At 37.5% G+C, this 144,179-nt stretch overlaps 2 protein-coding genes across 4 annotated transcripts; both read right to left on the bottom strand.

Moving 5' to 3' along the window:
* Window positions 1-2,569: 2,569 nt before the first annotated feature.
* LOC122744030 (thyroxine-binding globulin-like) lies at window positions 2,570-31,007 on the bottom strand. 3 transcript variants are annotated; one of them, XM_043989335.1, is made up of 6 exons: window positions 30,973-31,007; window positions 22,248-22,355; window positions 8,489-9,139; window positions 6,494-6,767; window positions 3,905-4,052; window positions 2,570-2,839 (listed from the first exon to the last, which is right to left on the bottom strand). In XM_043989335.1, the coding sequence occupies exons 2-6, from the start codon at window positions 22,339-22,341 to the stop codon at window positions 2,636-2,638; spliced, it is 1,371 nt and encodes a 456-aa protein (XP_043845270.1). In that variant the 5' UTR covers window positions 22,342-22,355; window positions 30,973-31,007; the 3' UTR covers window positions 2,570-2,635. The 3 variants fall into 3 exon arrangements, with proteins under 3 accessions (XP_043845270.1, XP_043845272.1, XP_043845271.1); XM_043989337.1 differs by lacking the exon at window positions 22,248-22,355 and having other exon boundaries at window positions 30,973-31,005; XM_043989336.1 differs by lacking the exons at window positions 22,248-22,355; window positions 30,973-31,007 and adding an exon at window positions 9,628-9,769.
* Window positions 31,008-56,470: 25,463 nt separating this feature from the next.
* On the bottom strand, window positions 56,471-113,148 carry SERPINA12 (serpin family A member 12). Its single transcript, XM_043981655.1, is given in 5 exon segments — window positions 56,471-56,680; window positions 62,612-62,759; window positions 67,590-67,860; window positions 70,730-71,395; window positions 113,073-113,148. Coding segments are annotated over 4 exon segments (1,278 nt in total). The 5' UTR covers window positions 71,379-71,395; window positions 113,073-113,148.
* Window positions 113,149-144,179: the final 31,031 nt, after the last annotated feature.

Genomic DNA, 144,179 nt, shown 5'->3' with positions numbered 1-144,179 from the left:
CAAACCTACATTTCACAAATTGCTTCAGTAGCACAATGAATCCCAGGGGAATTAATACACTATAGAGGATTTGGCTCACCAGAGAGGATTCTACATCATCTTCTTGGCATCCAAGAAGATTCCAAGTAAGTGAGAGAGTTAGTTGTACTTCTTGACAACTCTATCACCATGTAGAAATGTGATCCATAGGGAAAATCCACTGAGGGGTAGAGCTCACCAGATCTTGGCAAATGAATTACGTAGGCCCTCTTACACATTATATCTTATTTTTTCACTTGATAGTATTTTATTTTTTCCCAATTACATGTAAAGATAGTTTTAAACCTTGATTTTTTGAAAGATTTTGAATTTTTTCTCCCTCCCTATTTTCCCTCTTCTCTCCCCAAGACAGCAAGCAATCTGATATAAGTTATATAGTACAATCATTTCACATTATATCTTGATAGCAATAGATGCTTTTTACAGAGTATAGGGTGGCCACACCTGTGGAATACCCTGATGCAAAGGTTGCCATTTCAGTCCTTGGAAATGATATAATATCCACTTTTGCCTTGGCTATCATGATTATATTTCAGTGACAATGGAACTCCATTTCCTGCAGGCCAGACACTACAATAGGCCTGAAATTAGGCATAAGATAGGTCTTCTACACCTCATTCCAACCTCAAGAAGCAGGAATTTTGGAATGATAGAATGAGCACTTGAAGCAAACCCTATGCTCCAATGATAATAGTCCTTTTCTGGATAGAAAACCACCTTTCTGCCAGTCTACTCTTTGAACACTTCCATCCTGTGAAAGTATAACTCTCTATTGCTGTTGTTGAGTTATTTCAGTCATATCCAACTCTCTATGACACCATTTTGGTTATTTTTTTTGGCAAAGATATTGGAATGTTTTGCCATTTCTTTCTCCAGCTCATTTTACAGATGAGGGAACTGAGGCAAACAGGGTTAAATGAATTGCCTAGAGTCATACAGCTAGTGTCTGAGGCTAGATTTGAACTCAGGTCTTTCTGAATACAGGGCTGGAACTCTATCCACTGTACCAGCTAGCTATGAGTCTCCATTATACTGGCTGTTAGCTGGGGGTGGAGGGAAGGGAGTCACTAGGTTACACCTGGTGGTGCATAACCCAATAGCCACACACCCAGACTCACCCTCTTTTTTTCTGCCTAGGCCACATCCAACAGGATGGCAGATGATTTAGTAGTTAGGCCCCACCAGCTAGGGTGGAGCTGATACCAACTTGGATGTATTTATTCCTGTCAGTTGTGTCCTGATAGTTCAGCTAGCATACCAGCCATCTTTGACATTAACCCTGCCGGAGTCCCCACTTATCCCAGAATAGCCAATTTACAACTCAAGGAACCTATTGGAACCATACAATAATCCCTTCTGTGATCCCAGAAATAGAGGTGGACGGAGCAGTCTGGTGGAAACCAGTGCATGTTAATAAATGAATTCCAGCTGAGATAATGGGACAGGGGACTGAGGAGGTATTGTGGATCCTGCCCACTGGATAGTCTGCCTATAGGCTGATGGGAAAAAAAGTGACTCGAATTAGAAGGGAGGATGTGATCTGGTGGTAAGGAGAAACTTAGACTCTGGCCTGTATCCTTTTTGCTTTATTTCCACAGGTACCAATGGACACTAGATGGGAACTAGTTGGGATGCTCTGACTATTCTGTCCCTGTTGACCTACTTGATTCTCTATTTGACTTACAATTCTGGCAATGAAGACAACCAGATACAGGAGCACCATGGAAGTGGTCCTACTTTTTTCAGTGACTCTTTTAGTTTTGTGTTTTCTCCCCAGATAGAGCTTTGGGAAGCCAACAATACTGAACTCCTTCCTGTACCCAGCTAAACAAGGAATAGCAGCAGCAGTTTATTTCAGCAACAGAGAGATGTTGCCCAGCTCCAAAAAACACTTGATGAGTATATCAGAAGTATGTTCTAAACCCTGCCCCTCTGAAAGATCAGCAAAGAAAAATCATGATCATGATGAGCTGTGAGCTACAATGCATTCAGTACCAGCTTACTATTTCTCTCACTGCCTTATATAGAACTCAGGCAAGAGAGCTTCAATCTGAATAATGGGGTTACTGGAGTGGGACACTGATTGTGAGCTGCTGAAAAATGAGTTTTACTGGTATATCCTCAGCCCCTGTTGCAGTTTCTTGCTGGAATGATACTCTTAGGGGTTAAATTTTCTATTAACCTACTTTGTATTCCTGTTTCCCTCATCTTATTAGGTAGATAACTTAGAAAATACTTTCATTTTACTGGTTCTATAGAGAACAGGGTTTTTTCCTACTGGTATTATGCTGGTTATGTGTCTCAAATGCTATATAAAGCCAGTCTCTGAGCATCTCAGGCTTTCACCTGGAGCAGGGATACTCCCCACCATTTGATGCCCACTGTAGGCTTGGAGGCTACACACTGAGACCCATCCCTGTTAGCAGATATTTTATCCTTTCCTGGAGAGTAGTAATACATTTGTTAATGCTATCTCTGTATAAGATAATGCTTTTCATCTAGACTCTCCTGCTTTACACACACCAGTTACTTTAGGCGATAATCCATATTTATTTTTCATTTCGATAATGATGGTTCACCATTAGCAGTTATGCAACTACTTTTCCATTGGCTCCATCACTTTTCCTAGAAAGAGAATGCTTCGGGTAGCTTTATCCAAAATCATCATCAGGAAGGGCCTATTGAAGACAATCAAAGCACCAGGGTGAACTAACGCAGACCGGAGTTCCATTCTTAACTCTGTGGTAGCTGCAGCCTCGGTGCCTTTTTCTCCAACGTCTAACACAGCTTTGTGAACTACCTGTCAAGAAAAAGCAAATATTATAATGCCTGGTATTATTAGAGCCTTCCCCTGCCTCCCCCTTCCTTCTACCTAGCCCACAAAGAGCAATATCTATTGGGTAGGTTCCCCTGTCTTACAAATAAGATAAACATAAAAATAAGATAAGGATTAAAGAGAGTGCTGGAATTTGAGTCAGAAGATCTGGGATTATAAGATTATAGGTTTAGAGCCAGAAGGGGCTATTGAATTAAACTCCCTCATTTTACAGATGAATAAACTGAGGTACAGAAAGGTTACATGACTTGCCCAGGGTCACACTAGCTAGTAGATAGTGAGTATCTGAGAATGGATTTGAACTTAGCTCTTCCTGCCTATAAATTGATTGTCCTAGTGTTGATTACCTAGGCAATTCTGCTTCAGTTCATATTTCAGTTCTGCTCACCTATGTGACCTGTGGTGAGCAACTTCCCCTCTCTGGGTCTGTTATCACTCTCCTAATACTTATTAACTTTGCAGTCAGTTGCATGCTGGTAAATGTTTAACAACTAGCTCTAGAAAGAAACCAAAATGCACACATTTAAGTTTAATCTATATTATTAACATTTTCAATTAACATTAATATTTTCTCCATAATTTTCTTAACTCTACAAATCAACAAAACAATAAAACAAGATGTGATTTGTAGTGTTGGTCATTTTTTTTAAGTTAGAATAAGATGGTAGTTTATTTAGGGGCAAGGGAGGGGAAGGGTGGGGGAAGGGAAGGGAAGGGAAACCAAGAGAAATCCTTGGACTTCTCTTGGGGAGAAAGGCACAAAGCATGTGGCTCTGAGGTACCAATCTCCAGTGTTGGTCAATTTTAAAGGTATAAATGCTCCTGGTGAAAATTTAACTTTGACTCTTTTGGGCTGGTTCGAGCTAGTTCTAGCATATCCTATAGCCCAATAAATGGTCCTTTTTCACAGGAACTATTGTCTATCTATGCCTTTTCCATATTATGCTGATAGGATTGATTTTTAAAAATCCATCTGAAAAAATTTGTTACTCCTATTAAAAAGAATCTGTTCCAAATTAGTCAACTCACATTTGAAATCTTCAGTTTGTGATGCTCTGAGATACCAGAAAAATCTGCCTTGTTAGTGAAAGCATCTTGGATTCCCATTCCGGGGAGGACTTTGTCCAGGTTGTATGAGGCAGAAATGAAAAACTTTGGAATATATAAATTCACTAGCCTATTAAAGAGAGAGAAAAAGAAATCAATCCTCCAATCTCACAGGATCTTCTATCCTCACCCAAGTTCCTGATGTTGGAACTCTCACTGGCAGGGGTGAGACATTCTATTGGGAATGAGTGTTGTGGTGCATAACTGTTAAGTAAATCACTTCACTCAGATAAATAGCACAGGCTATTTGGGGAAGATTTTCTTTTGATTCAGAGACTCTAAAGATGTGAATCATGTGAAATGACAAGCAGGGGGTATAAGAGAGTGAAAGATGTGCCTTAAATGATTAGTGGTCTCTCTATTCTTTGTCTGTTTATTTTCTTGCAGGGTCACACAGCTAGTAAGTATCAAGTGTCTGAGGACAGATTTGAACTTAGGTACTCCTGAATCCAGGGCTGATGCTTTATTCACTGCACCACCTAGCCGTCCCCTGGTCTCTCTATTCTTTACCATTCCATAGCAAAGGAGAGGTAGACAATGTAGTTCTAGTAGGCAACGTGCCAAATGAAGGAGACTTTGTTATCTGACTTTTATGATAGACTAAATATGTAGAATGACATGCAGTTTTGGATATGACAATGTGCGAATTATTTTTTGCTTGACTTTGTATATTTATTTATTTATTTTTGCGGGGCAATGAGGTTTAAGTGACTTGCCCAGGGTCACACAGCTAGTAAGTGTCAAGTGACCAAGGTAGGATTTGAACTCAGGTACTCCTGAATCCAGGGCCGGTGCTTTATCCACTGTGCCGCCTAGCTGCCCCCTGTATATTTATTTTTAAACAAACAAAATTGCTAATTAAAAAATAAATTTAAAACATCATTTCCATTATAATGATGATAATTTATTCTATTATACTTATAGATATAAAATAAATTACATTTAAAAATTATTAATTCAATTAAAATTTAAAAATAAAACCCCATAAATTTAATGTTATAAAATTCTTGCTTTTGATGAGGTATATAGACTTCTTCTTATTAAAGTCCTAGTTATCCTAGTGAGGTCTTGAAGGCTCTGATATACATTATTATACAGGGATTAAAAGTCTTGTCCCACTTCTTCCTAAGCTTTATAGAATACTTTCCAGTTTACAAAGCATTTTCACATCCATTATTCCATTTGATCCTCATAATATTCCTAAGAGTCAGGAAGGAAAGAGATAATTATCTCCATCTGATAAAGAGACCTCAGTTCTTCATGTTGTCTATTGAATTCCCACCTATCCTTGAAGGTCTGGTTCAAGTGCTACTTTCCCCATGAAGTCTTCCATATTCCTCTCAGGAGGAAATGCTTTCTCCTAACTCAGACCTCAAAAAGTTCTTTATCAATACCTCATTCATGTATTATTTTGTTTTGTAGTTTTTTTCATGTTTTATATTTCCATTTGACTAAAAGTTCCTTGAGAAAAAATATTTTAAAATGTGTTTGTTAAATACTTATGTGTTAAACACCGTGCTAAATGCTGGGGCTGCAAATACAAAAGTGAAACAATTCTTATCCTCAATGAGCTTATATTCTAATAGGAGACAACACATTTAAGGAGAGGTCATCAGGGAAGGGTGTTTGAAGACACATTGCCTTTTATTCACTCTCTCTCCCAGTGCCTAGCACATAGTGGATGCTTAATATATACTTAACTGTAGTATCATAGTCTTTCAGTGTGGTAGTCATGTATAACTGCAAACATTGAGTAAGAGTGCCTATTTGGGTCAAGACTCTATAAAGAAATGACATTCTTATAGGGGGATGAGAAAGACACTTGGATAACTAGAATAGAAGTTAGAATAAAACCCCTTCACAGAACAGGTCAAATAGAAGTAGTAGAGCTAGTATTGAGCTCAAGTCCTTGGATTCTAAATCAAGCTAGAGCAGAAAGTGATTCTTCCTTTAGGGTCATATAGTAAATTGTAATTGTGGGGCAGCCAGGTAGCACAGTGGATAAAGCACTGGCCTTGGATTCAGGAGTACCTGAGTTCAAATCCAGCCTCAGACACTTGACACTTACTAGCTGTGTTACCCTGGGCAAGTCACTTAACCCCCATTGCCCTGCAAAAAAAAATGTAATTGTGTCCCTCCCCCCCCCCCACGACAACAAAGGACCATATATGTGGGGTTCAAAGGAATGCTAGACAACATCCAATTTTCTCTCATTTTATAAATGAGGAAACTGAGAGTCAGAGACTCTGTGACTTTCCTAGAGTCACACAGCTAGTAAATGCTAAAGACAAAATTGGAACCCAGGATTCCCTGAACCCACTATGCCACACTGCCTCAGGCATGAAAGCTGGGGCCGGTTTATATGACTAAATCAGGCAGGGAGATTCTAGACTGGGATGACCAGAGTAGAAAGCACAAGCCCTCAGGTACTTAGGTACCACATCCCCGATTGTCTCTTCCAGTACTAGCACTTATGTCCTAATGAGAACTGCTCCATCATTAGGAGGTTACCCTTTCTGGAGCAAGTGGTTCCATCTCCTCAATGTTGTTGACATCAGAATGTCCTCCAGTGGCTTCATGTGGCCTTCATCAGGAAGGACCAAAATGGCCAGTGCATTTTTACTATAGTCCATTTGAAGTACAGTGCAGTTCAGCATCTTGTCCACGAAGTAAAAGTGTTCTTCAATTTGGTGCATGAAGGAAACCTTCATCACATCTGACTGGCTTATGAAAAAGTCACCATTTTGCTTGGTTTCCAGAGGAGCAAAAGGTTTCTCCCATTTGGCTTAAGGGACCAAGAAAAAAAAATCATCACATTTTCTGAGGAAGGAGATTTATAGCTCAACAACAGCCCAATTAGAGAAGATTAGAGCCTGCAAAGCACCTTACGTAATCATATTGTCATCACTCATTTTCTATAATGGTTTTTTAAAGATTTCAAAGTACTTTATTTACAAGAACTCTTATGAGGGAGGTTGGACATGTATTGTTATTCCAGTTTTATAAATGAGCAAACTGAAGCTTAGAAAAATGAACAGGTCTACAGCTAGTGAAAGACAGAAGTCAAATTCATCAAACTATAGGATGTTAAAATTAGAAAAGAATTTAATGATCATTGTTCTTTTTTAAAAAAAATTTTTGGTGAGGCAATTGGGTTTAAGTGACTTGCCCAGGGTCACACAGCTAGTAAGTGTTAAGTGTCTGAGGCTGGATTTGAATTCAGGTCCTCCTGAATCCAGGGCCGGTGCTCTATCCACTGTGCCACCTAGCTGCCCCATCTCATAGTTCTTGATGTATTGGTCCTGGAGGGGCAGTTGGAACACTCTTTTTTCCCCACCATGGCTTGGCTTTGCCACCATTATTCAGAAATTTCCTCTTCTTTGAAGTTCACTCCATTCATATTTATCACTCATTCAAAATACTAGTTTGGACAGCTAGGCAGCACAGTGGATAAAGTGCCCAATCTGGAGTCAGGAAGACTCATCTTCTTTAGATCAAATCTGGCCTCAAATACTTACTAGCTGTGTGACCCCAGGCAAGTCACTTAATTCAGTTTGTCTGTTCCCTCATCTGTAAAATGAGCTGAAGAAGGAAATGGCAAGCCACTTTTTGCCAAGAAAACCCCAAATGGGGTAAAAAAGAACTGAGCATGTAAATAATTACATAGGGGATATATGATACTACATTTTATATTCATCTATATACCAAATTAATACAAGGAAGCCAGAGAGGAAGCTCTTATCTCCAGTCTTAGTCTTTCTATTGTTGAGAAAAAAATGATTGTTCAGAATCACACAGTAATTACATGTCAGAGGTGATTCTTAAACAGAGCTTTTCCCAATCCTAAGACCAGTTGTCTAATGGATCTCTACTATTTCACACTGCTCTGCCAACAGCCCATCATTCCCACATCACTAGAGGGTTGACATTGTTAAGCACTTGACATTTTACAAAATGTTTTCTTCACAGCTCTGATAAAATCCAAGCATTATATCTTTATTTTATGGATCCTTGGGCCATTAGAGGCAATCTAGTTCAACCTCTTCATTTTACAAATAAGGAAACTAAGACTTCAAGAGGTTGTGAATTACTCATTTCATACAGCTGTGTTTTTGTCTAGTTGTTTCACTAGTGTCTGATTCTTCATGACCCTATTTGGGATTTTCTTGGCAAAGGTATCATAGTGGTTTGACATTTCCTTCTCCAGCTTGTTTAACAGCTCAAACTGAGGCAAACATGACTAAGTGACTTGTCTAGGGTCACACAACTAGTAAGTGTCTGAGGCCAGATTTGAATTCAGGAAGATGAATCTTTCTGAATCCATGGCTGGTGCTCTATCTACTGTACCACCCAGCTACTGCATTTTGAAGTCAAATAGTTTAGTTCATCTTTTCTCTGGTGCCAAGATCAGTAAGCTCTTTCCACTATAGTATGGTGTCTCTTATGAAAAAGAAGTATCAGGAAACTAGGCTTGAAATTCACAATTATCTATGTAAAAGTCCTTACCTTTAAAGAAAATAAAGTTCACAAGGATCATGTAAGTATTCGGTACAAGATCTTTGATCAAGTCTACAATTTTCCCTTTGGTCTTCTTCTTCACATAATTATTAATCTTCTGTTCAGCTGCTGAAACATTTGAGAAGTCAGTAGAAAAGACCTCTGACTCATATAATGTTTGGACATCAGTTGTGAACTGGGTAAGAATTTTCACCTGCTTTCGGATGAAGAGAGCATTTCCTGCCTTCAATTCAAGTTCCTTGTTAGGGAGATTCAGGGTATGAATAAGGTGATGGAAACCTTGGTGGATTTCCTTCTCTTGCATCTCTGTGAGGTTGAAGCTCAGGCACTCTAGAATCTGAGTCTGTGTGTCTGATCTGGCTCCAAGGGATATCATAGCTAAAGCTGAGGACACACTCACTGGGGAGAAGAAAACATTCCTCCCAGTGTTCTCTGAGGCCAGCTTCCTATATAAATCGAATGCAAAGTCAGCATTATTGGTAGACATTGTATGGAAGGTTGAGTTCCTTGAGGGAGAATGGTCGACTTCATTACCGTTACCTTCATTTTGAGGACCAGGAAAACAATGAACAGTAGCATGAAGCCCAACAGCTATGAAAACTATGTAGAAGGAAGATGGCATTTTGGTAGAAAATATATCTGCAGGGGATGAAAGAATAGGAGAAAGATTATCTGGTGTCAGAAGTAAATCAGTGATTCAACATTAAATTCAATGCAATACAATAAATCCTTAATAAATGATCATTATGTCCAAAGTCCTGTCCCCTATGCTGGAGAAACAAAGAGGAGGGGAAAAATACAATTTTTACCCTGTAAGGAATTGGCAATATAATGGAAGGACAAGATCTGGCATTGTGGTTTCTTCTTAATAAATTTATAGCATACAGTGAAGCATAAAGGCTCAGACAACAAACAGGAGTGGGGGTGACTCTCACTCTTTCCTTCAGAAAGAAAGATAGTTGCCCAGTGGTTAGTTACTGAAATTCCACTATTGTTAATCCATCCACTTGGGCTAAGCATTGGCCTCCCTAAACACACATACCCAAGTCCCTGAAATTTTGTGTGAATGACAGGACCATACTGATTCAGAGCATTTCATAACATTTTAGAGCTATAAGGAAACTTACAGATCATTTACTTAGACCCCCTTATTTTCTTGAGGAGGAAACTGAGGCACAGAGAGGGAAAGTGACTTTCTAAAGGTCACACAATCAGTTTGTGGCAGAGTCAGTCATAGAATCTGAGTCTGGAGATTCCCAATATGACTATCCTTTTCTTCCAGGAAGTATGGAGCAAAAAAGGAAATGCTGGACATCTGAAGGGAAGGAGAACAGAAGATTTTGAAAGGGAAAGAAAGTCCATAGATAAAAGAAATTAGGATGGAGGCTTTGAAGTTAAATCCTACCTATTTCAACACCTCATGGATTCAGCCAGTTGTATCTAGGGTCAGACTGAACAAGTTTTTTTTGTTTTTGTTTTTGTTTTTGTTTTTGGTGAGGCAATTGGGGTTAAGTGACTTGCCCAGAGTCACACAGCTAGTAAGTGTCAAGTATCTGAGGCCGGATTTGAACTCAGGTCCTCCTGAATCCAGGGCCAGTGCTCTATCCACTGTGCCACCTAGCTGCCCAGACTGAACAAGTCTTGCTATGATATATCTTCCTAGACAGCTACTAAGACAAGAAGAGCCACCAAAGAATTGCTCTTCCTTCACCCTCTCTGGTTCCCCAGAAGGACTGGCCTCTTACCCAAATTCAGTGATTTCCAAACATTATATGGTGACATTTCACCTTTACTTTGTTCACAAAAATTTGTTGTGTTCCTTACAGTTTAAGAAGATCTACACAAATAGTTTTCTTAACTTGTGGGTTTTTTTTTTTTGGTGGGGCAATGGGGGGTAAGTGACTTGCCCAGGGTCACACAGCTAGTAAGTGCCAAGTGTCTGAAGCTGGATTTGAACTCAGGTACTCCTGAATCCAGGGCTGGTGCTTTATCTACTGTGCTATCTAGCTGCACCCTCTTAACTTGTGTTTAATAAAATGAAATAATTAATTATAATTTTAACAGCAACTCTTCAAACACACAATGAGGTAAGCCCTGACTCATTTGTCAATAATCTAGGTTGGCTGAGTCTTCCTTTCATAGACAAAAGTCGAAATCCCTCTGTGCCTTCCTGGATGGTCTTCATTTAGTTGCTGTGACCCCCAAATCATCCTTACCTGGTGGCCTGCCCTCTGGTGGTTAGCGAATATACAGGCACATAATCTGTCGCTGGTCCTCTCCTAGAAACCTTTCCAACTTCATTGTACCTGCCAGAGCTCATGCTTCTTTTGGCACCAGAGAGCCCAAATTTACCCTTAGAATAAAATGGGGTATCTGAGGAAGATGTTACTGCAGGAACACTGAAGTTTAGATTATTAGAATATTAGAACCATTAAAGACCTTAGTGTCACAGAGCTATACAGAATGTCAGAGCTGAAAGGGATCTTAGAATACAGAAGGCAATGGTGGCAAAGGACTTTAAGAGGTGATCCATTTTATGACCCCCTGTTTACAGGTGAGGAAGATGAGACCTAGTGACTCCTCCAGGGTCACAGAATTAAGTAGTGGATGAGTGAGGACTAGAATCTAGGTTAATTTATTTTCAATTCATTGCTTTCTTCATGTAATAGGGACCCATTGGAATGTATTTTCCATCTAACTCTATTTTCCATGATGTTTAATTAGAATTCCCAGGGCAGAATGAACTCCATGATTGAAACATTTCCCTGGGCACTAAAGACTTTACCATCAGTCTAGGAGATAGAGAAGAAAGGACAGAAACTTGAAGTGGTACCATCCAGGGCTAAGCAGGCTTGGCATGTTCCTGAGACTGTGTAAGGAAAGGTGATCTTAGTTCTTGTGGGTAGAGAGCCCAACAAGAGCCATCTGATGTCATTAGGCATAGTATGCTGAGAAATGATGCCTATAGTGTAGGCTGCATTCACCAGACTCCAGAGATTGGAGAAGGCAACCCAGGAACTCAACTCCTCCTTATGGATTCAGTAAGCCATTTGTTGCCATATGGAACAAGCCTTGCTACAGTCTATCTATCTTGTCAGCTACTAAGCTAAGAGGAGCCATTCAAGAATTAGTCTCCCCTAATACACTCTGGTTCCCCAGAAGGATTGGCTTCTCACCCTAATCTGGTGGTTTCAAAAATTTATTGTGTTCCTTTGTATTTTAAGAACATCTACAAAAATAGTTTTCCTGGTGCGTGTTTTATTAAAATAAGATAAAACAATTTATTATAACTTTTAACAGAAACTATTTAAACATTCAATAAATTAACATATTAAGTATTGGCAAAATCCTTAATCTTCACATTTGTAACGCAAAATTAATAACCATAATGATATTATTAATGTGATGGGTGGTCTTCTATTTGCACAGATTTTGAGAAAATATTGTGTCAGTGATGATTTTCCTACTTGATCCTTTTTTCAACCATTAATTGATTGATATTTTTCTCTATAACTACTACAGCAGAAAATCTGGATTCATGCAAATAAAGTGTTTCAAATTTTAGAAAATTTGTTTGTTTAAAAACAAATAGAGAATTCTTTTTACAGTGGTTAGTTAATCAATATTTATTAAGTACCTGCTATATGCCAGGTGTAAAGAAAAAGTGTTAGTAATGTCATAACTGTCTCAATTTTATATTGCGTATGGATATGGGTATCCTCCAAAGGGGGGACTACAATATGCTGTATATATAAAATTTAAATTTATTTTGTATATTTTGAAGAACTTTCATTATTTAATTTGAACATTTTTGGACAATGCTATGCTAAAGATTAATGAATACCCAGCCATTCCAGAGACAACCAGAATCCAGAGACAGCCAGAATCCAGACCAGAGTCCAGTTCCCCTGATGACATCTCAACCCTCCTTTGAAGACAAGATTTTAAGGACTTTAAATGGACATTTTTGTTTTTTGTTTTTCCTTCTGTTACTATATACATCATCTACAATATGTATTTTCCCTTTCCTATATTGTTATCAGTATATTGTTTGTTAGTATTGGCTATGATATTCTGTTATTATTTATTTATTTATTGTTTATTATTTATTGCTCCATCAAGGAAACACCCCATGTTTCTTGATGAAACAAAGGGGGGATGTAATGAATTAATTTTTATTTGAGGTTTTTATGACTCCATCTTTTGGCTAGAATTTTTTTTTTTGCAGGGCAATGAGAGTTAAGTGACTTGCCCAGGGTCACACAGCTGGTAAGTGTCAAGTGTCTGAGGCCGGATTTGAACTCAGGTACTCTTGAATCCAGGGCTGGTGCTTCACCACTGCATCATCTAGCTGCCCCTTAGAATTAAAAAAAAAAAAAACTTCGGCACGCACACTGGCCTCTGGGGCTCTGCAAATGGCACGGTGCTCCACCCACTGGTTGTAGCCATCGCCATGGTGCTGGCACCTCACATCATCACCACTCACTGACACCTACATGGGCCTGGCAAAATTATAATGATTGGAAGCCCAGTGAGGGCAGTAATGTGACTGTCAGAGTGGCCAGCCAATTGGCTGGGGGCTGTGTGTGGTCAGCCTAGGGTCTGCTGGGAAGAAGAGAGGGTTTTTTTTGCCATTTTTGCTGGAAGCTGGAAGGCGACAGGTTGCTGCTGTGTGTTCTCAGCTGATTCCTGGGTGGTGGTGTTGTTCAGGTTGTATAATTTCCCTTTCCCCGTTTTATTTCCTTTCCCTTGATCCTACTGATCCTGTTTGTGTTTTTTAAAATTCATTCTTGTTAAATAAATCCTGCTCTGTTTTGAGGGAGGCTGTCTGTCTCCTTCCTTGCCCCAATATTGAGGTGAGCTGCTTAGCTAACCCTCCCCAATTTAAAATTGTTCCCCACACAGGCATCATGCTAAGTGCAGGACATGCAAAGAAAGGCAAAAGGCAGTCCATGCCCTCAAGGAGCTCACAATCTACTGTGGGAGAAAACAAGCAAACAAATCTCTCCATATATAAACATGTTATATGCAAGATAAATAGGAAATAATAAAAGAGAAGGCATTAGAATTAAGAGGGCTAGGTAGTGCAGTAGATAGAGTGCTTGGAATATGGAAGACTCCTTTTTCTGAGTTCAAGTCTGGCCTCAGAAATTTACTAGCTGTGTGACCCTAGGCAAGTCACTTCTCCCCGTTTGTCCCAGTTTCTTCATCTGTAAAATGAGATGGAGAAGGAAATGGCAAACTACTCCAGTATTTTTGCCAAGAAAACCCCAAATGGGGTCACAAAGGGTCAGACATGACTGAAATGACTGAACAATAACAGTAGAATTAAGAGGGATTGAGCAAGATTTCCTATAAAAGATGGGATTTTTAGTTGGGACTTAAAGGAATCCAGGAAGCCAATAAGGGGAGATGAAGAGAGACGGCATTCCATGCATGGGGACCCCCAGAAAAAATGCTTGGTGCCAAGAGATATAGCATCTTGTTTGTGGAATAGCCAGGAGGATCAAAGAGTACATGACAGGGAGAAAAATGTAAGAAAACTGAAAAGGTAGGAGGGAGCTAGGTGGTGAAAGTGGGGAAACAATAAAAAGTTATGGTTCAGACTCTTTTTTCAACATACTATTACCAGTCTATTAACTATTTTTGTTCAGATGGACTAAGACCAAATGCATCATATTTATCTGTTGCAAATGAATTTCCCATCCATTCATATCTAGAAATATACAAACTGTAGAATAAAACAAAAACTGCTTCTTTAGATGAGTTAAGATCAACAAGAAGTATCTACTTTTATTTTTCATTTGTAGAGCAAGAATTTTTGAAAATGGGCAACATCAAAAATATTGCTCAAATATACAAATAAGTTGTGTCCCCTTTAATGATGAAGATGATAACCCATCTAAGTTAGTCCATGCTGTGCCACACTTGTCAAAATCCTTTCATAAGCTCCCAATTTAGGGGTCCATTGAAATTCTGGGGACCTTTCTCACTTTCTCTTTACACCAAAAGGATGCCTGAGGAACATTTGGTCCTTCTACCTGTTATCTCTCATGCTCTGCATGTGACCAGTCTATCTTTTTCTGTCATACATTTTCCTGGAAATCCTTTATCTCTGTTCTTCAAAGTTATTTATTATGTTACCACCAGCTGAAACTCATCATGTGTCCCTCCATTTCCTTCTGTGTGATGGTAATTTTCAGCTCTTCAGAGACTATTAGGTACCATACTCTGTCTGTATCCATTTAACTCTGGAAGTATATTGGCATCAAAAAGTCAGGCCTTTGTTTCTGAAAGAAGTTTGTGTTGATTAAAAGGAAACTTAAAATTTCCTGAAGGTAATCCTCCTGTTCTTTTAACTATGAATCCACCTCATTGCCCATCTGTATTGCCTGCCCAGATAAAGAGATTCACTGATAAATAAGCTCTAAAGGTTGTCCATCTATTGCATGACACAGTTGGGGTAGCAGACACCCTATATCCAGTTTTTTTTCCTGTGCGGGTAGTTAAGGCAAACTTTTCTGAGTGGTAATTGATTTCCTTCAGGAGGTTATGCAATATGTTGGCACTTGATGATGTCATCATCAAATAGGAGTCACTGGACAAGGACTTTCTTCACTTGGAGTCTTCTCTGCTTCTCCTCTATCAGAGTGGTGTTAAGGGCTAAAATTCTAGCTAAACTGTCTAAAATATCTAATGAGTGGTCACCAATAAATTATAAGCTTTAGCAAGAGTTAGGCTTTTAAGCATTTATTAAGGAGAATACAAATTTGGTAAAGAGAGAGAAAGGCCTACATTCATCTATCTATTAAAGGGAGAGCACGTTTCTAGCTCCGCTCTCCACCAGAGTCCAGAGGAAAGAGAGCGAGACCGAGCGCCAGTCTCTTCCTTCCTCCTCCCACTAGCCCGCGTCACTTCCTGACGCCAAAGAAAGGACTCCTGGTCTTGCCCTCAAAGACCTTTGTTTCTTGGGCAGAACTCTTCTACAGTAAGTCTCCAGCAGGTGGCGTCATTCCAATCGTTACAGTGGCAAACCCATTTTTATGAGCACACTTCTCCCTATTTTATAGCTCACCTGATGCTTACGATTTGAGAGTTGTGGAACAAGGTTATCTTTGTTGTTACAACCTTCGTGGAATCTAAATTCATTTGGATGTAAAGATCAGATATCCTTTGTTGGAAGAAAACCTTTAAAGGATGCATTCTGCTCTCCTGAACCAAATGCTTCTTAGTAATGAGTAAATAATAATCCCAGTGGGATCTTGCATTCTTTACCTTTTAAATTCAGTTGTGTAATGGTCAAGATGTACCTACTATGGAATATCACTTGTGAAAGCCTATCTGTTTCCTTCTTATACCCCCATGAAGGATGCCCTAAGTGCAGATGATTTTTTTTTTTTGCAGGGAAATGAGTGTTAAGTGACTTGCCCATGGTCACACAGCTTGTAAGTGTTAAGTGTCTGAGGCTGGATTTGAACTCAGGTCCTTCTGAACCCAGGGCTGGTGCCTTATCCACTGTGCCAACCAGCTGTCCCTGTGCAGATGATTTTAAAAAATGTATATAGATGAGAAAGTAGACACAGAGAGTTGATGTTTATTCATTTCAGTTGTGTCTGACTCTTTGTAACTCCATTTTGGAGTTTTCTTGGCAAAGATACTGGAATGATTTGTCATTTCCTTCTCCAGTTCATTTTAGAGATGAGGAAACAGAGGCAAACAGGGTTAAGTGACTTGCCCAGAGTCACACAGATAATAGATGGTAATAAAATCCTGTTTTCTGTTTGGGTATTAACATTGATATTTTCCCACATCTTTGGTACCTTTCCCTTTATTAGTTACCTTGTAAATCAGTCTCTCAGTGCCTTCACAATTTTGTAAGCTCAATCATGAATATTCTCTGTGAACACTTGATCTAATTCATCTACTTTTCCCACTTTTGTACTCTTTCATACTATTTCCTCATCCTCTATTAGCACATATAGGACTCTGATAAGAGGTCCAAGTGAGGGCATTCTATTGTCCTTCATGGTATAAGAATTTTGCTACAAAAGTTTTTGTAGATATGCACCTTTAAAATATTTGTTGTCATCTGTCCATTTTCATCCTGAACTAGTCTCAAGATAATAATGCTCAATTGGTCCTTTTACCAAACTTTCTTTAGGCTGGTTTTCACCACACACTGCTTCTTTTTGCTTTATGAGGCTATACTACTCATCATCTTCCATCATCCTTTGCAGTAAGGTCTTACAAATGAATTTGTATTTTCAACTAGGGTTGACTTTGGCTGATGTCTCACTTTGCTTTGCAAATAAATCAAGGATTTGCATGTTTTAGGCCCTTTTGATTTCCTTGTTATGACATTTGTACTTTCTCTTTTCTTCAAAAAATATCCATCAAGGGGCAGTTGGTGGCGCAGTGGATAGAGCACCGGCCCTGGATTCAGGAGGACCTGAGTTCAAATCTGGCCTCAGACACTTAACACTTACTAGCTGTGTGACCCTGGGCAAGTCACTTAACCCCAATTGCCCTGCAAAAAAAAAATCCATCAAAGTTTCAAGAGGAAAGGTTTATTATGAAATGAATTTGCTTCATCTTTGTTAATATCATTAAGAAAAATGGCCATTTCTTCTTTTATCTCAAATGCCCCTTAAAGTGCCTTGAAATGAGAAAGACAGTGTGTTGTGTAACAATACAGACTTGCGCTATACTCTGTCCATATATTGTTGTACAATTTTCTGAGGAGCTTCCCTTTAATGACATTAAAAAAAGTTGTTTACTCTTGTAAAAACCTGGAAAGCTATATTTCTCACATTTTACTCATATTTCTAGATACAAATGATTGTTTATGAAGCATATAAAATGTCTAAATTGAATGCATGACCATATTTTAAATTAGTTCTTTTAGATCTGTGTTTCTTCTCGACATCAGTTATGATCTGTGAAGAGTCCAATGCAATTCTATCACATTATGTCATTTTCATTTTAAAAATACATCTGTTATATTGTCAATTTATCTTAATGTGGCATTGCCATTCATGGGTTTCCCAAGCAACATTTTCCTTAATATTACTCTCACCAACAAAACATGCATATGTAATCAGATGTATATCTTTGACTAAATCTGTTGCTTTATTCACCGACAAGGCAAAATAGGCAGACTTTAGTTTTAAAATCAATTGATTACAGATGTCTTAAGATATATGGACAAGTCTCCTTCCAACTGCATCGTTTTCTAGTGGAATTAGTTAAAAACATGTTTTATATACAATTTGCCAACTATCATCTTGGTTATATCAATGATTAAAAGTAGTGCCAATGTGTCTTACTGAATGAGAATTTTTACAATGAACATTTATGTTTAAACCTTATATGATGAATATTATCCTTTTCATGTCTCATACATGAAAAAAGTTTGTTATTAAAACCATCTATTTTTATCTGGGAAAATCTTGTCTCACCAACATATTTTGCATAGAAATTTTCAAGATTTTTGGGGGGTGAATTAGGTTTCATGATCCCTGGAGCTAAAGATTTCATAGAAAGTAAAAGTAGTGGTGTTTTCTTTCTATTAATAATGGTCCTTGGGGCAGCCAGGTGGCACAGTGGATAAAGCAGTCCTTGGATTCAGGAGGACCTGAGTTCAAATTCGGCCTCAGACACTTGACATTTAACGAGCTTGTGACCTTGGGCAAGTCACTTAACCCTCATTGCCCCATCAAACAAAACAAAACAAAAAAAATAATGGTCCTTGTGAATATTAATGTTACATATAGTGATTCATGTTTTCAAGATTTAAAAAAAATTAAGTATATGTATATCTTTTACTTAAACTGTCTCTCTTATTTTTGCTTATATTAATTTCTGTTGTTCCAATGGATTTTCTCTTCAAATTGGTTATGAAGTTATTTATCATGAAGAGATAGAGAACATAATATTTAAGATGGATTAAAATTCAATTGTTGAATATTTCAAAGAGTTATTTATAATCATTTGAAGTATTTAAATTTTTAAAAGGCTTTTTTGTGTGAAACGAACTTATTGCCAAAACAAATGATGTAGAGAAATATGATTATAATTTTAACTTCTATCCAAAATTGTTTAACTTCATATTTAATGCTTCATGCTTAAATGGAGCAAATAGATTATATTAAAAGAACAGATCTATGTTATGAGCCTATGTGGACTGATTATGGCAGATCATTCCCATGCCAAAATTTGGCACATGCTGACTAAAACATGGTTTTATTTTTACATATCATATGAAATAATTGTTTTGCTGTCACTGTCAGAGCAAATTCTTCAAGATTCCTGAATGAGTAGAAAGATGATTATATCTCTGGGGTCTCATTGTCAAAAGTCTACTTTCATGAATAACAGAAACTTTAAAAACATAGTTGTAACTTATACTTTCTTCTCACTGTAACGATTGGAATGATGCCACCTGCTGGAGACTTACTGTATAAGAGTTCCATCCATGAAGTGAAGGTCTTTGAGGGCAAGACCAGGAGTCTTTTCTTTGGCGTCAGGAAGTGACACGGACTAGTGGGAGGAGGAAGGAAGAGACTGGCGCTCGGTCTCAGTCTCTTTCCTCTGGACTCTGGTAGAGAGCGGAGCTAGAAATGTGCTCTCCCTTTAATAGATAGGAATCTAGGCCTTTCTCTCTCTCTTTACCAAATTCTTGTTTTCCTTAATAAATGCTTAAAAGTCTAACTCTTGCTAAAGCTTATAATTTATTGGCAACCACTCATTAGATATTTTAGACAGACTAGCTAGAATTTTAGCCCTTAACATCACTAAGCCTGCCCTCCCAAATAAAACACATTTTAAATTGATTGTATCTATAGTTTTCCATTCTCTCCTCTCTGGTTAGATGGATGGAGAGTAAAGTGCTAAACCCCTTCCAAATCTCTTCCTTTATAGAGTGCAGAAACTCAACATTTTGGTTCATTCCACTCTGTATCTGCTGCTTTACCTGGTTTCAACTCTTTCTTTTCTTTTTTGGGGGGTGGGGTGGGGCAATGAGGGTTAAGTGACTTGCCCAGGGTCACACAGCTAATAAATGCCAAGTGTCTGAGGCTGGATTTGAACTCAGATCCTCCTAAATCCAGGGCCAGTGCTTTATCCACTGCGCCACCTAGCTGCCCCCCCCAAATGACAGAGTTCTTTTTTGTTTGTTTATGTGGAGCAATGAGGGTTAAGTGACTTGCCCAGGGTCACACAGCTAGTAAGTGCCAAGTGTCTGAGGCAGTATTTGAACTCAGGTCCTCCTGAATCCAGGGCCGGGGCTTTATCCACTTGCCACCTAGCTGCCCCTGGTATCAACCCTATGGAACAAGATGTTCTCAAGTTGGGTACTCCCAGTTTCTCCTGCCTTTTCCTACCTCATTTTATATGAAGTCTCCTTCCATTAGATTGTACACTCCTTAGGGGCAGGGACTGTCTTTTTAAAAAAAAAATTTTTTTCGGGGCAATGGGGGTTAAGTGACTTGCCCAGGGTCACACAGCTAGTAAGTGTCAAGTGTCTGAGGCAAGATTTGAACTCAGGTACTCCCGAATCCAGGGCTGATGCTTTATCCACTGTGTCACCTAGCTGCCCCATTGTCTTTTGTTTTTAATTAATTATATCCCTAGCACTTGGCACAGTGGCACATATTAAATACTTAACATATGTTCATTGGATTGAATTAGATTTATTAAGTGCCTAGTATGTGTCAGACACTGCTATGTGCAGGGGAATACAAAGACAAAATTGAAACAGTCTCTGGCCTCAGGGAGCTTATATTCTAATGGGGAAGGAATGTATACATATATAAGTATATGCAGAGTATATACAAAATGAATTCAAAGTTGTTTTGGGAGGGGGTTTAAATGAGTGGTAATGGGGGTGGGGGAAATCAGGAGAGGTTTCATGAAACTTGAAGGAAATAAAAGATTTCCAAAAAGGTGGGTGTAAGAAGGTAGTGTGTTCTGAGTATACAAGGTGGCCAGTGTAAAGGAAGAGAGATGGGAAATGTAGCATCTTGTGTGCATAATAAGTAGACCAATAAGGCCGTATTACAAAGAGAGTAATGCCTGAAGACTAGAAGGGTAGGAGGAAGCCAGGTTGTGAAGAGATTTAAATGTCAAACAAGTTTATTTTTTTATTCTAGACACACTATGGAACCATTGGAGTTTATTGAATAAGAGTGGTAGTGGCAGGGGCAGCTAGGTGGTGCAGTGGATAAAGCACTGGCCCTGGATTCAGGAGTACCTGAGTTCAAATCCATCCCCAGACACTTAACACTTACTAGCTATGTGACCCTGGGCATGTCACTTAACCCTCATTGCCCTGAAAAAAAAAAGAGTGGTAGTGGCGGTGATGGTGACATGATAAAAATCTGTGTGGAGAATGGATTAGGGTGGGAAGAAGCTTGAAATAGGGTGACTAGTACCTCTGGTGTGAGGGGCTACTGAGCCCTTTTCAGGGCTGTTCATGTACCATTGATATTTACTTTTCAACCAACAATGACTCCTCAGTAAGACATTTTTGGCAGAGGGGCTAAACCAGGTTAAGGGAAACCAATGGGACTAAAACCCAATGGTGAGTGAGGGGGATGTCTACCACAAACATGTGAAGACGTCCCTGTGAAACAGGTAGATATGAAGAATTTGTTCCAAAGGCCATGAAAGTGGCTGAAGCAGGCACTGTGGAGCACTTAGAGCTTGGTAGACATCAAAGACATCAAGGTCTTCTGCATCCTAAGCCACTGCCAGTCATCTTGACTTAAAATTTTTTTTTTGTCACTGGACCCTGATGACTCTGGAAGAGAGAGTCTGGCCAATGCAATTTTGCTTCATTTAAATCCAATTATGCTCAAGTCAAAAGATATTACTCATACCAATTTACCATTTTTACCTACCTTGAAGTCCTGTGGCAATGGGCAAATGATGAAGCAGCAGATGCAGTGACACTGGGAGCTGTAGTTACAACTCTATACATAGGCAGTCTGGGGCATAGGGCTGTTTTATCACTGGACTGAAGTAGCCGTTGGCTTTGGCAACTCCAGGGTATCTGAACAGCCTTTTTAAAGGACTGCCCTGCTCACTTCCTTGTGTGAGGAAAGGTCTTGAAAAGGAGCCCTAAAATTCTCTGCTTTATCTAACTTAACCCTGGTCTGCTTACCATGGCAGGCAAGGATTCTACCCTGTTGTTGAAATACAAAAACAACATACAAAAACTTTTGTGAAGATGATTCCATGTACCACTAGTACATGGAATGTGCTTATGCTTATGGACAAAAAGAAATCCAGAAAGATGAACAGCTCACATTTCTAGAAAACTTGTAGTTATCTCATCCGAAAAGCAGCCCTGAATGAAACAATACTGGCAAATGAAGGCCAGCTTACCGAAGTTGGAGTTGGACACAAGTTTTTTCTGGAATGGTTTAATAATCAAATCTAATCTAGTAAACAAGTTGTATCCCTCCCCAAAGGAGTAAACAATAGGTTTATTACAATATAATTGCCACTTGCAGGAAAGTGCCATGCCTTCATTACCAGTGTGTATGCTCCCACCATGATGAACCCTGATGAGGTCAAAGAAAAATTTTATGAAGACCTGAAGATTCTCATCATCAATGTGTAAAATGAGGATAAGCTTGTAATTCTGGGTGACTTTAATGCTCTTAGAGTAGGCACAGATTATCATAATAGCAGGGAATTCTTGGAAAGAATAGAGTCAGAAACAACAACAGCAACAGTCACTTACTCTTGAAGACTTGTCTGTCTCCTGACCTTCTCATCACCAACACTGTCTTCTGTTTATCTAAATGCAATAAAACTTCATAGATGTACCCTTGCATCAAACAGTGGCATTCTAAGGAGAAGAGATGGACAGGATATAAGAGTGACAAAAGTGATGTGTGTCACAGAGTGCTGGAGCAATCATAGACTTATCCTCTCCAAGCTAAATATTTCCATTCAACAAAAGGGGGAAGCCCCAAGGCAAGACAACTACAAGAAGATTTAATGTCATTCTCCCAGAATGAACAGTTTATTGCTAACTTTGGAGAGAAAACTGAGACAACACATGGTTGGCAAAAGCGGGTCAGAAAAGTAGTGGTCAGCTCTCAGATTTGGTATACAGCACCATATTTACTTATCTGGTCCAGAACACTGCAAACATCAAGATTGGTTTGATGAAATGGTGGGAAAGTCTAGAATTTACTGAATCAAAAAATAAGACCTCCACAGGGTTTACCAGCAGGATAGTTTGTCTCTAAGAAGGCAGTGTTTAACTCCATCAAAAGTAACATGCAAGTAAAGATTAGAGAGATGCAGGATTCTTGGCTCAGTAAGAAGGCAGATAGAACTAATTTTTATTCTTTTTTTTTTTTGTGTGTGTGTGTGTGAGGCAATTGGGGTTAAGTGACTTGCCCAGGGTCACACAGCTAGTAACTGTTAAGTATTTGAGGCTGGATTTGAACTCAGGTCCTCCTAAATCCAGGGCTGGTGCTCTATCCACTGCACCACCTAGCTGCCCTAACCTAAGTTTTATTCTAATAGTAACTACCCAAAGAGCTTTTATGATGTCCTGAATGCCAAAGACCTTTGATGTATTTCAGCACTACTCAGCACTGATCATGCCACATTGATTAGTGACAAGGACATGATCCTGGAGAGACTGGCTGAACACTTCCATAATGTTCTCAACAGACCATCATCAACCAATGCTGAAGCCATTGATTATATATCTCAGGTTGAAGTGAATCCCTCTCTAGATGAATTTACAGCTTAAGAAGAGATTTTGAATGTCATTATGCTCATCTCGTGTGGCAAAATGTCTGAAGCTGATTCTATTCCAGCTGAGGTTTATAAGGCAGGAGCTCTACTGCTCATATAAAAGCTTATTGAAATCTTCTAGTTTATATGGCAAAAGGAGTTTATTCCCCAAGAGTTCAAGGATGCCCTCCACTGTCCATCTCTATAAAGGAAAGGGAAGTGTTTTCTGTGATAATCACAGGGGAGTTTCTCTCTTAGTCATTTCTGGCAAGTTTTTTTTTCCAGAGTCCTCCTTAATAGGCTGGTCCTTAACTTGGAAGATGGCCATCCACCTGAGAGCCATTGTAACTTCAGAAAGGGTGAACAAATGATTGATATGGTGTTTGCTGTCTGATAATACTGGGAGAAATGTCAGGAGCAAAACAGGACTGTACACAACATCCATCAATCTGCCTTTGATACTCTCAATTATGAGGACTTGTGAAAGATCATGGCAAAATTTGGTTGCCCAGAGAAGTTCATTAGTATTCTATACCAGTTCCATGACAGCATGGTTTACTGGGTTCATGATATTGGACAATGCTCTTGTGTTTTGCCACTCACCATTTGAGTGAAGCAGAACTGTGCATTTGCTCTCATACTTTTTAGCAGTGATGTTGTTGGACACCTTCAACAAGTATGAAAATGGTATCAAGGTCAGCTACTGCGCTGATGTTAAGTTATTTAACTTGATAGGGCTGCAAGCCAAGACTTAACTGGGGAGAGAACTGGTATGCAACTTATTTTGTAGATGATTATGCAGCTTCTGAGGCTGAAATGCAACAGAGCGTAGATTGATTTTTTGCTGCTTGTGCTAATTTTCAGATCGACATTAACATCAAGAAAACAGAGGTTCTCTACTAGCCAGCACCTCACCATACATACATTAAACCATTGGTTACAATAAATGGAAAAATTTTGAATGCTGTAGATAAATTCACTTACCTTGACAATATACTTTCCAGAGATGTACACATGGATGGTTGATGCATGCAGTGCCAGAGCTAACTTAATGTTTGGGAGCATCCGAAGGAAAGGGGGAGAGAAGAGGTATTAGGCTGTCTACCAAACTTAAGGTCTGCAGATCCATTGTGCTGACCTCATTGTTGTGTGCCTGTGAAACCTGGACAGTATACCAGTGCCATGCCAAAAATTGAATTGCTTCTCTCTCTCTTAATAATATGAGGCTAGGACTTCAGGTGAAAGGGTGCATGTAGGAATTACTGGTGGAAGCTTGAAAAAAATAGATTTGGATCACCCATTCTGGAGACTAGGATAGAAAATCACTAACAGAGGAGTAAAATGATTTCTTTTTTTTATAGTAAAACTGCAATTAAGATTAGATAACATAAATGATAATGTTACTTATATTGTATACTGTAATGGATATAATCAGCATGGTTGTGAGACTTCTAGCTCTGTTCAGTAGTATCTGAGTAGGAAAGCAGAAGGCAGATGGTAGAAGTAATCCAGCATTGGTGTTTGACTAAGTGTGTGCAGTGGTAGTACAAAGTATAAAGGGAATTAAGAGTCAAGAAGAATGCAGAATTCAATAGACTCATTAAGAGAATGAGATTGGGAAAGAAATGGAGTATAACCAAAGCAGGGATGTAGCCAGGCAAATATTGAGGATTGCAGAGATTGTAGGTCACTGGGAGTTGAAAGAAAGAATGGGATGGGGGAGAATGATGCATAGGAAGAGATTGAATAATAGGAGATTGGCATTGGATGAAGGAACTTCCGAGTTCTCGATTACTAGTGAGTGATGCCATTCATGATCAATGGTGTGAACATTTCTGTGTATGGCTAAGGTGGAGTGGAGGAATAATTGGTCATAGGAGTTGAGCATATTGAGGAACTGGAAAGTTCATGCATTTGAGGGAACAACAATATGTATTTTTTAGTACCCTAGTCTGACAGTGAGAGTTGAAGTGGAGAGGGATACTATAGATCAGCTACTGAACCCAGTGAGAAAGAAGAGATGATATCCTGGGGGATGGGGAGGAGGTTATTGGATAATAGCCACCTGGATCTGGTGGTTTTAGGGCCTGGGAAATAGATACAATGGATGTAGATAACCATTTCTAGGAGTTTGGCTATGATAAGCAGAAAAGCTACAGGATAATACTTGAGGGAAGTGAAACTTTTGGTTTTTGTTTTGTTAATGATAGGCACAATTGGTTATGATTGTAGGATGTGAAAAAGAGTCAGTGGATAAGGAAAGATTGAGGATGAGAGGAAGGGGGGAATCATTGAGGGGGAAATTCTGGAGAAAACAAAAGGGCATGGTATCAAAAGCTCAAATAGAAGATTTGGCCCTAGCAAGGAGAGGTTTGGAAAGTTTGGAATAGCCATTTCAAAGAATTTAATCAGAGAAGAATATAAAATTTGCCTTGCAAGTAGTGAGGGCTCAGTTGATTATAGAAAGCATAAATTTTAGTATATTTTTAGAAAAACTCAGGTGTAAGAAATAGGATAAGAAATTCCAATTAAGTAGCAACAAATGTATCACGTATTTGGGAATTAACTTACCAAGATACTTGAAAGACTAATTTAACTACAATTACTCAACGATTTTAGCAGAAATAAAATATCCAAATAATTGGAAAGATATTTTATGTTCATGAATGGACTGCATTAAAAGAGTAAAAATATATGATGATATAACCCTAATCTCTCTACAGATTTAATACTTTACCAATCCAATAACTGACAGGAAACATTAAGGAAATAGACACAATGATAACAAACTTCATTTGAAGAACTAAAAAGTCAAGGGATACAAAGAACAAAAGGCAGGAGGAAGTGGGGTATGATGCTACAAGATTTCAAACTATTCTTCAAAGCAATATTTATCACAAAGATCTGGGATTGGATAAAAATGGTCAAAGGAAGAGGAAGACTAGAAAGAGAAAAAAAATATAAACAGATATGTAGTATTTGGTAATCCAATTAATTCAAACAACTAGAAATAGTTTGATAGGAACTGAGAAAACTGGAAAGCATTCTAACAAAAAAAGAATTCATTTTAGCATTTTGTCTTCTACCTCAAGAAACTTCAAATGAATAAACAATCTAAATGTAAAAAAGGAGAATGAAATGCTATTTCTTTCATATCATAAGTAGTAGAAAAATTCAGAACTACAAGAGTTTGCTCAAAGCAAACAAACAAACCCCAAACAAAAACCCAGCACAGGCAATCTTGATTACATTAAACTCAAAAACCTCTTCTACAAAGAAAATAAATGCAGCTAGAATCAGAAGAAGTAGATGGAAGGGAATAAGCATTTATATAACACTACATGATGGTGTGCTAAGTATTTTAAAAATGTTTAATTTTATTCTTATGATAACTCAGCAAAGTAGGGTGCTATTATTATTCCCATTTTACAATTGAGGAAACTGAGGCAAATAAAAGTTAAGTGATTTGCCCAGGGTCATACCGCTATTAAATGTCTAAGGCCAGATTTGAAGTCAGGTCTTCTTGACTTCGGGCCCAGTGCCCTATTCACTATGCCACCTTTTTTTTTTCTCATAAAAGAAAGAAGAAGAAAGGATAAGGACTAGGGGGAAGTCTTTGTGTGAAATAATTCTAATAAAAGTCAGGCACCCCAAGTTTATGGGGAAATGCTACACCCATGACGTTAAGAACATTCTTCAATAATGATGATAATAATAGCTAACATTTACATAGTATAGTAAACAAATCATCCAAGGATATAGACTAATCATTTTCAAAAGAAGAAATAAACTCTCAATAACCACTTGAAAATAGTTCAAAATCACCAATAATCTGAGAAATGCATTAAAACAATCCAGAGGCATCATCTCACATCCATCATGTTGGCAAAGATAACAAAAGCTGGCCAAGTCAACTGCTGAGATGATGTGGGAAGAAAGAGATGCTAATTCACTGCTGATAGTGCTGGGAATTGGTTCAGCTGTTTGAAAACAATTTGAAATTATGCAAGAAAAATTGCTAAATTGTTTGAGCCAGAGATTCCACTATTGACACTATGCCCTAAGGAGGTTAACTGCAACAAAATCAGACATGCAAAAATATTCATAGATGGATTATTTATGATAACAAGAATTTGGAATACAAATATGAGCTCATGAATGTGGGATGACTCAACAAATTATGGCCCATGTTGTAAAAATGAAGAATTCAGAGAAATGTGGATAAACTGAGATAAACCAATATAAAGTGGAGTGGAAAAAGAACAGTCAAAAGAACAAATGGCACAATGACTACAACAATATATGTACAATTGGCGACAAAGCTCAGTCAAATATGTCAGTTATTATCATGCTTTAATATCAAAGTTAAAAGAGACGTCTTTCTCTAAGCAATCAGTAAACTGTTTTTTTGTAGGACACATTTCATTAAAGATGTTTACTATGGTTTTCATTGAGAAGTATATCTTGTGTCAAAACAAAATGTATCAATAAAGTATCATTTTAAAAGCATGCTATATTAAGAATCCAACGGGACACTGACTTATTATGTGACTTTATGCAAATAACTTCCCCACTCTATGCCTGACTTACATCATATATAAAATGAGATGGATGGAGCAAAGTAGAGGTTCTTAACCTAGGGTACTTGAACTTTTTGGTGTGGGGGAGAGATTAATGTTTTTATAACTATATTTCAATATAATTGGCTTCTGTAATCCTGTTTGTTTGTTTTATGTACTTAAAAACATTATTATGAGAATAGGTTCAGAAGCTTACCTAGTCTGTCAAAGGGATTCATTATACAAAAAAGGTTAAGAACCCTTGGACTAGAGTATTTCTAAATTATCTTCTAGCTCTAATATTCAGTGAGTCTATATTTTTCTCCTTCTCATCCGCATCCTCATTCTCCTCCTCCTTTTCCTCTGAGTGTGACAGGAGGTATTTTATTTCCAATTTTACCACTAACTAGATTGCATCCTTGGGTCTCAGTTTCCTTATCTGAAAAAGAGGGGCCTGGACTGGGAGATCTCTAAACTTCTTTCCAGTTCTACTACCTCTCACATTGATCTCAGTGCAACGGGTTATATCTTGTTCTCAATGTTCTTTAAATTACATACTGTAAAAATGAATGCTGATCTCACTAAGAGAGCTTTCAAGAGCTCATCAAGTCCTTTCTCTTCTAATTACAGGTAGATTTTGAATCCTTATTAATTCCTGACATACCCTTGAAACTACAGGCCAAAAGATTTGGATTTCAATCTCAGTTCTGACACAGGCTGTGCAATCATCGGGAAATAACTTTCTCTGAGCCTCGATTTCTTCATTTGTATTAAGGGGTACTGATACAGTACTTACACAACCTATTTTACTTGACTGTTGTGAGAAAAAAACTGTAGAAACCTTAATACACAATATAAATGTGACACTATTATTAGCAGTATATTATTGAAAGTTGCTTTCAAATCTAAATTCCATTATGCTATGATTTTTAAAAAATAACTAACTTCCTTGGTTTTCCTCAGCACCTCACCAAGTATAGCTATCCAGATGCTATTGCGAACTGTTAATATGTTTTGGATTTACATCTTCTTTATCTGCTGGTTATATGGATCACAGCTCTACCTCTCAGTGGACAGGTCTGTCTTTAGACTGCCTTAGTTAGACTAGGGTTCCCAGAGATCAAGCATGTGGTCTGGCTTACTTCATATAACACCATGCATAATAACTACATGTGTACAGGGTTAGATGAAGGGATTTCCTATCTATGACTGTCTTTTGTCCCTTGCTTAATGGGAACTGGAAAATTTCCTAAGGGATTTATCACTCTACAAACCAGACAAGTAGTGTATAATTCCAAATCCCACTTCTCCCATGAAGTTTTCTGGGATAAGACCAATGCACAGTGTTTTTTCCCCTTTAAGGCAGTAGGACTTATTATCCCTGAAATTCTATTCAATTTGGCACTTGAATATATATTTTGCTGAACTTCTTAACAATTGTTATCTGTCTGGTCTCCACCCAAAAATTGTAAAATACAGTACTTGAAGGATTTTATCTCATAGTTCTTACCCTGCTTCCCCATACATAGCCAGGAGCTATGCACTGATTCAGTGATTATTCAATATTTCATTCAATGTTGAATGAATGGATCCTTCTCATAAATGCATCACCACCTGTTATTCCTTGGAAATCTTCAGTGAGGGGCAGCTAGGTGGCACAATGGATAGAGCACTGGTCCTGGAGTCAGGAGGACCTGAGTTCAAATCCGGCCTCAGACACTTAACACTTACTAGCTGTGTGACCCTGGGCAAGTCACCTAACCCCAAATGCATCACCAAAAAAAAATCTTCAGTGAAAGAAATTGTACAATCTGTATTGAGAATATTCTCTAAAGTCTCACTGGCCCTTGCATTACAAAATGCCTTCCTAGGTGGTACAGTTAATAGAGTGCCAGTCTTGGAGTCTGGAAGACTCATCTTCCTAAGTTCAATTCTAGCCTCAGACACTTATTAGTTGTGTGACCCTGGGCAAATCACTTAAGTATATTTGCCTCAGTTTCCTCATCTATAAAATGAGCTGGAGAAAGAAATGGCAAACCACTCCAAATGGGGTCATGGAGAATCAGATATGACTGAAAAATGACTGAACAACAACAATGATGCTTAACTTGAATATCTCTTGCTGCAACTTTGGACAGTTTCTTATTATGAATAAGAAGGTGGTTGTTTCATTGACAAAAATCTATGTCCGGGTTCCAGTCCTAGCCTTATCATTGACACTGGGCAAGTGACTTCCCTTTCTGGTTTTCAGTTGACATCTAAAATCCTTTACTGCTGTCACATTCTATAGTCTAATAATCTGTGTTCTAAGGTCCCTTAAAGCTTTATCACTCAGAAAGCAGAGACTCGTGTTGTTTTTATTCTCAGTACATTGCTTTGCACATATTAGGTTCTTAATTAGTATTTGTTTAAATCTATGTCATAAAATTTTATGTTTTGAGATCCTACCAGTTCTAATATTTGATATCTTAAGACCTTCCGTAGGTGACATTCTGTGTTCTAGATTCCTTTTTTGTTCTAATAGTTTATGGTCTGTGTTCTATCACCTTATCTTATAAGGTCCCTTCCAGTGCTAACATTCTAAGATCTAAGGTTCTTCATGGCTCTGATATTCTTTCTTAGAGTATCTATGTAGAGAGGGAAAGGAGGCACCCAGAAGCACATTTGCATTTCTTTTTTTTTTTCTCTCTCTCAAAGTTGAACTCTTTGCACAGTTACAGGACACATTTGAGCACTGGGCACCCGACATACAGAAGGATCATCCATCAGTCAGGTAACTGTGTTTTCTCTGGTAACATCCATTGCCAATAATGATGTAAAAGAAAGACTGTATGCCCCAGGAGGCAAGGGTCCCTCTCATAGCATTCTTCTCCCTCTTTCCCTCCTTTCTGAAATTTGGGTTCTCTCCTTTACAAAGGTAGCTCCCCGCTGCTACCAGGGCAGTGCTCAGAAACTGCTTTCTTACAGTAAGACATACCTCCAAGACTGGCAGAGGCCAATTGGTCACTGAGCAAACTCAGTTTCCTACCAGGGACAACCCTTTTGTGGGCTGGCAGAGTTGAAATGCCATGAAATTTCAGATAGAAAGGGCAGGAACCAAATTCCATGGAATCCTAAGAACTACAACATTTCTATAGAGAAATGGGTACTTACAGCACCTCCCCAGGCAGCCTCCTCAAGTTCCCAGGAGAATGTGTTATTGCCTCACTTATGCCAGGAGATATATTGTGAAACAAAAGTTCTGGTTATCCATTAACATGAGCAACTCAGGCCCCTATTTTAAGAGATGGTTCAAAGATACCAAAGTAAAGAGCACTGAGGTGAGAAGTGGAACTTTGGATAGTTCCCTTTTCTGTGGCTTCTTCTATTCATTACTAATTAAAGTCATGATAATTTATATAGCATTTTTAGGTTTGTAAAGCTCTTTACACTTATTGTCTCATTTGATACAACAACCTTGGGAGGTAGCCATCTGTCCCTTCCTGAGCCTTCTCCTCCCAAAGTGCTATTGTTAGCACCATTTTACAGAGAAGAAAACTAAAAATGAGAGGTTAAGTGACTTGTCCAGGGCCTTACAACTAATACATATCCAAGGCAGTATCTGAACTCATCTTCCTGGTCTTAACCAACACTCTATCCACCATACTTAGAATAATGGAGCTAGAAGGAATCTAAAATCATTGAATGAATCATTGAAATCAAATTGAATTTTGGAGTCATTTGGACTAAGCTGATCATTTGACAGATGGTTAAATTAAAATAGCCCCTGCCTCCTGCCCACCAGATAGCCATATATCATTACCATTTAATTTGCCAACCAGATTGGTGTGCTTCTCTAGGTTAGTGAAGGTGAGAGGGCAAGAACAAAGGACAACAGCCTACTTGGCAGATTTGAGCTCACACGATTTCTCTCTCCACCCCAAGGTATTGCTCAGATCAAAATGACCTTTAACACAAACACAAATGGCAATTTTAATGTATCTACTATGTATAAGAGCAGAGGCAAGGAGAATAAGACAATCATCACTAATGACTAAAACCACCCAAGCAAAAAGCATGCTGAGCATTTCGTCCAGGAAGCAGAGAAATACAAAATTGAAGAGTAGAAACAAGGAGACAAGTTATCTTCCAAGAACCTATTTGGGAAATATAACATGATGTCCACAGTGTAGGATGAGAGGCTTCAAGGAAAAATTGGTAATGGGACAAAGAGAAGATCCTTGAAAAATGTAATGAAATAATAAACTGGCTGGATAAGAATGAGACTACTGGTAAATGATCATAGTAATCTACTTTGGATAAACCCAAAGCCCCCAGCTTCTGGGATAAAAACTCACTAGTTGACAAAAATTGCTGGTACTACTAGAAAACAGTATGGCAGAAACATCTTACACAATATACCAAGATAAGGTCAAAATGGGTACATGATTTAGACTTAAAGGGTGATACCATAAGCAAATTAGGAGATCAAGGAATAGTTTACCTGTAATATCTATGGAGAAGGGAAGAATTTATAACAAAAAGAGAAAGAGAATATGAGATATAAAATGGATAATTTTGATTATTAAGAAGATTTTGCACAAACAAAACCAGGGCAAGCAAGATTAGAAGGAAAGGGAAAAGCTGGGAAACAATTTTTACAGGAAGTATCTATGATAAAGACCTTATTTCTCAAATATATAGAGAACAGAGTAAAATTTATAAGAATATAAGTCATTCTCCAGTTGATAAGTGGTCAAAGGCTATGAATAGGCAATTTTCATATAAAGAAATAAAAAGTATCTATAATCATATGAAGTATTATGAACCACTATTGATTAGAAAAATGCAACTCTGACCTATCAGATTGGCTAATATGACAGAAAAGGAAAATGATAAATGCCGGAAAGGATGGGGGAAATTAGGACTAATGCACTGTTGGTGGAGTTGTGAACCGATCCAACCACTCTGGAGAGCAATTTGGAACTATGCCCAAAGGGTAATCAAACAGATCATACCCTTTGATACAACAATACTACTATTAGGTCTGTATCCCAAAGAAATCATGAAAAAGGGGAAAGAACCTACATGTACAAAAATATTTATAGCAGCTCTTTTTGTGATATCAAAGAATTGGAAATTGAGGGGATATGCATCAAATGGCGAATGTTTGAACAAATTTTCATATATGATTGTAATGGAATACTATTGTGGTATAAGAAAGACTTATATGAACCAATGCAAAGTGAAATGAGCAGAACCAGGAGAATATTGAACACAGTAACAGCAACATTGTGCAAAGATAAATTATGATGGACTTAGCTCTTCTCTGCAATACAATGACCCAAGACAATCCCAAAAGACTCATTATGGAAAATTCTATCCACATCTAGAGAAAGAACTGACGGAGTCCAAATGTAGATTGAAGCATACTATATTTTTTTTGGGGGGGGTGGGGCAATTGGGGTTAAGTGACTTGCCCAGGGTCACACAGCTAGTAAGTGTTAAGTGTCTGAGGCCGGATTTGAACTCAGGTCCTCCTGACTCCAGGGCCCGTGCTTTATCCACTACACCACTTAGCTGCCCCAAGCACTCTATTTTCACTTTATTTTTTGTAGTTTTTCCTTTTGTTCTGTTTCTTCTTTCATGATATGACTAATGTGGAAATATGTTTTATATGATTGCACATATATAACCTATATCAAATTGCTTCCGTCTTAGGGAGGAGGGATTAAGGGAGGGAAGGAAAGAATTTGGAATTCAAAATTTTATAAAAAATGAATGTTAAAAATTGTCTTTACGTGTAATTGGAAAATAAAATACTATTTAAAAGAAAAAAAAAAGAAAAGAGGAAAGAGTTGTAGAATTTCTGTAATCCCATCATTACTAAGTTGTATCAGAATGCAGCGGACATTTCCAAGAGGCATTCCTGGGAGACTCCCAGGTGACAGCTCTAAGTAGAGATGCCTCTTCTAGACCCACCATTGAAGAAGATGACAAAATGCACCAGAAGAGAGAAAATTTCACATAGTATGTCAGAAATGGAAGGATCCAAATTTCTAGCCAAGGTCAAGTTCAGGGCAGTTTAAAAATCCCATTTGAACTACTATGTAACATTTGGGCATTCTGAATCCTTGATTTTGTGAAGCAGGAAAGAAACCAATGTACTACATTGAACTTTATCAGTACTGAAAACAAGTTAAAGTTCAATCTTTTCCCTAGAGAATGACAATCTATTTAAAATTGAAAAAAATCTACTATGACAGAATAATTAGTGGGAGAAATGTTGCCTCTGATAAAATGACAGATCCATTGAAATGCTGAAATAATTATTAGGAGAGTTGTTTTATCATAATATATTCTCCTTAACCTATTTTTTGAACATGACATGAAAAAGCTCTGGATCTGGTATCATAAGACCTGGGATCTAGTCCCAGATTTAACCCAGCTCTCTCCCAGCTGTGCATGATCTTGGATCAGTCATTTACCTCATATTTGCCTCAGTATATTCAACTGATGAAATGAGAGTAAATAATTCCTTTCTTACCTGCCTCACAGGGCTATTGTGAGGATTATGGTTTGCAAAGTACTTTGTCGTATATCAAAGCATTGTAATGTTATGTCAAAAATAGACAATTCTTTTAGTAAACATTTTAAAATGTGTTTCTGACATCTGTCAAGGACATAAGTTGGTGCCTAATGAATGATGATTGTAATATGTATAAACAAAATGTTTTTTTTTTAAGCCTAAGTAAACTTTTTTTTTATTAAGGAAGATTCAAAACAGCTCAATTATCACTAAAAATACCTTTTAATTACTTATTCTTCTTGGCTGTTTTGGTGGGTGATTAACTTATGGAATTTCAGGATCACAGAAACAGAGAATTAGAAGAGACCTCCATGACCATCTAGTCCAATTCAGGTAAGAAAGAAATTCCCCATCTAGTCTCTGCTTGAAGATCTCCAAAGAAAAGTAACCTGCCACTCAAGGCAACCCATTCCACTTTTGGACAGCTCAAATCATTAGTAAGTGTTTCCTGATATTAAGCCTAACTTTTCCACTTTCACACACTTTTCCTGGTTCTATCCTCTGGAGTCAAACAGAGTATTCATGATCTCCCTTCCACATGACAGTTCAGATACCCAAAGACAGCTATCCCATACCCTCATGAGTCCTCTTTTCTCCAGGATAAACACCCCCATTTTTTCCTACTTCTTAAAACTACTGAGTGCAGTTTTGTGAAGAAGGCTGCCTGAAATGTAGTCTGAAAAGAAACCTGATGTGAGTTCTGTGGAATTCTAGATAGGACTAAGTATATCAACAATGTATTTCTTCCATCTGAACTTTGGACATATTTCCAGACAGACACCACAGTAATCAACAAACAGACACTGTCTGTATCATTGATCTCATGCCCCACATGGTCTTTTACCATGAAACCAAATAATCAAAGTTGCCTAACATGATATTTTTTTCAGGCTAATTTAGTTCAATTTGGGTAACTTCAATTAATAGATATTTATTAAAGCCTTATACTGAACTAGGTCAAGTAACAGAATTCTAGGCTAGGATTCTATAACTTAGAGCTAGATGGGACCTTAGAAATAATCTATTCCAATTTTCTTATTTTACAGATAAGGAAACTGAAAATCCAAAAAGTGGAGGGGAAAATATTTGATTTCAAACCAGAGGACCTGGGTTTAAATGTTAGTTCTTCCCTTTACCACCTGTATGATCTAACACAAATCACTTAAAGTTTGTGGGCCTCTGTTTCCTTATTTTTATGAGAACTCTGGACCAAATGATCCCTGAAATCTTCTCTGGTTATAAACATCATCCTATATTCCTAAGTAGCAGAACCAAGATGAGTCAAAAGATAGCATCAGAGCTGTTATGCTAAAGTCAGCCTCTCATACCTTATTTTACTATAGAATTGAACCCTGGTTCTTGAAGTCTGTCAGCAGAAACAATCTCTAGCAAAGCCAGTTAAACTAGGAAAGCTTTGGAGATGGGTGTGGTGATAATCTGTTTTTTTGGTAATCTAGAGAGCAACCTTACTAATTCAAAAGGCATTTATCATTAAGTTGGTCATGAAGGAATAGATTTTTTTTAGCCATTTGGGCATTCTGACCATCTAAACAATAGTTCTAGGGATAAGTATTTCATTAGTATAGGATCTGTGATTTTATTGGTATAGGGAACTCCTGGGAGAGAAAACTCCCTCTGCCAGTGCACACTGGCACCTTTTTTGCAACTCAGTATTAGAGAGATGACTAGGGTACCCAGAAGTTAAGTGACTTGTCCAGGGTCACGTAGCCAAAATATATCAAAGGTAGGACTTTTTAAAATTTAGAATTTTTATTTTCCCAAATTACATGTAAAAATTTTAAACATCAATTTAAAAAAACAACAACTTTGTATTCCAAATTCTCTACCTGCCTCCCTCCCCACCCCTTTCTTAAGAACTCAAGTGATTCAATATCAGTTTTACATGTGTAGTCATGCAAAACATTTCCACATTAGCCAGGTTGTGAAAGAAAACAGACAAAAATAAAACTTCAGATAAAGGAACTAACAAAAAATATGCTTCAATCTGTATTCAGATTCCGTCAGTTCTTTCTCTATAGATGGATCGCATTTTTCATAAATCCTTCAGAGTTGTCTTGGATCATTGTATTGATGAATATAAATAATTCACAGCACATCATCTTACAATATTGCTATTATTTTGTATACATTACATTTAACTTTGCATCAGCTCATGTAGGTCTTTCCAGGTTTTTCTGATAGCATCTTGCTCATCATTTTTATAGTAAACTATATTTATATAGTAATTCAAAGAGAGATTTCTTTACAACAAACACATTTATATAGTACCTTATACCTAACAAAGAATTTTCTTCACAATAGCAGAACAAAGTACCATACATTTTATCATCAATCAATCCTTTTCCTCCTCAATCAATCCTCATCTTCATCCAATCACCAATCCATCCATCCATCCATCCATCATCTTATATTGCTCTTGCCTCTGCTTCAACATTTTTTTCACAGTTACTATTGCTAACTGTCTTTCCCTCCATCTTATTTCATCCCTATGATATTTACTCTATTTTCTAACTTCTTTCACCCTATCCTTCATAAAAAGTGTTTTAGTTTTGACTGTCCCCTCCCCCAATCTGTCTTCCTTACTTTTACCCCCCCCACACTTATCCCTTTCCCCTTCTACTTTCCTGGAGTGTTAGATAGATTACTCTACCCAATTGAGTGTGTATGTTATTCACTCTTTGAGCCAATTCTGATGAGAATAAGGCTCACTCACTCCCCTGTACCTCTTCCATTTTCCCCTTCACTCCATAAGCATTTTCTTGCTTCTTTTATGTGAGACACTTTATCCCATTCCACCTCTCCCTTTCCCTTTCTCCCAGTGTACTCCTCTCTCAGCCATTAATTTTTTTTAAAGATATCATTCCTTCATATTCAACTCACACCTGTGCCCTCTGTCTAAATACATTCCATCCACCTGCCCTAATAATGAGAAAGTTCTTATGAGTTACAATTATCATCTTCTCATGTAGGAATGTAAACAATCTAACCTTTTAATATCCCTTATGATTTCTTTTTTCCTGTTTACTTTTTATGTTTCTCTACAGTCTTGTCAAATTTTCCGTTGTTGGAATAATGCCCCCCTGCTGAGAAGAATATTTTGTGAGCTCTGGCCTGAGGACATAGCCATGTCACATTAGTGTCGGGAAGTGATGTTTGCTCATGGGTACTCTCGATCAAAGCTAGCAGCCAATTAGCTTGGAGCTGTGTGTGTGTGGACGGCTCTGTTTCCTGTTGGAGAGGAGGCTTCTGGGAAGAGGAAGGAGCGAGCTCTCTCTTTCGCCTGGGACCTTGTTTTGAGTAGAGCTGAGATGCTGGCTCCCTGAGATAGATAGATGAAGGAATCTTGGCCTCTTTCTCCTCACCAAATTCTTATGCTCCTTAATAAATACTTAAAAGTCTAAACTCTTGCTAAAGCTTATAATTTATGGTTACTAATTAGATTTTTAGACAGTCTAGCTAGAATTTTAGCCCTATACAGATAGCCTATTACAGATGGCGATATTACACCTTTCAGCTCATGTCTTTTCATCATGAATGCCTGAAAGTCCTCTCTTTCATTGAGTTTCTATTTCCCCCCTGAAAGATTATACTCAGTTTTTCTGGGTAGACGATTCTTGGTTGTAATCACAATTCCTTTGCTCTCCAGAATATCATATTCTAAGACCTCTGATCCTTTAATGTAGAGGCTGGAAGATGGCGGAGGAAAGGCAGTGAGTTCCTGAACTCATGACATGATCACTCCAAAAAACATCCAAATAACACCATAGGAAAATGCCCAGAGCAGCAAAACTCACAGAAGAATGTGCTGAAATAATCTTCTAACCAAGAACGGCTTGGAAGGTCAGAAGGAGGGAGCTGCTGTGCTGATACAGGAGTCGAGCACAAACCCATAGTCACCCTGACACAGATCCAGTCTCAGGAAGGCCTCACTAGAGAAGCAGACCCCCAGAGCCTCTGAGTCAGCTGAAGCACCAGTGTTGTCTGGAACTAAGTTCACAGTCTGGTGAGTGGGATGAACCCTGGTCAGGGGGGAGACTGCAGAGGTCTATGCGGGTGCTAAGGCAGAACTTGGATTTTACACCCCTGCTGAGAACCAGGAGGTAGGCTTGAGTAGCAGTGGTCGGGGGGGGGGGGGGGGAGGGGCACAGGCTCATCAGAACTAACAACCACAACACACAAAGCTGGTTGATTAGCAAGGGGGTCTGGGGTCATCTAGGACCAGGAAACAGGCCAGGCAGGGGAAGAACCTGATTCTCCTTAAATCATACCACCTGGGACTTCTTAAGCTTGGAATACTGCACCCTGGAAACAGTACCCCACTTTAAGGAGCTAAAAGTCAAGTAAAAGAAAGGCAAGATGAGCTGACAGAGAAAGGTTAGGACCATAGAAAGTTTCTTCAGTAACAAGGAAGACCAAGGGGCACCCTCAGAGGAAGATGTCAACATCAGGGTCCCTATATCTAAAGCTTCCAAGAAAAATATGAATTGGTCTCAGGCCACAGAGGCACTTAAAAAGGACTTTGAAGATAAAGTTAGAGAGGTAGAGGAAAAAATGGAAAGAGAAATGAGGGTGATGCAGGAAAGACATGAGAAAAAAGTCAATAGCTTGAAAAGTCAAATTGGCCAAATGGAAAAGGAGGTACAAAAGCTCTCTGATGAAAATAATTGCCTAAGAATTAGGACTAAACAAATGGAAGCTAGTGACTTTATGAGAAACCAAGACATAATAAAGCAAATCCAAATGAATAAAAAAATAAAGGGCAATGTGAAATATCTTCTGGGAAAAACTGCTGACCTGGAAAATAGGTCCAGGAGAGATAATTTGAAAATTGTTGGTCTACCTGAAAACCATGATCAAAGAAAGAGCTTAGACACCATCTTCCAAGATATTCTCAGGGAAAATTGCCCTGAAATTCTAGAAGAAGAAGCTAAAATAGAAATTGAAAGAATCCACCAATCACCTCCAGAAAGAGATCCCCCCAAAGAATACTCCTAGGAATATTGTAGCCAAATTCCAGAGCTCTCAGGTCAAGGAGAAAATATTGCAAGCTGCCAAAAAGAAAGAATTCAAGTACTGTGGAGCCCCAGTCAGGATAGCACAAGATCTAGCAGCTGCTACATTAAAGGACTGAAGGGCATGGAATATGATATTCCAGAGGGCAAAGGAATTGGGATTACAACCAAGAATCACCTACCCAGGAAAACTCAGCATAATCTTTCAGTGGAAAAAATGGGACTTCAATGAAAAAGAAGACTTTCAGATATTTGTGATGAAAAAACCTGAACTGAATGGCAAATTTGACTTTCAAATACAAGACCCTAGGAAACCATAAAAAATTGGAGCTGGGAGACATACCTCGGGTCATACAGCAGGCGACTGTCTTGTGTCTGAGGCTGGGTTTTAGCTGGGATTCCCCTGGGTCCAGGGTGGATGCTTTGTCCACTGTGTCACTTAGCTAGGTGATGACATCTTTAGGGTTAAATTGAGAGGTGAAGGGAATTCACTGGGGGAGAGAGAAGGGCAGAGGTGAAATCCTACATGCAAGAAACAGGAAAAGGCTTATGGAGTGGGGGAAGAGATGGAAGAGGAGCAGGGCAGTAAATGAATTTTACACTCATCAGAAAAGGCTCAAAGACCTTAAACTCATCAGAGCTGCCTCAAGGAGGGCCTAACAGACACACCCAGCTGGGTGGAGTAATCTGTTTAATCTGGGCAGTAAATGAGCCTAACACTCATCATAATTGGCTCAAAGACCTCCATCTCATTAGAATTGGCTCCAGGAGGGAGTAATGTACACACTCAATTGGGTACAGTAATCTCTCTAACCCTGCAGGAAAATAGGAGGGGAAGGCGATAAAGAGAGAGGTGCAAAAGAAGGAAGGGCAGAGTGGGGGGGCAGACAGAAGCAAATCCCTTTTGAAGAGTGATAGGATGAAAGAAGATGGATAATAGAATAAATATCATGGGGAAGGGAATAGGATGGAAGGGAAACAGTTAGCAATTGTAATCATGAAAAAGAGAAAAGGGGAAAAATTGTACAAAAAATATTTATAACAACTCTTGGTGGAGGCTAAGAATTGAGAATCAAGGGAATGTCCATCAATTGAGGAATGATGGAAAAAGCTGTGCTATATCATTGTAGTGGAATGGTTTTATGCTACAGGAAATGACAAACAGTATGATCCCCGAAAAACCTAGAAAGACTATTGAACATAGATGTATAATGAAATGAGCAGAGCTGGGAGGACATTGTTCATAGTGACAGCAGTATCTTTCAATGAGCAATTGTGAATGACTTAACTACTCTCAGCAATGCAATGATCCAAGACAATCCCAAGGAAGGAGTGAGGAAGCTTACTATGCACCCCTATAGAAAGAACTGATAAAAAGAACACTTGTGGATTGCACATATATAACCTAGTTGTGATCTTGTGGAGGTGGGAGGAAAGGGAAGGAGAAAAATTTGGAACTCTAAATCTTATGAAAATGAATGTTGAAAAGTACCCTTACTACATTATTAAAAAGCTTCCCAGGGGGCAGCTAGGTGGTGCAGTGGATAAAGCACCAGTCCTGGATTCAGGAGTACCTGAGTTCAAATCTGGCCTCAGACACTTCACACTTACTAGCTGTGTGACCCTGGGCAAGTCACTTAACCCCCATTGCCCAACCCCCCCCCCCCCCAAATTGTCAAAAAGCTTCCCGGGGGCAGAGCCAAGATGGCAGAGAGGAAGCGGCAAGATGCCCGAGCTCTCCTTCTGTTCCCTCAAAAATAACATTAAATCAAACCTCTGGATGGATTCTGAAACCACAGAACCTGCAAAGAGACAGAGAGACACAGTCTTCCAATCAGAGATAACTTAGAAGACATCAGGAAAAGGTTGGTCTGACTCGGGCAAAAGGGAGGCCCAGCGCAGGGCAGCAGCCCAGCGCCAAGGGGGTCAGGGAACGTCAGCAGGAGCTGCGGGCCACATCCAAACAACTGAGGCCCTTGGAACCTGGCTCAAAAATCTGGTGGGCAAGAAGGAGAGTGGAAAAACCTACCTGCACTGGCCGGGAGGGCGGGCTGTAGGGCCATGAACGGGACAGGCGGGATTGGGTGCCTGGCCAAGCACACCCAGACAGGAAGTGCAGGGGGTCGAACTGCACACACTATAAAGGCCTCAGAGTAAAAACCAGTCAAACAGCACCTATACACCTGCACAAGAAGCCCAAAACAGGGACCCTGGTGCCCCCAGAGCAGACCTCAACTTAAAAAATAAATAAACAAGCTGCAATAATGAGTAAGAAGCAAAAAAGAGCCCTCTCCATTGAGAGCTTCTGTATCAATAGGGAAGAAACCAACACAAACTCAGATGAGGACAATAGCCTCAAATTGCCTACATGTGAAGCCTCAAGGGGGAAGATGAATTGGTCTCAAGAACAAAAAGCCTTCCTGGAAGAGCTCAAAAAGGATTTTAAAAATCAATTGAGGGGGCGGCTAGGTGGCGCAGTGGATAAAGCACCGGCCCTGGATTCAGGAGTTCTTGAGTTCAAACCCGGCCTCAGACACTTGACACTTACTAGCTGTGTGACCTTGGGCAAGTCACTTAACCCCCACTGCCCTGCAAAAAAAAAATCAATTGAGAGAGGTAGAAGAAAAAATGGGGAGAGAAATGAAAGCAAAACAAGAAAACTATGAAAAAAGAATCAGCAGCTTGGAAAAGGAAGCACATAATTTCACTGAAGAAAACAATGCCTTAAAAAATTCATTTGTCCAAATGGAAAAAAAGATGCATAATCTCATTGAAGAAAGCAATGCCTTAAAAAATCATCTGGCCAAATGGAAAAAAGGTGCATAATCTCATTGAAGAAAACACTGCCTTAAAAAATTCACTTGGCCAAATAGAAAAAAAGGTGCATAATCTCACTGAAGAAAACAATGCCTTAAAAATTAAAATGGGACAATTGGAAGATAAGGAATCCATGAGACACCAGGAATCAGTCAAGCAGAATCAAAAGAATGAAAAAATAGAAGAAAATGTGAAATACCTCATTGGAAAGACAACTGATCTGGAAAACAGATCGAGGAGAGACAATTTGAGAATCATTGGACTGCCTGAAAGCCATGATCAGAAAAAGAATCTAGACACCATATTCCAGGAAATTATTAAGGAGAACTGTCCTGATATCATAGAATCAGAGGATAAAATCATCATTGAAAGAATCCACCAATCACCTCCTGAAAGAGACCCCAAAAGGAAAACTCCAAGGAATATTATAGCCAAAATCCAGAATTATCAGGTGAAGGAGAAAATACTCCAAGCAGCCAGAAAGAAGCAATTTAAATATCATGGAGCCACAGTTAGGATTGCTCAGGACTTGGCAGCTTCAACATTAAAGGACTGCAAGGCTTGGAATATGATATTCCGGAAGGCAAAGGAGCTTGGATTGCAGCCAAGAATCTATTACCCAGCAAAAATGTGCATTCTCTTTCAAGGGAAAAGATGGACATTTAATGACATTGGGGACTTTCAGTCTTTCCTGGTGAAAAGACCAGAACTGAATAGAAAATTTGATCTTAACATACAAGACTCAAGAGAAGTTTAAAAAGGTAAACAGAGGGGGAAAAAAGGGTTACCCAATTAGGTTAAACTGTTTATATCTCTACACGGGAAGATAATACTCATAACTCTTAAGAACTGTAAATGTATTTGGGCAGAGAGAAGGAGTTTATACAGAGGGTATAAATATAAATAGTCTTTGATGTGATGATATAAAAAAATTAAATTAAGGGGTTAAAAAGGGAGTCTATGGGGAGGAGAGGAAAGGGGAGGTGGAATGGGATGAATTATATCATATGAAGAGGTGAAAAAAAACCTATTACAATAGAGGGAAAGAAAGGAGGGGTGAACATTGTTTTAACCTTACTCTCATTAGATTTGATTCAAAGAGGGAATAACATATACATTCATTGGGATAAAGAAACTTAGCTCATTCTTTAGGGAAGCAAAAGGGGAAGGGAAAGGGGGGCACTGATAGAAGGGAGGACAAAAGCAAGGGAGAAAAGGGTAAAGAAAAGAGAGGGGGGGGTGATAAAAACAGAGGACAGTTGGGGGAGGCAGGCTTAAGAAGTAAAACATCAGTGAGGAGGAATAGGGTGAAAGAAGGGGGTAAAGTACAAAGGGGGTAAATAGAATGGAGGGGAATAGACAGTCAATAATAATAACTGTGAATGTGAATGGGATGAACTCCGCTATAAAATGGAAGCGAATTGCAGAGTGGATTAAAGACCAGAATCCTACAATATGCTGTTTACAAGAAACACATTTGAAGCAGAGAGATACACACAGAGTAAAGGTAAAAGGCTGGAGCAGAATATATTATGCTTCAGCTAAAGTAAAAAAAGCAAGGGTAGCAATCCTTATCTCAGACAAAGCTCAGGCAAAAATAGATCTCATTAAAAGAGATAAGGAAGAAAATTACATCTTGCTTAAAGGTACTATAGATAATGAAGTAATATCAATATTAAATATGTATGCACCAAGTGGTATAGCATCCAAGTTCTTAGAGAAGTTAAATGAGTTACAAGAGGAATTAGACAGTAATACTATACTAGTGGGGGACCTGAATCTCCCCCTCTCAGAATTAGATAAATCTAGCCAAAAAATAAATAAGAAAGAAGTGAAAGAGGTGAATAGATTACTAGAAAAGTTAGACACGATAGATGTCTGGAGAAAATTGAATGGGGATAGAAAGGAATATACCTTTTTCTCAGCAGTACATGACACATTTTCAAAAATTGACCATGTTTTAGGGCACAAAAACATCATAGTCAAATGTAGAAAGGCAGAAATAGTAAATGCATCTTTCTCAGATCATGATGCAAAAAAAAAATACATGTAAGAAAGAGCCAGGGAAAAGTAGAATGAAAATCAATTGGAAACTAAATAATATCATTCTAAAGAATGAATGGGCCAAACAACAAATCATAGAAACAATCAATAACTATATCAAGAGAATGACAATAATGAGACAACGTGCCAAAATTCAGCCAAAGCAGTGCTTAGGGGAAAATTTATAGCTCTAAATGCTTACATGAATAAAAAAGAGAAAGAGATTAATGAATTGGGCACGCAACTTAAAAAGCTAGAAAAAAACCAAATTAGAAATCCCTAATTAGATACTAAACTAGAGATCCTGAAAATTAAAGGAGAAATTAATAAGATTGAAAGCAAAAAAACTATAGAATTAACCAATAAAACTAAGAGCTGGTTTTATGAAAAAACCAATAAAATAGCTAAAATATTGGTTAATTTGATTAAACAAGGGAAAGAAGAAAACCAAATTACAAGTATCAAAAATGAAAAGGGTGATGTTACCACCAATGAAGTGGAAATTAAATCAATAATTAGGAATTATTTTTCCCAACTGTATGCCAATAAATTTGACAATCTAAATGAAATGGATGAATATTTACAAAAATACAAACTTCCCAGGTTAACTGAAGAGGAAATAAAATCCTTAAATAAACCCATATTAGAAAAAGAAATTGAACAAGCCATTAATGAACTCCCTAAGAAAAAATCCCCAGGGCCAGATGGGTTTACGGGTGAATTTTACCAAACATTTAAAGAACAATTAATTCTAATATTATACAAATTATTTGGAAAAATAGGTGAAGAAGGAGTTCTACCAAATTCGTTTTATGACACAAATATGGTGGTGACACCAAAACCAGGCAAAGCAAAAACAGAGAAAGAAAATTATAGACCAATTTCCCTAATGAATTTTGATGCTAAAATCTTAAATAAGATATTAGCAAGGAGATTACAGCAAGTGATCACCACGATAATACACTATGACCAGGTGGGATTTATACCAGGAATGCAGGGCTGGTTCAACATTAGGAAAACTATTAACATAATCAACCATATCAATAAGAAAACCAACCAAAATCATATGATTATCTCAATAGATGCAGAGAAAGCATTTGACAAAATACAACAACCATTCCTAATAAAAACACTAGAGAGTTTGGGAATAGGTGGAGCTTTCCTTAAAATAATAAACAGTATCTACCTAAAGCCATCAGCAAGTATTATATGCAGTGGAGATAAATTAGAGGCCTTCCCAATAAGATCAGGGGTGAAACAGGGATGTCCATCATCACCCCTTTTATTTAATATTGTACTAGAAATGTTTGCTTTAGCAATCAGAGAAGAAAAAGGAATTAAAGGAATTAGAATAGGCAAGGAGGAAACAAAACTATCACTCTTTGCAGATGATATGATGGTATACTTAAAGAATCCTAGAGAATCAACTCAAAAATTACTTGAAACAATTAACAACTTTAGCAAAGTAGCAGGATATAAAATAAATCCACATAAATCATCAGCATTTCTATACATGACCAACAAAGTCTAGCAGCAAGAGATAGAAAGAGAAATTCCATTTAAAGTAACGGTAGATAATATAAAATACTTGGGAGTCTACTTGCCAAGACAAACCCAGGAACTCTATGAACACAACTACCAAACACTCTTCACACAAATCAAATCAGATCTAAATAATTGGAAAGATATCAATTGCTCATGGATAGGCAGAGCTAATATAGTAAAAATGACAATACTGCCTAAATTAATTTACTTATTCGGTGCCATACCAATCAGACTACCTAAAAATTATTTTATAGAGCTAGAAAAAATAATAACAAAATTCATCTGGAAAAACAAAAAATCAGGAATATCCAGGGAAATAATGAAAAAAAATTCACAGGAAGGTGGGTTAGCAATACCAAACCTGGAGCTTTACTATAAAATGGCAGTCATCAAAACTATCTGGTACTTTCTAAAAAATAGAGTGGTAGATCAATGGAATAGGCTAGGCTCAGGAAATGCAGTAGTAAATGACACTAGTAATGTAGTGTTTGATAAACCCAAAGACTCCAGCTTCTGGGATAGGAACTCAGTATTTGACAAAAACTGCTGGGAAAACTGGAAGATAGTATGGCAGATATTAGGCATAGACCAACATCTTACACCTTATACTAAAATAAGGTCGAAATGAATACACGATTTAGACATAAGAGGTGATACCATAGGTAAATTAAGAGAGAAAGGAATAGGCTACCTATCAGATCTTTGGAAAGGAAAACAGTTTATGACCAAATAAGAGATAGAGTATATTATAAAATGCAAAATGGATGATTTTGATTACATTAAATTAAAAAAATTTTTGTACAAACAGAAGCAATGCATCCAAAATTAGCAGGGAGGCAGAAAGCTGGGAAACAATTTTTGTGGTCAGTACTTCTGCTGCTTCATCTCTAAAATATATAGTTAACTAAATCACATTTATAAGAATCCACATCATTCCCCAATTGAGAAATGGTCAAAGGATATGAACAGGCAGTTTTCTGATGAAGAAACCAAAGCTATCTATTCCCATATGAAAAAATGCTCTAAATCTCTAATGATTAGAGAGATGCAAATTAAAACAACTCTGAGGTACCACCTGACACCTATCAGATTGGCTAAAATGACAAAAAAGGAAAATGATAAATGTTGGAGAAGCTGTGGGAAAATTGGAACACTAATGCATTGTTGGTGGAGCTGTGAACAGATCCAATCATTCTGGAGAGCAATTTGGAATTATGCCCAAAGGGCGATAAAACTGTCCATACCCTTTGACCCAGCAATACCACTTTTGGGTCTTTTTCCCAAAGAAATCATGGAAAGGGGAAAGGGACCCACATGTACAAAAATATTTATAGCTGCTTTTTATGTGGTGGCAAGGAATTAGAAGTTGAGTCGATGCCCATCAATTGGGGAATGGCTGGACAAGTTGTGGTATATGAATACAATGGAATACTATTGTGCTGAAAGAAATGATGAACAAGAGGAGTTCAGAGAAACCTGGAAGGTCTTGTGTGGGCTGATGATGAGTGAGATGAGCAGAACCAGAAGATCATTGTACACGGTATCATCAACATTGAGTGTTGATCTACTGTAATGGACTATATTCTTCTCACCAATGCAATGGAACAGAAGAGTTCCAGGGAACTCATGATAGAAGAGGATCTCCAAATCCACCAAAAAAAAAAAAAAAGAACTGTGAAGTATAGATGCTGAATGAACCATACCATTTCTTTTGTTTTTGGTGCTGTTGTTTTTTCTATTTTGAGGTTTTTCATCATTGCTCTGATTTTTCTCTTATAACATGACTAATGCAGAAATAGGATTAATGTTATTATGTGTGTATATATATGTACATATATATACAAACATAATAACATTAATATATATTTTATATATAATATTATATATTATATAATAATTATATATATAATTATATATATATATATATATATATATAACCTATATCAGATTACCTGCTGTGTAGGGAAGGGGGGAGGGAGGGGAGGGAGAATCTGAAATTGGAAAGCCTGTATAAACAAAAGTTGAGATCTATCTTTACATGTAATGGGAAAAAAATAAAATACTTTATTAATTAAAAAAAAAAAGCAAAGTACCCTTACATGTAATTGGAAAATAAAATAAATAAAGAGAAAAAAAAATATGTAGAGGCTGCTAGATCTTGTGTTATCCTGACTGTGGCTCCACCATACTTGAATTGCTTCTTTCTGACTGCTTGCAATATTTCCTCCTTGACCTGGGAGTTCTGGAATTCGGCTATAATATTCCTGGAGGTTTTCATTTTGGGATATCCTTTAGGAATTGGATTGGTGGATTCTTTCAATTCCTATTTTACCTTCTACTTTTAGAATATCAGGGCAATTTCCCCTGAAAATCACTTGGAAGATGATGTCTAAGCTCTTTTTTTTTTGATCACGGCTTTCAGATAATCCAATAATTGTCAAATTATCTCTCTTGGATTTATTTTTCAGTTCAGCTGTTTTTCCAAGGAGATATTTCACATTGCCCTTGATTTTTTCATTCTTTTGGTTTTGCTTTATTGTGTCTTGATTTTTCATAAATTCATTAGCTTCCATTTGCTCAATCCTAATTCTTAAGCAATTATTTTCTTCAGAGACCTTTTGTATCTCCTTTTCCATTTGGCCTTTGAAGCTATTGACTTTTTTCATGACTTTCCTACATCACTCTCATTTCTCTTTCCATTTTTTCCCTCTAACTCTCTTACCTTATCTTCAAAGTCCTTTTTGAGCACTTCCATGGCCTGAGACCAATTCATATTTTTCTTGGAAGCTTTGGATGTAGGTGCTTTGACTTTGTTATCTTCTTCTGAAGGTGCATTTTGATCTTCCCTGTCACTGTGAGATTTAAAATTGGATACTAGAGCAGTAACATCCCCCTTTCAACTGTTTCCCTTAATTATCTCCCAGACTAGTAAATGGAAGAAGCTTCTGATCTCTAGTTAGAGCTTTTATTGTATGGAAATTACAAAGTGATGTTGATTAGAGGGATAGGAAAGTAGAAATACAAAACAAATAGTCTTAAGTCTAAGCTTAGTCTATATTCCGTATAAAATTCACCAAAAGCCCAAGGCCACCTTTGAGGGGAGAGAGCCGCGTCAAGCATGTGCTGCTATGGCGAGCCAGGCCGAGTCGAACTCCAGCCAGCATCTGTCTGAGCAGCGCAGCCATCGGACCAGGAGAGTAGGCAAAAGACCTCACTTCCGTTCTCTCCTTGCCTTTTAAGCTCGCACCCCAGAAGTGGAGTGCTTAACAGCTGGACTGGCATGCATAGCCCATGCACGGCCGTCGGTCTCCTCCCCAAAAGGGTGGTCCTTTAAAAACTGGCGTCTTTCCGTGTTCACTAACCGACTGTTAAAAACTTTTTACCACATGACCAAAGAAACTTTCTAGGGTCCGCATTTTTTTTGTCTGCTTATTTGGCCAGCCCAATTCTTGACTTTTAACTCCTTCTTAAAGTGGGGCACTGCTTCTGGGGCACACTATCCCAAGTTTCAAGGAGTCCCAGGTGGTACAATTTAAGGAGAAGCACACTCCCCTGGCCTGTGCTTTGGTCTCTAAGTAACCAGAGGCCTGCTTGCTCTTTAACCTGGGAACAGAATTCTGTTTCACTGTGGTTGTAAGCTCTGGTGTGCCTGCACCTCTCCCCGACCTAGGTGGCCATCACTCAAGACTGCTTCCTGGTTCTGAGAACAGGCAACACAACAGAGTTCCCCCTCAGTGCCAGAAGAGACCCCCGCAATCTCCCCCCAGTCAAACACTTGACCCCTTCACTGGTTTGTGAGCTGAGTTCCAGAAGTATCCACTGCCTCAGTGGATTCCAAGGCTCCAGAAGCCTAATTATCTTGGACTGGGGCTGGTTCTGCATGGTGCAGCCCCAATCTGTACTCCACTCTCATCCCTGTAAAACAGACCTTTCCTGCGAGCCTTCTAAGCTGTCTTTGGCTGGAAAATGACCTCATACCATCCTTTTGTAGGTTCTGCTGCTCCAGGAACTGTCTTATGGCATTATTTGAAGGGATTTGCTGGGATTTGGGGGAGAGCTCTGAGGAGTCCCTGCCTTTCCTGTGCCATCTTGGCTCCATCCAGGAAGTCTCCCCAAAGGTAGGACTTAAACCCAGGTCTTAACCAGCACCTGGGTGGAACAGTGGATAGAACACTTGCCCTAGATTCAGGAATACCTGAGTTCAAATCCAATCTCAGGCACTGACCAAGGGCAAATCATGTATCTTTTTTGTACCTTAAAAATGTTGTCTGTAAAATGGAGATAATAATAGCCCTACCAATATAAACAGGCAGTTTTCATATGAAGAAATTAAAGCTTTCTACAGCCATATGAAAAATGTTTTCAATCACTACTGATGAGAGAAATGGAAATTAAAACTATTCTGAGGTACTACCTCACACCTATCCAATTGGCTAATATGACAAAAAAGAAAAATGATAAATGTTGGTGAAGATGTGGGAAAATTGGAATACTAATGCACTGTTGGTTGAGGTGTGAACTGATGCAATCATTCTGGAGAGCAGTTTGGAACTTTGCCCAAAACGCTGTAAAACTGTGCATACCCTTTGACCCAGCAATACCATTACTAGGCCTATATCACAAAGAGATCATAAAAAAGGGAAAGTTTGGGGGATATTGAAGTTAATGGTTCTTTAAATGAATCAATAAATTTATATGCTTCATGTTTTTTTCCTTTAGAGGTTTATTTATGTACTGTTCAATTTTAATTTTCTGAAATTATTTTATTTAAATTCTCACTTTCTTGTTCTATTGATTTGGGGGTTTTATATTTTTGAAAATATTTGCCAATTCTATTTAACTTGTAGACTCTATGGATATGTAGTTTAGCAAAATAGTTTCTAATATTATCCTTTATTTCTTCTTTATTGTTATGAATTCTACTTCATATTTTTGTAATTTGGTTTTTTCTTTTTTCAAATCAAATTAGCTAGTAGTTTATCTAACTTATTTTTAAAGTTCCTAGGTTCATTTATTAACTCAATGATTTTTTAAACTTCCAATTTTATTTATCTGTTCTTTGATTTTTAGGATTTAATTTTGGTGTTTAATTGTGTTTTAAAAAATTGTTTTTTTAGATTTTGCTTTTTATTTTGTTGCATACTCAATTTGTTGATATGTTCTTTTTCTTTTTTGTTGATGAAAAGTGTTTGGAGATAAACTTCTCCCCCTAAAAACTGTAGTTGCCACTGATGAGGACACATAGTGACCAACCAAGAGCCACCAATCATGGTCTTCAACAAGGGATAACAATATGTGGAGGACTAGAAGAAACTGGACTGGTTCATGCTTAGCCCCATCATCCCTTTTACATTATGTTCACTCCTTCTCTACAGATTGTTCATAAAAAGTCTTTCATGCTGTTTCTTTTGATTTCCTCTTGACTGTGAAATTGCTAGAGATACTATTATTAAATGTCTTAAGCATAGAGCTATCTTTGATTCTAGCTCTAGTATTGCCATTGCCCCCTTTCCCTCTAAATTGACTCAGAGCAGGATGGGTGTATAAGAATCAGTACCCCAGTTGATACCCCTTTCTCTCCTCCTTTGAACAGCCAAGTGCTATAAGAGTAAACAGTTTAGTTGCTGCCCCTCCTCCATATGAAATGGCTGTAGGCTGGATCTGATTCTTTATTGTATTTGGGAGAACTGGACCCTATCTTATTATAGATTATTTTCATTAATTTGTTTGGATTTTTTCTTATTTTATGTTTATTTTCAAGGTGGCTTTCTTTATATGTATGTATGTATGTATCTACATATCTATTTATGTATCCATGTATCTATATAGCTATGCATCTATGTATCTATCATGTATCTATTATCTATCTATCTGAAACTGATTCTCCCTCCTAAGCCTAGGCGCGTTGACATGCTTTGTTTTCAACCTGGGTAGTCTGACCCCTCTGTAGACAGCCTGGTGGTCCCCTTTTACAAGGTTGCCCCGCCATATTTGTATCAGAACTTAGTGCCTTCAGTGGATCAGTTTTAGAGCACTGAAATTCAGAACTCTCAAGCTCAAGTGATCTGTGAGCCTTGACCTCCCCAGTAGTGGCAACCACATGCATATAACACCATGCCCATCTTGAGGCAGTTTTAGAAGAAGGGAACTCCTTTTTCAGTCCCCTCCCATTTCCACACAGGGCTTTCCTCCCTTAATAATACCTGGTAGCCTAGATCTCTTTACCATCTTATCTCATATTCAAATTCCACAATTATGTGGGTAGCTGGGTGGTATATTTGATAGTGTGCTGGGCCTGGAGTCAGGAAGACCTGAGTTGAAATCTGGCCTCAGACATCTACTAGATGTGTGACCCTGGGCAAGTCATTTGACCTCTGTTTGCCTCAGTTTCCTCATCTGTAAAATGGGGATAATAATAGCACCTACCTCCCAGGTTGTTGTGAGGATTGAATGAGATAATTATTGAAAAGAGATTAGTAGTCTCTGACATGTAATAAGTACAATGTAAATTTTAGATAATTTATTGTTAATTTCAGAGAAGTTCTGTTAAATTCATTCCCCCTCTAAGGCAGTGATGACTGTGGACAACTCATGTGATCCTTTCCAGAGACTGTGTATTTTAATAGGAGTCAATGCTTTACACCAAAGGAATGACATTCTCATGGTGAAATTTCAGGCAATTGGACTTGGATTCCTCTGTCCCTCAAATTAAGCCACATTACAGAAAACCATCTATTTTGCCTATGAGTAAGACTGGCCCTGTTCTCATTCACTCCTCTCTGCTATCTTCTCTTTCATTTTTTGGAATTCATTGGAGGAGGAAAAAGGTGTATTTGTTTTGTACATATGCTATACTTGCATATTTGCAAACACATTTTATCAGGCAATCAATCCCCACCTCCAACCCTAATGAATACAAGCTCCTTGAAGGCAGTATTTCTTTGCATTTATATTCCCAACTTTTTGTATAGTGCTGTGTGGGAATTTATTTGATTTGGGGACCCTGCCTTTGGGCTGAGATTAAAAAGCCTTAGGCCCTCAGGGCTTTTTTCTGTGTTAAGAGGGGCTGGTATCCCTCTCCCTCCACTTCAGCTGAGCCAAAAAGCCCTGTGGGCTTTACAGGATGCCAGGTCAGACAGCTGGGGGAAAAAGCCCCAGCTCCCTCTACTCTGGGGGGATCTACCCCAGGGATCCCAGGCTTGTCCTGCCAGGCCCTAGCACAGCCTGTGCAGAGGTCCCAGGCATGCAGCAGGGGGCATGGGCCCCTCGAACCCTGATGGGCACAGCCCTAGTGTGGCTGGTGGATTAGCTTGGTGTGTGCAGGAGCGCAGGGAGCCCGAGGTTTGAGGGGAGAGAAGGGACATATATACAGGGGAGAAGATAGTGAAGGAGGAGGCCAGAAGATTAAGAAGAAAGCAAGGAAGGTTGGAGTCCATGGACAGAAAGGGGCTGCTACAAGGAAGCTAAGGAAACTGAGGCTATGTAAAAAGAGGGGCTCACAGAGACAGAGGAAAATCTAAGAGCAAGGAAGAAGAATGCCAGAGGACTAGGAGAATGCAAGGAGGTCTGTGAGAGAGAGACTCAGGGGTTCAGCACAGGAATACAGAGAGGAAAGTTAAATGGTAAGGGGGGGGGGTTGACAAAGTGAAAGGGGATTGGAGTTAGAAGAAAGGAGCAGAACAGTAAAAGCGAAGCAGGGGAGCTGGAGTGAAGGAGAAAAAGAGTGAAAGTTGGAGAAAGCTGGAGCATACCCTAAGGCAAGAGGCGGCAATAGGCCTTATTATATTAAAAACAGACAGGTCATATAATTTGCATTTCTTAACCCTTATCTTTTACATTGATTTTTATAAATAAATTCTGCTTTGATTATTTAATTAAGAGGCTTCTTAACCATTTGCTTATTAATTTGGGAGTGGAGCAAGTGTGGGGGAACTTTATAAATGGCTCATATTAAATTAATAGTAGTCAGCCAGCCAGTCAGAAGTCCCCAGATTAGGCCCCCCCAGTCAGATTAGGGCCAAGTTAGTTAAAATATTCTTACATTTGAATGGCGACCATGGCAGGACTTACGGCCCAATTACAATTTTTCTAGTTATACTTTTTCATATAATTATAATTTTCCATACCAGTACAGTTATAAAATTTACAGGTTAGATTAGATTAGTTAATATATATATATATATATTTTTTACAGCTGGCACATTTTTCTCTTTGGTTTAGACCCATGATTTAATTGGTATTGGGAGTTCCCTTTGACAAAACTCCCTCTACCAATGCAGTGGTATACGCATTCTGTTTTATAGTATGGAGTTGCCTGAGGCACAAAGTGACTTGTCCAAATTTGAAACTGTCCTCCCAAACATTACCAAATTGTGCACACCCTTCAACATAGTAACCCCACTGCTAGGCAATACCCAAAGGAGATCAAAGAAAGAAAAAGGTCCAATGTGTAAAAAAAAAAAATTATAGCAGATCTTTTTGTAGTGGCAAAGAATTAGAAACTAAAAAGGTGCTCATTAATTGAGAAATGACTAGATAAATTATGTTTATATGAATTTAATGGAATACTGTTGTGCTGTAAAAATAAAGAGATGGTTTCAGAGAGTCCTGGTAAGACTTGTATGGACTGATACACAGTGAAGAGAGGAGAGCCAGGATAATTATTTTAATGCAATAACAACACTGTGGACAAACAATGGTTGAAAGACTTAAGAACTCTGAACTATCTACAAGATAGTTGATCACTTAAGTGTTTGACATTCCTTCTGACAGACAGATTTGAATGGAACCAGGATACAGAATGAAGCACAAATTTTTTTGGACCATGACCCATATAGGAATTTGTTTTGTTTAACTATTCTTATTTGCTACAAAAGTTTTGTTTTTCTTTCTTTTTTGTTTAAATTGTAATGGAGGGTAGGAGGTGGGAGAAAAAAAAATGAAATAAAAAATTGCCTTGCTCAGGGTCACATAACCATCATGTGTTAGAGGTATAACTTGAATTGGGACCTTCCTGGCTCTGAGGTTGGCTCTCTACCCACAATGCTTGGTACATACTAGGTGTTAGTAAATGTTTGTTGATCAATTTTGTTAATTAAAAATTCAGAGATACAGAATGTAAAAACTGGAAATGACTACAAAACATAGACTATTAAAGCTGAGAACGACCAGAATAGTAACACTAGAAGAAGGTACCTAACAGAAGGACTAGTCCAATCCCTTTAGTCTAATGAAAAATAAATTAAAGACCAGAGAGAGGAAATGACTAATATAAAGTAACCCCATGAGTGACTGAGTGGGAGCATAGTTTTGGAGTTGGTAGGCCTGGTTTTACATTCTGGCATTTTTTTTTAAGTGGGGCAATGAGGGTTAAGTGACTTGCCCAGGGTCACACAGCTAGTAAGTGTCAAGTGTCTGAGGCCAGATTTGAACTCAGGTCCTCCTGAATCCAGGACCAGTGCTTTATCCACTGTGCCACCTAGCTGCCCCACATTCTGGCATTTTTACTCACTGTTGATGTGATCTTCATCACTAAGAACTTCATTTGAAAATGAGAGCCTTGGGATATAAACCATCCCTAAGTTTCTTTCTAGCCCTAAATCCTACTGTACTGATGCTTTTGAAAGGCTTTCTCAACTGCACCATAGTCTTTGCAGACTTTTAAAAACTATATATCTTGAGAGGCTGGGTCAATTTCTTCCTAGCTACCAAGGGGAAATGTAATGGTTCTTCCATGACAGTGCTGGGGCAGAGATGGTTGCAAGGTCAGTAAGAGGAAGAGATTTCCAAAACTGAGAATGCAGAAGAGGTAATAAGCTCTGGAGACTGAGAGGATTTGCAGGCTGCTCACAATGCACCCTCTGGTGGAAATGATGTGCTATTGTTACATTTTGGGTTGTACCTAGAGAGATGCTGGCTGTTGTAAGTCTACTTTAGGGGCTAACTGCAAGTCTCATGCTTGGCAAACCAGAAGTTTGATTTTGGTTTTCCCACTCTCTTTTCTGTGCCCCTTTCACCTCTCTGCATTACGTCTCCCCCATCCCTACCTTGTCTTGCTGGCCTCCTCCTTCTCCCGTCTCTTAGACAAACGGGCTTTTAGAAAAAACTAACAAATTCAATTTTTACTGAGGTACAGATGACCAACAAAGCCCAGTGAAAAGGGTGCTATAGTGAGAGCTAAAGGAATTATGTTTGATTCCTGGCTCTATTAATATAATTTCCTCCTTGTGTGACATTGAATTTTTTAACATCTCTGCCCCTCAGTTTCTTCATCTTTAGAATGAAGGTATTGAACTAGATCGTTTTAAGGTCTCTTCCAGCTCTAAATTTATGATCCTATGAACCCAGGTCCTCTGAGTTCAAATCCCAAATACATTCTGCTACACCCTGCTTTGATTCATACTAAATCACCCACCAACGAATAGAAAGTAGCTAACCTTCTTTTCTGGCTGGTAAAAATTCTGAGCTTCAGTTTTACTATGTATAAAATAGGGAAAATAACACTTGTACCCCCCCAACCTTACAGCATTGTTATGGAGAACCACAAATGTAAGTATTACTTTGATAATTTCCAGTGATAAATCAGTTCAATCATTTCAAGTCACAATGTTTATTCAATGACAGCAGCAAGAAACCTTAGGCAGCTTCAGAGATGCTTGCTATTTGATTTTCATTTGGGGTTCATTATTTTTCCCATAAAGAGAAGAGACTGGGTTAGGTCATCTAAAATCATCATTAGGAAGGGGTGGTCAAATTTAATAACTTGGGGAACAGTCATCGGGAGGGTCTCAATGCTAGCTGCTCCAGCAGCTTCTGCTCCTTTTTCATCTATCTTCAACACAGCTTTATGCATAGCCTGAAAGAGGAGACACCAAAAGGCCAGTTAGTCAAATTCTTTGAAAGGCACTCCATTCCTCTAGGTGGAACAACTCAATCTAGCATGGAACAATCAACTACATTTGAATTGATTTTATTCATCCAGTTAGTCAACAATCTTGTATTAAGCATCTACCATATGCATATATTTATCTATAAAATGGGAGGCAGTAGACTAGGGGATAAAAGCCTTGCCTCAACTAAACTCTTAATTAGTCAACTCTAGGAATGAAGGTTACAGAGGAATTAACAACCTATGGGTTGAGGGAGTAAATCACATCTGGATTCTCAACGTTCTTCTCCCCCAAAGAAACAAAAAACAAAAAACAAGTCCATGATGTACACAGGTCTATGCTTAGACCTGTGAGAAATATAAAGATTAATAGGACTGTGCCCCTTCTCCTCTACGATTTATAATCTAGTAGGGGAAATGGCACTTATTTGAATAAATTTATGAGAAATAAAAATTCTATGAAATTAGATGAGAGATTGGTTTCGGATAGGGGACCAAGATGGTGGACCATCTTGGTGGACCATCAGAGGACCTGGCTTTGAATCCTGGTCTGCTACCTGTGTTACTTGAGGTAAATCACTTAACCTCTCTCTGCCTCAGCTTCCTCCTTTATGAAATGAAAGAGATCTTCTATCTTATGATCTTTTTATGGATAAGAGAAGGCTTCATGAAGGAGGTAGCATTTTAGTTGGGGTTAGAAGGATAAATGGAATTTTAATAGGCAGAAATGGGGGAAGAAAGGAAATAAGTATTTTTTAAGCACCAACTATGTGCCAAGTTCTATGTTATGCATTTTACAAATATTACTTCATTTGATCCTCACAATAACCCAACCCTGGGCAGTTGGTGCTATTATTATCTCTATTTTGTTGTTGGGGAAACTGAGGCAGACTTGCCTGTGGTCACACAGTTAGTAAGTGTCTAAGGCTGGATTTGAACTCAAGTCTTCCTAACTCCAGGTCTCTTGTTCTATTCATTGTGCCACTTGGTTGCCTGGGAGGCAGAATGTGATTAAAGTCAGGGAGGTAGCAAAGTATGGGGTGGATCTGGGGAACAGAGATCCCACAGATACCCCCATATGAGATAATCTTTATTATTTATGTCAGGTATTCATTTTCAGTTTCTTGTGGTATATAGTACAAGATGTGTGACTAAACATAATTTCTGCCTATTTTCCTAGGAATTCTTATCAAATAGGGAATTTTTTTTCCTAGGGAATTTATGTTGGGGTTTATCATACATTATATGACCAGTTCAGTTATTTCTGATTCTTCTTTATCTAGTGGTCCCACTGATTTCATTTTCTAATTTTTAAAAAAATCAGAACCAAATTGTTATGATTATTCTTGCCTTATAATATTGTTGGAAGTCTGGAAGTCCTAATTCTTTATTCCTACTTTTTATTATTCCCCTTAATATTCTATATTTTTTACTGCTCCAAATGTTATTCTGTTGTTATTTTGTCTAGCTCAAGTATTTCCTTGCAAGTTTTATTAGTTTTGCTATGATAGAATGGTTACAACTCTTGGTTTTGTTTTTTGTTAAAACTCACCTGATGCATATAGTAAATTGTGTTCCAGCCTCTCTGTTTAATTCTGTATGTGTCTTTGCTTTTTTTGATGAGTTTTTTTGAGGGGGGAGGGGTGAGAAGGAGGTAAGGATTGTGGGATTTTGCTTTCTTATCTATTCTGCTACTTTCATTTGATTGGATTATTTAGTCTATTAACATTTAAAGTTATGAGTTAGGCTTGTGACTTTTAAAAATTTTGTTTTTTAAAAAATATCCTTTGGAGAAGCTACTGGCATTGATTCAAGGAATTTCCTTGCCCAGGAGTTCCTTATAACTAATAAAACCAAAAGTCCAGTCTCTCCCCTTTAGAGTAAAAGAGGTTTGGAGAAAGTGACTAATCTGTTATCTTAGTAGTCACCTGATCCGGAAGTCTACTAATGATTTTTTTTCACATTATGCCATGTGACTTTTGATTGTTACCTTTATGATAGCGATGTTGAATAAATGAAATGACAGAGGAAGGACCAAATCCCAGTTCCCTCAACTCCAAGAATATTTCCAGGTTCTTTTGTTGTCTTGGAATTTTATCATGTCAAATATTGCTAAAAGGAAATGGACCAGGGACTAAAACTTGGAAATCTTAGGGATTTTATGGTAATGATATTGTATTTGTTTTCACAGGGTTGGACTTTTGGTATCATATCTGCCAAATTTGTGGAGCAGAAGGCTAGTTTTTCAGAATGATTCTTAAAACTTTTGAGGGCCATAGTACATTAGATATTGAACTTGAAAGGACATGAGGCATACTTTCTATTCCTATCTGCCACTTTTAGACTTACTCCTTGCTACCAACACCCAAAGAGCTTTCTTTCTTTGTGGTGTGCTGATAGCTATCCTTTTTCAGATCAGTTTGACAGTTATCTTTAAGTTCTCATTCTCACAGCATTCTTAATACTGCTTCCCTATTTTCATCTCTACTCCTATCCATTTCCCTATACTTGGGAACTTCAACATACATGTAGATGTCCCCTTAAACATCCCTCCTTCCTAATTCATGACTCTTCAACTTCTATAATCCTTCATCTTCACTCCAATCCAACAGCTGTTCATTGCTTGCGTTTGATCTAATAATTACCAATGTGTACTATCTCCTCAATTCAAAATTATAGAATCCCTCTCTCTGACCATAACTTGATACCCTTCCAATTCTTCTTGTGCTCTCCATTTATCATCCTTGTTAGAGCTGTTATAGATGGAATTTATGTTCAGGGTGTCTGTCAGATTAGATGATCTTTAAGATTATTTCCAACTCTAGAATTCTGTGATTCTTGAAGAAAACTTAGAAATCATCTAGTTTACTTGTTACCTGAACCTTGAATTTTCTATATGCAGAGGCTATATGTGAACACTTTCAGTAATAGAGCATTCATGACTTTGTTAAGCCTTGCTATATTGTCATTTGGTTGGAGTTTGGAGAATTTCTTCCTTCTAATGACCTGACATCATCTCCAACACTGTTCTACCTCTATCCTTTTCTCTCTATACTATCTCTTGGTGACCTCATTAGCTTCCAGAAGTTTGATTGTCATATCTATGTTGATGATTCCTAAATCTTTATCTCTACCCCAAATCTTTCCCAGAATTTTAATACTACATTGCAGATTGCCCCACAACATCTCTCACATCTATCTCCTTCTTTCTTTCTTTCTTTCTTTTTTTTTTAGTGAGACAATTGGGGTTAAGTGACTTGCCCAGGGTCACACAGCCAGTAAGTGTTAAGTATCTGAGGCCGGATTTGAACTCAGGTACTCCTGACTCCAGGGCCGGTGCTCTATCCACTGCGCCACCTAGCTGCCCCTATCTCCTTTTTTATACCCTCTAGTTCAAGCTCTTGTCACCTCTTGCCTAGACTATTATACTGACCTTCTGATTGGTTTCTGCCTTAAATCTCTCACCACTTCAGTCCATCATTCACACTGCTTCCAAAGTGATTTCTTAAGTACATATCTAAACATGTCACTTCTCTATTTAGTTAGCTCTAGTGACTTCCTATTGTTTCTAGGTTAAACTATAAAATCCCTTATTTTAGCTTTTAAAACTTTTAAGCCTACCTTTCCAGTCTCATCATACATTACTCCTCTTCCTGCACTGTGTGATCCAGCCAAATTGGCCTTCCCTTTGCTCTCCACACACAGCAGCATACCCTTTATCTCCATGGATTTGCACCAATTCTTCCCCATGTCTGGAATGCACTCCTTCCTTATCATAGAATCCTTCTCTTCTTTCCATACTTTCTCCCAAGTCTCCTTTGTCCCAAGTCTGAACTGTTAGTGCACTCTCTCTCAAACTAAGCTATATTCAAGTGCTTAGTATGTATTTGTATTTATTTCCTTTATATGTATTAAGCATATACTTATATATCTTTATTGTCTTCCCTGCTACAATGTAAGCTGCTTCAGTGTAGAGATTGTTCATTTATTATATTTGTATACCCAGTGTCTAGCACAATGCTTGACATATAGTAGGTGGTTAATAGATGCTTATTTGATGACTAATTCTACCCATAGGTCTTAGACCAACCTCTGGAATATAAGAAGGAATTTTAAATGTGTGTGTATGTATGTGTGTGTATATATATATATATATAATATATATATATATAGCATATGCATGTACACACATATAAATATGTGTACATCCATGTATACACACATATGTACATATGTATACACACACATATAAATACAAATGTATGTGTGTATATGTATATGTGTATACACACACACACACACACACACACATATATTTAAGACAAGGGCTAGCTAAGTGGTGCAGTAGATAGAGAGATAGAGTGCTGGGCCTAAAATCAGGAAGACTCATTTTCCTGAGTTCAAATCTGGTCTCAGATACTTCCTAGGTGTGTGACCATGCTAACTATATCTGCTTCAATTCTTCATTTGTAAAATGAGCTGGAGAAAGAAATGGCAAATTACTCCACTATATCTGCCAAGAAAACCCCAAATGGGACCACTGAGAGTCGGACATGACTTGAAAAATAACATGAAAAATGACAACTTTTTGAGACCAAGATGTCAGTTGAAACTTATATTGTATAAGACATTGTCGTCCTTTTCTCTTCTAGAGAAAAGTTGGCATTTCCTTTCCTTTTGAATAGGGATCAGTTCAAAGAAACCTTTCCAGTTGCTCCCTCACTCATTCATAACTTCAGTAAATAGGAGCAGGGGATAGGTGAGGTTAGTATTGGACACTGTTTCTTTCCCAATTTCAAGAAGAAAAAGGACATTTTTATCTTTCTTCCCACACCTGCTCCTCATCTGAACTTCCCTATTACTGTCAAGGATGCCACTATCTTTTCAGTCTCCCAGGCTCACAACCTAGGTGTCATCATTAACTTCTCAGTCTCTCTCTAATGAGATCTGGTGAAGACCCATATCACCCCATGCCTGCACTATTGCAATAGTTTGCTGATTGGTCTTTCTGACTCAAGTTCCTTCCAACGCTAATCCATCCTTGACTTAGCCATCAAACTGATCTTCCTCAGGGTCAGGTCTAACCATGTCACTCCATTTCTTAATTAGGTCCACTTGTTCCCTATTACTGCTAGAAAATAGAAAATCCTTCAAAAACTGACCTCTTCCTACTTTTCCAGCATTTTTATATCATATGCCTTCCTAGATCCAGTGATAACCGCTTAGCTTGCTGTTCCTTGAACAAGACAGTCCATCTCTTGACTCTGAATTTTCACTGGTTGTCCTTCATTCCTGGAATTCTCTCTTTGCTTACCTCTGCCTCTTAGCTTCCTTGTCTTTCTTCAAGTCTCAACTAAAATTCCACTTTTTGCAAGAAGCTTTTCTCAATCCTCCTTAATGCATGTGCCTTTCTTTCTAAAATTATCTCCAATTTATCCTGCATATTTCTTGTTTGTATATAGCTGTTTGCATGTTGTCATCTCCATTAAATTGTGAACTCCTTGAGAGTGGGGATAGTTTTTTTTCCTGTTGTATCCCCAGTTCTGATAGCAGTGCATGGAACATAGTATACACTTAATACTTCAATTGATCATTTATTCATTTATTCACTACAGGAATATTTATAGAGTCCCTACTATGTGCAAAGTAACAGGTCAGTCTCTGTGGGGACAAAAATTATGATAACTGCAATAGCATTTGAATCATTTATGTTGTACCTTGGCTGCTAGAGAAGAGGGTTCTTGATAAATGAATTCACTCTTTAACTGCCTGACACAAAAACCCCAGGGAAGTGAGATGTAATGTTTGAAAAATGGCTGCCATTTTGGAGGGTGTGCTGCATCCTATGCTACAAAGGAATGATAAACACAGTTTAAAGTTAAGGTTTGATTGTGTTACCTGGCTAACTTTCAGGGTCTTCTGGGGACTGATTCCAGTGAGGTCAGCACTTCCATCAAAGATTCGGGTGACACCAAGCCCAGCAAGATACTTTTTCATGTTGTAGGTGCCAGAGATGGCAAACTTGGGTAAACACACATGAACAGAACTGGGGAAATAAAATCATCAGAGAAAAGTTCCAGTACATATTTTAAAGCATGCATATTCTGTTGTTTAGAAAGTACCTTTACATTACCTTGGGAGCAAAGCCAACCCTACATGATATTCTGAGCCAGGATTTGTCTTTAGCATCCCTGATTTCCAAATCCTTTGGTGGTCACCTGCTAAGGGATTTTTTTCCCTTAAAAAACTACAATCAGAGTCCCATTTCTGCCACTTATTTTTTGTGTGTTTGAATAAGTGATTTAACCTTTCTGGGGCCTCAGTTTCCTCATCAGTAAAATTAGGGCATGGGATTTGATCTTCTCTAAGATCCCTTTCAACACTGTGATGAACATTCATTCACCTTGAGCTTTACTCATTCATTTCATCTTGAGAACAGTTTCATGTTTCTACTCTCTTAGGGAGATTTTAATTTAACAATGACCAAAGCCTGAAGCTAAGTAAAGGCTAATCGTTTTTCTCTACATCACCCACTCATTGCAAGAAGTGTGTGTGTGTGTGTGTGTGTGTGTGTGTGAGAGAGAGAGAGAGAGAGAGAGAGAGAGAGAGAGAGAGAGAGCTTTAAACATGATCATGACTGCACTATGTCTAAATTCCTAAACTCTGAAATTTCCCCTCTGATCATATCTTCTTGTCTGCCTCAATCTTTTTTGTTGTTGTTATGGTTTCTACTCTAGAGCCAAAAAATGCTTCCAGAATAAAGCAATAAACTATGTGCACTGCGCTGGATTTGTATTTATGCTATCTGATCTTGACTGTGCCCCCATTGTACATCAACCCTTTCCCTCTCTGCTCAACTTCCTATTATACTACCCACAAAGACTGTTCCATTTTCCTCAAGCCCCCAATGCCAATCTCACCCTGCTTTCTACCAGCAGATGACATTTTCCCTTACCTTATTAAGAAAGTTGAGACTCCCCTATTTTCCACTCTTACAGCTCAAAAACTACATCTTTACAATAATTGAAAAGTGAAATGTGAATCTGAGGAAGGATTTGAACTCAGGAAGATGAGTCTCTCTGACTCCAGGTCCAGCACTTGATAGAATACATCACCTAGCTGCCCATCAGTTGGTAATATAGTGCTGGAGATCAGGAGATAGACTAGAATTTGATAGGTAGAGATAGAGATAGATAGATAGATAGATAGATGAGAGACAGAGTGAGAGCGAAAAGCGAGAGAGAGAGAGAGAGAGAGAGACAGACAGACAGACAGACAGACAGAGAGACAGAGAGAGAGAGAGAGAGCTGAGAGTCATCTGAATTGGCATGATCTGTAAACCCATGGGCACCAAGTAAAAGAGTGTAGTGAGAGAAGAAAAAGGGTCCCAAAGCAGAGTGCTCACAATGTAAGTGATTGGGGTTGAGAGGAGGGAAGAACCTGTCACCAGAGGTCTTCTCTTTGATGGGAATTTCTATGCATCCTGGGAAGAGTGGGAAGATAGGGCAAAGCCATGATAATTTGGGATATCCAACAATGAGGCCAAACCACAAATTCACTTATTTTCTCCTACTTTGATTGAGGGTATCTCAGCTCAACTAGGAAGGACCTGTATAGGATCTTCAAATAATTATATGGCTGAGCTGAAATCCTTTAGAGATGGAAAGCCTTCAGATAACGTGGCCTGGCCATTTTCTCCTGGGATCTCATGACTAACAAAAGGTCAGGGTGGAATGTAGCTGCCAGACATAGAAGGAACTCTGAGAAGAAAAGCATAGGGTGAACCCAGAGAATTATAGGGCCCAGAACCAGAGAATCATAGAATGTCAGAGCTTGAAAAAAACCTTAGAAATCCTCCCTAGTCTAAAGCCCTCAAGGGTGACCTTCCTATTAGAACATCCATAGTCATGAAGCACTAATAATGAAGAAAGATAAGGAGGAGCAGCAGCAGTGCCAACAACAACCATAAATTGTTCTTCACTGTAGATGAATCTTGCCTCTGTAGAAGAGAGGAACAAGTACTTGTCCTCCCTTTTTTTTTTGGTAAAAGTGGGAGACGATAAATAGGAAAATTGATTATGTTATCAGACTCAGCTGATAGATTGAATTGGCTGAACTTAAATAACATTTTTTGGTCATTTTTTATTCTTTGTTACAACAGATGATTAGGGTTGGCTGAGTATGAAGAGGAAAGGGACAGATGTATTTGGAAATGATGGTGATGTAAAAAACAAAAGATATCAATAATTTTAAACAATTAGACTTTCTAAAAGAGAGAGCCCAGCACTCTTACTGCCATTACCTGATTCTAGCAAGAGGTTGGGGAATAGTCCTATTCAGAAACTTGGCTCTGTGCTGCTTTTCTGGTGACCTGAATGCAAACCTGTTTGGCTGCCTTTGTGAGTGAGGTGACCTACCCTTTGGGTGGATTACATATTTTTCACATAATTGTGATTTTATCTAACAACATCTGCAACAGTTAGGCCCATCCACCACCAGACAGAGACTTCATGCTAGCCATAAACATCAGATGTCCTTTCATACATCACATGGCTTGGGTGAGTAAAACTGAACCAGCATCAGGTTACACAAGGGCCAAACAGCTGGGCACAGCTGCCTGTGTATATTTCCTTTGTAGCATCACATCATGGCACAGAGTCAGGAGTATTAGGTTGGGAGCCAGCATATCTGGGTTCTGCTCTTGACTCTGCCTTTGGACTAATTATGTGCCATGATCATATGCAAATAATTTCCTCTCTCTGGGTCTTAGTTTTCTCTTCTGGGAAATAAGAGGGTGGATGATTAGATGGATGAAACACATAGCTAGCAGGCAGCATGCAGGCCACAAAACTCTCTAATACCCTGTAGCCAGATTAAAATATAATTGGGAATTTTGACAACAAACATACACACATATGTGTGTATGTATGACACAACAAGACACAGTATACCATAACATATAACATCACATGACATCATATCATATCATATCATAGATAGTGTTAATCTGAGGTTTTCCAAGTGAATATGCAGCCCTCAGGGATTTGGTGCTATTTGAATTTGATACCACTGGACTAGATAATCATCTATTAATTTAGTCTAAAGTCTTTCCAGGCCTCATATCCTTTATTCTATTTTTCTCTAATCTAAAGCAGAAAGTGGTGTGGTATAATGGAATGAACCTTTGACTTAGAATCAGAAGAGACACAGGTAACCCCTGGGCAAGTCACTCTTTGACTGTGGATTTCCCACCTTGGTGAAACAGGCATGTAAAGAGTGTCTGTAATGGATAGAGAGCTGCCCTGAGGGTGAAGAAGATGTGGGTTGTAAGTCCTGTGTCTGTGGTATGTTTGCTATGTGACCATGACCTTGGGCAAGCCAAGAGAAAGAGAGAGAGAGAGACAGAGAGAGAGAGAGAGACAGAGACAGAGACAGAGAGATAGACAGAGAGACAGAGAGACAGTCCTTTGATCTCTCAGTGCCCCAGGGAATACTTGAAGACTACATATTGTAGGACAGTTGTAGTTTAGGATCAGTAGAGGGTGTTTTCTGTGCGTCTTCTATATCAATAAAATCACAGGCTGGTTAAATAAAAGTTACTAATGATTATATGTTGTTGTTCAGTCCTTTTTAGTTGTGTCTGACTCTGTGACCCCATTTGTCTATTTTTGGCATAGATACTGCAGTGACTTGACACTTCCTTCTCCAGCTTATTTTACAGATGAGTGAGAGAAATGACTTTTTCTATTATATTGTTATCATTATTTTTAACCAATTATTAAATTAGGATTGAGGTTCTTCCTGTCTATTTCCTCATTCAGGGACCAGTCCTGATAGATAAGTCAGTCAGTCTCTGAAAGACATTGATGATACCCAGATCCTTTGGATACATTTTCCATGATCTTGGGCAGGATCCCACCCAACTAGAAGACCTTACAAACAGGATCTAACCCAGGTGAATTCTTGCTCTTAGGAAATAATCCCATGTCATTGCACCCCCTGCATTAGAATTTAAGGTGACCAAGCTTATGAGTGAGAAAACCAACCAGAATGGTCTGGATAGAGATGAATTCCTTTGTCCAGATTTCTGGAGGCAGCTGAGTCTCATGATTAAGTCATGTTCTCAGAAAGAGGAGCTGAAGACTTTTAGCCCACCTCCTCATTAAAATGTCCACCCCCTCATTAACTGTTCACCCCAGTTAGAGTTGATTTTCACCTGTCAAGGGTACCTCTTTTCCCAAAGGTATTTAAGTATTCAGTTATCTCTATGTTGTTGCCTTTGGTTACTGAGATACCACTGACCGTCAATTTATTATTTGCTAGCCTAACTAATGAATTGAATGTTAATTTCCCAGAAACTGTCTTTCCAGCTTTTCATTCATCACATGAGGAAACTAAGGCAAACAGGGTTAAGTGACTTGCCCAGAGTCACATAGCTAGTAAGTGACCGAAGCCAGATTTGAACTCACGAAGATGAGTCTCTCTGATTCCAGGCCCAGTATTCACTATGCTACCTAGCTGCCCCATGTAACTGGCACTTTTAATGCTTTGCTAATTAGATTGGATGTGCTATTTCCTACTTATGGGACCATGTGTAAGTCACTTATTTTCTCTCAGATTCAGTTTTCTTTGCTGTAAAATGAGGGACTTGGACTAAATGATGTCTCACATTGATAGAGTGTAAGCTTCTTGAGGGCAGAGACTGTCTTTTGCCTCTTTTGTATCCCCCATCCTTAGAAGATTGCCTGGAACTTGATAAATTTTGATTAATTGACTTTCAGTCCCAAGTCTCATGATTCTAAAGGTCATACCACGCCATAGTTAGAATACAAACTTGAACCAATGGGGAGGGAATGTACCCAAAAAACTTTATTACCTGCACTTTAATGATTGCCTCATTTGGGTCAGCTTGTTCGAATGGAGCCCTTCTTCCATTTTCTCCAGTTTTCCCTCGTCTGGGAGCAAGAAAAGCCCTGTGACATTTCCCTTAAAAGGTATTTCTAGAACCGTACAGGAGAGCTGCTCATCATGAGCAGTTTTGTACTTGCCACCTCGGTACATCATGGGGACTTTCACAGACTTCCCATTGATCAGAAAGAACTCATCTTCTTTTGTGTCCTTTGGGTTAAACGTCTTTTCCCATTCAGCTTAGGGAATGAAAACAGAAAAAATGACAGATAATTCTAGAAAAGCAGAGTTTAATGGACACGATGAACTTTTAGTCACGGGACATCTTAAAGGGGGGTTGAATTCTAAATCCCAGCAAGACTCATTGGATTGGGGAATGGGTTGTGGGTAGAAGACATTACAAAGAATGTGACAGATGCCCTAGTACAGTGGCAAACCTTGCCTATATGAACTTCTTCAATATATTTAGTGTTCTTAATTTCTTAGGTGACATTCTTCTCTCCACCAATGCATTTATAGACCCTGAATTTCTTAGTAGATGGCCTTCTGAGTTGTTCTGGCCAGAGAATTAATCATTTGGTGTTGAACATTCTCATGATAACTTTTTTCACTTAGGCTGCTTCTTAGATGTGAGGAGAATGGGAGGAAAGGAGGAGGGAGGGAGAGAGAGAGACAGAAAGAGAGAGAGAGAGACAGACAGAAAGACAGACAGACAGAAAGGCACAGAATCAGAGAGATGCAGACAGAGAAACACAGAAAGAAGCATAGTGTCACAGAGATAGTGAAGGAGAGAAGGCAGGAGCCAGAGAAGAAGAGAAAAGTAGGAGGGATAAGAGAGGAGGAGAAAGAAGAGAGGAGGAAGGAAAGAAGGAATAGAAGAGAAAAGAAAGAAAAGAGAGAGGAAAAGAGGGAGAGAGGAGGAAAAGAGGGAGAGAGGAGAAAGAGAGAGAGAGAGAGAGAGAGAGAGAGAGGGAGAGAGAGAGAGAGAACAGGCTGGAAAATAATCACATAATGATTAGAAGATCTTATATTTGCATCCTGTGGAAATCTGATAAACTCTGGCTACAATACTGGTTTTTAGTCACTTCAAAAGAGCAACACTTTTGGTATATAATTTTTTTTTTTTTTTGCTGGGCAATGAAGGTTAAGTGACTTGCCGAGGGTCACATAGCTAATAAGTGTCAAGTGTATGAGGCTGGATTTGAACTCAGGTTCTCCTGAATTCAGAGCCAGTGCTTTATCCAGTGCGCCACCTGGCTGCCCCTGGTGTATACCTTTTAGAAGGTTTCTAAATCCATAGTCATACTTGGTACTTTTTTCAAAGCACTTTAACACCTATTATCCGGGGCCTAGAAAAGAAGCACACAGACAGAACAGATCCCCTACACTAGTCAGTAGAACCTCATGCATCTTCCTGCTACATCTTGATTACTGTAGGGAAGACAGGGATGAGTTGGCAAATTCTTGGAGTAGCCATCCAGTTAGATTAACTATAGCAATCAATTCTAAGACCATTTCCTTCTTTCCTTCCTCCCCGTGCCCCCTTTTGCTTAGTTTTGAGTTTCCTTATTTTATTTTCTATAAAAGCTGATTTGAAAATTTAATACAGTAGGTCTGGCAATGTACCAATGTAGGTAATTCCACTCATCATTTCTATGAAATAAATAAAGCATTCACTGTCAGAGTTGAAAGCAATACTCGAGGTCATCCTCTTGACAACATCCCTGACAAGTGGTCACCCATTAGCCATCCTCTGCTTGAAGATCTCCAGGGATGGGGAACTCACTATCTTCTAAGTCTTTTTGCAACAATCTCAATTATGAGAAAACTTTCTTTAAATTAAGCCCAGATCTGTCTTTCTGTCACTCTTATTCCTAGCGGTGCTTTCTAGGGCTAATCACAACAGATGTAATTACCCTTAGTCATGACAGTCATACAAATAATTCAACATAGCTTTCATGTCTCCATGAAAGCTTCTATTCTGAAGACTAAACACCAGCATTTCCTTCAACTGATCCTGACACGGCACAACTTTGATGCCCTCTGCTAATCACAGACTCATTGAGTAAGAGCTAGAACGGACCTCAGTTTCCTCATTGATAAAATGAGAAGTCTGGACCAGATGATGTCCACGACCCAGAAAAGGCAAAATGAGTGGCACAAAGTTGCCCTGATGGTGGCAGACCTAGCTAGGCTCTAAGTTGCAGAATTGGAAGAAAAGTTAAAGAACATAGAATAATAGACTTAAAATAGGGACGAGATCTTAGAGGACATCTAGTTCAACCCTCCTCATTTTCAGATGAAGACACTAAGGGGTTAAATGACTTGACTAAGATCACACTGGCAGGAAGACCAGGGGGGAGGGTTTGAACTCATGGTCTCTGGACTGCAAATTCAGCATTCTTTCCAATGTATCATGCGTCTTTCCTTTAGTTCAACCTCTGTTTGACTTTGATTTATGACAGTGCTGTAACCAAAAATGTACAATGTGACACTCCTAAGTGTTTGAATTGGAGTTACTGGTTCCATATTTTCAGTTTTATGCTTTCAGACTTGGAGAATTTATCAGATATTATATGACCAAGCCTTTGATTAGGGTGACTATATTCCTGGAAATATTTCTAGGACTGGAGTCAGGACTTGATCTGACAGCTGCTAGATAGGCAATCTTGGACAAATTGTCTCATGGAATGGAGGGAAATAAGCATTTATTAAACATTTATTATGTATCAGACACTGTGCTGAGCACTTTACAAATATTACCTGATTTGTTCCTAACAATAACCCTGGGAGGTAAGTGCTATTATGATCCCCTTTTACAGTTGAGGAAACCGAGGCAGACAGAAGTTAAGTGACTTGCCTAGTGTCCATGTCACCCAACTAGTAAATGTCTGAGGTTGCATTTTGAACTCAGATCTTCCTGACTTCCTGACTTCTATCCACTGTGCTACCTGCTTCTTCTAATCTATCTCCTCATCATTAAAAGAGGATAATAAGACTAAATACTACCTATAATTAGAATTATTCTGAAGCTCTAAGAAACAATGTGGGCAAAGCATTTTTGTACTCTAAAGCTTTATATAAATGTCTTTATATAGCAGGGCTTACCTTGAAAGTAAATATGGCTAATCAGAAGTAACATTGTGTCCTGATCCAAATTCTTTATCAACTTCTTAATTTTCCCATGGGTTTTCTGACTGACATAATTGTTGATTTGCATAATGGCTTTCTCAAGGTCCTGAAAGTCCATAGGGATGGCTTCTGATTCATAAATATTCTTGACATCATTCAGAAACTTTTTCTGAACTCTCAGTTGGTCCGCAATGAAAAGCGTATTGCCCAAGTGGAGCTTGAGATCTCTCTCAGGTCGGTTAAGAGTATCAATGAGGTAATGGAAGCCTTGATGAATGCTTTTTGTAGGCACTGACCTTAGGTTGAGAATTTCAGTTAATTGAGACAGAGTGTAATCTTTTGCTCCCAGGGACAACATAGAGAAGCCAGTGGAAACACTCAGAGGGGAGAAGAAGAGGTTCTTATCTTTACTTTTCTGGGACAACTCTTGGTACATCTTACATGCAAACTCAGTGTTTTGGCCAACAATTTGTTTTCCAGCTTTTCTCTCCTCTGCCTCCTGGAGAGGGTGTCTGGCCTGGTGTGGACCATGATGATTTTTGGCAGGGAACTTCTCCTCTTGAAAACTATTTATGACTAAAAAGCATCCAGCAAAGAGCAAACCCAGAGTAAGGGTGGTTTTCATTGTCACTGAGAATTATTCTGTTGAAAAAAGATAAAAAGTTAGCAGGGAAAATAATGCATTGCATCTGAGTGTTTTATTGCTGGAATAAACCTGAGGGGCTGTGTAGACCATGAATCCCTTGGGCAGTCCAGTGAAGCCTATGACCCCCTTTTCAGAATAATATTTTAATGCATTAAATGAAATGCATAGGATTACAAAGGTAACCAATTTTGTTGAAATAAATTATCTTAATACAAATAGTTAATATTTATATAGTACTTACTATGTGACAGGTGCTAGGGTAAGTGCTTTATAATTTTTATCTAATTTAACAACCCTGGAAGGGTAGGGACTATTATGATCTCCATTTTAAAGATGAGGAAACTGAGGCAAACAGGAGTTAAGTAACTTGCCCAGGCTCAAACAAATGTCTAAGTGGGGATTTGAATTCAGGTCTCCCTGATTCCAGGCCTGATACTCTATCCACTGTGCCATCTAGTTAAATATATATAATGCACTTTTTAAAGTGTTCACTAGACTTAGGTTAAGAACTCTGGAAGTTTAATATCTCTCTCTCTCTCTCTTCCAGGGCCATCTGGGTCCAGTGACAAGATATATATCAGGATGACTGGAGATTGCCCCAGATATTTGAGGGAATCAGGGTTAAGTGACTTGCCTGGGGTTATATAGCTAGAATTGTCAAGTGTCTGAGGCTAGGGTTTGAACTTCAGTCCTCCTGACTCCAGTACAAGTGCTCTATCTAGTGTACCACCTAGCTGCCCTTCCAAAAGAGAGTAACAGAGACAAGTCTTTCTAAACCCATTGCTCTCTTTGCTGTCTCATCATCTTCCCCAAGGGGAGAAATATATTTAGAGTCCCAAGATCAGTATAAAGTTAATTTGTACTGGGAATTTTTGATGAACAGCCACTGAAGCACTGAACTCACCCAACCTTGGTTTAGATTCCTACCCAGTGCATCAGCTTGGAGACAGCTGGGTGCAGTGGAAAGAGAACATGCTTGGTGTCAAAAGCTCTGAGTATGACCAGCTCTAATTCTTGCTGTGTAACCGTGTCTAGGCAATTCAGAGGCACTGAAGTCTTAATTAAGCTAAAAAATGATTATTTATAAAGTACTATACTAGGCATTGGGGATCCAAAATTAGAAATGACATAGGACCAGAGAGAGATTTACACTTGTTAAAGGCAACATCATCAAAATTCTTTATTTTATTTTATACATTTTGCAGACTAAATTTTATTTTATTTTCAGATCTAGATTCACTCTCTCCCACATCCTCTCCTGGTTCAGTTGAGAAACAAGAAAAATAAAACCCATTACAAACATCATAGTCAATCAAAACAGATTCCCATATTACCGTTTCAAATATGTATACATATATACCTATATAGAGATACTTGCATATATATGCATTTACATACATATATCCAAATCCTCTATGAACTGATAAAGAACGAAGTGGGCAGAATGAGGAGAACAATTCGTACAATAACAATGATATTGTAAAGACAAACAACTCTGAAAGACTTAGGAACTCTGATCAACAAAATGACCTACCACAATCCCAGAGGACTCAAGATGGAACATTCTACTCCATTCCTAACAGAGGGGTGACTCAGATTGAGTGAGACATACAAACATACATGCATACATTATACACAACATGTTTGTAAAGCATATAACATTATAATGTTATATAAATATATTAAATATTGCATTTCTTTAACATCTTTAATATATGTTGCATATTTTCTATCAGTTGGTCATTGTGTTGATCAGAGTTCCTACCTTTTGAAGCTTTTTGTTTTTACAATATTGCTGTTATTGTATAAATTGTTGTTCTGGTTCTATTCACTTCAAAGGATTTTGATTATAGATTGCATCTTTCTAGAGAAGGTATGGGTAAACTCACTGAGACATTGTTGGGATGATTGAGGTCATCTTTTTGTTGGGTCAGGGAGACCAAGGCACATTTATATCCCCTTGTACTTGTTAAGGATGAATAATTATATTTGCAGAGTAATTTGTAATTATAATTACTATGAATAGAATAACTCATTATTATTATTTCAGTAGGTACTCAATAAAGCCTTGTTGATGGGTAGCTAGATTTATTTGGAAGTGAAGAGTGGGATCTGAGGATCTTTTGTTGAGTGGTCCCTATGACACCTGAAACTCTAGGGAAGTAAGATCCTAAGAAAATAGAATAATAATAATCCACATTCATATAATGTTTGATTCAACTTTCCAAACATTTATTAAGTTTCTAATGTGTAGAGGTTGCTTGGTTAGGATTTATGGATGAAAGGCTTCTCTCTCTATAATCCTCTAGACTAAAGCCAGGAAACAATGGAAAAACCAAAAAAGTAGAGAATGACATCTACTGCACCAGCTAGCTGCCCCCTATCTCTATCTTTTAGAATCAGGTTGAGACTATCCCCAGATACCTGGATCAATAAAACATTTATTAAATCATTTATAATCATAAATACTATATAAATATAATAAATTATTAATATTATTCTAGAAGCCATTCAGTATAGCCTTCTCAATGGATGACTACATTTATTGGGAAGTGAGGAATAGGATCTGAGGCAATGAGAGGCAGTTTTCTATAATGGATAGAGTTGGCTTTGCAGCTAGGAAGAAATACATTTAATTTCTAGTTATGGCATATATTGACTTTGTGACTCTGGGAAAGTTATTTAACCTGTCAGGGTGCTATGTAACTCTCTAAGACCCTAAACTGTAGAAAATGAATTGATCTGCTCTGGCAGGTCATTGGCAGAATATGTTTCTTTATTTGGACATTGCCTATGAAATCATGCCAGTGATTACCAATGAAAGCATGAGTCTAGTCCCATGTGTCAGACACTGTGCTAACTTCTGAGAAAATACCCTTTTTTCATAGAATTCACTGATCAATTCAGTCAAACTACTGGGAGTAAATGACCATATGTTGGGGATGGTATATAGGGTTCTCAGTAGAGCACCATTGTACTAGATGGGCTCTAATATCCCTTCCAATCCAGAATTTCTGATTCTTTTAATTTTTTTTTGAATCAGTTTGACTCTATATTTTTTTGTTAATGTGTAGACAAATTCTAAGAGGAGTAAGAGAATATAAGTAGAAGCTAAAGAAGGAAAAGAGATAGGCCCTAGGGTTATGTGTAGAATTGTCTCATAATGCCACTTGCCTTTCATATCTACTCCATATCACCTCCAATGAAACCTAGGCCAGGTCCTACCTCTTTCATGAATCTTTCCCTGATTTCCCCAGCTGGAAATGATCCCTTCCCCCTTGAATCTCTTTGGCTGCTCTGTTCAACTTCTTCTACTCTTTACTCACTTTCTAAATAATATCAGAATTATTTCTATGTGTTTTGGGAAAAGCAAGGTACAGGAAGAGAGCACTAGATTTGGAATCAGAAGACCTGGGTTGAAACCCTCTCTCTGTCACTTATTACTTATGTGGCTTTGGGCAAGTCATTTAATTTCTCTGGTCCTCAGCTTCCTCTTAATTAAGATAAGGAAGTCAGACTAGAACAGAGGTATTAAACACTTAGCTAGGAGCAGCATTCCGTACTCTTCAATGACCCAGCCAGATTAAAATATTTAATTGGAAAATATTTAACAAAATAAGTAAAAATACAATAGAACATGTTGTCGGGCAGTTGTGTCTGATTCTTTGTGACCCCATTTGGGGTTTCCTTGGCAAAACACTGCAATGGTTTGCCATTTTCTTCTCTAGTTCATTATACAGATGAGGAAACTGAGGCAGATGGAGTGAAGTGACTTGCCCAGAGTTACACAGCTAGTCAGTGTCTGAGGCCATGTTTGAACTCAGGTATGTGTCTTCCTGACTCCAAGCCTGGTATTCTAACCACTGAGCCACGTAGCTGCCCATACAATGGAATATAAGTAATGTTAATATGTGTTTTTTCTAAGTTAACATAAGATCAGCAGGGATCCTTATGTATCATGTAGTGGTACCTGTTTATCTTTGAGTTTGATACCACTGGACTAGATGACCTTGAAGTTTCTTTCCAGCTCAAATTAATCACTCAACAAATATTTATTAAGTGCCCACTGTGTGTTGGGCATTGTGGTAGGTATGGAGTATACAAAGACAAAAATTAAAGTGTCTATACTCAAGATACTTGTCTTCTTCTTCTTCTTCTTTTTTTTTTTTTTTGCAGGCAATGGGGGTTAAGTGACTTGCCCAGGGTCACACAGCTAGTAAGTGTCAAGTGTCTGAGGCCAGATTTGAACTCAGGTATTCCTGAATTCAAGGCCGGTGCTTTAACCACTGCGCCATCTAGCTGTCACCATACTTGTCTTCTTTTGGGAGAAACAAGATGTACACATGTGAGTAAAAATGAAATATGTGCCTTGTAACTATGAGACATTTCAAGAAGGGAGATAATAAGATGTACCAGAAACAGTAGTGACTAGGAAAGAGCCCATGTAGAAAGCAGCCCTAGAGCTTATCTTTGAAATGAGCTAGGGAGTCTAGGAGGAAGAGGTAAGGAAGGAGCCCACTTCATGAATGAGAGACAATCATGGTATGTAAAAACATGGGCTTGCTAAATGAAATGCTTTGTGTGAGAAATAGCAAATGGGCCACTTTGGCTGAATCTTGGAGTTTGTAATTGGTAATGTGTGTACTGAACTTCCAAAGGTAGCCTGGACCCAGGCTCTGAGGAGTTTAAAATCCCAAACAGAATAGTAAAAATCTGGCTTCAGACACTTCCTAGCTGTGTGACCCCTGGCAAGTCATTTAACTACCGTCTGCCTCAGTTTCCTCAACTCTAAAATTGAGATCATAATGTCACCCAGCTCCCAGGATTGTTGAGTCTCATAAAAAAGTAAAACAGCTGGGACATAGTAGGTACTTAATAAATGCTTGTTCCCTTTGCTTTTTACTATAGAGGCAATGGGGAGACATTAGAGCTTTTGAAGCAGTGGAGTAAAATGTTCAGATGTGGGTTTTAGGAATGTGACTTTCGTGGTGGTAAGGAGAGTAAACTGGAGAGGACAGTTATGTAGCACAGTGGATAGTGTGCCAGGCCTGGAGTCAGGAAGACTCATCTTCTTGAGTTCAAATCTGACCTCAAACACTTACTAGCTGTGTGACCCTGGACAAGTCACTTAATCCTGTTTGCCTCAGTTTTCTCATCTATAAAATGAATTGAAGAAGGAAACAGCAGTATCTTTCTAGTATCTTTGCCAAGAGAACCTCACATGGGGTAACAAAGAGTCAGACATGACTGAACAACAACAAAACCCAGAGAGGAGTAGAAACATGAGGCATGGAGACCAATTAGGAAACTATTGTCATAGTCCTGATAGGTAATATAGTATAGTAAAAAGAGACATATTCAGAGATAAGAGTATTACCTTTGAGTCTTAGGTAATGAGAGCCACTAGGATGGTGGTTATGCAAGTGAAGGAGATTGACATAAGATGTATCCTTGAGGTTGAAATGACAATAAGACTTGGCAAGTGCTCACACATGGTGAGTGGGGATAGAGAGTGAGAGTAAAGTACTAATGATGACATTTTGTTTGTGAACTTAGGTGGATGGAAAGATGATGGTGCCTTCAAAAGAAACAGGTAAGTTTGTAAGAGGGTTAATACTACTGGAAATTTAATTATTTCTCTTGAGGAAATGTTTAGTTTGAGATGCCTATGGGACATCCATTTCAAAATGTCCAGTAGGCAGCTGGTGACTCTGGACTAGATCTTAGAGAGACTTGGGCTGGATATGTAGATCTGGGCAACATCTGCACAGTGATGATGATTGGATGGAAGCTGATGAGATTTTCAAAGGAGAGAACAATTAGGGGGCAGCCAGGTAGCACAGTGGATAAAGCACAGGTCCTGGATTCAGGAGGACCTGAATTCAAATCTGGCTTCAAACACTTGACACTTGCTAGCTGTGTGACCCCGGGCAAGTCACTTAACCCTCATTGCCCCGCAAAAAGAAAAAAAAAAGAACAATTAGACAATTAGTAGGCTTTTGCAGTAGTCTTAGTATGAAGTGATGAGGACCTGCTTAGGGTGGTAACAGTGGCAGAGGAGAGAAGGGGATGTATTTAAGAGATGTTGTGAAGGTAAAATCAACAGGACTTGACAATGGATTGGATATAGGGATGTGAGAGAGTGTGAGGATTCCAGCATGAAACTCAGGTTGCAAGCCTTTTGAGTGGGAGGATTATAGTACTCTTAATAGTAAGAGAAAAGTTTAAATAAGAGGAGAGTTCTAGGGAAAAGATAATGGATTCAGTTTTGTACCTGTTGAATTTAATATATCTATTGAATATCCAGTTCTGGATGTCCAATAGGCAGCTGGAGATGCAAGATAGGAGGTCACTAAAGTCAGGAGAGAGGTTAGGATTGGACAAATACAGGTTTGACTATGTCATTCTCCTACTTAATCAACTTCATTGGCTACCTGTTGCCTGAAGGATCAAATGTAAACTCTGTCTTACATTTGTAATGATTGGAATGACGCCACCTGCTGGAGATTTACAGTAGAAAACCTCCGCCATGAAAGGAAGGTCTTTGAGGGCAAGACCATGCTTTTTTCTTTGGCGTCAGGAAGTGACGTTTGCAGGTGGGAGGAGGAAGGGGGAGCCGGAAGGGGGAGCCGGGCGCTCTGGCTCTCTCTCTTTCCTGAGGACACTGGTGGAGAAGGGAGCAAGAAATGTGCTCTCCCTTTAATAGATAGATGAATCTAGGCCTTTCTCTCTCTCTTTACCAAATTTTTATTCTCCTTAATGCATGCTTAAAAGTCTAACTTTTGCTAAAGCTTATAATTTATTGGTGACCACTCATTAGATTTTAGACAGTCTAGCTAGAATTTTAGCCCTTAACAGATGGCTGACCATGAAGAGGAAAGCTGAACCTCACTCTTCTGATCTTTTGGTTGGGTAAGAAATTTCCCCTACCCTGTCCCTTTAAATCCGAAGTACTGCTGAATTGCCGGGTGTTTTCCCTTTACATTTTTTCAAATGGAGCTTTTAAACTCCCTAATTAAATGGGAGATAAGATCATGTTAATGCTTTGTTTTTGTGGATTTTCTATTTTTATTTTTATTTTTGTTAGAAGAGCCAGCAAGGTGCTCACACAAGGGAATATAAATATTCCCCTCTCTCCCAGGCATGCTTTTTCAGAGAAACCTTGCACTCCTGCATTTTTTTCAAATTCTAATGCTGAGAGATTCTCTAATTTTGCATGCCTGGAGGCAACAACCCAACCTCTAGAAGCAGTGGGGGGAGGGGAACCCAGGCCTGAGTTCAAAATCAAGTCTGATTCAAATTGCACTGGTCCCTCCCCTCCTCTCCAGACCCCACCTTCTACTCCTCCCATGGCCAAGCCCCTTGATTCCCCTGCCCCCGAAGTCCAGAGATCTAATGCGCATGCGCAGCTTTCTCTACCTACATTTGCAGCTTCAGGCTCAGCCCTTCTCCAGCCTGGCTGTGCTTCTGACTGGACCTTAGAAAACCCTTTAAATTCCAGATATGCTCCTTTTGTTCATAATTTTGCTAATCTGCTTTTGTCCTTAATTAGTAACCTTATAAAGCATTTGTATGGTGAAAGGACTGACAGACAATACAGAGGGGTTAAAGAAGAAAAATTTAAGCTGAATAAGAATGACAATCATAGTTCAAGACTCCGCTTCTTTTGCCATGGAAGGGTACATATTTTACAGAAATGTAGAAGTAAGCAGCAAGGTATTGATATGAGTACTGGGGATTTTAGATATTGGAATCAAAAGTGTTCTAAATTCACTCAGAGTAATAGTATTAGTTCAGAGGTTACATAGGATTTCTATGCTATTACATATACATTTTGAAATTAATGGTATGGGTTTATTTTCATGCTTTTGAGATTGTGTTTTGTACTTAGCTTTAAAAAAAGAGAATATTTGTAAAAGCTTTTTATAGTCATGTGATCAAGTTTATATTTTATGATACTTTTATTAATATTAAGTTCATATTCATTTAGATTTCCCTAGTTTGAATTTCATTGTCTTTTATTGTTCCATGTGTATTTTCTTCTATTCATCTATCTAATTTAGAATCAATGCAAGATGGTTTTGATTTCATAATACAATATTAATTCTAGGAGTATTGTGCTCCCATATTCTAAGTTGTTTTGTTTTTGTTATTTTTTTTCTCTCAACTGATTATTTGATCAAACTCTTTACAGCATTTCCCTGGCAAATTGGTTGCCATGGCAAGTGTAAATTGAATCTAGAGATATTATTTTTGATAAGCATATTCCAAAAATAAAAAAAAGAGGGGAACATTTGTCAAAGTTTTCTTTGAGATTGTGTTGTGCTTTAACTTGTATTTAAATATGTTCTGATTTTTCACAAAAGTAATTGTATACTAAGTTAAAAAAAGGGGGGTATTATTTGAAATTGTTGCATAATTATATTTTCTGAGTCAAGATGTATTCACATTTTTTGTGATCATTTATTATCCTAAATTTTTAAATCCATATGAGACTTGAATTATGGGAATTTATCATTTAAGACATTAATTGCCTTTATTCTGAGTTATCAGATGCCAGTTGGCCAAGATGCCATCCAATCACAAGAGGAATACATGCAAGAGCAGACACTGAACTATCACATGAGGGGAGACATGCATGAAGTCAAGGTATGGCTGAGGGAATGGCTTTTGACAAATGTTGAGGTTAGATTCTCTTGGTTTAATATTTTATTCTCTTTTTCCCCACAATATTGTACAGATGGCTGGAAGTATTCATCCCACTCATCTCATTCTACACCTGGCTTCTATGCCCCCTCCTATATGCCTGATGCCATGGACATCTCAATCCCATGCATCTGATTAAGTCTGACTCAGTTTCCTCCAATATGTTTGGTGGCATGGACATATATTCCATCCACCTATTTTAAGCCTGGCATACTGCATGGGCAGTATATATTGCTCAAGTGTGGGAATGCTCATATCCCATCATTTCTCTGTTCTTTTATGGTAACCCCCATAATTATCTCAGGTGTCATGATAAATACAGTGTTGGATTTGGCCTTGACACCTGTTACCAATTATATTAGATTTTAAATTTCTCATAATGGCATGAGGATAATTAGGCAGATGATGCAAAAAGTGATGAAACAAAGATAAAAATTATTTTTAAAAATTAATATCGCAGCAATTGTCTTCTCAATTACCCTCCATAAGGGGGGACTATAGTAATATTAATTTTAAAGAATGTTTCAATTTTTGTTTTATTATATGTTTCATGTGTAACAACTAAGATTCTGAATTCCCTTAGACATGTTTTTGAGAACTTTCATTGTTTGGTTTGATTAGTGACAAAGCTATTTTAAAGTTGTGTTAAGCTCAATTTTGTAGGAAATTTTCCTGGCTGATTACCAGCATCCACACATCAACCGCTGAAAAGACTTCCATTCCAAGACTACACCTAGAGGACATCTGAGAAAAGACTTTCAGAGACTTTCAATGAACAGTTTTGTTTTGTTGTTGTTTTTTCTTTTTCTCTTTTTGTTATAATATGCACCATCTGTAACATGTACTCTCTGCAGAGGCCCTTCCTTTGCAAGACTAATGTCAAAGCGCCGGTTCATGAGGACAAAAAATCGCCCCTCTGGACAAAACTTTGCTCTCTCCCTTTTCTGTATTGTTATTAACATATTGTTAGTTAGCATAGGCTATTATATTCTGTTATTTTTGACTGTTTCATCAAGGAAACGCCCCGTTTCTTGAAGAAACAAAGCGGGGACTGTAATGATAGGAATGATGCCACCTGCTGGAGACTTACAGTAGAAAACCTCCACCATGAAAGGAAGGTCTTTGAGGGCAAGACCATGCTTTTTTCTTTGGTGTCAGGAAGTGACGTTTGCTGGTGGGAGGAGGAAGGGGGAGCCAGGCACTCTGTCTCTCTCTCTTTCCTGAGGATGCTGGTGGAGAAGGGAGCAAGAAATGTGCTCTCCCTTTAATAAATAGATGAATCTAGGCCTTTCTCTCCCTCTTTACCAAATTCTTATTCTCCTTAATAAATGCTTAAAAGTCTAACTCTTGCTAAAGCTTATAATTTATTGGCGACCACTCATTTTATTTTAGACAGTCTAACTAGAATTTTAGCCCTTAACACATTTTAAGGGATAAAATGTAAAACTGAAGGATAACATGAAAGGATGAAATGTAAACTCCTCTGTTAATTTTTTAAAACCCTTCACATTGATTCTATTGATACTCTTGACCTTTCATTCTTCCATATAAGTTTCAGAAGAACAAAAGGTCAAGAATATCAAGGGAATCTATGAAAAAAGATGTTAAGGGAGGTGACCTATCAGTGCCAGATTTCAAACTATGTTACAGAGTGGTAATCATTAAAATAATCTGGTATTGGTTAAAAGATAGAGTGTGGATCAACGGAATGGATTAGGTATGCAATACATGATAGTAAATTACCATAGAAATCTAGTGTTAGATAAAAACAAAGATCCAAGCTTTTTAACATTTATCATTTGTCAAATTTAACATTTGACAAAAATTGCTGGGAAACTTGGAAAGCAGTTTGGCAGAAAGTAGGCATACACCAACATCTCACACTGTCTATCAAGATAAGGTCAAAATGGATAAATGATTTAGACATAAAGGGTGATATCATAAATAAATTAGGGGAGGATAGAAAAATGCCCCTTTCAGATCTATGGAGAGGGGAAAAGTTTATGACTAAATAAGAGATAGAGGAGATTACAGGAAATAAAATAGATTTTGATGAAAGGAAATTAAAAAGCTTTTACATAAACAAAACTAAAGCAGCAAAAATTAGAAGGAAACCAGGAAACTGGAATTTTATTTTTCCAACAAGTTCCTTTGATAAAGGTCTCATTTCTCAAATATATAGGGAAGTGACCCAAATTTATAGAGTCACTCCCCAGTTGTTAAAATGGTCAAAGGATATGAACAGGAAGTTTGCAGAAGAAGAAATCAGATTATCAATAGTCACAATGCTCTAAATCACCACTGATTAGCGAAACGTAAATCAGTACAACACTGAAACACCACTTCATGACTATCAGATCGGCTAGCATGATAGGAAAAAAAATGACAAGTGCTGGAGTAGATATGGAAAAGTTGGGACACTAATACACTGATGGTAAAGTTGTGTACTAGTCCAACCATTTCGGTGATCAATTTGGAACTATGCCTAAAGGAGTATAAAACTTTGCATACCTTTTGACCTTGCAATACTTCTACTACTGTATCCCAAGACCAAAGAAAAAGGGAAAAGGACTTATTTGTACAAAAATATTTATAACAGCACATTTTGTAGAGGCAAAAAATTAGAAACCAAGGGAATGTCCATCAGTTGGGGAATGACTGAACAAGAAAATTGTGGTATATGATTTTGATGGAATACCATTTTGCTATTAAAATGATGAGTAGGATGGTTTTAGAAAAATCCAGAAAGACTTATATGAACTCATGTAAAGTGAAGTGAACAAAACTAGGAAAATATTGTACACAGTAACACCAATATTATAAAGATGACTGTGAAAGACTTTAGCTACTCTGATCAAGATACTGGTCCAAAACTATTCCAAAGGACTCATGATGAAAAATGGTATCCACTTCCAGAGAGAGAACTGATGAACTCTGAATGCAGACTGAAGCATTTTTTTTGGTGAAGCAATTGGGGTTAAGTGACTTGCCCAGGGTCACACAGCTAGTAAGTGTCAAGTGTCTGAGGTTGGATTTGAACTCAGGTCCTCCTAAATCCAGGGCTGGTGCTCTATCCACTGCACCACCTAGCTGCCCTGAAGCATATTTAAAAAAAAAAACAAACTTAATTTTGTTTGCATTTTCTTTTGCAACCTGGTTAATATGGAAATGTGTTTTGTATGACCTCACATTTATAATTGAAATCAAAGTGCTTACCTTTGCAAGGAGGGGGAAGAAGAGGGAGAGTGGGAGAGAATTTGGAACTCAAAAGTTTAAAAACTGTTAATTTTTTTTTTACTTTTAATTGGGAAGTATTTAACAAAATAAATTTTAAAAAGGCCCTTCACAGCCTGGATTCTATGTATTTTTCCAGACTCATTGTACATAACTCTTCCTCTTTCAGTCTATTATCTAGCCTAATGGCCCTTCTCTCTTTTCTTCACACTCTGCACTCCAGCTCATATGCCTTTACAATGACTGATCCAGTTGTCTGAAATGCACTCCCTCTTCATCTCAGCTTCAGAGAGTTCCTCTCTTCCTTTAAGATGCAACTCAGATACCATATTCTGTATGAAGCCTCATGTGATCCTCTCAACTGCTAGTGCCCTCCCTCCCATAGTACCTTGTATTTAATTACTTAGTATATATTTATACTTCTTAAAGTACATAATTTTATACAGAAAGATTATTTGTACATAAAATTTATATAGAAATTTTTATTAATTTATACCTATAGTAATATTTATTAATTTTGTATTTGTTATATATGTACATATATATCTATATAAAATATGTATGTGTGTATGTATGTATATGTCTCTCCCCTTTAGAATGTAAGCTCTTTGAGGGTAGGGATTGTTATGTTCTTTGTATTTATATGTCTGGTGCCTAGCACAGTTCCTGGAAATGAATAGGTTTGAATGATTGAGAAAAGGAAAAAAGAATAGGGGAATGATTTAGTATTCAAGTAGTCCTATTAACTAACTTTCACTTATATCATTCCAATACAGGCTTTAATAACCATCCACTTAAGAAATACTTTGCTCTTATACAAGCAAATTTAATATGGTTAAAATTAGGAAAAGAGACAGTTAATGGGGGAGATCTTTGAATCAATTTTCTCTTCTAAGTTTTATGTATTAGATATATATGGAACGAATTTCAAATTTATTAAAAATTCATTGCCCAATAAATAAATGGTAAAAAGAATATGAACAGGCAGTTTTAAAAGTAACAAAGCCAAACGATCACTACACATACACACACACAATACATATATGTTTATTAATTTAAATGCAATTAATCTAATAATCACAGAAATGAAAATTAAATCAACCCTAATGTTCTGCCTCATGTTCAACTGATTGGGAAAGATATTCATTAACGTAAGTTTGTGGTTCTCTTTATTTGTTTTATTCTTTTTTTTTTTTTTTTTTGGTGAGGCAATTGAGGTTAAATGACTTGCCTGGGGTCACACAGCTAGTAAGTGTAAAGTTTCTGAAGCTGGATTTGAACTCAGGTCCTCCTGAATCCAGGGCCGGTGCTCTATCCACTGCACCACCTAGCTGCCCCTGTTTTATTCTTTTTGGATTTAGATATTAGGATTTATTTTTCTCTCCAGAAAATTTCAGTATGATATTTTCTTTCTCAGTTTTTGAAAGTAATCTGTACAGTATCAAGATCTTTTTAAAAAAAGTTTGATTGAACTCATGTAAATCCAGGGTCTTTTTTCTTTGGCTGTTACTTTTCAGCTAGTTCAATTTCTTTATCTGATAGTGGATTCTTTAAGATTGTTATTTGTTTTGTTGTTAATTTGAGTATTTTATATCTTTATAGATAATCTTCCATTTCTTTTGAATTCTCAATTTAGTTGTCATGTAATGGTAAAGTATGTCATGATAATTCTTATTTCTTCTTTGCTGTGATTTTACCTGATTCATTTTTTATTTTCTTAATTTGATCTTCCTTCAACTTTAACAAAATTATTATTTATAGTACATAATATAATATTTATAAAGATTTATAAATCTTGTTAGTCTTCTCAAAAGACCAGTGTTTGATTTTTATCAGTTTTATAGTTTTGGGGGTTTTGAATTTAGCTATTTCTTCACTAATTTCCAAGATTTCCTCATTTGTGCTTCCTTTGCTATTATTTGTTGATTTTAAAATCTTCAATTAAATTTCATATTTAATTCATGAATCTCCTTTTTTCTTTTTTTAATTTATGTTTTAAGGATGCTGTAGCTGTATCCCAGAATTTTGGGGATATCTCATCATAAGCACTCTTTTTCACATGATTATTAGTTGTTTTCTTGGGCAAGTCTCCATTTAGGTCAGTGTCTTTTGCTTGTGTCCCTGTACTGATCACAATTTGTTTACTTTTTCCCTACAAATTATGTGCTTAGTATTTCTTCTGTAATGCTCCTCCACTTTCTTTCTCTAAGCTCATTTCCCAGGGCAGCTTGGTGGCACAGTGGATAGAGCACTGGCCCTAGAGTCAAGCAGACCTGAGTTCAAATCTCACCTCAGCACTTACTAGCTGTGTGACCCTGTCACTTAACCCCAATTGCCTTAAACATACAGGGACATGTTCAGTTGTACTGATATATATCTTTCCACTGGATCCAGATGGCTTTGGAGAAGAGAGTGAGGTTGGTGACCTTGCACAACCCTCCCTCACTTAAATCCAATTCAGTGCAAATCATGACATCACCTTCTGATGTCATGGTTTTCTTCGAGATTGAAGGACACAAAACAAGAAGCTCATTTCCTCCACTGGCCTTGGCAGGATATGTTTCTAGATAGGTTATTTAGTCAATAAACATTTATTAAATTCTTACTATTTACCAGGCATTGTGCTGAGCGCTGGGGATACAAAAAGAGGAAAAAAATCCTCATACTTCAGGAGTTCACAAAAGCAAACAAACAGGTGCAAAAAACCCCAACAACCCATATGTAGTAAAAAAAGGTCATAATTAAGAGAAGGAAGGCACTGAAATTAAGTGGGATTGGGGAAAGCTTCCTGTAGAAGATAGTTTTTTCTTCAGACTTAAAGAAAGCTAGGGAAACCAGTAGATTGGAATGGGGAAAGAATTGAGTGGGGAGGCTTTGCCATTGTAATAGTCCAAGTATGAGGTGAGGTAATAAGGAGAGAGAGCATTCCAGGTGGGGGGAACAGTCAGACAAAAATGCCCAGAGCTGAGAGATGGAGTGTCTTGTTCATGGAATGGTAAGGAGGCCAGTGTCACTAGACTAAAGAGTTGGTGGCAAATAGTTAGCTATATGAAGACTGGAAAGGTAGAAAGGAGTAGATTATAAAAGGCTTTGAATATCCAACAGAGGATTTTATCTTTGATCTTGGAGGTGATATGGAACCACTGGAGTTTACTGAGTAGGATGAATAACATGGCCAGAACTGTGCTTTAGGAAAATCACTGGTGACTGAAAGGAGGATGGATTATAGTAGGGAGAGACTTGAGAGAGGCAGAGCCACCATCAGGCTGTTGCAATATTCTAAATGTGAGGTGATGAGGGCCCACACTAGAGAGTGAACAATGTCAGAGGAGTGGAAGGGATGTATTTGAGCAAAGTTGCAAAGGTGAAATCAACATATCTTTGCAACAGATTGGATATGAGGGGGTGAGATATAGTGAGGATTACAGGATGACAATTAGTTTAAGAGCCTGAGGGACTAGGAGGAAAGTGTTGCCCTTTACAGATATATAGGGAAGGTAGGAGGGGGAATGGGTTAGAGGAAAAGGTAATGAGTTCTATTTTGGACATGTTGAGCTTTAGATATGTAATAGACATCAAGTTTGAGGTGTTTGAAAGGGAGTTGAGGATTTGAGAGTCAAGGTCAGCAGAGAGATTGGGTCAGGATAGATAGATCTGAGAACTGTCAACATAGAAATGGTTAATTAAATAAATCCATGAGAGCTGATGAGATCACCAATTAGTATAGAGGGAGAAGAGAAGAGACCAGAAAAGAATCCTGGGGGCCACCTAGAGGGCATGATCTGAAAGAAGATACAACAAAGGAGACAGAGAAGGACCAATAAGATAGGTAGGAGAAAAACTGGTAGAGATTGGTGTCCCAAAAACCTAGAAAGAAGATAATATCAAGGAAGAGAGGGTGATGAATGATGTCAAAGTCTGTGAAGAAGTCAGGGAGAATAAGGATAGAAAAGGCCATTACATCTGGCAACCAAAGATCACTGGTGACTTTGAAAGAGAGTAGCTTTAGTGGAATCATAATTTCAGAAGCCAGATTGTAAGGGGTTTAGAAGAGAGTGAGAGGATAGAAAGCAGAGATACTTATTTGTAGATAATCTTTTCAAGGAGCTTAGCCACAAAGGACAGAGGAGATATAAGACAAAGTGAGCATGGAAGGATTAAGTGAAAGCTTTTTTCCCCAGAATGAAGCATGTTTTTAGGCAATAGGAAATGAGCTAGTAGACAGGGAGAAACTGAAAATAAATAACAGTGGGAATGACAGACGGGACAATCTATTGGAGGAGATGGAATGGAATGATATTTGATTGAGCGTTTAGAGGCGTTAGTCTTCATAAGGCCTCACCATATGAGATAGTAGTGAAGGAAGAGATATTGGTAGAAGCCATATGAGTGACATGAAATGAGGAAGAAAGAAGAAGAGGGAGCTCATGGTGAATGATCTCAATTTTTTTCCCTGTTAAATGAGACACAATTCTTAGTTCAGATGAGGGATGAAAATATTTGGAAGAGTTGTAGAGAATGTCAGTGAATTGGTGCCAAAATTTCTTGAGGGAGAGATGTGTGGAAGGTGAGTGACCTGGAGACAATAGTTCCTGGGATTTTGATTGGATGGTAGAAATTAATAGCATGAATCTTAAAGGAGAAGAAGTTATTGAATAATGGAAATAGGGACAGAACTTGAAAGTTGCAGTAGAGAGCAAAGAATATTTTATTTCCCCACCCTCGACCAATGAGCCATGGAAATGAAAGTGCAGACAGGACTGAAAAGGGTGGTTGGAGAGACTGTGTCATTGGGCGGCTGGGGTAGATGTGGGAGGGGAGATCCAGGTTTCAGTAACAACTAATAGATAGAAGGAGTGTGAAAGAAAAAGATTTAGGATGAAGGGAAGTTTCTTAATGTTTTTTGCCTATGGAACAAGCATTCCAAAGGGCACAGTGGGGGTGGTGGTGGTATTTGGTTGGAATTTTGGAGTGAGAGGGTTGAGGGTGATGGGAATAAAGACTCAAGTGGTGGGGGATGGGGGATGGGGTTAGGATGATGACCCGTTGGTTTTCAGAATCATTGGAATGTGTAAAGTATAATAGAGTATAAGAGTGTTCATCACTGAATGAAAGATGCCACTGCTCTTCAAAGGAAGATGGAGATCAGTCTGGAGACAATGTAGTATGAGATGAGAAGCACATGTCACATGGTCAGATGGAAGGCCTTGGTTCACTACTCCACTTCTGCTGGAAGGCTGGAAATTAGTCAGAAAGGTGCAACAGGGTTTGGAAGGCAAAGCTGCTCAGCAGGAGCACTGACTTTCCTCTTCCCTTAAGAGAAAAGCATAGTAGGAGATGGAAGGCCTAAAGTCAAAGGGAAGGTTTCTCTTCTTTATACCCAAGATTACCCACATCTTGGTTGAGAGACTGGGATGGCAGCAGGAAATAGAATTTGTCTTGTGCTGGCACAGATGGAAGTTGTCCCAGTCCATAGGCAGTGCAACAGGAAGTGGCAGATTACTGATGCAGAAATTAGTTTGGGTCAGAGGGAAGTTGCACTCACTCTTAACACCTTTCCAAAGCCAGAGGAGATCGAAAAATCTCCTCTGAGGAGATTGGTCAGAGGAAGATCCCCAGATTGCTACCATTCTTAGGCTTCTAGGTATAACCCTATAGGTGCCTATCATCCTAAGTCCACACCTATCCATCCTAAGTGCTTTCCCTGACAATCAGCCAGTAAACAACTGTTTAGTAAAGACAGTTACACTCAGATTGTATAGTAAGAATAATAGCTGCAAAACATTTTTCCTCCAAACCAGAGATGCAAATAAAAAGAGTTTGTGGGATGGATGAGTGGGCATGAATTTAAATCACAGTTTCTCCAGGGGTGTACTGAAGCCAATTTGAACCAATTTGCAAGGACCTATTATTAAATTTTCAGTGTAACTATTTCTATCTTAGAACCAAATCAGGGCTTGCTTTATTATTTTATTGATTCCCTAGACTTAAGAAAGTGATGAGGAAATGTTAACAGAACAGACTAAATGTAAAAGTATCTTGCTTACATATATATATTTTTTTCTCATGAGCTGGATGTTAGACTTTTACTACCATATCCCTGGTAATACAGCACATGTATAAGGAACACATTGACACAAGGAGTTACCTGGGAAACCCACAAGTCTGAAACAGTAGGTATTTGGTGTCTTTTCTTTCTCTGGAGGGACCTTTCAAAATTTGTGGTAGAGCATGTTATCAGTAACAGAAGAGTCACTCTACTCCCCAGCTGGAGTGGATCTTTTTGTGGTACAGTATCTCCACGGTGTGTTTATCTAGGCTGGTTCCTCATAGGTCATGTAGTCTTAGATAGGTTGGTAAATCTGGTGCTGTCTGAGTCAAGTTGTTTGCTTGGTGGCTGAGCTGGCTTCTCTCTGGCTTTGGCTGTTGCTTGACCATTGGGCACAGTTGCCTGTTGAATGGGCTTGGCAGGTCTCGGCCTCTAGGCAGGATTGGTGTTGGACCAGATTAATAAGGTTGCTCTTTTATTAGGCAGCTACTAAAGAACTGGGCCAGGAAGATCTCTCTCAGGACTCTTCTCAAGTCTTAGTATCTCTGCTGGATGGGTCGATCCACTGGACTACTGGAGCTGACCCTTTGATGTGAAGCTAACTAAAGTCTTTCACCAACTTCAGCCATTTTCTCTGCTGTAAAATAGTACATTTTTCTTGGCTGAAAAGCTCTAGTTCTCTTTTCAAGTTTAGTGTTACTTTTCTCTTTTAGCTAGGGCAGTGGCCTGGGATTGTCTTTCCTCTTTGATTCTCTCAGAGCCTCCATGCAGAAGGTATGAGAATTATAGCTTCTCTGGTTTGAAAGTCCTTTCTGGTTCAAGGACTGTTTTCTTAGTGAGGTTCTCTTGACTTGTGGTGATCAGTCATAATTTAGTCATTTATGCTTTTCAGACTTCTTTGGAAATCTTATTTTTTTCTATTAAATCATAAAAGTATTTTATCATTTTCCAGTTACATGTAAAGATAGTTTTCAACATTTGTTTTCAAAGGATTTTTAGTTCCAAATTTTTCTCCCTCCCTTCCTTTCCTTCTCCCTCCCCAAGACAGAAAGCAATCTGATATAGGTTATGTATGTACAATCTCATTAAACATTTCTGCATTGGTCATGTTGTGAAAGAAGAATCTGTTCAAAATGGAAAAAACACCTCAAAAAAGAAAAAGAAAAACAAAAGTAGAAACATTATGGTTCAATCTGCACTCAGAGTCCACAGTTCTTTTTTCTGAATGTGGAGAACATTTTCTGTCATAAGTTCTTTGGAATTGTCTTGGATCATTCTATTGTTGAGGAGAGCTAAGTCTATCACAGTTGATCATCACACAATGTTGCTGTTACTCTGTACAATGTTTTCCTGGTTCTGCTCACTTCACTCAGCATCAGTCCACTTAAGTCTTTCCAGGTTTTTCTGAAATCTTCCTGCTCATCCTTTCTTACAGCACAATAGTATTCCATTACATTCTTATACCACAACTTGTTCAGCCATTCCCCAATTGATGGACATTCCCTCACTTTCCAATTCTTTGCCACTACAAAGAGAGCTGCTATAAATATTTTTGTACATGTGGGTCCTTTTCCCTATTTTTATGATCTCTTTGGCATACAGACCTAGTAGTGGTATTATTGGGTCAAAGGGTATGCATAGTCCCATAGCCCTTTGGGTATAGTTCCAAATTGCTCTCCAGAATGGTTGGATCAGTTCACAACTCCACCAACAATGCATTAGTGTTCCAATTTTCCCATAGCTTCTCCAACACTTATTATCTTCCTTTTCTGTCATATTAGCCAATTTGATAGGTGTGAGGTGGTACCTCAGTGTTATTTTAATTTGCATTTCTCTAATCAATAGTGATTTATAGCATTTTCCATATGGCAATAAATAGCTTTCATTTCTTCATCTAAAAATTGCCCATTTATATCCTTTGACCATTTCTCAATTGGGGAATGACTTGCTTCTTATAAATTTGATTTAGTTCCCTATTTATTTTAGAAATGAAGCCTTTATCAGAAATATTGGCTGCAAAAATTGTTTCCTAGGTTTCTGCCTTCCTTCTAATTTTGGCTGCATTGCTTCTGTTTGTACAAAACCTTTTTGATTTAATATAATCCATTTTTAATTTCATAATATTCTCTATATTTTGTTTGGTCATAAATTTTTCTCCTTTCCATAGAACTGAGAGGTAAACTATTTCTTCCTCTCCTAATTTACCTATGGTATCAGCCTTTATGTTTAATCATGTACCCATTTTGATCTTATTTTAGTATATGGTGTAAGATGTTGGTCTATGCCTGTTTTCTACCATACTATCTTCCAGTTTTTCCAGAAGTTTTTGTCAAATACTGAGTTCCTATCCCAGAAACTGGAGTCTTTGGGTTTATCAAACAGTAGATTACTATAATCATTTACTACTGTGTCTCCTGTGCCTGTCGTATTCCATTGATCTACCACTCTATTTCTTAGCCAGTACCAAATAGTTTTGATGCCTGCTACTTTATAGTATAGCTTCAGATTTGGTAAGGTTAGCCCACCTTCCTGTGCATTTTTTTCCTTAGTTACCTTGATATTCTTGGGCTTTTTTTCTTCCAGATAAATTTTGTTGTTATTTGTTCTAGCTCTATAAAATAATTTCTAGGCAGTCTGATTGGTATGGTACTGATTAAGTAAATTAATTTTGGTAGAATTGTCATTTTTATTATATTAGCTTGGCCTATCCATGAGGAATTGATAGTTTTCCAGTGGTTTGGATCTGATTTTATTTGTGTAAAAAGTGTTTTGTAATTGTGTTCATAGTGTACCTTGGTTTGTCTTGGTAGGTAGATTCCCAAGTATTTTATACTGTCTATGATGACTTAAATTGAATTTCTCTTTCTATCTCTTGCTGCTGAGTTTTGTTGGTCATGAATGGAAATGCTGATGATTTATGTGGATTTATTTTATATCCTGCAACTTTGCAAAAGTTGTTAATTGTTTCAAATAATTTTTTAGTTGATTCTCTAAGTAAACCATCATATCATCTGCAAAGAGTGATAGCTTTGTTTTTTCCTTGTCTAGTCTAATTCCTTTTTTCTTCTCTTATTGCTAAAGCTAACATTTCTAGTACAATATTAAATAATAGAGGTGATAATGGACATCCCTCTTTCACTCCTGATCTTACTGGAAATGCTTCTAAATTATCCCCATTACATATAATGTTTGCTAATGGTTTTAGGTAGATACTGCTTATTATTTAAAGGAAAGCTCCACCTATCCCTAAGCTCTCTAGTGTTTTTATTAGGAATGGGTGCTATATTTTGTCAAAAGCTTTCTCTGTATCTATTGAGATAATTATATGATTTTGGTTAGTTGTGTTATTGATGTGGTTGATTATGTTGATAGTTTTCCTAATGTTGAACCAGCCCTGCATTCCTGGTATAAATCCCACCTGGTCATAGTGTATTATCTTGGTGATCACTTGCTGTAATCACCTTGCTAATATTTTATTTATGACTTTTGCATTGATATTCATCAGGGAAATTGGTCTATAATTTTCTTTCTCTGTTTTGGCCCTTCCTGGTTTAGGTATCAACACCATATTTGTGGCATAAAAAGAATTTGTTCGAACTCCTTCACCTGTTTTTCCAAATAATTTGTAAAGTATTAGAATTAATTGTTCTTTAAATGTTTGGTAGAATTCACTTGTAAACCCTTCTCGCCCTAGAGACATTTTCTTAGGGAATTCATTGATGGCTTGTTTAATTTTTTTTCTAAAATGGGCTTATTTAAGGATTTTATTTACTCTTTTGTTAATCTGGGCAGTTTATATTTTTGAAAATATTCATACATTCCATTTAGATAGTCAAATTTATTGGCACATAGTTGAGTAAAATAGCTCCTAATTAATGCTTTAATTTCTACTTCATTGGTCATGAATTCACCTCTTTCTTTTTTTTTTTTTGGTGGGGCAATGAGGGTTAAGTGACTTGCCCAGGGTCACACAACTAGTAAGTGTCAAGTGTTTGAGGCCGGATTTGAACTCAGGTCCTCCTGAATCCTGGGCCAGTGCTTTATCCACTGCGCTACCTAGATGCCCCTTACCTCTTTCATTTTTAATACTGGTAATTTGGTTTTCTTCTTTCTTTTTTTAAATCAAATTAACCAAATGCTATCTATTTTATTGATTTTTTCATAAAACCAGCTCTTAGTTTTATTGATTAATTCTATAGTTTTCTTACTTTCAATTTTATTAATCTCTCCTTTGATTTTCAGGATTTCTAATTTAGTATTTAATTGGGGATTTAAAATTTGTTCTTTTTCTAGCTTTTTTAGTTACATGCCCAATTCATTGATCTCCTCTTTCTCTATTTTATTCATGTAAGCATTTAGAGATATAAAATTTCCCCTAATAATTTTTTTGGATGCATCCCATAAGTTTTGGTATGTTGTCTCATTATTTTCATTCTCTTGGATGAAGTTATTGTTTTTATGATTTGTCATTTGACTCACTCATCCTTTAGGATGAGATTATTTAGTTTCCAATTAATTTTCAGTCTATCTTTCCATGGCTCTTTATTGCATGTAATTTTTATTTCATCATGATCTGAGAAGGATGCATTTACTATTTCTGCCATTCTACATTTGACTTTGAGGTTTTTGTGCCCTAATATATAGTCAAATTTTGTGTATGTGCCATGTACTGCTGAGAAAAAGGTATACTCCTTTCTATGCTCATTTAATTTTCTCTAGATATCTATCTTATCTAACTTTTCTAAAATTCTATTCACCTCTTTAACTTCATTCTCATTTATTTTGAGGTTAGATTTATCTAGTTCTGAGAGGGGCAGGTTCAGATCCCCCTCTATTATAGTTTTGCTGTCTGTTTCCTCTTGTAACTCATTTAACTTCTCTAAGAATTTGGATGCTATACCACTTGGTGAATGTATGTTTAGTATTGATATTACTTTATTATCTATGGTACCTTTTAGCAAGATGTAATTTCCTTCCTTATCTCTTTTAATTAGATCTATTTTTTCTTTTGCGTTGTCTGAGATAAGAATTGCTACCTCTGCTTTTTTGACTTCAGCTGAAGCATAATATATTTTGCTCCAACCTTTTACATTTACTCTGTGTGTATCTCTCTGCTTCAAATGTGTTTGCTGTAAACAACATATTGTAGGATTCTGGTTTTTAATAAGCTTCTGTTTTATAGGTGAGTTCTTCCCACTCACATTCACAGTTATGATTACTAACTGTGTATTTCCCTCCATCCTCTTTTCCCCTTTGTACTCTTTTTTTCTTCTTTCACCCTATTCCTCCTCACCAGTGTTTTTCTTCTGACTACTGCTTCCCTCAATCTTCCCTCCCCTTTATCAGCTGCCTTTCCTTTTCTTTCCCCTTTCCTCCCCTGTTTCTGCCCTCCCTTCTATCAGTACTACTCCTTTCTCCTTACCCTTTTACTTCCTTAAAAAGTAATCTAAGTTTCTTTATCCAAATAGGTGTATATGTTATTCCTTCTTTAAACCAAATCTAATGAGAGTAAGGTTAAAACAATACTCACCCCTACCTTTTCCCCCCTTTATTGTAATATTTTTTGTGCCTCTTCATATGATGTAATTAACCCCATTCCACCTCCCCTTCCCTCTCCTCCCTCTATTCTTTTATTCTGCACCTTGAGTTTCTTTATATCATCACAATGTCTATTTATTAACTATACCCTAATAGAGATACAGATTTTTAGTTAAAAGTATTATCTTCCCTCATAGGGATGTAAACAGCTTAACCTTATTGAATAACTTTTCCCCCCGCCATTTACCTTTTTATACTTCAGTTCAGTTCTGGTCTTTTCTTCAGGAAACCTTGGTAGTACCCTGTTTCATTGAATTAAATATTTCTTTTCCTCTGAAAGATAATGCTCACTTTTGCTGGGTAGTTGATTCTTGGTTGATACAAGCTCCTTTGCCTTCCAGAATATCATATTCCAAGCCTTCTGATCCTTTAATGCTTTAGCTGCCACATCCTGTGTAATCCTGACTATGGCTCCATGATATTTAAATTGCTTCTTTCTGGCTGCTAGTAGTATTTTCTCTTTCACCTGATAATTCTGGAATTTGGCTACAATATTCCTTGGAGTTTTCCTTTTAGGGTCTCTTTCAAGAGGTGATTGGTGGATTCTTTCAATGATGATTTTATCCTCTGATTCTAAAATATCAGGGTAGTTCTGCTTGATAATTTCCTGGAATATGGTGTCTAGATTCTTTTATTGATAAGGTAGTCCTATAATTCTTAGATTATCTCTCCTTCAAATATTTTCCAGGTCTGTTGTCTTTCCAATGAGGTATTTCACATTTTATTTTATTTTTTTCAATCTTTTCATTCTGCTTGACAGATTCTTGGTGTCTCATGGAGTCATTAGCTTCTATCTGCCCAATTCTAATTTTTAAGGCATTTTTTTCCCCAGTAAGTTTTTGTTCTTCCTTTTCCATTTGGTCCATTTTTTCCCCATTTGGCCAATTGTACTTTTAAGGAATTGTTTTCTTCAGTCAATTTTTGAGCTTCCTTTTCCAAACTGTTGACTCTTGTGTAATTCTCATTTCTCTCATTTGATTTTTTCTTTTTTTTTCTCAATTAATTTTTTTTTTTGTAGGGCAATGAGGGTTAAGTGACTTGCTCAGGGTCATATAGCTAGTGTCAAGTGTCTGAAGCTAGATTTGAACTCAGGTCCTCCTGAATCCAGGGCTGGTACTTTATCTACTGTATTAGCTATCTGCCACCTCTTGTTTGATTTTTAAAAGTCTTTTTTGAGCTCTTCCAAGAAGGCTTTTTTGGTCTTAAGACTAATTCTTCTTCTCCCTTGAGGCTTCACATGTAGACATTTTGACAGTATTGTCCTTATCTGAGTTTGAGTTTTGTTCTTCCCTGTCACCATAGAAGCTGTCAATGGTAAGGGTCCTTTTCTGTTCCTTACTCATATTGTAGCCTATTTTTAAACTTATAAAGTTGAGGTCTGCTATTGGGCACAGGGGCCACTGTTGCAAACTTCTTGTGCTGCAGAATAGGGGCCTTGTCACTGTCTTTCTGTTCTGAGGCCTCTGTGGCTTTTGGATTCCTCACTGCCCTGGGCTTGCTCCCTGTACTTGGATGGCTTGGCTAAGTTGAGCCTGTCCTGTTGGTGATTTTCTAGCTGGCAGTTTGCCCTCTCAGCTAGTGTTGGCAGGTCTTACAACTGGCCTGCTGTGCCACCAGCCTGATGGGCTGGGACCAAGGGGCCTCAGTTGTTGTGCTTTGGCCAAGAGCCTTCTGCTGACTTGCTCAGACCTCCTCCATGCTGCACTGCACTGAGCTGCTCTGTGTTCCCCTTTTGCCAAAGTAAGACTGACCTTTCCTGAAGTCTTCTAAATTATCTCAAGTTGGAAGATGATGTCTCTCTGTTTTCTTGTAGGTTCTGTAGTTTCAGAATCTGTTTAGAGGCTTGATTTAATGTTGTTTTTGAGGGAAACTTGGGAGAGCTCAGGCAACCTCCTGGCTTCTCTCCACCATCTTAGCTCCACCCCCTCTTTGGGAATCTTATGCACATAAGTGGTTAAGGATAAAGCCAGGGCTAGAGGCAATTTAATTGTCCTCTTGGGTCCTTTTGATATTCAAATGAGCTATGCAAGCTTCAAATCTTTTCTAATTGCTTTTTTTTGCTTTTTAAGCCTTTTCTCTTTACACTTCAATGCTTTAATTTTTCAGTCCCTTTAGACCTCTCAGCTTTGATGAAGTCCTTCCAGGGAAGTCTGTTAGACTACTTTAAAGATTTTATTTATAAATTCTCTTTGCCCTAGTACATGGCCTATTTTTTTAAAGGTGTCATAAGGTACTGAGAAACATTGGATATTCTCCAATGTTTCCATTCATAAGTCTTAAAGCTCTAAATTCTCCAACAGTTTCTTTATTTTACTTTTTGCTTATATTTCTGTTAGATTTGTCTACATTTGAAAGAAGATGCTTGATATCTCTTTACTATTAGTATATTTGTGTCTATATCTTTTGGCAGTTCAGTTGGCATTTCTCTTACAGATTTAGATTCTATGCCATTTGACAAGCATATGTTTATTAATAATGCTGTTTCATTTTTTTATGATTTTGTTAATCATAACATAATGTATCTCTATTGATATTTAAATTTTTACCTTTGCTTTGTCTGATAGCAAGAGTGCAGCTGTGGCATTTTTGGATTTATCTGATACATGACAAATTTTGTTCCTATCTCTCATTGTCTGGCCCAGTTCTACCCTTTTTCCTCACCATGATTAATTTTCTTCCTCAAAGCCATTCTATCTCATCTCTTCCCCTACCCCATATTACCACTACCATTCTGGGTGCCACATGTTTCTAGTAACTCGTGAATATGGTTTCCTGGGGCAGAAAACACTTTCTCAGAGAAGATATCCTGCCAATGCCCTTGGAATAGTGATAGAGGGTGAGGCATTTCACTATCCAGTCATTTTTTCACCAACTGTCATACTGTCTGGTCCAGAACCCATGACCTGAAATGCTTACCCTTTTCATGCCTGGACCTTCTGCCCTGGAATCCCTTTGGGATGCTAGATGGTTGCCTCAGTTATCCACTACATTTGTACCTAGGCTTCAGCCATGTTTCTTCACTTCTCAGTCATTTTCTTAGTAATTTTCTGTCTAGAAACTGACCTCAAGAGGACTTAACCTTGTCCTTCTGTTGTTGTTATTCAGTATTGCCTGACTTTTCATGACCCCATTTGCACTTTTCTTGGCAAAGATACTGGAGTCATTTGCAAAGTTTTTGGCAAAGATACTTGGAGTGGTCCCACTCTTCTTTAGAGAGAAACTTCTAAACATGATCTCTAAGCACAACTTATTTTTTTCCTTTAAAATAGTAATTATTTGCCCTTCTTGATTTTTTGGAAGTTAAATAACATGTTTGCATGTCTATTTTTCTTTCAGGAATCCCTCAAATTCCTCTTAATGTCCATCTTTTTTCATTGATGATTAATTAGATTGAGGTATATAGGGCATTTCATTTTGGGTTGAAACATAACTCCTTTGCTTTTCAGAATATCCCATTCCATTTCATTCTTCAATTTCTCATGGCTTTGGAATGATTTATTTAGATTTCCTTTCCTTCATATTGAAGCTCTTCTGATCACTTGCAAAATTTGTTGTTTATCATTATAAGTTATATTTAACCACTATGTTTCTAGAGTTTGAAGCATAGGGTTTTCCTTATTGTTGCTTTTTGTTTGTTTTGTTTTCCTGGTAGTAATCTATCCTTTCTCTTGATTGATGCTTTTTTTTTTTTTGGTATATATTTGGAACTCCTGGTCAGTCAAAAATTGTCTTATTCAGATTTAAAATTGTCTTGTTTTTATGAAAGACCTATACTTCTCAAATTGTTTCTATGAATACTGTCTTGTATAAAATTAACATGCCTTTTAAAAGTTGTTTTTGCTTTTCTTCTGCAAGATTTTCCTTCCCTTCCATTCCAATTTCTGTTGAGGGAAAAATATCTCCTGTTTCTTTAATGAAAAAAATACTTCTCCCTCTCCCAACTATACCCTATTTTCATCATTAACTATGTCACTCAGAGTTGATGGTCCACCAATTTTACCAAACAATTGGAATAGTATAGGAATGAAAAGAGCTGACACTTAGGGAAACAGTAGTTTAGACACTATCTGGTTTTGGCTCAATCAATAATGTACAATGATCTTGTGTTTCTTCACCTCTGCCCCCAACAAGCAAAAGGGAACCAAGATGTAATTTACACAGCAGTCCACTTTCACCCAACATGCCATAAGCTTCCCAGTCTATAACTCAGCTCTTCTCTTCTTAATTTACACTAATTCTGCTTTAGCTACCCAAAGTATTGGTAAGGGAGGGATACTCCTCCATGCTACTATCCAAGTAGAATCATAGTTTTTCATCTCTTTCCCAGATTCTCTTGCCAACATTAAGTTCAATGTCATAGCTTTTTGGGAATTCTGGACAAAATGTCTCTTTGGCTGCCATAATCACTTGTCTTGTCAATCTCCATAGGAAATTCATCATAAAATGAAGAAAGGATTATACAACTAAAGCCTCTTGGGAAAATAAGATGTATTTGTCAGTAAAAGCCAACTGGACCAAATTAGCATTCAAGAATAAAGAAGTGATGAAAATGGAATAATGACAAAACATATTTCATGGAACATCTCTTTCCTGGTTGTCTTGGGTCATCACTGCATAGGTCTTATTTGTATTAGATTTGACCTTGTGCTGAATTGTAATTTCCCTAAATAAAAACTTTCATAAATATTTTGTGATGTGCCAAGATCAGTATTCAAAGATTCTATAAATGCTAGTAGATATGGAACCACTGAAACTGAAAGAGTCAAAGTCTTGTTTAGGAGGCTGCTGACAATGCTCAGATTCTATGATTCTTTGACTGGATCAGTGATATGAGTATTGGAAACTCACCTTCATGTGGAGTGCACATGTTTTTTTGATGGTTTGAGAATGTTATAAATTCAGTGAGATTAAATTGATAATAAAACATGGGACTTTTCACATTCATTGATCTAAGAGGATTTAGAAGGACAGTGAGTAGAAAGTGTAGTGTACTACATTCTCTCCTGTCTCTCTGTCTCATCTCTGTCTCTGTCTTTATCTCTCTCTCTCCTTTTTCCTTTCCTTCTCCCTCTCCTCCCCCACTTTTCCACCCTCTCTCCTCGTCTCCTGTTTCTCTTTCTCTCTACATATATATGTATATATACACATGTGTATACATGTATAATAAAGAGACATATATTTAAAATGCATTTTCTCTAGCAATACCTACACCCTTTTAATACTTTAAACAGGAAAACTGCTTGCATTTTCTCCATTAATAAATAATATTCCATAACAGTTATTTTGTTACCACAGACCCTTGGTAAAGTTTGTTTCTTTTTTCCTTCCTCAACTCTATGATTTGTTAATGAGTTTTGACTTTAATTCTCTAAAGCTGAAATTTGAAGGCAAGCTATTGAACCCTTGAATATTGGCAAGAGCTGCTCCCTAGACCTCATGCAGATATGCACAGGTGCTTTTGGATACCAACATAACAAGCAAGAGAAAGGTAAGGGGAATATCCCCAAGACCCATTTAAATACAAAGCCAAAATATCCCAAACCTTTGAGCTCTTGCTTACCTTCTTTTTTCACTGGAAATGAAGATTTATCAAGATGCCCCCAGACAGTTGCCAAGAGACCTAGAGTGAGCACTTGGTGAAAAGCTGGTGAGGTCCAGAATAAGAGGTTTCTGTAGATCAGTTTGATTCAGGGTGATGATTGAGAGAGCCAAAATAAAAAAAAATAACAATATGTTGATGATAGCAATATTAAAAACAAAGAACCCAGCACTCACTAAAAGGAAAAGTCACACAAATTTGGAGGAGAACTGGCAAGGCTGAAGGGAATTCATCCTTAATAGTAGGTTTACTATTAGGCATTAGGTGGGAGGCCAAGATGAACACCACTCCCTTAATGACAAGGTGAGTCAGTCTCATCACTCCACCCCAAAATTTGTATGTGGAAAAAAAAAACACCCAGTCTAGTTAACTGTAGAAAAGAGAGACTCCTATCTCAACCAAGGAATTTCCAAAGATTGATTGACTGATTCTGAGTGTGTGTGTGAGTGTGTGTGTGAAGATTGCAGGTAGGAGGGATATGTCCTATGAAATTATTTTGGACATTGTTCTATTTTCAACATTTTTGGATTCCCAAATGCTAATTTGTTCTGGATGGCTTTTATTTGTTTATCTTTTGAAAGGTTTAGATGTATTTTGTTTTGGGTGACTTACATAGTTTTTTTGAAACAATGCCTCCATTCCAAATAAATAAAGTTAAAAAATAAATGAATTAATCTCAAGTAAACAACATCAGTCAAAATTAGTCCATGTCTTGGCAATATGCATATGGCAAAAAGCAACAGCCACTAACCAAGTTATGGTATATAAATGCAATCAAATACTATTGTGCTGTAAAAAATGATGAAAATAATAATTTCTGAAAAACCTGAGATGACCTGTATGAATTGATGCAAAGTGAGGTGAGTGGAACCAGAACAATTTATTTCAAATGTGGCCTCAGACACTTGACAATTACTAGTTGTGTGACCCTGGGCAAGTCATTTAACCTTCATTGCACCACCAAAAAAACCCAATTTATACAATAATGATAATATTGTAAGGATAATCAATACTGAAAAACTTAATAACTCTGATCAATGTAATGGCCAACTATAATTCCAAAAGACTCATGGTGAAACATGCTATTCACCTTCTGATAGAGAGTTGATGGACTCTAAGTATAGAATGAACACTAGTTTCTTTCCTTCCTTCCTTTTGTTCCTTCCTATCGCCTTCTCTCTCCCAGGCTAGATGTGTTGTGGCCAATTCAAGCTTGGGTGGAGCCATTTTTAATCATCACAATATGACTTTCTCCTTTTCTGAATCAAATTAACCAGTGACTTGTCTATTTTTTTTTCTTAAAAAAAAATCCTAGTGGTCTTTATTGCTTCAATGATTTTTTTTTTGCAGGGCAATGGGGGTTAAGTGACTTGCCCAGGGTCACACAGCTAGTAAGTGTCTGAGGCTGGATTTGAACTCAGGTACTCCTGAATCCAGGGCCGGTGCTTTATCCACTGCGCCACCTAGTTGCCCCCTCTTCAATGATTTTTTAAAACTTTATATCTTGTTCATTTCTTCTTTGATTTTTTTGTATTTTTATTTTGTTGCTTAATTGGGTAGACTTAATTTATTAATTTTATAGAAATGTACAATCTCCAATAAAAGAAACTGAGGCAGAGCTCTGAGCCAATAACCATTTATCAAAGGCACATGATCCACCTTAATAAATGGGACCTTAGATCTTCCTTACATCCCTGGTCTCCAGGGCCTTAGTTTTATAGTGCTTCATATCCAGATTGATGCAGAAGAGGCAAAGTAAAATATAGAGTCTCATTGGTAGATAAACCTGTCTCTTGACTTTTCAGGAGAATCTTCAGTTCATGCTTCCAGCCAATGACTGGTAGATGTCCACATGTGGGCAGAGTTGATGACCATTCACTGGTCCCATGTTGGGCGATTGAGTCATAAACAGTGCCCATAGGCCCATTTCCCCAACATCAGGGTGATAAGGGTGAGAGGACAATCAAAAATATGTAGGGGACCTTCCATATCGTTTAGTCATCACTATCATGTTGGGTTTGGTCACTTATTCAAAAAGGGTGGAGGTCCTCTATCTAGCTTCCTATGATTAAACAAGTGAACTTCATAACAAGCAAGTGAACTTCAAGAATCCATCTAACCTTATCTAATATGTAAAATGTGCTAATATTGATATTAATTGATTATATTGACTAAATGTATATTAATAGATAAATATAAACTAGGGGCATAAATAAAAAATAGGGGCTTGATAAAATCACCTTTTACACCATGGTTTTTGACCCTGCAATACCACTACTAGGTCTATAGCTCAAAAAGATCAAAAAAAGAGGAAAAGGTCCCGCATGTACACAAATATTCATAATAGCTCTTTTTTATGGTGGCAAAAAAGTGGAAACTGAGATACCCTCAATTGAGGAATGGCTGAACAAGTTATACTATAAGAATATGGTGGAATACTATTGTACTATGAGAAATGATAAAGGGGATAGTTTCAGAAAAACCTGGGAAGACTTCTATGAAATAATGCAAAGTGAAGTTAGGAAAGTTAGAACAATTTACATAGTAACAGGAATATCAAAAAGGTAACCAACTTTGAAAGGTCTAGTAACTCTGATCAACTCAGTGACTGACCATAATTCCAAATGACTCATGATGAAACATGGATAGTGAAGTGATATACTCAGAATATCGACTGAAATTTATTTTTTTCTTTCTTCTTCCCTCCCTCTTTCCCTCCCTTTCTCCCTCTCTCTTCCCCTCTTTCCTCTCTGTTTCTCTCCTTCCTCCCTCCCTTCCTTCTTTCTTTCCTTCCTTCCTTTCTTCCTTCCTTCCTCCCTCCCTCTCTCCCTTCCTTTCTCCCTCTTTCCTTTCCTGCTACAGAAAGAAAATCACTTTTAATTATTTAACATGAGAATTTCCAACTCAGAAATTGACAATCACTCCAAATCAGGACTTTGTTATTGTTGTTGGTTTTTTTTTTTTTTTGGTTGACTGTCTATACCCAAAGAAGTTTTAATAAAGCAGATTAAAATTTAAATAAAGTTAATTATGTGGATTAATTTTTTTTACTATTTTTTTTTGTTATTATGCTTTCCCCCCCTCCTTTTACTTTCTCTAAGTTTATAATGGGGAAGAGTCAAGGGAGATTAGTAATAGTAATGCCAAAAAAGGGACCATTTTAGAAAAAACACAGAAAAGAATGGAAGGAATCCAGAAGAAATTCCAGAGTAGTAGGATAGGTTTGAAAATAACATATAGAATTTATTATGTAATTTAAAAAGGCAAAGGTATGAAATGGAGATTCACCTCTTTATATCTCCTACTCTTGCTGTATTCTATTTTGTGTATAGAAATGCTCTTTTTTGTTGTTTAAATTGACAATTTAATTTTTTCTAAAAAAAAAAGCAATGACCTATAATTAAAACTATTTTGGGAAAAAATTGCACATCAAAGTTGCACTTAATATATCCAATGTGATATATAGTTTCAGGATGAATTAAAGAATATATTAAAATCTTATCAACTCAAAAAAATCTTATCAACTCAATGACAAATTATGCAAAACAAATGATTTTGATAAAAAGACATAATGCATATTAAAAGTTTTTTTAAAAGATGTAAAAAGTTCTAAGGACTATATTATATAAATAAATCTAATTATATTACTTTGTCCCAATTAATTTGCAAACAACTCTATGTTGAAGATCTTTTTTTGTTGTAATTGTTGTTTTGTTTGGTTTAGTTTGGTGAGAATTGTCTCTTGTATGAAAACACAAATTACATATAGAAAGGAAGAAAGAGACAATTGCCAAGACCTGGGTGGCTTCCACAACCCAGAGAAATGGAAGCAAATACCAAGAAGAGCTGCCAAAGGAAAATTTCTAAGGTTATACAAATTGATCTTACTTTCAGTTTTTTTTTCCTGTCACATAGTCTGGGACCTCCTTGTTTCTCTGAGTAGAAAAGCCAAGCTCTTTTTCTGAGGCTAAAAATTATGGAGGTTATATGGGCAGTGGTGAAAAAGAATTATCCTGTCCCTTGTTTGAATGTCTAATTAGTACTAGCCTAGAATACCCTTAGCATACATTCAGTGGTATTGGCACATTATTATGCTTATTCAACTTTTGACATTCATTCTCTAAACGCAAACAATGAACAGTAAACCTATGTCTCATCCTGATGTCAAAGTGACCAAGTTTTTGAAAGATATGGCAGTGCAGCACAAATTCTGGCCTGTCGTTCCAAAATGACAAAGCTCCAAGTTGAGCCCTAATGTTGGAAGTAAAGTACTTACAAATAATCAGACTTGTAGCAGAGTATGGATGAAGGCTTTTTATTGTATTATCACAAGAATGGGTACCTCTGCTTATGCTCACAGGAGTGAGTTTGAACAAAGTCTCAGACAAGCTTATATTCCTTAAGGTCTCTCCCCTCCTTTCTCCAACTGGATGGGAAGTTCACCTATGTAACTCCTTTGTATGTTCTCCCCTCATTACATATTCCTTCATACATCACATGTTCAGAAAATGGCTGTCAAATACCACATAGAGATGGAGAAGTTAATACTCACAAACTCATTAATACTTATTAAGCATGTGCAGAAAGAAGTTGCATTTACTAAAGTTCACTTAGCCCACTTCAAACAGCAGCAACTGGATAAAGCCAGATTTTTGTTTTTCTACTTTAGGACTTTGTAGGAATATTTGAGGAGGGGGTAGGACAGAGGTTGCTTCACAGTATTCTAACTTCTCACACCCAATGACACACTATGGGTATGGTGTAGAAGATCTGTTTAGCTATTATCAGAGAGATTAATCACCAGAAGATTGGCAGCACATGTAAAGATTTTTTGAAATCAACTCATGACAATGGTTGACTAAGGCATGTGACTTACATCAATGGTGGTAACCACCCCACTAACAGCATGGCAGAACTTTAGAAGGCTTACAGTTGAAGTATTAAAGAAGTTTGTACTATGAGCAATGCCCTGTTGGCTTTGGAGCCTATAGAGGTCAATATGATATCATTTGTGTTATTCTCATGGAGTTTGTGAACTTATGGGAGGAAATAAATCATGGGCATAGATGTGAATTAGAACATGAAATAAAATGGCCTGGTCTCTTATTTTACTGAAATGATAGAAACTATTTAACATGTGAAACAGCAGCAGGAGCCCCTAAAATCAAAGAAAGATCCACCCTGAAGGGCCTGGCAATAGCATTTAAAAAGTGAAGGAGGGTCATGAGTCTAGCCCTGGTATAAAATCTCACACCAGGAGATGAATAGAAGAAAACAGTAGGTATAATAAATATTATTGTATTTATTTATAGCTTAAGATGTACCCAGAAGAAGAGTAAGTTCACAACAAGTGCAATCAGAGTCTCAGAAAAAAAATAGCATGGTCACAATGATTCTAAGAGATAATGAAATAAAAACTGAAATTATAAAGGAAATAATGGGTTTGGATGAAAGAAATTTTAAAACAAAAAATAAAGGTTTTTATTATGTTAAAAATATTGATTATGGGAAAAAAAGAGTCTACTACCAAAAATAATTTACTTGGAAAACAATTTGTAGAGAGTAATATAATAATCTTCAGACTCCCTGAAAACAATGAACAAACCAAAACGTGAACACTATTTTTCAAGGACTCTTAAAAGATAATACTTAGATCTAGGAGAATTGAATGGTAAAGTATAAATGGAGAGTAGCTTCATGGAAAGAACAGTCATAAGGAAAAATATAATCAACTGGAGATCTGATCATGGAGTGATTAATGAGAAAGAAAAAGAATGTATGAGAATCAGAGATTGGGATCTGAAGTTGGTGAAAAGAGAAGTAGAAATAGAAATAGAGATAGAAATAGAAAAAGAAATAGAAGTAGAAAAGTCACTTAAATTTTACATTATGAATGGGATCTCTTATTAGTAATTTGTTCCACAAATCAACCATATATTACTATTAGCATTCCTCCTTTTCCAATTTTGTTAACAATGGTTGCAATATTAGAATTAATTATTTTTTGGTGTTTGATAGAATTCACTTGTAAATCATTTGGTCCTGGATCTTTTTATTTATTAGATTCTAATAATTTCCTTTATTTCCTCTACATTTATTATGAATTGTTGTGAAATTCTATTTATTTTTTATTGTATTCCTGATTCAGTGATTCTTTCTTTTGTTGACTATAGTACTTAGTAATGTGAATTTTTCCTTAGTAATTACTCTGACTGCATCCAAAATGTCTTTGTATGTTATATTACTCTTATAATTTTCTTTAATAAAATTATTCATTGTTTCTATGACTTATTTTTTATCCAACAATCTTAAAAGATTAAATTATTTCATCTCCATTTAAACTTGGAGCCTTTCTTGGAGACTATTGACTATAACTTTTATACTGTTGTGATAAGTAAAGGAAGTATACAATTTATTTTTGCTTTTATGTATTTGATTATGACTTTTGAAGCTCAAGCATATGTTCAATTTTTGTAAAGATGTCAAGCATAACTGAAGAATATGGAGTTTCCTTTTTATTTCCTTTTGGTAATCATCTTTTTTTCTTGAGATATTTGTCCATAAATGCCTGGACTCTTTAGTTGACATGGAGACCATTTGTTATTCTGCTATTAAAATCTTCCCTGTTGGTTTATCTGCTTATGTTCAAAGTTCCAACTGAGTTTTTTTTTTCTTGAGGGCTTTGATAATTGCAGTATTTTAAAAATTAAACACACCTATTGCTCACTTTCTAACTCCTTCCCCTTGTTATACCTCAAAATGGTCTCAGCCTCTTCCCACTCTATAATTCATGTTTCCCTGGCTTTAGTCTTTACTCTAAGTGACATCTAGAGGACAGAATTTAACCCATCTGGATTTTAGACTCTTTCCTTAAGGCTCAGTAAAGGGCACCATTGTTCCATACAGTGGTGTTCTACCCTGCTTTCCTCTGTTTCTGTTTCTGAGTTCTCTTGCTGAACTTTGATGGCCCATCTTCATCTGTTTCTCTCAATTTCTTTCTCCCTTTTTTAGTCCTTACTTTATGATTCACCCTTTGAAGGGGAAATTTTTCTTGCTTGTGACTATTTCCTTTCTAACCTTACTCTCATTGGTCTATCCACATCTCTTTCCTTGTCCCCATTTGACAAGTTTAGGGCATTTTCTTATCAAATTCTATATTGAATGCATATCTGTAAATATGTTCAGCTATCATTTATATGTTATAGATACAAATGAGGTCATGAGATGTCCTCTCTCTTCACTCATTCTTCCAGTTTTCTATATTCTTTTTCTCAAGCACTTCATTTATGTGAAAATATAAATTCCTTTCCCTCCATCATTTTTCTCCATTGCATTCCTTCCCCCCAATCTCTTATTGTCTTTTTTAAAACCAGCAACACAGGACAAATCCACACTTAGCCCTTGTATTTATTGTATTTAACTCTTTATTTTAGCCTTGAAATCATTAGAAGTCTGAATAAACACTTGCTGTTTTCCCCCTGTTTTAATAAAGTTGTCATAATTTAGCTCTTGTCAGTTACTCAAGTTTAATTACCTGTTCAAATTTCTTTTGCCTCCTGTGTTTGCATTTCAAAGTTGATAGTTAGATAAGGCCTTTTCATCAGAAATGCTTGAAAATCCTCTATTCTATTAAAAATTAATTTCCCCTGATATACATAGCTTTGTAAGGAATTCTTGGCTGAGAAAGCCTTTATTTTTATTTTTGTTCCGAGATATGTAATATCATATTCCAAGGTGCTCTCTTAGAGAAGTTACTATCAAATCATATGCAATTATGACTGTATTTCCTTGAAATTTTTGTTTCATTCTGCTTGCAATATTTTATTTGTGTATTTGTAAACTCTGATTTTAGACTATAACATTCTGGGGGTAGTTTCAGTTTGAAGTTTCTTTCCAGAGGTGATTTTTTGTTTGATAATTGTTTTCAGAAAGTTTTATGATTCTTGAATTCTTTTCCACAGCTTGTTCAGATGGTTTTGATAGTAGATTCCCTCATATTTTCATATATTGTTTGAATCTTTTGACTTTGTTTTAATATTTTTCTATTATCTTGGAGCCATTGAGTTACTCTACTTTTCAGGGCTTCTAAAACTTGAGTAAAAATTTCAAACCTTCTCATCTATTTATTCTTCTTTATTTTTTCTGCCAAAAGTCTCATTTCATTTTTATATGTACTTTTTGACTCTTTCTCCCCATTATCTCTTTCAGTCCTCATGGGCCAGTTAATTTTTTCTCTAGTTATTCTTTTCTTCAAGGTTTGTCACTTGGGTTATTCTTTTATTGTGTGTGTATGTGTAACACACAGGGTTTTTTCAATCTATTAAAATAAAAATTTTATTGTGAATTTAATAAAAGTCTAACATCTACTAACATTAACATTTTAATCTGCAAAGAATGAAGAGATTGACCTGAAATTGTGAACTTCTTTAATACTTGATTTGTCTTTATTTTTCCTCATGCTAAACAACTTGTTTTTAAAAAATTAACAGAAAAATTGCAACACTGTCCTATTTGCCTGTACCCCCTTTTGCACTTCCTTCTCTGTTTTCTATTTTTATAAAGTGATTCAATGACACTTTCTCTTTTTTTAAAAAAAGTATCACTATCACTCCACTCCACCTAACTTCCTTTACCTTCTAATAAAAACTATTCTCTGTAACAAAAAAATATAGTCAGGAAAAACAATTTCACATACTGTTTTTGTCTGAAAATACATCACATTCTAAACTCTCATTCATCATTTATCCTGGAAGGTATGAGTCATGAATCATTGTCATTTTTCTGAAATCATTATTTGTTGTTGTATCAATCATATTCCTTCAATCTTTCACAGTTGCCTTTCTTTAAAATGCTGTGTAATTCATGGTATTTCTGCTTATTTGATTCTATAACATATCATATAGCCATCCCCATGGTTTTTTTTAGTCTTTCCCCTTTGTCATTTCTTAGAGCATAATAATACTTCATTACATTCATATTTCATAATTAGTTTAGCTATTCTACAATCAATGGGCACATAGTTTGCTTCTAGTTATTTATTACAGTGTAAAAATCTTCTACAAATTTTGTATGTTGCTTTAAAAAATTGTGTGTGTATGTGTATGTGTATGTGTGTGTTATAAGGGTAATACTGAGACCACTGGGTCAAAGTTTAGTAACTTGTCTATAATGATAGGACCACTTCAAAGCTCTACCCATGTGTACTTGTCTTTCTACAGCCACTACAACAATGATCATGGTCCTTTTTAAATAATAAGCCAATTTAAGGCATGAGAAGTAAAATCTTAGAATTTTTTAAATTTGCATTTCTATCTCATTAGTAGTGATATGGAGTTTTTTCTCAAATGATTGTTGATAAATTACCTTTCTGCTTTTGAGAATTACCAGTTCATATATGTAGATTGCTTATCTATAGATATTGAGTCTATTGGGGAATAACTCATTGCTATATATTCACATTATTTCTTTGCATATCTTTCATATCAGATTTTCCTCAGAGAAATTTGATATAAAGATATTATTCTGGTTAACTATTTTCCTTCTACAAACATGCAGAAAAGCAGAAATGTTAAATACATTTTCTGACTATAATGCATAAAAAGTAATTCAGTAAAATACCTTTTAATTAAAAAGAAATTATAGAATTGAATAGAATTAAATTATAGAATTAAAGTAGAATTAAAAGTAATTTGAAAGAAAATAACAATCCTAAAGAATGGACAGATCAAAGAATAAGTCATCAGAACAATCAATAATTTCATTAAAAACATTGACAAAAATGATAAAACACATCAAAATTTGTGGAATATAGCCAAAGCAGTACTTATGGAAAAATTTATATCTCTAAACACTTACATCAAAAAGAGAAAAAGAGAAAAAATTCTAAAAAAAAAAAAGTAAAACACCAACAGCTTATTAAAACCCTCAATTAAACACTGTAATAGAAACCCTGAAAATCAAAGGAGATTAACAAAACTAAAAGTTTAAAAAATTGAACTAATAAATAAGTCTAGGATACATTTTTTGTGGAAAAACAATATGATAAAGCATTGGTTGGTTTGATTTTAAAAACAAGAAATAAAATTACATTATCAAAAATGAAAAAGTTTAATTCATGGTCAATGAAGGTGAAATAAAACCAAAAAATAGGAAAGAAAGGAATCCTACCAAATTCTTTCTATGCACAATATACCTAAACCATGGAAGATCAAAACAGAGAAGGAAAAGTATAGATTAATTTACCTAATTGACATTCATGCAAAAAAGAATTTTGAATAAAGCACTAGCAAAGACATTACAGCAATATATCACAAAGATCATACACTGTGATCAGGCTGGATTTATTTTAGACATTCAAGACTGGTTAAACATTAGGAAAACTATCAATATAATTAACCATATCAACAAAAACAACAAAAATTGTATGATTATTTAAGAAGACGAAGCAAGAACTTTTGACAAAATGCAACATCCATTCTTACTACTAACAGGCCCAGGAACAAATGGAGGTTTCCTTAAAATGATAAGTAGTATCTCTAAACCCTTAGCAAGCTTTGTCTTCAATCAGCATAAGCTAGAAGTCTTTCCAATAGGATAAAGGGTGAAGCAAGGATATTCATTCAATATTGTTTAAGAAATGTTAACTATATCCATATAATAAGAAAAAAGACATTGAAAGAGTAAGCATAAGCAATGAAGAAACAAAATTTTCACTCTTTGCAAATGATATGATGGTTTAAGTAGAAAAGGGCTTCTTAAACTTTTTCCATTTGTAACCTCTTTTCACCCAAGAAAATTTTTTATGGGACATGGCTATATAGGTATGTAAAATAACCTTTTGCGGTTGCCTAATTTTTGTGATCCCCACATTTAGTTATGTGACCCCCATATGGGGTTGCAACTAAAAGTTTAAGAAGCTATGACTTAGAGAACCTTAAACAGTCAACTAAAAAACTAATAACACAATAATTTCAGTAAAGTTGCAGGATATAAAATAAACCCACACAAATCATCAGCATTTTTGTATGTTACCAATAAAACTCAGCAAGAAGATATAGAGACATTCTACTTAAAATATCTACAAGCAGTATAAAATACTTTGAAGTCTCCTTGCTAAGTCATCCAAGAACAATATGAACACAATTAGAAAACATTCATTGCCCAGAAAAAAACCATAGATATACATAATGGTAGAAATATTCATGCTCATGGGTAGGCTGTGGCAAATATTAAAAATGTAAATACTACCTAAATTAATTTACTTAATAAGTACCATATCAATCAAATCACCAAATAATTATTTTATTGAGTTAGAAAAAATGGAGGAAAAATGTCAATAATACCGAGGGAATCAATGACAAAAGGGGGAAGTAAAGGAGCCTAGCAGTACCATATCTCAAACTTTTATAATACAAAGCTATAACTGTCAAGACAATTTGGTACTGGGTAAGAAATAACATAGTTGATCAGTGGAACAGATTAGGTATATGATGTTCAGGAGCAAATGAGTACACTAACCTGCTGCTGGATAAACCCAAAGTTTCTAGTTATTGAGGCAATAATTCACTATGTGAAAAAAACTTCTGTGAACACTAGAAAGAAATCTGGCAATTACTTTAAAGAATTAGGATTATACTAAAATTCATTTGGAGGAACAAAAAGTTAACAATTTCAATGTGTTTATTCTTTTATATGGGCAAGGGCCTAGTGGAACCAGATCTCAAAATAGAATTCAAAGCCTTCATCATTAAAACTATTTGACATGTTAAAATTAAAAAATATATATATTAGGTATGCAAGTTTCAGATGCAATTGAACACAGTAGTACAGAGTTGGTAAATCCCAAAGTACATGCTACCAGGCTAAGTATTCACTATTTGACCAAAACTGCTGGAAAAATTGGAAAACAATCTTGAACAATTATAGGCTTAAATCAACATCCTAAATTATATATCACAATAGTCTCCTAAGGGATAAATGATCTAGATATAGAAGGTTATATCATAAACAAATTATAGGATCAATGAAAGCAATAATTTTAATAACTAGGGAGAAGAGACTAATTCTTGACCAAACAAGTGATGGAGAAAATTGCAGGAATTAACATTAATCATTTTGAATACATAAAATTGAAAAAGTTCTGCATAAACAATAACCATGCAATTATACTTGGAAATTAAATAGTAAAGCTATCTCTTCCATTAGAATATAAGCTTCCTGAGAGCATGGTTTGGCTTGCTTTTGTATGTGCATTCCCAGCATTTGGCATAGTATTTGGCACATGGTAAGTGTTTATGAAATGCCATTTGTTCATTCATTCAATTATTCATTCATTTATTTCATGCTATCCCAACTTATCTCTTCTCTTGGTTATCACATACTCTGATGCCTGGGTAGGGAGGGAAGCATACTGAAGTAGAGTCAGGCAACTGGGTTTTGAATCTTAGTTCTGCCACTCACTAACTCTGACTTCAAGAAAGATGCTTACCTCTCTGGGTTTTAGTATCCTCATCTTCAAAATTCAGAGATTGAACTTGATTTTCCATTCTCTGGATCAACCTGGCACATCCTTAAAGGACAAGGATAGAGTAAGACTTTTCAGTCAGATACAGATTTTCCACAGAATTTTAGATTTATGACAGACTCTTCCCTGTGGCATGAATGTACCCACATTGTAAATAATGGATTATAGAGGAGGGTATCAAATTTTAAGCAATTCAGGAAGTCTATAAAGGATGAAGAAATTTGGGAAAATGTTAAATCTTTTAGAAACTGGTAATCCAATCTCTGAATTTTTAGAAATGTGGTGAATGGGGCAGCTAGCTGGTGCAGTGGATAGAGCACCGGCCCTGGAATCAGGAGGACCTGAGTTCAAATCCGGCCTCAGACACTTAACACATACTAGTTGTGTGACCCTGGGCAAGTAATTTAACCCCAATTGCCTCACCAAAAAAAAAAGAAAGAAAGAAAAACAAACAAACAAACAAACATGGTGAATGATTCAGGGAGTCCCCACAGAGCTCAGCAGTTGCTGAATCACAAACTCAATTTATCAGATTGAAGAATACACTGAGAAGAAAATCTAGGGACTCTGGATTCATATCTCAAGTCAATTAAGACCAACTTCATACCATAAAATGAAAATTTTTTACCGCCACTTTATAACTACAGCCTAATAGCAAAGCTTTGGAAATAAATAGATCCACAAGTCAGACTGGAGAGGAATTATTTATATCAAAAAAGAAGAAATTAAACCTAATTTTATGCATCTTTGAAACTGTTACAGAATGGGGGGCTCTGTCCAGTATAAATATGTATATTTTTAGTTATTTGCAAAGCTTTACTCTGGGGTGACCTTAAATGGGGGTATCAGGCTCTTTTGTGGTATTTCAGGGATACTTAACAAGTCTTCCCTCCAACTCCAATCCCTTTCCTGTCCCTGAAATTCCTTTAGTAGGAGGCAAAGCCATTGAACTTTAAGTTGAGATGCAAATGGATTTGGGAAAGGGAACATATTTTCAACCTAGGCTTTTCCAAGATCCCAGAAGACTCAAGAGAGCCAATGTTTGTGGATGCTTGGTAAGCTAGAAAATGTGTGTAGGCATATAATATTTCCCAGAGTTTCAGGGAATAAACACACACATGCATATATATGCATCTATATGTGCGTGTATATATGTGTGTGTGTATATATATATAAAAATATAAAATGTGTGTATTGTATATATGCACAAACATATCTCATTCTGCTCCCAGAGTCCATATATGTGTGTGGGTATACACACACACATATATACAGACACATTTACAAGGCAAACACATGTGTGTATATACATATACATTCAATGTACACAATGCATAACACATATATGTATATGCAGATACATTGCAATCATAAAGAGAGATGTGTTTTTATATATATATATATATATATATATATATATATATATATATATATATATATATATATATATATATATACAGCTCATTCTGTTCCCTTAATCCATGTGTGTGGAGATATATGTTTGTGTATAGGTATATGTGTGGGTGTATGTATATATATATATATATATATATATATACACTTACACACAATACTTATATATTTTTATATATGTATATATACACATAGATGACACATATACCTATACACACATGCACATATATTATGTTTATATATATATATATACACACACAAAACACATATATACACACTATATATGTACAGGTGTATACAAGAACATACACCTATCTCTAAGGAGATGGAAAGCATACTTCAGTCCTCTAAAATCATAATTGGTTATTGCACTGATCAGAGTGTTTAAGCCCTTCAAATTTGTTTGTCTTTATACTTGTTATAGCATAAATTATCCCCCCTGGTTCTGCTTACTTCATAGTATCAATTTATACAACTCTTCCCAAGTTTTTCTGAAGTTATCCCTTTAATAATTTCTTACAACACAATAGTATTCAATTATTTTCATATGCTGTAATCTGGTCAGCCAATTTATGGACATGTCTTTAGTTCCCAGTTCTTTTCCACTACAAAAAAGATGTGCTATAAATGTTTTGTTTATATAGGTCCTTTTTCTCTTTTTAAAATCTCTTTGACAGTATAGGCTGAGGAAGTATGATTCTCTATAAATCTCTATAAAAGGATGCCTTGGGGGCAGCTAGGTGGTGCAGTGGATAAAGCACTGGCCTTGGACTCAGGAGTACCTGAGTTAAAATCCAGCCTCAGACACTTGACACTAGCTGTGTGACCCTGGGCAAGTCACTTAACCCTCATTGCCCCAAAAAAAAAAAAAAGGATGCCTTGGGAGGAGCTTTTTTGCTTTGTTGCCCTCTAGCTCTCCAATCAAAGGAGAAGGACAATTGAGGTTACTGTGGAAGTGTTGAGTACCAAAGTTGAAGTAATCTCCATAATGATGGAATTCCTGGTAATGAGATTATTCTGGGGGAAAAACATGATGTTCAAGGAATCAAAAACAAGTAGAGTAGCAGGCAGGAAATGAAGGATAGCAGTATTGCTTGTTCAGAAGTTACACATGGTTTAGTAATTGGATGGGGGGAGGAGGGTCTGAAGTTGCCCTTGAATTCAGATCTTCTTGACTCCTGCCTGGTCCAGGGATCTATCCATTGCATCAGTGAGACGTTAACTTAGGTTGCTTGTCCAAAGTTACATAGTTACTATTAGAGACTATATTTGAATCTAAAGCTTTTGATATAAATGGAGTGTTCATTCCACTGCACTTCAGTTTTCCCAAACAAGATAACATATATGAATTTGTGACTATAAGATAACTATTATTAATACTTGTCATGCCAATGAAAAGTCAATGATATTTTTTCCTCATCTGGCCAAAACCAAGACTTGGCTGGTTGGCTTGGGCTGGTTCTTAGAAAGCCTAGCCAAGCCCATTCTAGATTTGTTCAGAGTATCAGATAAGGGGTAGATCTTCCTGAAACCAACAGTACTGGGGACATGCAGTCCCATCAAGGTCTTTCCTGAAGACATCTATAGGAGCCCAGAAAAAAGAGATTTTCCTTGCTGTACCACACCTTTAAACCAAAAATGTAACATTGTGTAATTCTAGATGAGTAATTGCCCAAGCCCTATTATAGTATTACAAATAGGAAACTAATAAAAAATGAACCCATTTAATAATAGGTCCCATTTCTAAAGCTATTTGATACTTTAGAAATTATTTTCTCACAAGAACAGGTAAGTTAAGTAGCAAGTATTATTATTAAGTATTATTATTATTATAAGTGTTAAATAAGTATTATTATTATTTCCATTTTGTGGATGAAGGATCAGAGGCTCCAAGAAAGGAAGTAACTTGTCTAAAGTCACACAACAAGAAATCAATCAAACTAAGACCAGTTCTCTCAATTCTAAGTCAAACATACTTCTATTATTCCACACTGTCTCTCAAATAGATAATAAGAGATGGAGCACCAAGATGGATGCTTTAGTAGAATGCTTACTAGTTCAAAGAGAAGTTTTGAGACATCTCAGAGGCAAGGATGGGGTTGAGGAATTCACCAAACAAGCAGGACAAAAATCTCCAGATTTTGGAAGGTCTAAAATACCAGACTGGGGAGTTTATATTTGATCATAAAAGCAGTAGGGAGCTACTTAAGTTTTTTGGGCAGGAGAATGTCATGGCCAGACCTGTACCTTAAGAAGATTATGTCTTAGAAAAAGAAATGTTGAAAACTATCTTTACATGTAATTTGAAAAAACAAAATATTATTAAATTTTCAAAAAAAGAAGAGGATTATTATGGCAGATATTGTAGAAGATTGATAAACAAGGAAAGAATGAAAGCATGGAAAATCCCATTCCATTTTAGAGGTGATGAGGTCTTGAATGACATTGTGGTCATGTGAGTGGAAAGAAGGGAAGAAGTATGGTACAGTGGAAAGAATCCTGAGTTTGGAGTCAGAAGGTGAGTTCACATCCTCTGTCTTCCCTTAGGAGCTTGTTCAACCTTGGGAAAATCATTCAATCCATGGAACTTTGTTTCCTCATATATAAAAGGAAGATGCTGGATTTCTTGTTGTTGTTCTTCAGTCGTTTCAGTTGTGTCTGAATCTTCCTAATTCCAGCTAGGGTTTTCTTGGCAAAGATACTGGAGTGGTTTGCCATTTCTTCTTCAATTCTTTTTACAAATGAGGAACCAAGGCAAACAGGGTTAAGTGACTTGGCCAGGGTCACACAGGTAGTAAGTAAATGTCTGAGGCCATATTTGAACTCAGGACTCCAGGCCTAGCACTCTATGCACTATGGCACCACCCAGCTGCTCTGAGGTTGGTCTGGTTGACCTCCATGATCCCTTTTAGTTTTAATTCTATGATCCTCTGATTCTGAGACCATGGATAACTGATTCCACATGGGAGGTGTGGGAAAGGGAAGACTCAGATATCATGAACCTGGTGACTGGGAAGATGGTGGTGTCCTTGACAGACTAGGGAAATTATTTCGCCACCTCAAGTTTCTCCCCACTCCAACACATTCTCCCGCCAGTCAAGACAGTGATTTTCCTAAAGCATAAGTCTGCCATCTTACCCTACTATTGAATAAATTCAAGCCCCTCCCTCCCAAACCTCACCAGGGTTGAATATAAATCCCTCTGTTTGGCATTTAAAGCTCTTCATAATCTGGACACATCACATTATTCCAGACTTACTACACATTACTCTTCTCCACAAACTCTATGGTTCATTCAAACGTAGCTTCTTGTTGTTCCCCATTTTTGGCACTCCTTCCACCTCTTTTTCTTTCCAACAGTACAGATATCTCAGAAAGCCAATTCAGGTTTCTCCTTAACGATTTTTTCCATTTCCGTCTCTTGGAATCCCTGATTTCTTTCAAGATTTATCTTAAGCTCTGCATTCTATCCAAGGTCTTTACTGCTCTCTATAGCCAGTGCCTTCCCTTAGAGAGTTACCTTGTATCTTTTTTACATATGTTTTATACACATATATGCACTTGTAAACTACTTGAGGGCAAGAGATTCTTCAGTTTTGTCTTTGTATCCTCAGTACCTAGTATATTACTATGTGGACATGCTTAATTATGTTTATTCATTTATTGGAAGGTTGGGTTTGAGATGCTGATACAATATTCAGGAAGAGATGTGGCCGTGAAATGAGACTAGGTGGAGTTCAGAGAGAGATTAGGGCCATATATAAAGATCTTGGAATTATTTTCATAGAAATGATAATTAAATAATTGAAGCCACTAGAATGTGTGCCATAGAGATATGAATATCTCTGACCAGATTATCCAGATACTGACACTAATGAGGTCACTGAGTTTATAGAGAGAAAACAGAAGGCCAAGAATTCATGCCAAAGAGATAGAATATTGATGATGATCCAATGAAAGAAAGTAAGGAATGATCAGAAAAGTGGGAGAAACAGGAGACAACAGTTTGATAAAAGCCAAAGAATGAGGCAATCCAGCAGGCATGGGATGGATTGCAGGATATGATGGAACCCTTTGGAATGAGTCATGAGAGTTGATTGTTTAATTTTCAGTGTGAACATTAGACAACCCTAGAAGTTGACAAAAGTTAAAAATCAAGTTTTGATTTATTTTGTTGATTGTCAAGAGTTTAAAAAGTGATGGAAAACTTTAATAATGTAGATTAATTTTAAAAGTGTTTCATGCAGACTTTCTCCCACAGAGAACTGGTCATGAAAAATTTACCAGCACAACTCCAGGTGGTTGACAAAATAAAACATTGCAGAGTAGTGAAGGAGTATGAGGACTAAAAAAAAAAGATAATTAGATTTATCAATTAATCTGTTATTCATAACCTTGGAACAAGCAATTTTAGTGGAATGTTAGGATCAGATAATCCAGATTGTAAAAGGTTGGGAAGTAGGTGGTGAGGAAGTAGAGACAGCAAAAGTAGATCATTCTCATTATCTATTAGAAAAGAAGAAAAGATATCTTAAGAGAATGGTAGGGCTGAGTGATTTTTTTTAAAAGATTGGAAACCATTTGAGCAGGTTTTGGGCAACAGGAAAGGAGGTAGTATATATGGGGTGATCAAGGAAAGGGAAAGATGAATGAGACAAGTTTCCAGAGGAAGTGGAGGGGAATGGGATCAAGAGCACCAATAGGAAGGATGGCATTGGCAAGAGGAAGGGCCACCACTTTCATGGAGACTAGATTAAAAAGAAGGGGGAGAATAGGCCAAGATACACTGGGGTTTGGAGGTGTGGAGTAGCAAAATGTATGCTGACCTTTCTGAGCCTCCCTCCATTTCCTCCCTGCCAGCCAAGAAATATTAGAGCTTTATTAAAAATCTCTGGACTTTACTAAAGCCCTACCATACTCAGGTTTACCAGGATATCTGGATGGGAGTGGGTGTGATAGGCTAGATAGTTTACCAAGAAAAGCAACATTCCTTTTTTTTTGGCAGGGCAGTAAGGGTTAAGTGACTTGCCCAAGGTCTCACAGCTAGTACGTGTCAAGTGTCTGAGGCCAGATTTGAACTCACATCTTCCTGAATCCAAGGCTTGTGTTTCATCCTCTGCACCACCTAGCTGCCCCAAAAAGTAAGATTCTGATAAATTCAGATTATGTTTCTACTCATAGCTACCATTAATTGACTTTGCATTGGCTTATGCCAATGTAAATTTGGGTGCTGGACAATGAAAGAACATAAGGTTTCCCCCTGTTAACTTTTAGATATGTATTCATATTATGAAATAAAGCGGTATGTAACAAATTGATCATGATTACTTCTTCTAATTCAGCTTAAATGCCATTCTCTTGTTTTAGTGTTTATTGGATTCTTAAAACTTTGACTTATGAATATGTGGCAAATTCAGAAATTTATAATCTTTTGTATACTTTATTACATACACATATGTTTTTTATTGTTATGTACTTTATAATGTGTCTGTTAGATCAACCATAATTAATTTTAATCTAAAGTGTTTAAACATCTATGGAATTGTCTGATTTCTTCTAATTCTAGAGGACGAGGGAGAAAGGAAAAATGAGTGATAGTCTTGACATTTATAGGAATATAAGACATGAAGTAATCTGATGAGAGATGGAGGACAGGAGGTGACAAACGAACCTTGAAGAGAAAGATTTAGACAGGCCACTGGAAAGTGTTCTCTAGAGATCTAGCTCCTTCCCCCCCTCCTCGTTTTTTATAAGGTCTTTTATCCAGATATTTCCAGTTACCTGGATGTTTGATGTTGTGCATCAAAGATCAGCTCTTCAGATGACCAGAGGTTCAGTTTCCCTTCTTATAGAGGCAGTATGGTATAGTGGAGAAAGAATTGTAGATTTAGAGTCAAAGGAACTAGGTTGAAATTCCAACTTTGCTACTTTCTATCTGTGTAACTATAGCCAACTGATATAATCTCACTAATTCCACAAGGTCTTTCTGACCATCATGGCTCTAAATTCTGTCAGGTATGTGGTAGGTACCACTTACATAATCAACCCCTTACACTTTGTTTTTGAGTGAGAAATTTTATAAGTACTTATTAGGATATAATAGTTCATGTTTATATAGAGCTTTAAGATTTGACAGTTGCATTATTTAAAACAATTCTGTGACCTATATGGTACGAAGATTGTTATCCCCAACTTGGTGATGGAGTGAATCCCTAGTTTCTTTCCAAGCTCAGCTCAAGTGTCTTGTCCTACAGGAAGTCCATCTTGATATCCCTCCTCTTCATTTGCTAGTGTCCTCTTGAAAGAAATTACTTGCTGTTCCATCTTTAATAGAATACATGCTCCCTGAGGGCAGGAACTGTTTCACTTTGGTTTTTGTATCCACAGTAACTAGTATAATGCTCAGCATGGAGTAGGCACATAATAAAAGTTGATACCTGAGTTTATGTCTTGTCCATGACCACATGGTGACTAGTAAGTGTCAGAGTCAGGATGAAAACCCATGTTTCCTAACTGTAAGCCCAACATATTTCTACAATACTCCATTGCCTCATCAAATATACCTAAATTTTTATCTTTTGATAGGTTTCATTAAATGGGTTTTGACATTGGGGGCCTAGGTTTTCCATATATTATAAGTTGGTTCAACTCTAAAACCCTGGCTTTTTCCATTGTCTGGTAATGGCATAAGCAAATTCCACTGCAGAAGCTCTTAAATCTTCACCAAGATGTCCAGGAACCATGGGAATGGGCAAGGCAGCACCTAAGGTTATGAAACCCAGAGTTGGGTAGCAGCTAGTAGATCAACCCAAAAGGCAACAGTAAACATGAAACTCAATCATGCTGTTCTAAAGCTTCAGCTTAGTACTATTGGGAAAAGCCATGGGTCAGCAACATTACTCTTCTCTGAATTCAGCCAGTTCTAGATTCAGAACACATGGCTTTTTATTTTTGCAGGGCAATGAGGGTTAAGTGACTTGCCCAGGGTCACATAACTAGTAAATGTCAAGTGTCTGAGGCCAGATTTGAACTCCGGTCCTCCTGAATCCAATTTAGCCACTGTGCCACCTAGGTGCCCCCAACATGGCTTTTTGTGCTCTGGTGCTGGACCTCAAACCAAAGCAGAAAAGCACTGGGTAACACAGAGTGTGTGTGGTGGTGGTGGGGAGGAAGATTAGAACAATAAGGAATGGAGGGAGCTGTCCAGTTTCAGGATGGGCTGAAGTGAAAGGAATTAATGAGGGATAAGTATCCGGACTCCACAACATTTTGGCAGGGCAGGCTTCTAATTTTTTCTTCCTTTCTTTTCTTTTAGACTTGTGGCATTTATGGCACAGAGTTGGCTTGAGACTTAATCTACAGACCTGGAGTAAGACATGTGCTTACTAGAAAAACAATAAAATCCCTAGTAAGTAGAGTGCTGTCTTGCAAGTCTCCAGTTATTCTTGCCTCATATTCCTCTTCCAGCATGGTCAGGATCACACTAACAATGACATAATAGCTAGAGAGAAGCCTTAGAGGCAGGAAGACCTTGGTTCAAGGCCTACCTCTGACATATACTAGCTCTCCGACCATCTCATTGCCCAGTCAACTTTCTGAGGTTGTAAGTTATAGATGGTGATTTGTATTGATGGAGGGAGTTTGAATAGAGTTCTCTGCATGAAAGAAATCATGAATCAAAGCCTTCTTCTCCCCCTACCTAAAAAAAGGAACAAAAAATATTGTGCTATCTCCCTTACAGGATAGTGGTAAGAATCACAGAAGACCAAGAATGTAAAAGCACTTTGTTACTAACTAAAAAGTATTATGTAGATATCAATTATTGTTATTCCAGTTGTTTTTCTTCACTAAAATCCTATCCTCAGATCTCCTAATGGCAGGAAGGTGGCCCTGTGTTTTTGAAGTATAGGAAGGATAGGTTGCTAGAACTTAGTCTCTGATAGACTGAAAAGTATTGGCTCAGTGAGGGAATCAGCTGATGACGAATCTGATTAAGTCTGAAGAGCTCCATCACTAGAAGGCTAAGGATTCTTTTAGCTGCAGACATCATGGAAGTTGTCTATTAGCAGGGGTGTGCAGGAGACAGTTTATACAGACTCCTGAGGGCCGATTGTCATCATGAGCATTTACACCCTGGAAATCAGCAAACGCTACAAATCAGGCTTTCATTTATTGCTGTGATGATTGTCTAGACTTAAGAAAAGGGTCAGAGATAATGTCCATAATATGTAAATTAAACTTGAGTGTGTCAGTGTTAATTTTTTTTTCTTCCAGCGAGTCAGTTGTTAAACATTTATCAGCATATGCCTGCTGTAAGGGCACAGAGAAATATTCAGTCTGTGTCATTAATTAAAGACCACAGATTCAGATATAGAAGGGAATCTATCATCCATTTAATCCATTTAATTTATAGATGACCTGAGTCCTAGAGAGTTTAAGTGATTTGTCCAAAGTTCTGCACATCCAAGTTTCAGCTTCTGTTTCTAAAAAGACATAAAAGCGCTCTGTGCTGATTTTGGGCATAGAGTCAGAAAGGGGATTTTTTAAAAAAAATTTTTAGTTGGTAAACAAATTCTGATCTAATTCCCCCTATTTTTCATAGCCTTCTATGAAGAGATACCCTAAGGTCAATAACATCCCCTTGAACTTTGCTTCTCCCTCCTGTAACTGAAGTCAGCAAACTAGACAAAGGTTGTTGCATCAGGCCATTTTTCAAATAATAAAAAGGTATCGCAGACTCCAGACAGTGTTGTCACAGTTCTGTATCATATCCCTGGTTTCCTGCCAGGCTGTTTAGTTTCTGCACAGGTACATAAGAGTTGGAGGTTATTAAAAGAGCCTGTAAAACAGGCTCCTAATTGCTGACTACATGCTTCTGAGCAGGGTCAGTCTTCAGTAAAACAGTGAAATAGATGACCTATCTCGGCCCCCCCCCCCAACTCCCACCAAGTACCCTTGTGTCAACCTTTTGTAGATCTTAACGTTAGAGTCAAAAGAACAGAGGCATAACTAGGGCAGAATGGGTCTTTGTCCTAGGGTGCCAAAATAGCAAGAATAAGTAGAACAAGAAGCTTCTTCCTCCTTACAGCCATGCCCCAGATGAACTCCTCCCCAGCCCAGCCCAGCTCTACCCATATCTGCTCCTTTTCCCAGAGGCAGAAGCCACCTGAGATTGCCTTCCAGGGGTGGGGTCAGGCACAATAAGTTCCTCTCACTCCTATCCATGGAGCAATGTCCCAGAGTTTATCCTATAGATCATTGCAAACTGACATTTCGAGGATTTTTCTCTGGACCTTTTCTATCCTGTACTCCCTACTCTCCACTCAAAAATAAAGTTGTCAAAAGATTTGAGGGCACCTTTGGGATTCTTTGTCCACGTGAGTTTTGTGTTGTTCATTCTGGGTGCCAGAATCGCTAATTATGGCTATGTGAAAGAGACTTTGTCAGAATAATAATAGACATATTTATACAGAGTTTTATCATGCTATAACAAATGATAAGCAAGATGATTTCAAAAAAGTCTGGAAAGACATATAAACTGATATATAGTGAAATAAGCAGAACCAGGGGAACATTGTGCACAGTGACAGCAATATCGTTTGATGAAGAACTATGAATGACAACTATTCACAGCAATACAATGATCAAAGATAATTCCCAAAGCCTAATGATGAAGCATACTATCCACCTCCAAAGAAAGGACTGATAACGATTGAACACAGACTAAATCATGCTATTTTCACTTTCTGTCTTTCTTTTTTCCCTTTTATTCAAGTTTTCCTGAACAAACTTACTAATATGGTAATGTTTTACATAATTGCAAATGTATGATTGCTTATCACCTCTGGGAGAGGGAAGGAGGAAAGAGGGAAGGATAGATTTTGGCAAAACTTTAAATAAAAATGGTTATTAAAAAAGGTTTCTATGGCCAGATTTGAACTCTTGAAGATAAGTCTTCCTGACTCCAGTTTTGGTACTCTATCCATGGCATCACCTAGCTGCCTTTAGAACATAGAATGCTAGAGTTCAAAGAGACCCTAGCATTGTTGACACAAGGCATTGTCACCAGAAGGGACATTGGAACACAAAACATAGCATGATGGAACTGGAAGGGAGCTTAGCAAAGATCTCAGGAAGAAGAAAAATCAATTAAAGACTTGAATATAAGTAGGTAAACCAATAGAGAAGATATTAGTAACAGATGGGAGTATGACCTCCATATCTGGTAAAAGTGTCCAGACATCTATGAATAAATATTGTAGAACAAAGGAAAAGTTGGTTGGGGCAGTTTATGAAGGGCTTCATAAACCAAAGACAATTTATGTTTGATCTTCAAAAAGCAAAAACAAGCCACTTAAATTTATTGATAAGGGTATGACATGGTTTGGCAGCTAGATGGTACAGTGGATAGAGTACTGGCCTTAAAGTCAGGAGGACCTGAGTTTAAATTCAACCTCAAAACATTTACTAGTTGGATGACCCTGGGCAAGTGACCCTGTTTGCTTTAGTTCCTCATCTGTAAAATGAGCTGAAAAAGAAATGGCAAACTACTCCAGTATCTTTGCCAAGAAAACCCCAAATAGGGTTATGGAGAGTCAGACATGACTGAAATGACTCAACAACAGCAACACGACATTGGTTTGCATTTGTATTTTAGGAAAATCACTGTAGCAACTGTGTGGAAGATGTATTGGAATGTGGAGAGACTTGAGAGAGGGAAAGCCAAGAGGAAGCCATTGAAATCTTGGTGAGAGATGATATGGGACTGAAGTAGTGTGGTGGCTATAATTGTACAAAAGAGGGGATGAATATGACAGATGCATAAATGATGACACGAGTATAAATGAAAAGATTTGGCTGCTGATTGGATATGTGGGATGAGAACAACTGAGGAGTGGAGGATAACAAGCCTGCAAATTGGGTGACTAGAAGGATAGTGGTAGCCTTGATAGAAACAAGGAGGTTCAGAAGAAGGTTGGAATTGAAGAGAAAGGTAATACACTTTTTTTGGGGGGGGGCAATGGGGGTTAAGTGACTTGCCCAGGGTCACAAAACTAGTAAGTGTCAAGTGTCTGAGGCCGGATTTGAACTCCAGTCTTCCTGAATCCAGGGCTGGTGCTTTATCCATTGCACCACCTAGCTGTCCCCGAAAGATGATACATTTTTTTTAAAAAGCATATTGAGTTTGAATTGCCTATAACAGGGGGCTTCTAGGTGGCACAGTGGATAAAGCACTAGCCCTGGATTTAGGAGGACCTGAGTTCAAATCTGGCCTCAGACAGTTGATACTTACTAGCTGTGTGACCCTGGACAAGTCACTTAACCCCTGTTCCTCACCAAAAAAGAAAAAAAAATAATGAATTGCCTATAACATACCCAATTTGAAATGTCCAATAGTCAGTTGAAGATAAGTAACTTGAGGTGACCAGAGAGAGAATAGAGCTGGATATACATGTATGGGAGTCACCTATATAGAGATAGTAATTAAATCTGTGGGTGCTGATGAGATCACCAAGTGAGAGAATGTAGATGCCCAAGGCCTCTAGCTGCCTTCTGGTTACCTATAGGTCTCCTGTGAAGCAACCCACCCAGGCCTCTCCTCAGGGAAATGTTTTATTCAAATTATCATAAGCTCATAATATACTTTATATAGATCAGGAAGGGATCTTAGACATCCTTGAGTACAACTTCTTTGTTTTATAGATGATGAAATAAAACAGCAAGGGATTCCACCTGGAGTTGGAATCTGGAAGACATGGGTTCAAATCCAAATTCGGACATCTACTAGTCCCTAACTTCTCTGTGTCAGAGTTTGCTTATCTGTAAATGGAGGGGGTTGGACTCAATAGCTCCTAAGGGTTGTGTGTGTGGGGGCTGTGTGACACTCTAAGTTTGAAGGAAAAAGGCTAGTGAGTAGGTAGGGCCATTTCTAAATCAATGACCTCTCATCTCATGCAGCTGAGGCCAATAAAGGTTAAATAACTTGCCCATGGTCATATGAGTGCTCTTACCCCCAAACTCATATTCTTTCCTCTTAATAGGCTACCTCCTTTCTGCCTTACCCCTTCCCCATAAAAATTCCATTCCCTTGATAAGTGGGTGTAAGGTATATGCCAACACACCCAGGCACATCTAGTCAAACCTCTGCATGCTTCTGCTTTCACAGAGGAAATACATAAATTAATTTATATTAAGGCATCAATGACTGATTTTTGATAAATGTAATTAATATTCCTGCTTAGCCATGAGGTTCTGATTATTAATGAGGATAGATGCCCAGAGAGGGTGATATTTAACATGAATTAATCTTTAACAGTATAATTTTGGTGACTGTGTTAGGCTAATGAGGCATTTTGAGGAGCAGGCTGCCCTTTTTAATGTCTCTCAAATCACATCATAAAAGCTGCCACCTATTCTTGCTTAAAAGGTGAGTCCTAAGAATTTTTTTATTCAGAAACCAAATGATTTTGACCTAATAAAATAAAAGGAAATATTCCATGCTGGTCATATTATCGTAAGTATATTATTCTTGAGGTCTTCCAATGATAGAGTATAAATCTTGGCAAAATATAGTGTAAATATTTTTATTAGCCAGAAATTATTAAAATACCAACCAATACTAAATATCTATACTATAATCATTTCTAAAAGCTTACTTTTCAAGTTGCTTTTTAAATCAAAGGGGCAGATAGGTGGCACAGGGGACAGAGCACCGGCCCTGGATTCAGGAGGACCTGAGTTCAAATCTGACCTCAGACACTTGACACTTACTAGCTGTGTGACCCTGGGCAAGTCACTTAACCCCAATTGCCTCATCAAAAAAACCAAAACAAAACAAAAAACCACACACAAAAAACCCCAAACTACTCTAGTTCACATTTTCACTGCCAGCTAAATTTTCTTTAAAAAACTAGGTCTTTCAATTATAATACTAGAGACTATGAAAAATGTTTAACATGCTCTTTTACAAAACAAATTTTTGACATTCCCAATTGACTGAACAAAGACCTCAGACATTCAAAGAGTGTCTAAAATTAAATCAGCTCTGGGTCCAATTTGCTTACTGCTTATCTTTTCAGGTTTATTATATACTACTAGCCCTCACATACTTTACCTTCCAGACAAATTATCCTAATGAATTAATCAACAGTATCCATTAAGTGCCCTCTGCTAAACAATAAGGATATGAAAATAAAAGTAAATAATTCTTGACCCTTGTAGGCAATAGGGGAGATAACATGTATATATGTAATAAAATAACTCCTTTCGGGTTGCTCTCCTAACTTGTATTAAACTTATGTTTTGGGTCCTCAGACAGATAGTTGCTATTTACCACTCAGAATTCTAGGTGTGACTCTGAAGGGATATAGTTCTAGTACTGTTAATCATAAGAATCCACTGGTGTGTTTTCCTTTAATGCGAAACCAATAGATAATTAGTTGATGACTAAAATGCTTCCTAAGGTGGGAAAGTAAGAACAGTTAGTACAAAATATCACCATACTCCCAAATTCGGGGACACAATTTACCACAAACACACACAAGTCCATTGGAAGAGTGGATTCAGACTTAGAATATACTGGTACATTCATTAAATACCATCTACGTGCCAGGCACTGTGCTAAGTGCTGGGGATACAAAAAGAGGCAGAAGATCTCCCTGACCTCAAGGTGTTTAGAATCTAATAGGGGAGAGAACATGCAAACAAATACATACCATGCAAGTTTTATATAGGATAAATATTGTCATTCAGTTGCGCCTGACTCTTCATGACACCATCTGGGGGTTTCTTGGCAAAGATACTGGGGTGGTTTGCCATTTTCTTCTCCAGCTCATTTGACAGATGAGGAAATTAGACAAAAAGGGTTAAAAAACTTGCCCAGGGTCACACAGCTAATAAGTGTCTGAGGCTGGATTTGAACTCAGGTCTTCCTGACCCCAGGCCAGGTGCTCTATCCACTGTGCCACCTAGCTGCCAATGGGATAGATAAGATATAATTAACAGAGGGAAGGCAGTGGAATTAAGAGGGGTTGGGAAAGGCTTCCTGTAAAAGGTGGGATTTTAGTTGGAACCTAAAGGAAACCTGGAAAATCAGTAGTTAGAGTGGAGGAGGGAGAGCATTCCAGGCATGGGGACAGCCAGAGAAGATACCTGGAACCAAGAGATGAAGTGGCTTGTTGGGAACAGCCAGGAGACCTGTGTCAGTGTGTGGTAAAGGCATACCTCACAACTCTCAGTGTTTTATAGTCTAGAAGTTCTTTCTTGAGCCCAAAGTCAGCATTCTTCCTTGGTACAAGGAGTCATGGTCATCCCTCCTTGAGTGACTGTCTTTCCGAATCTATTTGTCTTTAGTATGCCTGTCTGCATCTGACTAAATGTGTAGTCTATTATTGATCCAGTTTCTTGGATCCTAACTGGTAGGATTGTCTGCTACTGGTTGAGTCTTTTCAATGACTTAGTCAATGGGAGTGCAGGAGAGGGAGAGAGAAGGAAGAGAAACTTTCTTTCTCTGAAGAGTTATTCCCACTCATGGATCTCACTCCAAACTTGGAGTTCTACAGTTCTAAACTCTTTTACTTCTGGCCTGGCTGCTATGTGTGTGTGTGTGTGTGTGTGTGTGTGTGTGTGTGTGTGTGTGTGTGTGTATGCCCAGGTGTGTCTAATTTTTATTTTTTAAAGCCAACCATATGCTATTTCCTGTATGTTATAATGTGTTTTCATGCAATGGTCAAAATGCTACAATACTCTCAGATTGATTGATAAGTTTTCATCCATTGTGTCAGGGTTGTAGGAAAATTCCATGGGAATTTAGCATATTCTGTTGATTGATTCAATTGAGGTATTTGGGTATTCTGTGATTATATTAATGGAGGTAGAGATGGGATCTGCCCCTTTATATAAATATAAGCAAGGCATATATAAATCAAATACAAAGTCACATGCTTGAAATTCAATCTCTTGTGTCTATGAATTTGTAACGCTGAGACTATGATTGGAATGAACTATTTTCTACCTCTTACAATTCCTAGTTTCCCAGTTTTCTTCAAAACTCAGCTCGAATACTACATTCTATAGAAAACCTTTTCTGCTTCACCTTCAGTTTTCTCTGGCATTTCCTTCTGGCTCTAAAACCTTCGTGTGACACATAAAAAGTTCAAGAGACATAATTTTTAGGTAATTAATAATTTTATTAATAATGCTAGCATATTATTAAGAAAAGGATGGCTATTTGGTAGTCTCTCTTAAGTCAAAGACAAATCATGGAACCCATTCAATGCTTATATGTGCTTGGAAGAGTCTGTGTTCCTGAGGGTGAAAATCAACTCTGGTTAACAAGTAATGAAAAGAAAAAAAAAGGAATCAAAGAGAATGGATATTATGATGAGAAGCATACCTCTTCTGGGAGACATGATTTTGATCATGTCATTTACTTCCAAATCATTCCCAGCCTTGGGCAATTTAATCAAAGAATTTATCCACACCCAAACCTGAGAAGAACACAATGAACAAAACTGAGGAGAAAGTCTTCAGTTTCATTAATAGTAATGTCCTTCAAATGTCGGCTTGGTCTAATAAAGTTTCAGGAAACTAATAAGATTTTAGATAGGAAAAAAATTCCTGTCTCCCCAACATTCACAATTTTGGGATTTATGATTCAGAGGGGGCAATTGTTGCCTTTCATTACTGAGAAAACTTGGGACTAGAGCAAATCTTCGAGTTTGGGAATAGACTTTAGTCACATCTGGGAGTTTTGAAAAAGTGACACACATAAGCAGGTGAGGGATATAGACCATAGATGATACAGAATACAGACAACTTATCTGCTTGTGGGAGAGAATGAATGATCAGGGTATAAGTGAGAGAGTGACATAATTTGCCTTGGAGAGAATATAGGAGTCCAGTGCTAAATGGTAAATGGAACAAAGACCTCAAACAGACACTGCAGGTAGTAATTGATTTACTCTTTCCTTGATATTCCCTCCTTATTCTTATTTGATGATAGGTACTACTATAATAATGATTTATTGTTTTAATTTTTTTAATCTAAATTATTTACTAATCCTGATTTTTTCATATAAAATTATTAGTTCGTCATAAAGGCTTATACTGCATGTCAATATAACTTAGTATGTACCAACCAAAGGGGAAATCAGGACTTAGCTGGAAGCATATAGAATGTAAAGGGGGGCAAAGATCTAAACTTCTGTCCAAATGTTAGGAATTTTTCTGACTGAGGGCTCTAAGCTATTATGATGCTGTTAATAATTGTGTGTGTATTATATAAACTCCTTAATCTAGTAAGAGAAAGTGATACATATGGACCATGGGACCATTTTGCCCTTAGGCTAAAAGTGTTAAATTGCTGAAGTCTGGTGCAGCTGCTCAACTAGTAGAATAGAGGCTGTGATGAAAGGGAAGATTACATCCCTGAGTCAGCCCAGTGGGAGTAGAAAGGTGTGGTCTGGGAGAATTCAGCTCTTTCTCATTTTTCCTATTGGGAGGAGTAAAAAAGCAAGTGCTCAGCTAACTTTGCTTCACAGTGACACCTGCTGGTTAAAACAAGCCTTATAATCTAATTATCCAAGGCAAAATCTTTTCAGAGCTTAATATGAATTGTAATAATAGTTCATATTTCTAGAGATACTTTCCTTTTTTTTCGGTGAGGCAGTCAGGGTTAAGTGACTTGCACAGGGTCACACAGCTAGTAAGTGTCAAGTGTCTGAGGCTGGATTTGAACTCAGGTCTCCCTGACTCCAAGCCAGTACTCTATCCACTGCGCCACCTAGCTGCCCCGAGCAATACTTTCCTTACAACCCTGTGAGCAATAATGCTTAATTATTGCCATTTTATTGATGGGGAGAAAATACTTGATTCTTCCCCATCAGCCCTTTCTGGAATTCTGGAACAATGTAAATATAGAAAATAGAATTAGATTGCAAACTCATTGAGGGCACACACACACAATATAATAGATGCTTAATACATGCTAGCTGATTGACTGATGAGATAATTCTTCACTTTGCATAGTACCTCCAAAATGTTAATGTAATAATATTTTAGATTGCAAACTCATTGAGGGCAGGGACTATTTTTTGTTCCTTTTTGTATTTCCAGGGCTTAGTACAGTGCTGGGCACATAGTGGATACTTAATAAATGTTGATTGTTTAATTGATTAATAAATGTTGAATTCTTTAACCCGACTGTATTATTCCTGCTGAATAGTAAGAACTGTGTGCCATCATCTCCATCCCTTAGTAAAAGTCCTCACAGCGGATGATGTTTGGTTTTCTTTATTTCTTTCTGACTGACTACCCTCTTCGAGATTAGGATCAGGATTTTCTGGGTCATGTCTAACCTAGACTGGTCCAGTGATTCAAGCTTAACAGTTAAAATGCATGGAAGCTCTCATATCTCATCAAAATGATATGAAACTTCAACAATAGTAGATTAAAATAACCCGTTTAAAAAGGACACTACTCCTCTCTTCCTCCATGGGCACAATAGCCCCCAACAGTGCTTTGTCAGGAGGGCATTACCTGGAGTCCATAAGGAGCTCAAGTAAAACTTCTCAGGGGGGGCGGCTAGGTGGCGCAGTGGATAAAGCACTGGCCCTGGATTCAGGAGTACCTGAGTTCAAGTCCAGCCTCAGACACTTGATACTTACTAGCTGTGTGACCCTGGGCAAGTCACTTAACCCCCATTGCCCCACAAAAAAAAAAAACACACCAAAAAAACAAAAAAACTTCTCAGAACAAGACTCCAACTAAGCTGGACCTTTTATATCTCAAGTGGCAAAAGGAAGCTAAATGGATTCCCCTGTACTCTTCAAGGGCCATTTCAGCCTATCAGAAAAAAAAAAAAAGAGGTGTTGATCTTGCCTCACAGAAATACACCTAACAAGGCAATTATGGCTTTTTATGTGTACTGGAAGACATGAGGTTCACCTTCAAAATAGTTTATGTCTATTCTACATCAGATTCCTTGGGAAAATTTCTAAGCTTTTCCAGGTTCCCAGTGGGAAAATGCAACCGGATAGGAATTCATATTTGTGGTAAAATATTGTTTTTGAAAATCTTTCTTTTCTTAAAAATATAAAAAATGAAAATATAATCAATATTAAGTTTTGGATAAAATTTGTAGATCTATATTTGGAAGGAACTTCAGAAATCTTTTCATTTTAGAGATGAGAAAATGAAGCCCAGAAGAATTAAGAGACTTCTCAATGGAAGCATAGGTTCTGCCTATGGAAGAATTTTAGCCTACACCCTCTCAATCACTTATACTGCCCCCTTACCTTGGTTCCTCCTGTGGCTCTCCTTTCCCTCTATGGCTGGATTGAATTGGCACGTTATTTTTTTTCAGTGTTGAGACAGGAAAGGAAGGGTGCTCCAGACTCAGTCACTGTTGCCTTGGGTGGGGGGAACTGTAATCTAGATGCTGCTCTTGGCAGAAAGGAGAGGCTTCTCTTTTTTTCCCTTATGCCTCACATGTCTGGACAGAAACTTTAATTTACCACATGTTTTGGGGTGGGGTGCATGCAGGGGATAAAATGTGCTGGCAAAATCCCTACAGCTGGAGGGGATCTCACTTTGAGCCCCCTAGTCAGAAGCCCATATAGCCAGTTTGTGTGTCCCTGCTGGGGAATATGGAGGTTGGTAAGGGAAGGGTGTTGAGTGAATGTTCTAAGGATTAGCATTCTCCAGTATTAATTCATAAGGATTTTATTTTGTAGGGATTCTCTCTTTTTTCTGTCCTATGGACTCAGTTGTAATTGTTCTACTTCTGGTGCATAATTCTTCCTTTTTGGAAGGACAATAATATATTTAAGGACATGTCATGCCGGGGTGGGAGTGGGGATAAGCTCCCACTCTCTATAAAATGCTCCAATAGCGTGCCTCTCAAATAGCCTCTGACAACTGAAGCTCAACTCCTGGCCTTCTCATGGCGGAACTGCTTCCACTAACAGGAGAAGGGGTGAAGGCGAGTCACTGGTGCCTTAAAACCAGTCGCTTCGGGCAGGTGGGGCTCATTAGCCTTGGTAGACAACCCACCTAGGGGAAGGAACCCTGATTTTAAACCTCCACTGCCTTGTGGCTATACCCATATATGGGAAAGGCTTCGGGAGTTAACCCCGAGGAAAAATCAGGAGTTGGAGTCCCTTAGGCAGTTGGATGTTGGACATCACATCCCTCTGGCAACTCTTGCAGCAGCACTGGTGCCAAACTGTATTGGCTCTGCCTCTCCTTTGGATCCACCAATGTCGTGGAGAGGGAAAACCTGCTGCATGGGTAACAGCTTGTTTTCCATATTGATCCACCCAGGCCAGCACCCTGGAGAGGACACTCCAGCTACTCCTCATGGGGTAGATACAACCAAGAGATGCGGCAGTTACCGGTTATAAGTCACTCAGGAGCTACGGCTCCTGTATTGGACTGCACAGCCACACTGTGGCCTGTGGCTCTTCAAGGCACTGATCCATGGTCATCCGTGACTGGTGGAGGCCTACTACTAGTGGGGCCTGGGGGAAAATCTCTTGTCTGCCATCTTGTAAGTCCCATAATCTAGAAGTTGTAACTTCATTTTAAATTCCATTTTTACTTCCTTACATTGTGTTGAGGTCTGAGATGTTAGGGACTAAATGTCTACTTTCATTGATTGATGAAAATATTTCACTGCAGAAACATTATTTTACTGGAAAAAATTTGTTATCCTCATTATAGATTCATCTTCAAATATTCTGGTTATGATATGACTTAGAATTCATACCAAGATTTTTATAATTTCATTTTCTCCTACATTATTTTAAAAAAATCCTGTTCATTATCTTAGACCATCCTCCTGTGCTAGAATGTGCAGATAATTTATATTCTAAACTGTTTTTGCTCTTGGTTGCCATGTCTCTTCCCCTTTTTTAAGGAGATCAGATCATGGCTAATTGAGATGTTTTCTAGGCTCTCTTGGCCTCCTCTTTGTGCTGATAGTTTGAATCTTCTGTAGGATATTATAATTATCAGAATAAATGTCTTTTTTCTTCATTTATTTGCCATATTTTTAAATTAACAAGCAATTGTTTGTTTGAGCAGTTCTTGTTGATAACCTCAGTATTACATCTTTTCTTATAATTTGGTTTTGATTTTGACCTTTGTTCTAATGATTTGATGATCTGCCTGAATAAATAAATGTAATTTAGAAAATGTCTCATATTGGAAAGTATTTGTTATTGTCAGTTCCATTTTTTTTTGTGTGTGATACTCATTGATACTTTGTATGTCCAAAGCCTTTTGGCTTACTTCTTAAAGAAAATATTCACAATAGAGTTGTGAGGCTGCTAAATGGTCTATACCTTTTGGAATCTTTCATTTTTAAATCCCCAATCATATTTTCCAACAATTTCTTCACCATCTTCACCAGTTCACCTTTTTGCTCTGAAATCACCAAGCATAATTGTAAATGGAAGATCATGTCAAGTTTTCCAAAGCATTTTTCTTTATTCTTAGCAAGAGGTTCCAATGCATACTCTACAGTTATCAACAGAGGTTGTTTTGTTTGTTTGGTTGGTTTTTTGCTCATACTCATTTTGATTATTACAAGATGGAGTGATTAAGTATCCCTTGAATTATATTTTTATATTTCTTTGGACACATGATAAAACCAACTTTGCAAGCCCCTAGGGTGCAGGTTGGAATTTTGGTGCCTACTATATATTACCTGTGTGATCCTGGATGTTAGCTAACCTGCTTAGATTTCAAGTTTCCCCTGTATAAAATTACAGGATAGGTGGTGCAGTGGATAAAGCATTGGCCCTGGATTCAGGAGGACCGGAGTTCAAATCCAGATGCAGACACTTGACACTTACTAGCTGTGTGACCCTGGGCAAGTCACTTAACCCTCGTTGCCCTGCAATAAAATAAAATAAAATAAAATGATAGGATAGGAGTAGGTGATTTCCAAGGTTCTTTCCAAGTGTGACATTCCAAGGTTCTATCAATACTAATCATAGCTACCTGGAGGAGATTCAGCTGAGTCTTCAGGATGGGCAGGAATTAAACAGAAAGAGAGAAGGGAGGAGGGCAGCCCAAGTATAAGAAATATGTGATGTGGAAGAACCTAAGACCTATTTGGGTAACAACAAATAAACCAGTTTGACTGGAGCACAAGGTTTATATGTTAATAGCTCTCCTCCCCTGCCCTACTCCAGAGGTCATGATCACTGTTTAGTTCCTACTGACCCATACTCTAGCATCTCAGTACTTCTCTGATTCTAACTCTTTGACATCCTCCATCTTCTAATATGTCATAATTGTTCACATTTCTATAGCCCATTAAGGCTTACAAACTACTTTACTCATAATAATCTTCTCTCACACTTATCCTTAATAGAGAAAGCTATAGTGAATGACAGTGGCACATGAACTGCCTGGGTGAGGTTGAGCCTGGACCTTGGCTGCTTTGTTGCTTCTTCTGCTGGTGTTTCTTTCCCTGAGTATAGGTACCTGAAGAGTGATCCTGAGATGGATGTACCTAGTCTTGATGGCAACCTCATGAGTTCATGAATTCAGGACCTTTTTGGGTCCCTCAGTTACAAATCAATGACAGGAGGGTGAAGCCAAGCCATGGTCTGGTTTAGCAGACCTTTGGGGAATTTATTCCAACAGTAAAGAGTTGAGGTGAAGAAGAAATGACTATTCAGCAATTTTGAAAAATGTTTTATTCTTTGATGTTTTAAGTATCATCCTCATGGAAGAGTATAATAGGAATTATTGGTTACTGTTTCATGTTTTAAGTCTTTGTCAGTAAGAATGTATAAATCTTTTGTGTTTAAATATTTTCTTGGTGGTAGCTAGGTGGCGCAGTGGACAAAGCACTGGCCCTGGATTCAGGAGGACCTGAGTTCAAATTCTGCCTCACACACTTGACACTGACTAGCTCTGTGACCCTGGGCAAGTCACTTAACCCTCATTGTCCCACAAAAAAGAAAAAAATGAAGACTTTCTTTCTTGTGGAAGAAATAAATAGCTGCCCTGGACCTGATCTACATTATACATTAAATACCTTTCTAGAAGGAACTCTAATCCTGTTGAGCAGACCTTAGACATACACTAAACCTCTGCTTAAAGTGATTTAACCCTGGGTTCTAGGATATCAGCACAAAGAATTAGAGGCTACAAAGACCTTGACCCCTCTCTTTAGGATCCAGCCTCCCTACTAGACTGAACCTGGCTTACACATCACCACAAAGCTGGGCCCCTTCATAACAAAGGCTCCTACACTTTTTTTTTTGGATGAGGCAATTGGGGTTAAGTGACTTGCCCAAGGTCACACAGCCAGTGAGTGTCAAGTGTCTGAGGCTGGATTTGAACTCAGGTCCTCCTGAATCAAGAGCCAGTGCTTTATCCTCTGTGCCACCTAGCTGCCCCGGTCCTACAGTTTTATATTGTTACATAAGTAGAAGAGAGTGTTATAGCAAGTGTACTGGACTTGGAGTCTGGGGACAGTAAGCTTCAAATCCTATCTCCAACACTTATTGGTTGCGTGACTTCACTTTAATGAGTCTTAGCTTTCATATCTGAAGAATGAGGATAATAATATCCTTAGTATCTACCTTGAAGAGTTTTTATATCAAATGACAAAATGTAAATAAATGTGCTTTGAGAATCTTAAACAATGCTATACAAATGTCATGTCAGTACTAAGTGCTTTGGGGATTAACAATAGGGATAGACCAATTTTTACTGTAAAAATCTATTGCTGCATTTGAACTGAATCTTGAAGATTAGGAAAGATGTCAGAGGCAGAGATTAGAGAGGGAGAGCTCTCCAGGAATAGGGAACAGTGTCAGAAAAGGTAAAGAGTTAGGGTGGTATAGGGTATTTTCTTAAAAAAGTAAGATGCTGGTTCTGTTGAGGAATGTTTTCACTTGAACACTTCATCCCTAACTCAGATGCTCCACTGTTTTCTCATCATTATGATCCCCTATCATCAATTATCCAAAGTTTCTCCCTTTCCATGAGGTAGCTGAATTGAGCAGAGTGGAAAGAGCTCTGGGTTTGGAACCAGGAGGTCTGGATTAAAATCTTTCCTTTCTACTTATCAGCTATGCAGTCTTGGGCTTTTCAGTGGGCCTCAGTTTCCTCATCTATAAAATGAGGTTTGACCATATATACTCCATGGTCCCTTTAAACTCTTGATCCTATGATTATTTCTCATTCCTCATTTCCCACCCTTAAGGGTACCACATCCGGGTTTCTAAAGAAACTCTTTGACAATAGAAATAGTGGACTCAGTTGCCAAAGAGCAAGTTCTCACCTTATCTGAGACAGAGTGTAGGTATGGGAATGTGTTATTTCTTTCCAAATATGATTCCAGGCTTGGAGTTTGTATCACTATGCTACACATTATATAGTCTCTGATAGACTCCAATTTCAGTTGGTTCTAATAGGGCATAGTAAAGTTGGAGCAAAGAGGGCATCTGATAAACCCTGGGTTTTTTTTTTAGACATGGGAAGGGCCGAAACAGGTTTGTCTGCCACATATGCCAGGAGACTTGCCAAAGATTTTCTCTGAAACAAATCTCATTAAAAATCTGAAAGGGTGTTTTCCCTTTTTAATCCCAAACACAGTTCAGTCAAAGGCCTTTGATCACAGAAAAAATGGAATGTTGAAAGAGGTTAAAAGAGGGGTGGAGGGAGGAGGACGGGAAGGAATGAAATTCTCCAGAGCCCATGAATAGACGGTGAATCAGAATCCCTTGCAGGTGAGGGTAGTTTTGTTGCAATGGTTAGGTGATAATAATCTCCCTACAAATAACATAGCTGGCTCTTCCAGGTTGCTATAGATTACAACAAGTGTGTATATATGCATGTGTAAGCATGCATGTACGCACATATGTAAGCAGATACTCTTTAACATGTCCACATATAGGTGGGAAGAGCAAGGTATGTGGCGAAATGAGCTGGAGACAGAAGTGTACCGGCATAGGATGGATGTGCACTCATCTAGATAGCTGAAAATGATAGTAACTCTCCCTTCTGAGGACTGGTCATATATCTATAGTAGAGAGTGGGAGACCCCAGATGACAAGATTATAGAATTTAAGAGCTAGAGGAAACAGAAATTATATAGCCCAGTACTTTCATTTCACAAATGAAAACAACAACAACAGCAACAACAGAGGCCCAAGGAGAAGTTCCTTGTCTAAGGTCATGTAGGAAGTTACAAGATCAGGCTGAAGATCTATGTCACCTGTCTCACTACACCACACCAAACTATACCATAGTGCCTCTTAAGAAAAAAAATATATACATATATATTTTACAAATATATTATTGTAATATTTGTAGCTCTCTTGAGAAGGCAATCCCTCTTATGGCTCCCACCTTTGGAATGTGGAACTTGCTATTCAGGACCAGCCATATTTCCTCTCTTTCCACTGGACAATTCCTACTCACTACTCCCCAGTTACTTCACACTTGGCAAAGAGTTTACTCTCTATGGACATGGAGGGCATAGGAAGGATGAGTGTGTGAGAAAAGGTGACCTGACAGCCCAGCTTTATTCCAGGCAGAAAAAAATGGTGCTCTAATTCATTTTAGCCTAAGAAACAGACCCAGTTTAGTTATTCCTTTTCAGAAGTTTATCCAAATTCAATAAATCAAAACTATAAAATTTTCCCTTGACTTGATTCCACTTGAAACTGGGAGAAAGGCCTACATTTTTGGACCAGTGCTTGATTATTGGTGCTTTCATTATTTCTTGAATCTGAAACCAAAAATTTTCTGCTGCAGTCCCCTGTTTCAAATTTAATACATATTTAGTACAATTAAAAGCAGTTAAAATAGGTAAGATTTTTATCTAGAATTAATTAGATTTTTAAAATACTACTCAAGGCAGAAAAACAAAACTTCAAAGAACAGATAACTCTGGATGATATCTCCCCTTTCAGATAGATAGGCAGATGACAAAGTGGGGAAAGCAACTTTATTGGTTCCCTGGGTCCTTGACTAGGGGAAATTTTACCAATGATTTAACATTCCTCAAACTCACCACTGTTTAATCTGCCCAGGTGAACAAAAGCTCCAGTTACCTCAAATGCTCCTCTCTCCTGGAGGTCCTTTCTTCTGACATGAAGTATACCACTGCTGTGAATTCTGTGGTTGTTCCTACCACCAGCTTCCTTTTCCTCTACTTCTACAAGACTGCAGTTAAAAATCTGCTCCCCCCTCTCTCTGAGCACTACGCTGTGAGAGTCCCTAGTCTCTCCTATTGAGGGAAAAGATCAACTCTGTCTCCCTTAAACTTCATCTTCCAGAAGCCCATGATGCCAGGTTCCTTTTCAAAAGCACACTGCATCATTACTAGAGGATCTTTGCTTAGGACTTCCTAATGGCCTTCTCTGTGGCTATAAGAAAATGATATTTATTATTTTTATCTCCATTAATATTGAACAGAAGGATATGCTCACCATGGGCACTTAAGAAATATTGGCTGGATAAATTAGTGGATAAGCATAAAAACACCTGATTTTAAAATTTCTCCAATGAATCTTAATCTTTTTTTTTTAAGTGAGGCAATTGGGATTAAGTGACTTGCCCAGGGTCACACAGCTAGTAAGTGTTAAGTGTCTGAGGCCGGATTTGAACTCAGGTACTCCTGAATCCAGGGCTGGTTCTCTATCCACTGTGCCACCTAGCTGCCCCCCAAGTTTGGTTTTGATTAAGGTGAATAATGAATCTCCTGAAGTGGTGATGTGTATCTGAATCTGGTACTATTTGAAATTATGTAAAAAATGGTAATTGATTTTAGCTCAATGGAAGTATGCAGTGGGAATTCAAATAATAAAGATAAAAAGAGGTAGACCTAAAACAAATGAACATCATATACTTTTGGCACAGGATACAAAATGTCAAAGCTATTTATTCTCTGAAGGGAATAACATGTGTTCTTATCAGTGTTTAACAGTTCCACCCCCACATGGTCCAACAGATGTTGGATGTTAGGGAGAGGGGTACTGATTGTTGGGAGTTATCACTTAGCCAAAGTGCAAGCAAATAGAAGCTGATGAAAAATAAGATGAACCTCTCCTACTGCCCTGTGAGACAAATAGATGGCCCTCCTTTTTAATCCCTATGCACACCTTTGCCCCTCAACACACACACACACACACACACACACACACACACACACACACACCATTATGACCTTCTTTCCAGAGATGAAAAAAAAAACTTGGCAAATTGATTTCAATAAAAGAGGGGGAAAATAAATCCCAGAATAAATTTTTATATATTTTGAACAAGTTCAAGGTGGCATAGTGGTCTAGCATTAGAATCTACAAGACTGTAAAAACTGTCCCTTATTCCTCTATGATTCAAGGTTGTCTGTACTCAGAACTATAGTATCAGAAAGAACCATTACAGAGCACATAAGTCCATCCTTTCATTGTGCCTAAGGGGAAACAAAGTCCAGAGAACTGAACCAATTGGCCAACGGTTTCATAAGAAGTAATGAGCTGTGCACTTGGATTTAGAACACCTTGATTTAAATTCTGGCTCTGTCCATTACTAGCTATATGTACTTGGAAAAGTAATTTCTTATAATGTCAGATTTGGAAAGGGACTTTAGTTCAATGGCCTTTTTTGTAGATAAGGAAATTTCTTTTCCAAACAATATTATTGAAAAGAAAGTTTGGTTAGCCTATTTACTCAAGGAGAAAAATGGATGAAGAATGCTTATGGTCCAGATAGTGATATGCCATTGGATGGGAAACTAATAGACTTGGTTTATTAGTAAATATAGCTTGAATAGACTCTTCAAATTAAGAATAAACTGGGTTCAGAAGTATGGAAGAGGAAAGTAGTTTGAGTTGACTTTAGAAAATTGTACTATATTTTTTCTTGTTTTTATTGATGACTTTTGTTTTTACATCATATTCATATTTGTATATCCCACTTCCCTACCTAAGACAGCCATTCCTTGTGGCAAAGATTTAAAAAGAAAGAAAAAAAAGCATTTCAGGGAAAACAATCAACATATGACCAGTATCTGAATATTTCACATCACCCACCTCTGCAATGAAAAAATGAGAAATGAGAAAATTGACATGTGGAGAGGTTAAAGAATCTGCCCACATACAACAATATGTTATTGATGATTCTTGACTAGAGTTATACTATTCCCCTTGCCTGAAATGACCCATGATTTGTTTAATGATCCCAAGCTTTTCTATAAAACCAAGATCTGTTTCAAAAGATATCAATATGATATTTCTATATTTGGTTTTGAATCATGGAATACTATAGTTTCCAATGAAATGAATTTGGGATAACTCAGAGGGAAATGGAAAGGAACATGGTAGATGGATGTTGGTTACTGTACACTACAAATGAGAAATTAACCAAGAAAATCAGTATAAAGGATATCACCAGGGAAATGTACAACCAGAAAAAAAGGAGGGGCTAGTCAAATATCAAGGATAAGTGATGATCAATGAATTGTCTATGTATTCCACTGCTATCCACACAATGTTAAGAGAATGTGAGGAAGGGTTCTAATATGTTTAATAAACCACCTGTGGTGGGTTTATAGGAAGACAAAGGCAAGAGACATAGGATGGTGAGGAACAGATAGAATAAAATGGGCATCATGGAGGGAGTATCTATATAGTTGAGATCACAGATCCTCTGGAATGTAAAATACACCATTTTAAAAATTTTGAGTTTAGAGTTTAATAGGGAGAAATGAGTAAAAATTTAAGAGAGGAATAAAAAGGTTGACATAAAAAGTTTCTAACAATTAGAGCTATCCCAAAATGAGATGAACCTCTTAATAAGGTAATGATTTCACCATTACTCAAAGTCTTCAAGTAGTCTAGATGTCCAATTTTTGGATGTGGTAGAAGGTATTTCATTTTGGGCCAAGGTTGGATTACATGGTGCATGAGTTAATTTCCAAATCCAAGGTTCTCTAATTCTCTGATCATAATCTGTGGCTATGAACTTGAACTAATTTGGTAAAACTTGGTTTATGGTCTAAATTCATGGTATGAGGGAAATATTGAGAGTAAGAAGGCATGAGTTTGAATTCCACTTCTGATACTTTCATGTTACTGTGGATTTTATACTTCTCCAAATCAGAGGTTGTTAACTTTTTGTGTGTCATAATTATATTGAATTTGGAAGCATGATGAATTTATAGAACCTTTTTAGAATAAGATATTTTTCTTTTTTCTTTTCTAAATTCAATTTTATTTTGTTTCCAATTAGGAATTCTTTCTCTCTCATCATATCTCTCACATACTTTGAGAAGGCAAGAAAAACAAAACTCATTAAAAAGGTCTAAACATACAATCAAATCCCCATATTAACCATGTTCCCCCTTCAAAAAAATGAAATAGACAAAAAGAAAAGAAAATATGTTTCAATATGCACTCTGAGCCCATCAGCTCCCTATCTGGAGGTGAACAGCATGTTTCATCATGAATTGTTTAGAACTGTGATTAATCCCTGTGTTGATCAGTTACTAAGTCTTTCAAAGTTTTGTATAAAGTGTTTTCCTGATTCTGCTCACTTCACTTTTTGTCAGTTCAAAAGCCTTCTCAGGTTTTTCTGAAACTATCTCCTTCATCATTTTTCATAGCACAATAATAAAAATAATGTTTTAAAATGCATATAAATATATAGGCTTACAAAGTAAACATATTAAAATACAATTTTCAAATTATCTTATACTACAGGTTACTAACCCTATCCTTAGTGATTTTCCATGGACTGAAAATTTTTGGCTGTGGCAAGAAATGTTACTGTTGTTATGAAAATTTTAAAACAGAAACCATGTTAAGAATGTTTTCTTTTAAAGAGATTAGATACAATGTTAGTAAAGAAATAACTTTGTCTTGGAAGTCTTTTTTTTTGTTTTGTTTTGTTTTTATTTTGGGGGGTAATGAGAGTTAAATGACTTCCCCAGGGTCACACAGCTGGTAAGTGTCAAGTGTCTGAGGCTGGATTTGAGCTCAGGTCCTCCTGAATTCAGGGCTGGTGCTTTATCCACTGAGCCACCTAGCAGCCCCCTTCTTGGAAGTCTTGAACATCAGTTAAGAAATATCTTACTTGAGAGTGAGTTGAAAAATGGTTTAAGGTAAAAAACTTCTCACTATTGAATTAGGGAGAAAATGTGTACTTTATCTGTAATCCATGAAGGCTTATTATGAATCTGTGGAAAATATAGGGAGTTTCATTTAAGAAAATGTCTTGATATTGTATACTTTTCTCTAAGGAGTCATAGAGAAAGTATACATCTTATCTGTGATCCATGAAGATCTGTGAGGTGTGATGTTTAAAATATAAATGTGTGGTTGCCTTAAATTAGAATTTTTAGCACCAGTCTTTGGACATTAAGCATTTATTAAAGCATTCCAAGTATTCACATGGAGTTCAGAAAGTTAAGGCCTATTTAGCCTAGAGTTCCAGCCTGTTTGGGTTCTTCCTCAAGTCCTCCTCCATGAACCTGCTTCAACCATGAACTCTTCTCAAACTGAGTGTGGAAGCTTTTTATAGATCTGGAGCAGAGGCAGGCCTTACACACTGCTTCAAGCTGATTGGCTGGTATCATCCAAATCCATTGGTTCACTGGACTTGAAGGTGGTCTCAAGTTGAGATCAA

This window comes from Dromiciops gliroides, chromosome 2, assembly GCF_019393635.1.
Source record: "Dromiciops gliroides isolate mDroGli1 chromosome 2, mDroGli1.pri, whole genome shotgun sequence".
In the NCBI taxonomy this organism is placed as follows: Eukaryota; Metazoa; Chordata; class Mammalia; order Microbiotheria; family Microbiotheriidae; genus Dromiciops; species Dromiciops gliroides.
The sequence above is the reverse complement of the archived record's forward strand: the minus strand, read 5'-3'. Positions and strand labels throughout refer to the sequence as shown.

Bases quoted from the DNA above. Each gene is read 5' to 3' on its own strand.
- LOC122744030 (XM_043989335.1), bottom strand. From the start codon at position 22,341: ATGCAAGGGTACATCTATGAAGTTTTATTGCATTTAGATAAACAGAAG. The intron at 9,140-22,247 runs GTAAGTGACTGT...CATCCCCTGCAG, and splicing joins AGACAGACAAGTCTTCAAGA to ATATATTTTCTACCAAAATG. The intron at 2,840-3,904 runs GTGAGTTGACTA...TTTTCTTGACAG, and splicing joins ACAAACTGAAGATTTCAAAT to GTAGTTCACAAAGCTGTGTT.